Source organism: Stegostoma tigrinum, chromosome 35, assembly GCF_030684315.1.
Source record: "Stegostoma tigrinum isolate sSteTig4 chromosome 35, sSteTig4.hap1, whole genome shotgun sequence".
NCBI lineage: Eukaryota > Metazoa > Chordata > Chondrichthyes > Orectolobiformes > Stegostomatidae > Stegostoma > Stegostoma tigrinum.
This window is the reverse complement of record NC_081388.1, coordinates 1223337-1367515: the sequence shown is the minus strand read 5'-3', so window position 1 is coordinate 1367515 and position 144179 is coordinate 1223337. Positions and strand designations below refer to the sequence as shown.

General features: G+C 44.6%; 1 protein-coding gene across 2 annotated transcripts; it reads left to right on the top strand.

The window, feature by feature from the left end:
- The first annotated feature begins 33298 nt into the window (after positions 1–33298).
- On the top strand, positions 33299–143804 carry map2k7 (mitogen-activated protein kinase kinase 7). 2 transcript variants are annotated; one of them, XM_048522049.2, is made up of 12 exons: positions 33299–33468; positions 63747–63794; positions 68322–68466; positions 72301–72367; positions 83270–83383; positions 86915–87034; positions 107717–107824; positions 113833–114012; positions 121626–121706; positions 124471–124613; positions 129378–129423; positions 132793–143804. In XM_048522049.2, the coding sequence occupies exons 1-12, from the start codon at positions 33333–33335 to the stop codon at positions 132928–132930; spliced, it is 1326 nt and encodes a 441-aa protein (XP_048378006.1). In that variant the 5' UTR covers positions 33299–33332; the 3' UTR covers positions 132931–143804. The 2 variants fall into 2 exon arrangements, with proteins under 2 accessions (XP_048378006.1, XP_048378007.1); XM_048522050.2 differs by lacking the exon at positions 63747–63794.
- Positions 143805–144179: the final 375 nt, after the last annotated feature.

Sequence of the window (144179 nt, the reverse complement as noted above, 5' to 3'; positions counted from 1 at the left end):
GTGGATCGAACTCAGTCAGAGTGGGAGAGGTAGCAGATTGAGCTCAGTCAGAGTGAGAGAGGAAGCAGATCGAGATCAGTCAGACTGCGTCAGAGTGGGAGAGGGAGTGGATCAAGATCACACACAGTGTGACAGGGAGCAGACTGAGCTCAGTCAGAGGGAGACAGGGAGCAGATCGAGCTCAGTCAGAGTGACAGAGGAAGCAGGTCGAGATCAGTCAGAGTGAGAAAGGGAGTGAATCGAGCTCAGTCAGAGTGAGACAGGGAGTGAATCGAGCTCAGTCGGAGTGAGAGAGGGAGCGGATCAAGCTCAGTTAGAGTGAGAGAGGCTTCAGATCGGACTCAGTCAGAGTGAGAGAGGGAGCGGATCGAGCTCAGTCAGAATGTAACACGAACTGGATCAAGTTTAGTCAGAGTGGGAGAGGTCGCAGATCATGCTCAGTCAGAGTGAGACAGGGAGTGGATCGAACTCAGTCAGAGTGGGAGAGGCAGCAGATTGAGCTCAGTCAGAGTGAGAGAGGAAGCAGATCGAGATCAGTCAGAGTGAGATAGGGAGTGGATCGAGCTCAGTCAGAGTGGGAGAGGTAGCAGATTGAGCTCAGTCAGAGTGAGATAGGAAGCAGATCGAGATCAGAGTGAGAAAGGGAGTGGATCGAGCTCAGTCAGAGTGGGAGAGGGAGCAGATAAAGATCACACACAGTGTGACAGGGAGCAGACTGAGCTCAGTCAGAGGGAGACAGGGAGCGGATCGAGCTCAGTCAGTCTGGGAGAGATATTGGATCGAGCTCTGTCTCAGTGGGAGAGGGAGTGGATCGAGCTCAGTTAGAGTCAGTGACGGAGTGGATCGAGATCATTCAGAGTGAGAGAGGGTGCGGAGCGAGCTCAGTTAGTGTGGGAGAGGGTGTGGATTGAGCTCAGTCAGAGCGAGAGTATTATAGGAGCGGATTGAGCTCAGTCAGAGTGAGAGAGGAAGCAGGTCGAGATCAGTCAGAGTGTGAAAGGGAGCGGATCGAGCTCAGTCAGAGTGAGAGAGGGAGCGGATCGAGCTCAGTCAGAGTGAGACAGGAACTGGATCAAGCTTAGTCAGAGTGGGAGAGGTCACAGATCAAGCTCAGTCAGAGTGAGATAGGGAATGGATCGAACTCAGTCAGAGGAAGAGAGGGAGCGGATCGAGTTCAGTCAGAGTGAGAGAGGGAGCTGATCGAGCTTGGTCAGAGTGACAGAAGGAGTGGATCGAGATCAGTCAGAGTCAGTGATGGAGTGGATCGAGATCATTCAGAGTGAGAGAGGGTGCGGAGCGAGCTCAGTTAGTGTGGGAGAGGGAGTGGATCGAGAACAGAGTGAGAGTATGATAGGAGCGGATCGAGCTCAGTCAGAGTGAGACAGGGAGCGGATCGAGCTCAGTCAGAGTGAGACAGGGAGTGGACTGAGCTCAATCAGAGTGAGAGAGGGAGCAGATCGAGCTCAGTTAGAGTGAGAGAGGCATCGGATCGAGCTCAGTCAGAGTGAGAGAGGGAGTGGATCGAGCTCAGTCAGAGTGGGAGAGGTAGCAGATTGAGCTCAGTCAGAGTGAGAGAGGAAGCAGGTCGAGATCAGTCAGAGTGTGAAAGGGAGTGGATCAAGCTGAGTCAGCGTGAGAGAGGGAGCGGATCGAGCTCAGTCAGAGTGAGACAGGAACTGGATCAAGCTTAGTCAGAGTGGGAGAGGTCACAGATCAAACTCAGTCAGAGTGAGATAGGGAGTGGATCGAACTCAGTCAGAGTGGGAGAGGTAGCACATTGAGCTCAGTCAGAGTGAGAGAGGAAGCAGATCGAGATCAGTCAGAGTGAGAAAGGGAGTGGATCGAGCTCAGTCAGAGAGAGAGAGGGAGCGGATTGAGCTCAGTCAGACTGCGTCAGAGTGGGAGAGGGAGCGGATCAAGATCACACACAGTGTGACAAGGAGCAGACTGAGCTCAGTCAGAGGGAGACAGGGAGCAGATCGAGCTCAGTCAGAGTGACAGAGGAAGCAGGTCGAGATCAGTCAGAGTGAGAAAGGGAGTGGATCGAGCTCAGTCAGAGTGAGACAGGGAGTGAATCGAGCTCAGTCGGAGTGAGAGAGGGAGCGGATCGAGCTCAGTTAGAGTGAGAGAGGCTTCGGATCGGACTCAGTCAGAGTGAGAGAGGGAGCAGATCGAGCTCAGTCAGAATGTGACAGGAACTGGATCAAGCTTAGTCAGAGTGGGAGAGGTCACAGATCAAGCTCAGTCAGAGTGAGATAGGGAGTGGATCGAACTCAGTCAGAGTGGGAGAGGTTGCAGATTGAGCTCAGTCAGAGTGAGAGAGGAAGCAGATCGAGATCAGTCAGAGTGAGATAGGGAGTGGATCGAGCTCAGTCAGAGTGGGAGAGGTAGCAGATTGAGCTCCGTCAGAGTGAGAGAGGAAGCAGATCGAGATCAGAGTGAGAAAGGGAGCGGATTGAGCTCAGTCAGAGTGCATCAGAGTGGGAGTGGGAGCAGATAAAGATCACACACAGTGTGACAGGGAGCAGACTGAGCTCAGTCAGAGGGAGACAGGGAGCGGATCGAGCTCAGTCAGACTGGGAGAGATAGCGGATCGAGCACAGTCAGAGTGAGAGAGGGAGGGGATCGAGCTCAGTCAGAGTGAGAAAGGGAGTGGATCGTGCTCAGTCAAAGTGAGACAGGGAGCAGATCGAGCTCAGTAACAGTGAGTGAGGGAGCAGATTGAGCACAGTCAGAGTGAGAGAGGGAGCGGATGGAGCTCAGTCAGAGTGAGAGAGGGAGCTGATCGAGCTTGGTCAGACTGAGAGAAGGATTGGATCAAGCTCAGTCTGAGTGGGAGAGGGAGTGGATCGAGATCAGTTAGAGTCAGTGACGGAGTGGATCGAGATCGTTCAGAGTGAGAGAGGGTGCGGAGCGAGCTCAGTTAGTGTGGGAGAGGGAGTGGATTGAGCTCAGTCAGAGTGAGAGTATTAGAGGAGCGGATCGAGCTCAGTCAGAGTGAGACAGGGAGCGGATCGAGATCAGTCCAGAGTGAGACAGGGAGTGGTTCGAGCTCAGTCAGAGTGAGAGAGGGAGCAGATCAAGCTCAGTCGGAGTGGGAGAGCAAGTGGATTGAGATCAATCAGAGTGAGAAAGGGAGTGGATCAAGGTCAGCTAGACTGGGCGAGGGAGCGGATCGAGATCAGTCAGAGTGAGAGAGGCAGCATATTGAGCTCAGTCAGAGTGGGAGAGGGATTGGATCGAACTCAGTCAGAGGAAGAGAGGGAGCGGATCGAGTTCAGTCAGAGTGAGAGAGGGAGGTGATCGAGCTTGGTCAGAGTGAGAGAAGGAGTGGATCGAGATCAGTCAGAGTCAGTGATGGAGTGGATCGAGATCATTCAGAGTGAGAGAGGGTGCGGAGCGAGCTCAGTTCGTGTGGGAAAGGGAGTGGATCAAGAACTGAGTGAGAGTATGATAGGAGCGGATCGAGCTCAGTCAGAGTGAGACAGGGAGCGGATCGAGCTCAGTCAGAGTGAGACAGGGAGTGGACTGAGCTCAATCAGAGTGAGAGAGGGAGCAGATCGAGCTCAGTTAGAGTGAGAGAGGCATCGGATCGAGGTCAGTCAGAGTGAGAGAGGGAGTGGATCGAGCTCAGTCAGAGTGAAAGAGGGAGCAGATCGAGCTCAATCAGAATGAGAGAGGGAGTGGATCGAGCTCAGTCAGAGTGGGAGAGGTTGCAGATTGAGCTCAGTCAGAGTGAGAGAGGAAGCAGGTCCAGATCAGTCAGAGTGTGAAAGGCAGTGGATCGAGCTCAGTCAGCGTGAGAGAGTGAGCGGATCGAGCTCAGTCAGAGTGAGACAGGAACTGGATCAAGCTCAGTCGGAGTGGGAGAGGAAGTGGATTGAGATCAATCAGAGTGAGAAAGGGAGTGGATCAAGGTCAGCTAGACTGGGTGAGGGAGCGGATCGAGATCAGTCAGAGTGAGAGAAGGCAGCATATTGAGCTCAGTCAGAGTGAGAGAGGGATTGGATCGAACTCAGTCAGAGTGAGAGAGGGAGCAGATCGAGCTCAGTTAGAGTGAGAGAGGCATCGGATCGAGCTCAGTCAGAGTGAGAGAGGGAGTGGATCGAGCTCAGTCAGTGAGAGAGGGAGCAGATTGAGCTCAGTCAGAGTGCATCAGAGTGGGAGAGGGAGCAGATCAAGATCACACACAGTGTGACAGGGAGCAGACTGAGCTCAGTCAGAGGGAGACAGGGACTGGATCGAGCTCAGTCAGACTGGGAGAGATAGCGGATCGAGCACAGTCAGAGTGAGAGAGGGAGGGGATCGAGCACAGTCAAAGTGAGACAGGGAGCAGATCGAGCTCAGTAACAGTGAGTGAGGGACCAGATTGAGCACAGTCAGAGTGAGAGAGGGAGCGGATGGAGCTCAGTCAGAGTGAGAGAGGGAGCAGATCGAGCTTGGTGAGACTGAGAGAAGGATTGGATCGAGCTCAGTCTCAGTGGAAGAGGGAGTGGATCGAGATCAGTTAGAGTCAGTGACAGAGTGGATCGAGATCATTCAGAGTGAGAGAGGGTGCGGAGAGAGCTCAGTTAGTGTGGGAGAGGGAGTGGATTGAGCTCAGTCAGAGTGAGAGAGGAAGCAGGTCGAGATCAGTCAGAGTGTGAAAGGGAGTGAATCGAGCTCAGTCAGCATGAGAGAGGGAGCGGATCGAGCTCAGTCAGAGTGAGACAGGAACTGGATCAAGCTTAGTCAGAGTGGGAGAGGTCACAGATCAAGCTCAGTCAGAGTGAGATAGGGAGTGGATCGAACTCAGTCAGAGTGGGAGAGGTAGCAGATTGAGCTCAGTCAGAGTGAGAGATAAGCAGATCGAGAACAGTCAGAGTGAGATAGGGAGTGGATCGAGCTCAGTCAGAGTGGGAGAGGTAGCAGATTGAGCTCAGTCAGAGTGAGAGAGGAAGCAGATCGAGATCAGAGTGAGAAAGGGAGCGGATCGAGCTCAGTCAGAGTGCATCAGAGTAGGAGAGGGAGCAGATAAAGATCACACACAGTGTGACAGGGAGCAGACTGAGCTCAGTCAGAGGGAGACAGGGAGCGGATCGAGCTCAGTCAGACTGGGAGAGATAGCGGATTGAGCACAGTCAGAGTGAGAGAGGGAGGGGATCGAGCTCAGTCAGAGTGAGAAAGGGAGTGGATCGTGCTCAGTCAAAGTGAGACAGGGAGCAGATCGAGCTCAGTAACAGTGAGTGAGGGAGCAGATTGAGCACAGTCAGAGTGAGAGAGGGAGCGGATGGAGCTCAGTCAGAGTGAGAGAGGGAGCTGATCGAGCTTGGTCAGACTGAGAGAAGGATTGGATCAAGCTCAGTCTCAGTGGGAGAGGGAGTGGATCGAGATCAGTTAGAGTCAGTGACGGAGTGGATCGAGATCATTCAGAGTGAGAGAGGGTGTGGAGCGAGCTCAGTTAGTGTGGGAGAGGGAGTGGATTGAGCTCAGTCAGAGTGAGAGTATTATAGGAGCGGATCGAGCTCAGTCAGAGTGAGACAGGGAGCGGATCGAGATCAGTCAGAGTGAGACAGGGAGTGGTTCGAGCTCAGTCAGAGTGAGAGAGGGAGCAGATCAAGCTCAGTCGGAGTGGGAGAGCAAGTGGATTGAGATCAATCAGAGTGAGAAAGGGAGTGGATCAAGGTCAGCTAGACTGGGTGAGGGAGCGGATCGAGATCAGTCAGAGTGAGAGAAGGCAGCATATTGAGCTCAGTCAGAGTGAGAGAGGGATTGGATCGAACTCAGTCAGAGTGAGAGAGGGAGCAGATCGAGCTCAGTTAGAGTGAGAGAGGCATCGGATCGAGCTCAGTCAGAGTGAGAGAGGGAGTGGATCGAGCTCAGTCAGTGTGGGAGAGGTAGCAGATTGAGCTCAGTCAGAGTGAGAGAGGTAGCAGATTAAGCTCAGTCAGAGTGTGAAAGGGAGTGGATCGAGCTCAGTCAGAGCGAGAAAGGGAGTGGATTCAGCTCAGTCAGCGTGAGAGAGGGAGCAGATCGCGCTCAGTCAAAGTGAGACAGGGAGCGAATAGAGCTTAATCAGCGTGGGAGAAGGACAGGGAAAGGATCGAGCTCAGTCAGAGTGTGACAGGAACTGGATCAAGCTTAGTCAGAGTGGGAGAGGTCACAGATCAAGCTCAGTCAGAGTGAGATAGGGAGTGGATCGAGCTCAGTCAGAGTGGGAGAGGTAGCAGATTGAGCTCAGTCAGAGTGAGAGAGGAAGCAGATCGAGATCAGTCAGAGTGAGAAAGGGAGCGGATCGAGCTCAGTCAGTGAGAGAGGGAGCAGATTGAGCTCAGTCAGAGTGCATCAGAGTGGGAGAGGGAGCAGATCAAGATCACACACAGTGTGACAGGGAGCAGACTGAGCTCAGTCAGAGGGAGACAGGGAGCGGATCGAGATCAGTCAGAGTGAGAGAGGCAGCATATTGAGCTCAGTCAGAGTGAGAGAGGGATTGGATCGAACTCAGTCAGAGGAAGAGAGGGCGCGGATCGAGTTCAGTCAGAGTGAGAGAGGGAGCTGATCGAGCTTGGTCAGAGTGAGAGAAGGAGTGGATCGAGATCAGTCAGAGTCAGTGATGGAGTGGATCGAGATCATTCAGAGTGAGAGAGGGTGCGGAGCGAGCTCAGTTAGTGTGGGAAAGGGAGTGGATCGAGAACAGAGTGAGAGTATGATAGGAGCGGATCGAGCTCAGTCAGAGTGAGACAGGGAGCGGATCGAGCTCAGTCAGAGTGAGACAGGGAGTGGACTGAGCTCAATGAGAATGAGAGAGGGAGCAGATCGAGCTCAGTTACAGTGAGAGAGGCATCGGATCGAGCTCAGTCAGAGTGAGAGAGGGAGTGGATCGAGCTCAGTCAGAGTGAAAGAGGGAGCAGATCGAGCTCAATCAGAATGAGAGAGGGAGTGGATCGAGCTCAGTCAGAGTGGGAGAGGTAGCAGATTGAGCTCAGTCAGAGTGAGAGAGGAAGCAGGTCCAGATCAGTCAGAGTGTGAAAGGGAGTGGATCGAGCTCAGTCAGCGTGAGAGAGTGAGCGGATCGAGCTCAGTCAGAGTGAGACAGGAACTGGATCAAGCTCAGTCGGAGTGGGAGAGCAAGTGGATTGAGATCAATCAGAGTGAGAAAGGGAGTGGATCAAGGTCAGCTAGACTGGGTGAGGGAGCGGATCGAGATCAGTCAGAGTGAGAGAAGGCAGCATATTGAGCTCAGTCAGAGTGAGAGAGGGATTGGATCGAACTCAGTCAGAGTGAGAGAGGGAGCAGATCGAGCTCAGTTAGAGTGAGAGAGGCATCGGATCGAGCTCAGTCAGAGTGAGAGAAGGAGTGGATCGAGCTCAGTCAAAGTGAGACAGGGAGCGAATAGAGCTTAATCAGCGTGGGAGAAGGACAGGGAGAGGATCGAGCTCAGTCAGAGTGTGACAGGAACTGGATCAAGCTTAGTCAGAGTGGGAGAGGTCACAGATCAAGCTCAGTCAGAGTGAGATAGGGAGTGGATCGAGCTCAGTCAGAGTGGGAGAGGTAGCAGATTGAGCTCAGTCAGAGTGAGAGAGGAAGCAGATCGAGATCAGTCAGAGTGAGAAAGGGAGCGGATCGAGCTCAGTCAGTGAGAGAGGGAGCAGATTGAGCTCAGTCAGAGTGCATCAGAGTGGGAGAGGGAGCAGATCAAGATCACACACAGTGTGACAGGGAGCAGACTGAGCTCAGTCAGAGGGAGACAGGGAGTGGATCGAGCTCAGTCAGACTGGGAGAGATAGCGGATCGAGCACAGTCAGAGTGAGAGAGGGAGGGGATCGAGCACAGTCAAAGTGAGACAGGGAACAGATCGAGCTCAGTAACAGTGAGTGAGGGACCAGACTGAGCACAGTCAGAGTGAGAGAGGGAGCGGATGGAGCTCAGTCAGAGTGAGAGAGGGAGCAGATCGAGCTTGGTGAGACTGAGAGAAGGATTGGATCGAGCTCAGTCTCAGTGGAAGAGGGAGTGGATCGAGATCAGTTAGAGTCAGTGACAGAGTGGATCGAGATCATTCAGAGTGAGAGAGGGTGCGGAGCGAGCTCAGTTAGTGTGGGAGAGTGAGTGGATTGAGCTCAGTCAGAGTGAGAGAGGAAGCAGGTCGAGATCAGTCAGAGTGTGAAAGGGAGTGGATCGAGCTCAGTCAGCGTGAGAGAGGGAGCGGATCGAGCTCAGTCAGAGTGAGACAGGAACTGGATCAAGCTTAGTCAGAGTGGGAGAGGTCACAGATCAAGCTCAGTCAGAGTGAGATAGGGAGTGGATCGAACTCAGTCAGAGTGGGCGAGGTAGCAGATTGAGCTCAGTCAGAGTGAGAGAGGAAGCAGATCGAGATCAGTCAGAGTGAGATAGGGAGTGGATCGAGCTCAGTCAGAGTGGGAGAGGTAGCAGATTGAGCTCCGTCAGAGTGAGAGAGGAAGCAGATCGAGATCAGAGTGAGACAGGAACTGGATCAAGCTTAGTCAGAGTGGGAGAGGTCACAGATCAAGCTCAGTCAGAGTGAGATAGGGAGTGGATCGAACTCAGTCAGAGTGGGAGAGGTAGCAGATTGAGCTCAGTCAGAGTGAGAGAGGAAGCAGATCGAGATCAGTCAGAGTGAGAAAGGGAGCGGATCGAGCTCAGTCAGAGTGCATCAGAGTGGGAGAGGGAGCAGATCGAGATCAGTCAGAGTGAGATAGGGAGTGGATCGAGCTCAGTCAGAGTGGGAGAGGTAGCAGATTGAGCTCCGTCAGAGTGAGAGAGGAAGCAGATCGAGATCAGAGTGAGACAGGAACTGGATCAAGCTTAGTCAGAGTGGGAGAGGTCACAGATCAAGCTCAGTCAGAGTGAGATAGGGAGTGGATCGAACTCAGTCAGAGTGGGAGAGGTAGCAGATTGAGCTCAGTCAGAGTGAGAGAGGAAGCAGATCGAGATCAGTCAGAGTGAGAAAGGGAGCGGATCGAGCTCAGTCAGAATGCATCAGAGTGGGAGAGGGAGCAGATCGAGATCAGTCAGAGTGAGATAGGGAGTGGATCGAGCTCAGTCAGAGTGGGAGAGGTAGCAGATTGAGCTCCGTCAGAGTGAGAGAGGAAGCAGATCGAGATCAGAGTGAGAAATGGAGTGGATCGAGCTCAGTCAGAGTGCATCAGAGTGGGAGAGGGAGCAGATAAAGATCACACACAGTGTGACAGGGAGCAGACTGAGCTCAGTCAGAGGGAGACAGGGAGCGGATCGAGCTCAGTCAGTCTGGGAGAGATAGCGGATCGAGCACAGTCAGAGTGAGAGAGGGAGCGGATCGAGCTCATCAGTGTGAGAGAGGGATCGGATCGAGCTCAGTCAGAGTGGGAGAGCAAGTGGATTGAGATCAATCAGAGTGAGAGAGGGAGTGGACCAAGCTGAGCTAGACTGGGTGAGGTAGCAGATCAAGCTCAGTCAAATTGGGAAAGGGACAGTCGCAAATTGGGCTCAGTCGCAATGCGAGAAGTATAGTGTTGGATCAAGCTCAGTCAGAGTGAGAGAGGGAGCTGATCGAGCTTGGTCAGAGTGAGGGAAGGAGTGGATCGAGATCAGTCAGAGTCAGTGATGGAGTGGATTGAGATCATTCAGAGTGAGAGAGGGTGCGGAGCGAGTTCAGTTAGTGTGGGAGAGGGAGTGGATCGAGCTCAGTCAGAGTGAGACAGGGAGTGGATCGAGCTCAGTCAGAGTGAGACAGGGAGTGGATCGAGCTCAGTCAGGGTGAGACAGGGAGTGGACCCAGCTCAGTCAAAGTGAGAGAGGAAGCAGATCGAGCTCAGCTAGATTGAGAGAGGCATCGGATCGAGCTCAGTCAGAGTGAGAGAGGGAGTGGATCAAGCTCAGTCAGAGGGAGAGAGAGAGCGGATCGAGCTCATCAGTGTGAGAGAGGGATCGGATTGAGCTCAGTCAGAGTGGGAGAGCAAGTGGATTGAGATCAGTCAGAGTGAGAGAGGGAGCGGATCGAGCTCATCAGTGTTCGAGAGGGATTGGATTGAGCTCAGTCGGAGTGGGACAGCAAGTGGATTGAGATCAGTCAGAGTGAGAGAGGGAGTGGATCAAGCTCAGTCGGAGTGAGAGAGGGAGCAGATCGAGCTCAGTCAGAGTGAGAGAGGGAGCAGATCAAGCTCAGTCAGATTTGGAGAGGGACTGGATCAAGCTCAGTCAGAGTGAGAGAAGGAGTGGATCGAGCTCTGTCTCAGTGGGACAGGGAGCGGATCGAGCTTAATCAGAGTGGGAGAAGGAAGCAGATCGAGATCAGTCAGATTGAGCAAGGGATCGGATCAAGCTCAGTCATAGGGAGAGACGGAGTGGATCGAGATCAGTCAGAGTGCGTCAGAGTGGGAGAGGGAACGGATCGAGATCACTCACAGTGTGACAGGGAGCAGACTGAGCTCAGTCAGAGGGAGACAGGGAGTGAATCGAGCTCAGTCGGAGTGAGAGAGGGAGCGGATCGAGCTCAGTCAGAGTGAAAAAGGGAGCAGATCGAGCTCAGTCAGTGAGAGAGGGAGTGGATTGAGCTCAGTCTGAGAGGGAGAGGGAGTGGATCGAGATCAGGCAGTGTGAGAGAAGGATCGGATCGAGCTCAGTCAGAGGAAGAGAGGGTCTGGATTGAGCTCAGTCAGATGAAGAGAGGGATAGGATTGAGCTCGGTCAGAGTGAGACAGGGATTGGATCAGACTCAGCTAGACTGGGAGTGGGAGCGGATCGAGCTAAGTCAGAGTGAGGCAGGGATCGGATCAGACTCAGTCAGAGTGAGAGAGGGAGCAGATTGAGCACAGTCAGAGTGAGAGAAGGAGCGGATCGAGCTCAGTCAGACTAAGATAGGGAGTGGATCGAGCTCAGTCAGAGTGAGAGAGGGAGCAGATTGAGCTCAGTCAGAGTGAGAGAGGAAGCAGGTCGAGATCAGTCAGAGTGAGAAAGGGAGTGGATCGAGCTCAGTCAGAGTGAGAGAGGGAGCGGATCAAGCTCAGTCGGAGTGGGAGAGCAAGTGGATTGAGATCAATCAGAATGAGAGAGGGAGCTGATCAAGCTCAGCTAGACTGGGTGAGGGAGCGGATCGAAATCAGTCGGAGTGAGAGAGGCAGCTGATCGAGCTTGGTCAGAGTGAGTGAAGGAGTGGATCGAGATCAGTCAGAGTCAGTGATGGAGTGGATCGAGATCATTCAGAGTGAGGGGGGTGCGGAGCGAGCTCAGTTAGTGTGGGAGAGGGAGCGGATCGAGCTCAGTCAGAGTGAGAGAGGAAGCAGATCGAGCTCAGTCAGAGTGAGACAGGGAGTGGACCAGGCACAATCAGAGTGAGAGAGGAAGCAGATCGAGCTCAGTCAGCGTGAGAGAAGGAGTGGAACGAGCTCTCTCTCAGTGGGACAGGGAGCGGATCGAGCTTAATCAGAGTGGGAGAAAGAAGCAGATCGAGATCAGTCAGATTGAGCAAGGGATCGGATCAAGCTCAGTCATAGGGAGAGACGGAGTGGATCGAGATCAGTCAGAGTGCGTCAGAGTGGGAGAGGGAACGGATTGAGATCACACACAGTGTGACAGGGAGCAGACTGAGCTCAGTCAGAGGGAGACAGGGAGTGAATCGAGCTCAGTTAGAGTGAGAGAGGGAGCGGATCGAGCTCAGTCAGAGTGAAAAAGGGAGTGGATCGAGCTCAGTCAGTGAGAGAGGGAGTGGATTGAGCTCAGTCTGAGAGGGAGAGGGAGTGGATCGAGATCAGTCAGAGTGAGAAAGGGAGCGGATCGAGCTCAGTCAGAGTGAGAGAGGGAGCAGATTGAGCTCAGTCAGAGTGCATCAGAGTGGGAGAGGGAGCAGATCAAGATCACACACAGTGTGACAGGGAGCAGACTGAGCTCAGTCAGAGGGAGACAGGGAGTGGATCGAGCTCAGTCAGACTGGGAGAGATAGCGGATCGAGCACAGTCAGAGTGAGAGAGGGAGGGGATCGAGCACAGTCAAAGTGAGACAGGGAGCAGATCGAGCTCAGTAACAGTGAGTGAGGGACCAGATTGAGCACAGTCAGAGTGAGAGAGGGAGCGGATGGAGCTCAGTCAGAGTGAGAGAGGGAGCAGATCGAGCTTGGTGAGACTGAGAGAAGGATTGGATCGAGCTCAGTCTCAGTGGAAGAGGGAGTGGATCGAGATCAGTTAGAGTCAGTGACAGAGTGGATCGAGATCATTCAGAGTGAGAGAGGGTGCGGAGAGAGCTCAGTTAGTGTGGGAGAGGGAGTGGATTGAGCTCAGTCAGAGTGAGAGAGGAAGCAGGTCGAGATCAGTTAGAGTGTGAAAGGGAGTGGATCGAGCTCAGTCAGCGTGAGAGAGGGAGTGGATCGAGCTCAGTCAGAGTGAGACAGGAACTGTATCAAGCTTAGTCAGAGTGGGAGAGGTCACAGATCAAGCTCAGTCAGAGTGAGATAGGGAGTGGATCGAACTCAGTTAGAGTGGGAGAGGTAGCAGATTGAGCTCAGTCAGAGTGAGAGAGGAAGCAGATCGAGATCAGTCAGAGTGAGATAGGGAGTGGATCGAGCTCAGAGTGGGAGAGGTAGCAGATTGAGCTCAGTCAGAGTGAGAGAGGAAGCAGATCGAGATCAGAGTGAGAAAGGGAGCAGATCGAGCTCAGTCAGAGTGCATCAGAGTGGGAGAGGGAGCAGATCGAGATCAGTCAGAGTGAGATAGGGAGTGGATCGAGCTCAGTCAGAGTGGGAGAGGTAGCAGATTGAGCTCCGTCAGAGTGAGAGAGGAAGCAGATCGAGATCAGAGTGAGAGAGGGAGTGGATCGAGCTCAGTCAGAGTGCATCAGAGTGGGAGAGGGAGCAGATAAAGATCACACACAGTGTGACAGGGAGCAGACTGAGCTCAGTCAGAGGGAGACAGGGAGCGGATCGAGCTCAGTCAGTCTGGGAGAGATAGCGGATCGAGCACAGTCAGAGTGAGAGAGGGAGGGGATCGAGCTCATCAGTGTGAGAGAGGGATCGGATCGAGCTCAGTCAGAGTGGGAGAGCAAGTGGATTGAGATCAATCAGAGTGAGAGAGGGAGCGGACCAAGCTGAGCTAGACTGGGTGAGGTAGCAGATCAAGCTCAGTCAAATTGGGAAAGGGACAGTCGCAAATTGGGCTCAGTCGCAATGCGAGAAGTATAGTGTTGGATCAAGCTCAGTCAGAGTGAGAGAGGGAGCTGATCGAGCTTGGTCAGAGTGAGAGAAGGAGTGGATCGCGATCAGTCAGAGTCAGTGATGGAGTGGATTGAGATCATTCAGAGTGAGAGAGGGTGCGGACCGAGTTCAGTTAGTGTGGGAGAGGGAGTGGATCGAGCTCAGTCAGAGTGAGACAGGGAGTGGATCGAGCTCAGTCAGAGTGGGACAGGGAGTGGATCGAGCTCAGTCAGGGTGAGACAGGGAGTGGACCCAGCTCAGTCAAAGTGAGAGAGGAAGCAGATCGAGCTCAGTCAGAATGAGAGAGGGAGCAGATCAAGCTCAGTCAGATTTGGAAAGGGACTGGATCAAGCTCAGTCAGAGTGAGAGAAGGAGTGGATCGAGCTCAGTCAGAGTGAGAGAGGGAGCGGATCGAGCTCATCAGTGTGAGAGAGGGATTGGATTGAGCTCAGTCGGAGTGGGAGAGCAAGTGGATTGAGATCAGTCAGAGTGAGAGAGGGAGCGGATCGAGCTCATCAGTGTGAGAGAGGGAATGGATTGAGCTCAGTCGGAGTGGGAGAGCAAGTGGATTGAGATCAGTCAGAGTGAGAGAGGGAGCGGATCGAGCTCAACAGTGTTCGAGAGGGATTGGATTGAGCTCAGTCGGAGTGGGACAGCAAGTGGATTGAGATCAGTCAGAGTGAGAGAGGGAGTGGATCAAGCTCAGTCGGAGTGAGAGAGGGAGCAGATCGAGCTCAGTCAGAATGAGAGAGGGAGCAGATCAAGCTCAGTCAGATTTGGAAAGGGACTGGATCAAGCTCAGTCAGAGTGAGAGAAGGAGTGGATCGAGCTCTGTCTCAGTGGGACAGGGAGCGGATCGAGCTTAATCAGAGTGGGAGAAGGAAGCAGATCGAGATCAGTCAGATTGAGCAAGGGATCGGATCAAGCTCAGTCATAGGGAGAGACGGAGTGGATCGAGATCAGTCAGAGTGCGTCAGAGTGGGAGAGGGAACGGATCGAGATCACTCACAGTGTGACAGGGAGCAGACTGAGCTCAGTCAGAGGGAGACAGGGAGTGAATCGAGCTCAGTCGGAGTGAGAGAGGGAACGGATCGAGATCACTCACAGTGTGACAGGGAGCAGACTGAGCTCAGTCAGAGGGAGACAGGGAGTGAATCGAGCTCAGTCGGAGTGAGAGAGGGAGCGGATCGAGCTCAGTCAGAGTGAAAAAGGGAGCAGATCGAGCTCAGTCAGTGAGAGAGGAAGTGGATTGAGCTCAGTCTGAGAGGGAGAGGGAGTGGATCGAGATCAGGCAGTGTGAGAGAAGGATCGGATCGAGCTCAGTCAGAGGAAGAGAGGGTCTGGATTGAGCTCAGTCAGATGAAGAGAGGGATCGGATTGAGCTCGGTCAGAGTGAGACAGGGTTCAGATCAGACTCAGCTGGACTGGGAGTGGAAGCGGATCGAGCTCAGTCAGAGTGAGACAGGGATCGGATCAGACTCAGTCAGAGTGAGAGAGGGAGCAGTTTGAGCACAGTCAGAGTGAGAGAGGGAGCAGATTGAGCTCAGTCAGAGTGAGAGAGGAAGCAGGTCGAGATCAGTCAGAGTGAGAAAGGGAGTGGATCGAGCTCAGTCAGAGTGAGAGAGGGAGCGGATCAAGCTCAGTCGGAGTGGGAGAGCAAGTGGATTGAGATCAATCAGAATGAGAGAGGGAGCTGATCAAGCTCAGCTAGACTGGGTGAGGGAGCGGATCGAAATCAGTCGGAGTGAGAGAGGCAGCTGATCGAGCTTGGTCAGAGTGAGTGAAGGAGTGGATCGAGATCAGTCAGAGTCAGTGATGGAGTGGATCGAGATCATTCAGAGTGAGGGGGGTGCGGAGCGAGCTCAGTTAGTGTGGGAGAGGGAGCGGATCGAGCTCAGTCAGAGTGAGAGAGGAAGCAGATCGAGCTCAGTCAGAGTGAGACAGGGAGTGGACCAGGCACAATCAGAGTGAGAGAGGAAGCAGATCGAGCTCAGTCAGCGTGAGAGAAGGAGTGGAACGAGCTCTCTCTCAGTGGGACAGGGAGCGGATCGAGCTTAATCAGAGTGGGAGAAAGAAGCAGATCGAGATCAGTCAGATTGAGCAAGGGATCGGATCAAGCTCAGTCATAGGGAGAGACGGAGTGGATCGAGATCAGTCAGAGTGCGTCAGAGTGGGAGAGGGAACGGATTGAGATCACACACAGTGTGACAGGGAGCAGACTGAGCTCAGTCAGAGGGAGACAGGGAGTGAATCGAGCTCAGTTAGAGTGAGAGAGGGAGCGGATCGAGCTCAGTCAGAGTGAAAAAGGGAGTGGATCGAGCTCAGTCAGTGAGAGAGGGAGTGGATTGAGCTCAGTCTGAGAGGGAGAGGGAGTGGATCGAGATCAGTCAGAGTGAGAAAGGGAGCGGATCGAGCTCAGTCAGAGTGAGAGAGGGAGCAGATTGAGCTCAGTCAGAGTGCATCAGAGTGGGAGAGGGAGCAGATCAAGATCACACACAGTGTGACAGGGAGCAGACTGAGCTCAGTCAGAGGGAGACAGGGAGTGGATCGAGCTCAGTCAGACTGGGAGAGATAGCGGATCGAGCACAGTCAGAGTGAGAGAGGGAGGGGATCGAGCACAGTCAAAGTGAGACAGGGAGCAGATCGAGCTCAGTAACAGTGAGTGAGGGACCAGATTGAGCACAGTCAGAGTGAGAGAGGGAGCGGATGGAGCTCAGTCAGAGTGAGAGAGGGAGCAGATCGAGCTTGGTGAGACTGAGAGAAGGATTGGATCGAGCTCAGTCTCAGTGGAAGAGGGAGTGGATCGAGATCAGTTAGAGTCAGTGACAGAGTGGATCGAGATCATTCAGAGTGAGAGAGGGTGCGGAGAGAGCTCAGTTAGTGTGGGAGAGGGAGTGGATTGAGCTCAGTCAGAGTGAGAGAGGAAGCAGGTCGAGATCAGTTAGAGTGTGAAAGGGAGTGGATCGAGCTCAGTCAGCGTGAGAGAGGGAGTGGATCGAGCTCAGTCAGAGTGAGACAGGAACTGTATCAAGCTTAGTCAGAGTGGGAGAGGTCACAGATCAAGCTCAGTCAGAGTGAGATAGGGAGTGGATCGAACTCAGTTAGAGTGGGAGAGGTAGCAGATTGAGCTCAGTCAGAGTGAGAGAGGAAGCAGATCGAGATCAGTCAGAGTGAGATAGGGAGTGGATCGAGCTCAGAGTGGGAGAGGTAGCAGATTGAGCTCAGTCAGAGTGAGAGAGGAAGCAGATCGAGATCAGAGTGAGAAAGGGAGCAGATCGAGCTCAGTCAGAGTGCATCAGAGTGGGAGAGGGAGCAGATCGAGATCAGTCAGAGTGAGATAGGGAGTGGATCGAGCTCAGTCAGAGTGGGAGAGGTAGCAGATTGAGCTCCGTCAGAGTGAGAGAGGAAGCAGATCGAGATCAGAGTGAGAGAGGGAGTGGATCGAGCTCAGTCAGAGTGCATCAGAGTGGGAGAGGGAGCAGATAAAGATCACACACAGTGTGACAGGGAGCAGACTGAGCTCAGTCAGAGGGAGACAGGGAGCGGATCGAGCTCAGTCAGTCTGGGAGAGATAGCGGATCGAGCACAGTCAGAGTGAGAGAGGGAGGGGATCGAGCTCATCAGTGTGAGAGAGGGATCGGATCGAGCTCAGTCAGAGTGGGAGAGCAAGTGGATTGAGATCAATCAGAGTGAGAGAGGGAGCGGACCAAGCTGAGCTAGACTGGGTGAGGTAGCAGATCAAGCTCAGTCAAATTGGGAAAGGGACAGTCGCAAATTGGGCTCAGTCGCAATGCGAGAAGTATAGTGTTGGATCAAGCTCAGTCAGAGTGAGAGAGGGAGCTGATCGAGCTTGGTCAGAGTGAGAGAAGGAGTGGATCGCGATCAGTCAGAGTCAGTGATGGAGTGGATTGAGATCATTCAGAGTGAGAGAGGGTGCGGACCGAGTTCAGTTAGTGTGGGAGAGGGAGTGGATCGAGCTCAGTCAGAGTGAGACAGGGAGTGGATCGAGCTCAGTCAGAGTGGGACAGGGAGTGGATCGAGCTCAGTCAGGGTGAGACAGGGAGTGGACCCAGCTCAGTCAAAGTGAGAGAGGAAGCAGATCGAGCTCAGTCAGAATGAGAGAGGGAGCAGATCAAGCTCAGTCAGATTTGGAAAGGGACTGGATCAAGCTCAGTCAGAGTGAGAGAAGGAGTGGATCGAGCTCAGTCAGAGTGAGAGAGGGAGCGGATCGAGCTCATCAGTGTGAGAGAGGGATTGGATTGAGCTCAGTCGGAGTGGGAGAGCAAGTGGATTGAGATCAGTCAGAGTGAGAGAGGGAGCGGATCGAGCTCATCAGTGTGAGAGAGGGAATGGATTGAGCTCAGTCGGAGTGGGAGAGCAAGTGGATTGAGATCAGTCAGAGTGAGAGAGGGAGCGGATCGAGCTCAACAGTGTTCGAGAGGGATTGGATTGAGCTCAGTCGGAGTGGGACAGCAAGTGGATTGAGATCAGTCAGAGTGAGAGAGGGAGTGGATCAAGCTCAGTCGGAGTGAGAGAGGGAGCAGATCGAGCTCAGTCAGAATGAGAGAGGGAGCAGATCAAGCTCAGTCAGATTTGGAAAGGGACTGGATCAAGCTCAGTCAGAGTGAGAGAAGGAGTGGATCGAGCTCTGTCTCAGTGGGACAGGGAGCGGATCGAGCTTAATCAGAGTGGGAGAAGGAAGCAGATCGAGATCAGTCAGATTGAGCAAGGGATCGGATCAAGCTCAGTCATAGGGAGAGACGGAGTGGATCGAGATCAGTCAGAGTGCGTCAGAGTGGGAGAGGGAACGGATCGAGATCACTCACAGTGTGACAGGGAGCAGACTGAGCTCAGTCAGAGGGAGACAGGGAGTGAATCGAGCTCAGTCGGAGTGAGAGAGGGAACGGATCGAGATCACTCACAGTGTGACAGGGAGCAGACTGAGCTCAGTCAGAGGGAGACAGGGAGTGAATCGAGCTCAGTCGGAGTGAGAGAGGGAGCGGATCGAGCTCAGTCAGAGTGAAAAAGGGAGCAGATCGAGCTCAGTCAGTGAGAGAGGAAGTGGATTGAGCTCAGTCTGAGAGGGAGAGGGAGTGGATCGAGATCAGGCAGTGTGAGAGAAGGATCGGATCGAGCTCAGTCAGAGGAAGAGAGGGTCTGGATTGAGCTCAGTCAGATGAAGAGAGGGATCGGATTGAGCTCGGTCAGAGTGAGACAGGGTTCAGATCAGACTCAGCTGGACTGGGAGTGGAAGCGGATCGAGCTCAGTCAGAGTGAGACAGGGATCGGATCAGACTCAGTCAGAGTGAGAGAGGGAGCAGTTTGAGCACAGTCAGAGTGAGAGAAGGAGCGGATCGAGCTCAGTCAGACTAAGATAGGGAGTGGATCGAGCTCAGTCAGAGTGAGAGAGGGAGCAGATTGAGCTCAGTCAGAGTGAGAGAGGAAGCAGGTCGAGATCAGTCAGAGTGAGAAAGGGAGTGGATCGAGCTCAGTCAGAGTGAGAGAGGGAGCGGATCAAGCTCAGTCGGAGTGGGAGAGCAAGTGGATTGAGATCAATCAGAATGAGAGAGGGAGCTGATCAAGCTCAGCTAGACTGGGTGAGGGAGCGGATCGAAATCATTCGGAGTGAGAGAGGCAGCTGATCGAGCTTGGTCAGAGTGAGTGAAGGAGTGGATCGAGATCAGTCAGAGTCAGTGATGGAGTGGATCGAGATCATTCAGAGTGGGGGGGTGCGGAGCGAGCTCAGTTAGTGTGGGAGAGGGAGCGGATCGAGCTCAGTCAGAGTGAGAGAGGAAGCAGATCGAGCTCAGTCAGAGTGAGACAGGGAGTGGACCAGGCACAATCAGAGTGAGAGAGGAAGCAGATCGAGCTCAGTCAGAGTGAGAGAAGGAGTGGAACGAGCTCTCTCTCAGTGGGACAGGGAGCAGATCGAGCTTAATCAGAGTGGGAGAAGGAAGCAGATCGAGATCAGTCAGATTGAGCACGGGATCGGATCAAGCTCAGTCATAGGGAGAGACGGAGTGGATCGAGATCAGTCAGAGTGCGTCAGAGTGGGAGAGGGAACGGATTGAGATCACACACAGTGTGACAGGGAGCAGACTGAGCTCAGTCAGAGGGAGACAGGGAGTGAATCGAGCTCAGTTGGAGTGAGAGAGGGAGCGGATCGAGCTCAGTCAGAGTGAAAAAGGGAGTGGATCGAGCTCAGTCAGTGAGAGAGGGAGTGGATTGAGCTCAGTCTGAGAGGGAGAGGGAGTGGATCGAGATCAGGCAGTGTGAGAGAAGGATCGGATCGAGCTCAGTCAGAGGAAGAGAGGGTCTGGATTGAGCTCAGTCAGATGAAGAGAGGGATCGGATTGAGCTCGGTCAGAGTGAGACAGGGATCGGATCAGACTCAGCTAGACTGGGAGTGGGAGCAGATCAGACTCAGTCAGAGTGAGAGAGGGAGCAGATTGAGCACAGTCAGAGTGAGAGAAGGAGCGGATCGAGCTCAGTCAGACTAAGATAGGGAGTGGATCGAGCTCAGTCAGAGTGAGAGAGGGAGCGGATCAAGCTCAGTCGGAGTGGGAGAGCAAGTGGATTGAGATCAATCAGAGTGAGAGAGGGAGCGGATCAAGCTCAGCTAGACTGGGTGAGGGAGCGGATCGAAATCAGTCGAAGTGAGAGAGGCAGCTGATCGAGCTTGGTCAGAGTGAGTGAAGGAGTGGATCGAGATCAGTCAGAGTCAGTGATGGAGTGGATCGAGATCATTCAGAGTGAGGGGGTTGCGGAGCAAGCTCAGTTAGTGTGGGAGAGGGAGTGGATCGAGCTCAGTCAGAGTGAGAGTATGATAAGAGCGGATCGAGCTCAGTCAGAGTGAGAGGAGGAGCGGATCGAGCTCAGTCAGAGTGAGAGAGGAAGCAGATCGAGCTCAGTCAGAGTGAGACAGGGAGTGGACCAGGCTCAATCAGAGTGAGAGAGGAAGCAGATCGAGCTCAGTTAGAGTGAGAGAGGCATTGGATCGAGCTCAGTCAGAGTGAGAGAGGGAGTGGATCCAGCTCAGTCAGAGTGAGAGAGGGAGTGGTCCGAGCTCAATCAGAGTGAGAGAGGAAGCAGATTGAGCTCAGTTAGAGTGAGAGAGGCTTCGGATCGGGCTCAGTCAGAGTGAGAGAGGGAGTGGATCGAGCTCAGTCAGAGTGAGACAGGAACTGGATCAAGCTTAGTCAGAGTGGGAGAGGTCACAGATCAAGCTCAGTCAGAGTGAGATAGGGAGTGGATCGAACTCAGTCAGAGTGAGAAAGGGAGCGGATCGAGCTCAGTCAGAGTGAGAGAGGGAGCTGATCGAGCTTGGTCAGACTGAGAAAGCAGTGGATCGAGATCAGTCAGAGTCAGTGATGGAGTGGATCGAGATCATTCAGAGTGAGAGAGGGAGTGGATCGAGCTCAGTCAGGGTGAGACAGGGAGTGGACCCAGCTCAGTCAAAGTGAGAGAGGAAGCAGATCGAGCTCAGTCAGAATGAGAGAGGGAGCAGATCAAGCTCAGTCAGATTTGGAAAGGGACTGGATCAAGCTCAGTCAGAGTGAGAGAAGGAGTGGATCGAGCTCAGTCAGAGTGAGAGAGGGAGCGGATCGAGCTCATCAGTGTGAGAGAGGGATTGGATTGAGCTCAGTCGGAGTGGGAGAGCAAGTGGATTGAGATCAGTCAGAGTGAGAGAGGGAGCGGATCGAGCTCATCAGTGTGAGAGAGGGAATGGATTGAGCTCAGTCGGAGTGGGAGAGCAAGTGGATTGAGATCAGTCAGAGTGAGAGAGGGAGCGGATCGAGCTCAACAGTGTTCGAGAGGGATTGGATTGAGCTCAGTCGGAGTGGGACAGCAAGTGGATTGAGATCAGTCAGAGTGAGAGAGGGAGTGGATCAAGCTCAGTCGGAGTGAGAGAGGGAGCAGATCGAGCTCAGTCAGAATGAGAGAGGGAGCAGATCAAGCTCAGTCAGATTTGGAAAGGGACTGGATCAAGCTCAGTCAGAGTGAGAGAAGGAGTGGATCGAGCTCTGTCTCAGTGGGACAGGGAGCGGATCGAGCTTAATCAGAGTGGGAGAAGGAAGCAGATCGAGATCAGTCAGATTGAGCAAGGGATCGGATCAAGCTCAGTCATAGGGAGAGACGGAGTGGATCGAGATCAGTCAGAGTGCGTCAGAGTGGGAGAGGGAACGGATCGAGATCACTCACAGTGTGACAGGGAGCAGACTGAGCACAGTCAGAGGGAGACAGGGAGTGAATCGAGCTCAGTCGGAGTGAGAGAGGGAACGGATCGAGATCACTCACAGTGTGACAGGGAGCAGACTGAGCTCAGTCAGAGGGAGACAGGGAGTGAATCGAGCTCAGTCGGAGTGAGAGAGGGAGCGGATCGAGCTCAGTCAGAGTGAAAAAGGGAGCAGATCGAGCTCAGTCAGTGAGAGAGGAAGTGGATTGAGCTCAGTCTGAGAGGGAGAGGGAGTGGATCGAGATCAGGCAGTGTGAGAGAAGGATCGGATCGAGCTCAGTCAGAGGAAGAGAGGGTCTGGATTGAGCTCAGTCAGATGAAGAGAGGGATCGGATTGAGCTCGGTCAGAGTGAGACAGGGTTCGGATCAGACTCAGCTGGACTGGGAGTGGAAGCGGATCGAGCTCAGTCAGAGTGAGACAGGGATCGGATCAGACTCAGTCAGAGTGAGAGAGGGAGCAGTTTGAGCACAGTCAGAGTGAGAGAAGGAGCGGATCGAGCTCAGTCAGACTAAGATAGGGAGTGGATCGAGCTCAGTCAGAGTGAGAGAGGGAGCAGATTGAGCTCAGTCAGAGTGAGAGAGGAAGCAGGTCGAGATCAGTCAGAGTGAGAAAGGGAGTGGATCGAGCTCAGTCAGAGTGAGAGAGGGAGCGGATCAAGCTCAGTCGGAGTGGGAGAGCAAGTGGATTGAGATCAATCAGAATGAGAGAGGGAGCTGATCAAGCTCAGCTAGACTGGGTGAGGGAGCGGATCGAAATCATTCGGAGTGAGAGAGGCAGCTGATCGAGCTTGGTCAGAGTGAGTGAAGGAGTGGATCGAGATCAGTCAGAGTCAGTGATGGAGTGGATCGAGATCATTCAGAGTGAGGGGGGTGCGGAGCGAGCTCAGTTAGTGTGGGAGAGGGAGCGGATCGAGCTCAGTCAGAGTGAGAGAGGAAGCAGATCGAGCTCAGTCAGAGTGAGACAGGGAGTGGACCAGGCACAATCAGAGTGAGAGAGGAAGCAGATCGAGCTCAGTCAGAGTGAGAGAAGGAGTGGAACGAGCTCTCTCTCAGTGGGACAGGGAGCAGATCGAGCTTAATCAGAGTGGGAGAAGGAAGCAGATCGAGATCAGTCAGATTGAGCACGGGATCGGATCAAGCTCAGTCATAGGGAGAGACGGAGTGGATCGAGATCAGTCAGAGTGCGTCAGAGTGGGAGAGGGAACGGATTGAGATCACACACAGTGTGACAGGGAGCAGACTGAGCTCAGTCAGAGGGAGACAGGGAGTGAATCGAGCTCAGTTGGAGTGAGAGAGGGAGCGGATCGAGCTCAGTCAGAGTGAAAAAGGGAGTGGATCGAGCTCAGTCAGTGAGAGAGGGAGTGGATTGAGCTCAGTCTGAGAGGGAGAGGGAGTGGATCGAGATCAGGCAGTGTGAGAGAAGGATCGGATCGAGCTCAGTCAGAGGAAGAGAGGGTCTGGATTGAGCTCAGTCAGATGAAGAGAGGGATCGGATTGAGCTCGGTCAGAGTGAGACAGGGATCGGATCAGACTCAGCTAGACTGGGAGTGGGAGCAGATCAGACTCAGTCAGAGTGAGAGAGGGAGCAGATTGAGCACAGTCAGAGTGAGAGAAGGAGCGGATCGAGCTCAGTCAGACTAAGATAGGGAGTGGATCGAGCTCAGTCAGAGTGAGAGAGGGAGCGGATCAAGCTCAGTCGGAGTGGGAGAGCAAGTGGATTGAGATCAATCAGAGTGAGAGAGGGAGCGGATCAAGCTCAGCTAGACTGGGTGAGGGAGCGGATCGAAATCAGTCGAAGTGAGAGAGGCAGCTGATCGAGCTTGGTCAGAGTGAGTGAAGGAGTGGATCGAGATCAGTCAGAGTCAGTGATGGAGTGGATCGAGATCATTCAGAGTGAGGGGGTTGCGGAGCAAGCTCAGTTAGTGTGGGAGAGGGAGTGGATCGAGCTCAGTCAGAGTGAGAGTATGATAAGAGCGGATCGAGCTCAGTCAGAGTGAGAGGAGGAGCGGATCGAGCTCAGTCAGAGTGAGAGAGGAAGCAGATCTAGCTCAGTCAGAGTGAGACAGGGAGTGGACCAGGCTCAATCAGAGTGAGAGAGGAAGCAGATCGAGCTCAGTTAGAGTGAGAGAGGCATTGGATCGAGCTCAGTCAGAGTGAGAGAGGGAGTGGATCCAGCTCAGTCAGAGTGAGAGAGGGAGTGGTCCGAGCTCAATCAGAGTGAGAGAGGAAGCAGATTGAGCTCAGTTAGAGTGAGAGAGGCTTCGGATCGGGCTCAGTCAGAGTGAGAGAGGGAGTGGATCGAGCTCAGTCAGAGTGAGACAGGAACTGGATCAAGCTTAGTCAGAGTGGGAGAGGTCACAGATCAAGCTCAGTCAGAGTGAGATAGGGAGTGGATCGAACTCAGTCAGAGTGGGAGAGGTAGCAGATTGAGCTCAGTCAGAGTGAGAGAGGAAGCAGATCGAGATCAGTCAGAGTGAGAAAGGGAGCGGATCGAGCTCAGTCAGAGTGAGAGAGGGAGCTGATCGAGCTTGGTCAGACTGAGAAAGCAGTGGATCGAGATCAGTCAGAGTCAGTGATGGAGTGGATCGAGATCATTCAGAGTGAGAGAGGGAGTGGATCGAGCTCAGTCAGAGTGAGACAGGGTGTGGATCGAGCTCAGTCAAAGTGAGAGAGGGAGCAGATCGAGATCAGTCAGAGTGAGACAGGTAGCAGATCGAGATCAGTCAGAGCGGGAGAGGGAGCAGATTGAGCTCAGTCAGAGTGAGAGAGGAAGCAGATCGAGATCAGTCAGAGTGAGAAAGGGAGCGGATCGAGCTCAGTCAGAGTGAGAGAGGGAGCTGATCGAGCTTGGTCAGACTGAGAAAGCAGTGGATCGAGATCAGTCAGAGTCAGTGATGGAGTGGATCGAGATCATTCAGAGTGAGAGAGGGAGTGGATCGAGCTCAGTCAGAGTGAGACAGGGTGTGGATCGAGCTCAGTCAAAGTGAGAGAGGGAGCAGATCGAGATCAGTCAGAGTGAGACAGGTAGCAGATCGAGATCAGTCAGAGCGGGAGAGGGAGCAGATCGAGCTCAGTCAGAGTGAGAGAGGGAGCAGATCGAGATCGATCAGAGTGAGAAAGCGAGCAGATCGAGATCAGTCAGAATGAGAGAGGGAGTGGATCGAGATCAGTCAGAATGAGAGACGGAGTGGATCGAGATTGGTCAGAGTGAGAAAGCGTTCGAAACAGACCCGATACATTAACTCTGTTTATTCCTTCGCAGATACTGACAGACGTACTGAGCTTTTCCAGCATATTCTGTTTTGGAACCTTTTCTGAATCTGGAGTCGGGACTCCTGCGTGATGCAGTGCAAGAGGATTTTCTCCTTAGGAACCAGCTGTAGGGACTGTGTAGTACTGAGAAAGGGACAATGTAAATCTGATTTGGTGAGTAGAGTGTAAAGTTTTCTTCCCCCCAGTTTATTGTTTGCAGTTGGATCACAATGGCAGGAGGGCTCAGCCCTGTGGAAAGATTATCCAGCAATATGTGGGAAATCAGGGACACTGCCACTCCGCATGGTGACCACGTATACTGGTAGTATGTTCATATGGAGATCATGTTTAACCAGCTGGGTGACCACCAGGGAGACTAGTAAGCATGGGCAGGTAATGCAAGAGTCCCTGGGGCCTTCCCCCTCTCAAACAGATATACCATGATAATAAAATGTGAGGCTGGATGAACACAGCAGGCCAAGCAGCATCTCAGGAGCACAAAAGCTGACGTTTCGGGCCTAGACCCTTCATCAGAGACCAACCTCAGGGAATCTCTCTCCCATTGCAACTCTCTTGTAATCTCTTCGACCAACCTCAGATATACCATGTTGGACTTTGTTGTTGGGATTGGCCACTCTGGAGAAAGCAGCCCAACAGCGAGGTTCGTGGTACCAGAAGTAAAAAACTGGGACAGCTTCAATGATGGGGAGCTGGATTGTAAGGGGAGCTGATGGATGGTCTTGTGGCAGCAAACGAGACACTTGAATGTTCCGTTGCCTCCATGGTGCCGCTCCCACGGTCGGGGATGTCTCAGATTGAATGTAGGGCATTCTGAAGTGGGGATAGTGAACAGCCAGCATTTGTAGTACTTGTCGTTAAGAACAACTTTTCAAAAAAGAAGAAATGAGGTCCTGCAGCAGGAATTTAAGAGTGAGGTAATAGATTAAGAAGGAAGGCTAATAAGGCTGTAATCTCAGGATTACTTTCAGTGTCATGCGTTCCAGATGCTCGAAACAGGGACTTAGGTCAGATGGACATGTAATTAAAAGGAATGCTTAGGAGGGAAGGCTTTAGATTTTGGGATCATTGGGATAGTTTCTGGGTAAGTGGGACCTTTTTTGCTTCAGGTTTGTCACTGGTGTAGAAGTGAACAGGAAAGTAGAGGCAGTGGTGAAGATCATAGAGTGATACATCACAGAAACAGACCCTTTGGCTCAACTCGTCTGTGCTGACCTGGTCTCCCAAACTAATCTAGTTCCATTTGCCTGCATTTCACTCATGTTCCACTAAACCTTTCCTATTCTTGTATCTATCCAAATGTCTTTTATTTTTGTAATTGTACTTGCCTCCACCACACCTTCTGACAGCTTGTTCCACATGCACCATATATGCACCACCCTCTATGTGAAAATGTTGCCCCTCAAGTCTCTTCTAAATTTTTCTCCTCTCACCTTAAACTATGCCCTTGAGTTTTGGACTCCTGCATCATGGGGGAAAAGACTTTGACTATTCACCTTATCTGTCTCCTCATGATTTTCTAAACCTCTAGAAGGTCATTACTCAGCTTCCTATACTCCAAGGAAAAAGTGTCAACCTATATGTGTATAACCCAGGTAACATCAGCCTATCACCCAGAGTCACATGGCTTTAGTTTGGTATTAGCTAACCAGACAGAAAGCATTGCCTCAGACTCACATTCATTTGGGAGCTCACTTGTTTCTGTGGTTACTCCTTTTCCCTTAATATAGAAGAATATAATGTAGAATATCTTTAAACTTATCTGCAAAGTTATCTTATGTCCCCTTTTTGCCCTCCTGATTTCTCTGTTACATGTATTTTTACACTTCAAAGTCTTCAAGGGGTCCATTTGAGCCCAGCTAGCCATACCTGACATGTGCCTCCTTCTTTTCCTTGACCAGAACCTCAAAATCTCTAGTCGTTCAGTGTTTCCTACTCCTACCAGCTTTGCCCCTTACAGGAAAATGCTGTCCCTGAACTTTTGTTATCTTGTTCGTGAATGCCTTCCGTTTGCCAGACATCCATTTACCCACAAACGTCTTCCCCCATCAATTTTTGGAAGTTCCTGTCTAGGGGAGTCCAAAACTGGAGGGCATAGATTTAAAGTGAGAGGGGAAAGATATAAAAGGCGCCTAAGGGACGACTTTTTCACACAGTGGATGGTGCATATATGGAATGAGCTGCCAGAGGAAGTGGTGGAGGCTGGTATGATTACAACATTTAAAAAAATATCTGGATGGGTACATGAATAGGAAGGGTTTAGAGGGATATGAGCCAAATGCTGGCAAATGGGACTGGATTTATATAGGATATCTGGTCAGCATGAACAAGTTGGGCTGAAAGGTTTGTCTCCGTGCTGTATATCTCTATGATTCTGACGAATACCATCAAAATTGTGGACCAGGTCTATCCTTCTCCATTACTATTTTAAAACGAATAGAACTATGGTCACTGGTACCAAAGGGCTCCCCTACAAACGCCTTAGTCATTTGCCCTGCCTTAGTTCCCAAAAGGAGCTGGAGTTTTGTCCCTTCTCAAGTGGGCCATCTACATATCGATTGACAAAGTTTTCTTGAACATACGTAACAAATTCCTCCCAGTCCAAGCTCTTAGCATGATGGCAGTCCCAGTCTATGTTTGGAAATTTAAAAACTATTACAACCGTATTATTCTTACAGCAATCTGTGATCTTCCTGTATATTTGCTCCTGAATTTTCCGCCATTGGGGACCTAAGTACAAATCCTTCAAAGTGATCACCCCCTTCTTATTTTTCAGTTTCACCCACATAGGCTTCACTGGACGATAACATAGGAATATCCTAAGTCTTGTTGTAATGTTTTCCATAATCAAAAATGCCATTCCTCTCTTAACTCCTCTTCTATCCTTCCGGTGGTATCTATATCACAGAACATTGAGCTGCCAGTCCTGCCCCTCCCTCAACCATGTTTTTTCATAGCCATGATATCCCAGTCACATTTTCCCATTCATGCCCTGAGTTCATCTGCCTTACCTATCAGGCATTTTGCATTGAAATAAATGCATTTTAATTCATCATTCTCCCCTCATTCTCTGCTGTACTCTTTTGTATCAGTCTTAACCTTCTCTTTTGTCTCACTACAGTTTAATTCCATTCCCCTGCCAATCTAGTTTAAATCCTCCTGAGTAATTCTAACAATTCTCCCTGCCAGGATTCTGGTCCCGTCAAATTAAGGTGCAACCAATCCCTCTCGCACAGGTCACTTCTGCCCCAGAAGAGATCCCAGTGAACCAAAAATCTGAATCCCTGCTCCCCGCACTAGTTCCTCAGTCAAGTATTCATCTATCCTATCCTCCTATTCTTACTCTCACTAGCCCATGGCACCAGGAATAATCCAGAGATTCATACCCTTGAGGTCTTGCTTTTTAACCTCCTGCCCAACTCCCTATTTTCACTCTGCAGGACCTCATGTCTTTTTTTATTTGTATCGCTGGTACCAATGTGTAAAATGACTTCTGGCTGCTCAGGCTCCCCTTTGACAATTTGCTGCTCTGAGATGTCCTTGACCCTGACACCAGTGAGGCAACACTCCATCCTGAAGTCTTGCTCATGACTGCAGAAATGCCAATCCATGCCCCTAACTAGAGAGTTGCCAATCACAATTGTTCGCTTGGACTTTGCCATACCCTATTTTACAGCAGAGCCAGTCGTGGTTTCCCAAGACCTGGACTAGCAAGGGAATAGGAGGAAGCAGGGGTGAGCTGGTGGTGTGGTGGGATGGTAGATGCAGCAGGAGCTAGTGGAGGGGGCAGTAGGTCTAAGAGGAAGGGCAGAGAAAGGGGAACAGGAATGGCTGAGGAAGTGTGAGAGAGGCAAAGGGACTGTCAGAGGATGTGGCAGGGGGAAGAGAGGGGGGAATGAAGGTGAGAGAGCTGGAACAGAATAAGTGGGAGGAGATTAGGGTTGGGTGCAAGAGGTCATGGGGGCAGAAGAGTGGGTCTGCAGAGAATGTATGGAGATGGGAGCAAATGGGCAGAGGAGGGCAGGAGCAGGATCAGTGGAAGAGTGGTTTAGAGAAGAGGCATAAGGACATATGGAATGAAAAGGGGGAGGTTGCAGCAGTGCAGTGTTACACTGGACAATGTTTTACTGGATAGTGTTTTACTGTAAACTGCCTTGTATTGGAGACAGGGTTTTACTTGTTAGTCTTTAACTGGATGGCGTTTTAGTGGAAAACAGCCCACCAACTCGCACAGCTACCTCGACTACACCTCCACTCACCCACCTTTCTCCAAGGATGCGATCCCCTATTCCCAACTCCTCCACCTCCGCCACATCATTTATGGATGGCACGGTGGCTCAGTGGTTAGCACTGCAGCCTCACAGCTCCAGGGACCTGGGTTTGATTCCCGCCTCGGGTGACTATCTCTGTGGAGTTTGCACATTCTCCCCGTGTCTGCATGGGTTTCTTCCGGGTGCTCCAGTTTCCTCCCACAGTCCAAAAATGTGCAGGCTAGGTGGATACACCATGCTAAATTGCCCGTAGTGTTCACGGGTGTGTTGGTTATAGGGGGATGGGTCTGGGTGGGATGCTCCAAGCGGCGGTGTGGACTTGTTGGGCCCAAGGTCCTGTTTCCACACGGTAGGGAATCTAATCTGCTCCCAAGATGAAGTGTTCCAGTCCCAGACATCCCAGATGTTCTTGTTTTTCAAGGGCTGCAATTTCCTGCTCACAGTGGTTGAAAATGCCCTCGACCGCAGCTCTTGCGTTTCCCACATATCAGCCCTCACACCCCCTCCCCGCAATAAAAACAGTCAGAATTCCCCTCGTCCTCAAGTATCACCCCATTAACCTCCGGATTCAACGCATCATTCTCTGCCACTTGCGCCACCTGCAATCTGACACCACAACAAAGGATATAGTTCCCTCCCTATCTTTATCTGCCTTCTGGAGGGCCTGCTTTCTCCGCAACTCCCTTGTCTGCTCCACGCTGCCCACTAACCCCATCACCCCCGGTAGCTTTCCCTGCAAGCACAGGAGGTGCTACACCTGCCCCTACACCACCCCCTCACCTCCATCCCAGGCCCCAAGAAAACCTTCCACGTTAAACAGATGTTCACCCACACATCCGCTAATGTAGTATGTTGTATCTGCTGTTCCCAATGTGGTCTCCTCTACATCAGGGAGACCAAGCAAAGGCTCAGAGACTGCTTTATGGAGCACTTACACTTGGTTTGCGACAAACAACAACACTTCCCAGTCACGAACAACTTCAACTCCCCCTCCCACTCCCTGGATGACATGTCCATCCTAGGCCTTCTCCAGTGTCACAATGATGCCACCCAAAAACTGGTGGAACAGCACCTCATATTCTGCCTTGGAACCCTCCACCCCAATGGTCTCAATGTGGACTTTACAAGCTTCAAAATCTCCCCACTCCCAACCTCATCTCAAGACCAGCACCCCCTCTCATTCCTGCCCGTCTTCCCTCCCACCTACCTGCCCCTCCCTCCTCATTGACCAACCCCCATCCCAACTTCCTACCTACACTTACCTTTACAAGCTTCATCCCCACTTCCTTGAGCTGTCCATCTTCTTGCCACCTATCTGCTCCACAATCCACCTTCTATCAGCACCTCCCCCTCTCTCTATTTATTTCAGAGCCCCCTTCCCCTCCTCCATTTCTGAAGAAGTGTCCAGACCCAAAATGTCAGCTTTCTTTATCCTTTGATGCTGCCTGGCCTGTTGTGTTCATCCAGCTCCACACCTTGTTATCTCTGACTCCAGCATCAGCAGTTCCTACTATCTCAGAGTTTTCTTGGATCATTTTATTTGGTGTTTTTCAATACGAGGGAATACACAATGAATGGTAAGATCGAGGATCAGACAGTTCTTGGTGTACATGTACGCTGCTCCCTCAAGATGTCGGGACACGTGGATAAAGTGACTGAAAATTAGTTGAGGTAAAGAGTGTACAAGCAGTGAGATTATGCTGGAACTGCATAAAACATTGGTTAGTCCATAGCTAGTGTTCAGTTCTCAAGTCCACATTATAGAAGGGATGTGATAGCACCGGAGATTTACCAGGATGTTGCCTGGGCTGGAGAGTTTAAATTATGAACGGAGATTGGGCACACTGGGGTTGTTTTCTTTAAAGCAGTGGAAATTGAGAAGGGATATGATTGAGATGTGTAAAATTATGAGGGGCATAGATAGGGCAGAGAAGAAAGATTTCTCTTGATGGAGGGATTGATGATTGGGGCATGCTTTTTTGTTATTCATTGGTGGGATGTAGACATTGCTGTCTGGCCAGCATTTATTACCTGTCCCTAGTTGCCGTTGAGAAAGTAGTCATGAGCTACCTTCTTGAACTGCTGCAGTCCGCTGGATTCACTCACAATGCCATTAGGGAGGGATTTCCAGATTTTGACCCAGCAACAGTGAAGGCTGGATGATATATTTCCATGTCATTGTGGTGAGGGGCTTGGACGGGAACTCGAAGGTGGTGGTGTCCTCATAAGACCATAAAACATAGGAGTGGAAGTAAGGCCATTTGGCCCATCAAGTCCACTCCACCATTTAAATCATGGCTGATGGGCATTTCAACTCCACTTCCCTGCACTCTCCCTGTAGCCCTTGATTCCTTGTGAGATCAAGAATTTATCGATCTCTGCCTTGAAGGCATCTAATGTCCCGGCCTCCACTGCACACCATGGCAACGAATTCCACAAGCCCACCACACTCTGGCTGAAGAAATGTCTCCTCATTTCCATTTTAAATTTACCCCCTCTAATTCTAAGGCTGTGTCCATGGATCCTAGTCTCTCCGCCTAAGGAAACAACTTCCCAGCGTCCACCCTTTCTAAGCCATACATTATCTTGTAAGTTTCTATTAGATCCCCCCTCAACCTTCTAAACTCTAATGAATACAATCCAAGGATCCTTAGCCGTTCATCGTACATTAAACCTACCATTCCAGTATCATGTATCTGCTGCCCTTGTCCTTCTAGATGGATTTGGCTCGTGGGTTTGGAAGGTGCTGTCTAAGGATCTTTACAAATTTCTGCAGTGCATCTTGTAGACACTGCCGCTACTAAGCATTGATGGTGAAGGGAGTTTGCCCCCTGATACTCATTGATTCCAGTTTTGCTAGGGCTCCTTGATACCCCACTCAGTTGAATGCAGCCTTGCTGTCACTCTCACCTCACTTCATTTAAGGTAAAGGGCAGGGCAGAGGGTTTACAGGATACAGGAGGGAAATCCTTTTTAGCCAGTAGATGGTAGGAATCTAGAACTCTGCCAGTTAAGGTGGTACAGCCATAAACAGTGTGTACCAAACAATACTGAATAATATTGTACATTGAGGAATGGTGTAAATTGAATAATATATTGGATAACAGTATGCATTGAATAATGTTACATATTGCATAGTGGCAGATATTTGACAGTCATGTATATTTGGTACTGGTTTATGTTGTACAGTGATGGATATTGAATTGAATTAGCTTTATTGTCATATGTACTCACACGAGTACAGTGAAAAGTTTACAAGTCACCACTTACGGCACCTTCTTAGGTATGAAGGTAGCTAGGTACAAATCCTTGGGTACAAAGTTCTTAGGAAAAAAATTAGAAAAGAAATAAAAAAAAATTGGCACTTCAGACCTTGACAAGTAAACAGAAAAATAAAGAAATAAAAGGTTCAGAATAACAGACCTGCCACAATAATATAGCAAAGAAAAATGCATTGAAAAGTGAATTTTATACAAAGTCCCTTTAGTCCATTTCACAGCTCTGGACTACAGGACCCGAACCTGCCATTGGAATCCTGGGCTGGGCCAACCACAATGCCAAAACAAAAATGCCGTATGGAGTCACAGACTGACTGAAGCTCCCAGAAAGAAACCCACACAGACACCAACAAAAACAGCCACTGAAGTTGTCAAAAGGACACCAGATCAACATTGTCTGTTTCATATATTGCATAGTGAATAATGAATTGTATAGTGGTATATATTTAGAAGTACTGTATATTTGAAAATAACATTTGGTGGTGTACATTGGACAGCATTCTTTATTACTTAATGCTATATAACGGTGGATGTTGGACCACATTGTATCTAAATAATGTATATTGCACAATGCACATATTGAACCATATTGGATAAGGTGTATAAGTTAGGCAAAAAAACACAGTTTCTAGAATCCAAACGTAGACAAACAGGAGGCTGAAAGAACACAGCAGGCCTAGCATAATGTGGAGGAAAGCAGCAAGCAATGTTTCAGGTATTACCCTTCTTCAGGACTTTGTTTCATAGTATGGTCGAGGAGCTGAAGAGGTCACAGCAGCGTGGCTCACTGAGCTCACATCTGAGAGAAGCAGAGAACTTCAAAGTGGGCATCCTTTGAAGAGCCTTCACAGTGGTACAACTTGGTTCGAGCCAAAAAAACCCTGCAGATTCTGGAATCGAAGGCAGACAAGTAGGAGGCTGGAAGAAGAACACTACGCCAGGTAGTATCTGGAAGAAAGGAAAAGTCAACCTTTCAAGTATTAACCTTCTTCAGGACAACGCATTTCAAAGTGTATGGCGGTAAATTGCTGTGGTTTGTATTTGGCTTGTAGTGGGGGATGGGCGCAGTGCGAGCTGGCTGCCGGCGCCTGCGCACTGGCCGCTCCCTGTATCGCGCTAAGATGGCGGCGTCCTCCCTGGAGCAGAAGCTGTCGCGCCTAGAAGCCAAGCTAAAACAGGAGAACCGGGAAGCGCGGCGACGTATCGACCTGTCGCTCGACATGAGCTCGCCTTCCAGCCCGAGGAGACCCAGACCCAGTAAGCGAACAGTGCTGTACTGTGGCCTGTGACCAGGAACAGTTTGTGTGGGGTCCGGGGCCCCCTACGCTCCGGATCCGGCCGCGGCCCCGCCGCCTTACAGCGGAAACACGCGTGCGTCACCCTACTGGGCGGGGCGGTCGCTGATTGATAGCCGCCTCAGTCAATGGGAACGGGATATGGCTGCTGGAGCTGGTGTCATTCCGCGGCTCGGTCGAATCACAGCACGGCGGAGGGCAGGGTTAGTTTGAAGTGGGTGGAGGATTCTGAGCTGCGGCCGTTAGATCAGGAACCTTTCCTTTGGATTGGAGAGGCAACTGTCCTCTCCTCCCAGGAACCGAGGAAAGCTCCCCACAGAGTGAGGTTTCCACCGCTCCAACTGTCTGCAGCCCTGGGCTGGGCCGTCATCTGCCGGCAGCTCCTCTGTAGAGTGGGGCGTCGCTGTCTGGTTGACAGCTGTCTCTGCCAATTGCTTCGCAGTGTGACCCATCAATCAGGATGCTTATCCAATCGACAGTGGGGAAGGGGCGGCACCTCCGGGTAGACCGTGAGTGTGAGCGGAAGTTGCTCCCTGGGCCTCTGATTATTGTTTATTTGCGAACAGTGGCTTCGAGCGACTAAGGTTTCCCCCTTCCTCGCTCTAGCCGTGGGAATTGTCAGGGCGTGTGTTGGTGTTAGGATCGCAGTTCTAAGCCCCCTCCCCCCAACATTTCCCGGGTCTGACACCCTATCACAATTGCTTGGGCTTCGAGAAGTCAGCTCATTGTCAACCCCCTACCCATCCAGCAACACCTCTTCTTCATGCAGAATCTTTAATATGGGAAACATAATATGCCATTTTAACAGAAAACTGGCAATTCGTGATAGGCTAAGTAATTTATTGAACGGGATAGCTACTGAGTTATTTTGAAGGAAGGGAGACTCAGGGTTTTAGCTCAGGAACATTTGCAAAATTGTATTCATTCAACTCGGCACAGTGTGCTCCTATGGGTTTTCAAATGACTGTGACTTAACTCACTACTAAGGTAGATGTATCTTCATGTGCTGATTGCTTGGAATAGCGTGTATGTATTGACTTGTGAACTTTCAAGCTTTTTTTTGCTGAATCAGATGTTTTCCCCCAACAAATGCAAAACATAGATTTTCTGAGAAAGTAGGAACTGCAGATGCTGGAGAATCTGAGATAACAAGGTGTAGAGCTGGATGAACACAGCAGGCCAAGCAGCATCAGAGGGGCAGGAAAGCTGACGTTTTGCATCGAGACCCTTCTTCAGAAAATAGATTTTCTGAGGTAGATTCCGTGTATTTGGATGTAGTGATTGCTACAAGCATAGGAATTAAGAGCAGAAGTAGGCCATTTGGTACTTAAGGCCTTCTTGCCGTTTGACACAATGATGGTTTGCCTGTGTCATAGCTCTACTCGTACATTATCCAACCTACAATAACTTGTATTGAAATTCTCTCCAGTTAGAATTGCTGCTTACTAGTACTGGTACTGTAGCAGCGTAGAGTGTTTCTCGTTTGCAGTGTAATACGTCATCTTGATTGATGATCTGTGGTTGACCCCAACAACTGGCCAATAGTCATTTATACCTATAATATATAACAGGTCACTTCCTTCAGACAGGTTTCAGAAACAATTAACCAAGTTTTGACTGTGATAAAAAGTGTTTACTGTTACTGAATATATTAAGAACCTGAGTAATGCCTTTTTCTTTTAGTGTGTATTTATTTAGCAAGTCAGTAATTAAAATCACTAACTGAGCCTTTTTACTTGGGTTGAACCTGTATAATGTCTTGCAAAACTGTAATTAACTCCACAGTACAGATCTTGTAAGATCAAAACAGTACTGTGATCACATTTACAGACTTTGTTAGCGAGGCTGCTTGTTCTGTAGTGTTTAATGTCAGTGTTAGTTATGAAGAGAGTACACGTTGTAGGCAGGGCACTTGCATGGCAAAGAAGGGGTGTCAGTCTTATTTTCACTGTGATTATGCAACAATGCCATTGGTGTAGAAGAGTTCTAAAACACAGTTTTCTAATGTAGAAAGTTGGATTAACAGTTTGTGGAAGCTGTTGGGCTGGGTTAGGTTAATCATTTGATATGTGGACAGTTTTTTGGAGGCGACTGCTTGTTTTGGTGCCTACGTGTAACTGTTTCTGAAACTACTACATAATGTGAGTGTAAATTTAAAATGTTTAAATTGCTTGAGGAAAAAGAAGCCCAAATTTTTTTGATTGTTGTGTTGCTGTTTGTGTCAGATTTTTTTTAAAGACCTGTCTTTTCTTCACCAACTGTAACCAATAAATCTATCTGTCATTTCAGGGGTGGAATGGGGAATCGAAGTATTGTTTGGATGGCTTAGTGACTGTTGTAAGTTTAAGATTGACTGACTTACATTTCTGTAGATTTTCCCTGTCAGAAATGCTTTATACCAATTCACAAAGAATTCATTTGAACTTGAGTGCCTGTAGTATATTTGGAACACATTACTGCATGCATCAACATAGCCAAGCAAGAAAAAAAATCTTTGCTTTGGGCAAAATAACTTTCACATCCGCCATCCTATTGTAAGAGCATCACCAGGTGTTAGGAGCTGTCCCATCTCTTCCTTATATGGAGGCCTAGTTATAGGGGGAAAAAAACGTTCTTTGGAAAATAAGCTGTTGGAATGGAAATTTAGGAAGTCCAAATTATTACAGTAGAAAGAGTGGAGGCAGGTTCAAACTAGTGAAAGGTATGTTTTTGGACTGATTCCAAGAGATCCTTTATGCACGATGATCAAATAGAACTTCATAGAATAGCAGTGAAGGGAACTGTGGCATTTCAAAATAGACAAATGGATAAAGTAGACTCGGTGATATCCTTGTACTTTATGGTTCTTTGAATGTTTGTGTAATCCAATGTTGTGAAAAAGATGGATACTTGGGAGGGTAGTGTGAAATGGTTATTGTTATTATAGACCATGTTATATTATGCATTCAAATCCTTTAAAAACTTATATATGAATGTTGGCTGTGGCAGCTATGATAGTCCTGCTGAAAGTGATAATTGTATGAATCAGGACATTGATGCTTAGTGATAATATACAATAACTGAAAAGACTCTGTATGATACTACAGGTGCTTTGAGGTCTAAGGCAAATGATGAAAGGTCTTAACTAGTCTCTGTTCACAATTAGTGCCCTAGATGTCCCAAGCAATAGACTGCATAGTGTTTTAACCTGTGGCAACTTCAGCCATGCACATTGCAGGCTGAATTTTTTCAAAAATGACCTATTCAGTGGGGTGAAAGTTTTTCTTTGTTAAATGATGCTGTTTAGAAATAAATTTTTAGAATTCATTTTCAAGATAGTACTGGCAGTTCAATTTATTCTCCAAATTATGTTTTCCTGAGAAGTTTGAGCAACTTTGAGTTGAATAATGGCTTGCTACACCAGAATAGACCACATTGGTGTGGGGCTGCATTGAATGCTTAACAGTGGCACATGTTTCACCTAAATGACATAAGTGAACAAGCTAGGTTTTTGACAGAAATCTGCCAGTTTCACAGTGTCTTTTACTGACTTCACTTCTTGGAGCTAATCTCCAGTTTTAAGGTTGTGCTCCTTTGGTCTGGATTTGTCTGCCAAAGGAAATAATTTCTCTGTCTTTTTGTTTAATTGTTTTGTGGCATTAATTGCAGTTGTAGGTAAAAATAAAAATTTTAATGATGAAAAGGGTAGATTTATTAATGGACTACATGCCTCACAATGAAGGAAAAGAACAAAACACTACTGATACAATGGCGGCTGAAAATAAGTATGGGGAGGAACTCAGTGAATTTAATACAGGTTGAACAAATGGTAATGCAGATTATTACAGAATCCATTAATAGGGAAGCTATGTCTACAGTAGGCAGTTTATTTCTCAACTCCTCCAAGCTGGCCTTCCTTCACTTTCATAGCTTTGTGACTTTACTTTCTCCTGCAAATTCATTTATACCATCATTCTTCACAAGGTGGATCATACAGCCAGTGAGCTAACAAATCCTAATTCATTGCCAAAACTGATATGGCCTGCAGTCTTGTTGGTTGTAGAATATACTCGTTCAGAATATTAGTCCAAATTAATTTTAAATGTGTCCTATGTTTATTGCATAAGCTGTCCTGCATTCCTCAGTCTGAAAATTAAAATCTGCTATAAGCATATCATTCCTGTTATGTGCATTTGCTATTTTCTGCTGAACAAGGAACAGGAGTAGGTTCTGCCATTTAATTAAATCATGATTGATCTGATTGTGAAGTGGGATCTACATTTCCCTTTGCCTTGTTAACATTCACACCTTTGCTTATGAAGAAGCTGTTTATCATTGCCTTAAAAATATTTGGGGAGCTGTCATGAAAAGTTGGTGGAAGCAGAGAATTTCAAAATGACTTCACACTCTGTAAGGAATAAAATTCTTCGAATCTCTGTTTTAAGTGAGCAACCCTTTACGTTTTAAACAGAGAGCCCTATTTCTAGATTCGACCTCACGAAGAAACATTCTGTCCACATCTAACTCTTGAAGACCCCTCAGGATATTATATGTTTCAACAAAATTACCTTTATTTTTCTATTTTAGTCATTTACATCTGCATCATGTGACTATTTTAAAAGAGCTCTGTTGCCAACCCTCGCCAGAATCTTGAATCCTTTGCTGCCTCTTTAGTTCCACATGGTACTTTCATTGTCTTACTCACCTTCCCTGCTGGAATCATGTAATTTGGCCTAGTTGCTCCTTTTCTTCCTCTCAAATTCCCATTTCCTTCTGAAGGTCCTGGAATATGTGTAGTCCACTTAATTCTCTTGCAGTAGATGGAAGTGAGCTGTCTTCTTGAACTTCTGCAGTCTTGTGCTGCAGGTAGACCCATTATACCATTAGGGAGGGAATGTCATTTAACTAAATAAATACTCCATAATAAATGCACAAAAATATTTCAGGAATGCGGAAATTGAATGTGGCAAGCGGGACAAACTGGATTGCTGTCCCAAAGAGGCAGCAAATACATGATGAGCTGAGCGATTTCCTTTTGTGCTGCATGACTCTATGGTGTTCTGTAATTATGTTTTAAGCACATTTCTTCATTTGAGAGCATTTGAAATTCGTGCTTTTCACGTCGGTTTCTTACACTTTGTTCTTGACACTGCTATACATGCAGTTTGATATCTTCTATTTCATTACTTCTGCTTTATTTTTGACAGGGGTTTTGCAATTCATACAATATTTCAAATCTTTCAAATCTATTTAGCTTTATATCCTTAGTACTCTGACCATTGCTCTTGCCATGTGTTAGCCGTGGCTCATTTGGTAGTTAGTTCTTTTGCTTCTAAATCACAAGGCTGTAGGTTCAAGTCCACCCCTGGTCATGAATGTCCAAATCAGTGGTGCTGTCCTTTGAATGAGACATTAAACTGAGGGCCATCTGCTTGTTCAGGTGGATGTCAACAATTTTGTGGCATAATTTTGAAGAGAACTATGAAGTTATCTCTAGTGTCTTTAATAATGATCCTTTAATCAACGTTCCGATAAACAGATTATTGATCATGCTATCCCTATCGCCTTGTTTGTGGAAGATTTCACGAGTGCATATTGACTACCATGTTTCCCACATTGCAACATTGATTATTCTTCAAAAGAAACTTTATTACCTGTAAAGCACTTTGAGATGCTCACTGTGCTTGATAAGCGCGATGCGAATGCAAGCCTTTCTGTTCTCTTTTGCTTTTAATTTTAGTTCATTATTTTTTTCCATCCACCAGATGTTTGGTTGAGGTGTAGCTCATATCACTAGTACACATACCGGTGTTCCTTTAAACACCGAACCAGGGAACACGGTGGCTCAGTGTTTCGTGCTGCTGCCTCACAGCACTAGGGACCTGGGTTCGATTCCACCCTCAGGTGACTATCTGTGTGGAATTTGCACATTCTCCCCATGTCTGCACGGGTTTCCTCCGGGTGCTCCGGTTTCCTCCCACAGTCCAAAGATGTGCAGGTTAGGTGGATTGGCCATGCTAAATTGCCCATAGTGTTCAGGGATGTGTAGATTAGGTGAGTTGGCAGGGGATGGGTCTGGGTGGGATGCTCCAAGGGCCGGTGTGGACTTGTTGGGCTGAAGGGCCTATTTCCACACTGCAGGGATTCCATGATTCACTTGCACTCTGTCACTGTTTGCTATAGAATAGTGGGTTTCTTAGTATCTGCTATTTTGCCTCTGGGACCAACACATCTTTGCTGGCCTAAAAGAGGTTGTGGGAATAAGATTTAAATGGGATTATTCCTTTAAATGTCATTTTACTTCTTTTAAAAAAAAATTGAAGCAGTATAGTGAATTATCATCAGGTGTTGTGACTGAGAATAGTCAGTTCATAGAATGAAGACACAGTTGAAATAACCAGCTGCTTGAAGCTCTTCCAGTTAGTGAACAGAAATGGTAAAACACACTGCCATAAGGTAAACCCACTGATCCTAGTTTATTAAGCAGCCGATGTGATGAATCAACATGCAGAAGACAGCAACTGTTTTCTATCCGGCTGTGTAGAAGCACGATTTGATTGTCTTGTTGATTTCCCAGCCTCGTTAACTAAATAACAGCTAACTACCACCCCCACACCCCCCCCACCGACCTCCTTCTGGTTTGCATAAACATGTGAACCAGCTATTAAAATGCCATGCTGAGTTGACAGCTCTGCTACAGCACAGCAATTCTATGTAAAAGGGACATTGTAATACAAGCTGTCTCAGCTGGAGGGTTAGCAGCTGCAGGGTTGGTGGACCCAAATAATCTGTAGGATGTGAGAGTTGGCATTTCCTGTGATCTCAGGTCAACTAAACACACAAAAGATCTGTTGATGGGGAACCTAGAACTTTTTAGGATTTTCTTTTTTGCCTCTCTGTTTTTTGGCGTTTCACTGTATCTTGCACTTGCTGACTGCTAGTATGTGTGGTAGCCGGCAGTCATGCCAGTGCTGCTCCAAGATAGACATTTGAGCAATTATGTAGCTGCATGTTGATTCATCACATCGGCTGCTTAATAAACTAGGATCAGTGGGTTTACCTTATGGCAGACATCAGACAGTGTGTTTTACCATTTCTGTTCACTAACTGGAAGAGCTTCAAGCAGCTGGTTATTTCAACTGTGTCTTCATTCTATGAACTGACTATTCTCCGTCACAACACCTGATAATAATTCACTATACTGCTTCAAATTTTTTTTTTAAATAGAAGTAAAATGACATTTAAAGGAATAATTGCAGGGCAATGATTAAGATCAGATCAATGAAGCTCTGCTTAAAGCGGTGCAAGATGAATGAGTTTCTCCCCTTTAATGCTTTCCATTGGATAGTAACCTCAGAAGCCTGGTTCTGAGAAATAGTTAGGACAAAAAGTGGAGTGAAGAGGTCTCGTGGTCAAAGCTGATGAATCAGCATTTCTTCTTTTTATTGCTTCTCGACTTGCCCTTTTAAAGGCCCTGGCCAACATTCCCTCTAAGTGGTGTAAACCCACTCTAAAGCTTTACGTATGGAGATTGGATTGGCATGCCAATTGTGACATAGACTTTCAGTTCCAGAAGTCAGTGACATGTATGGACTTTGGAAGCCTCTGCAGTTGGAAAGAAAATTAGAGAGAATGCTGACCCAGGCAGCATAGGGATCTGGTCTGCATCCTGGAGGATGGCACAGGACAGTATAAGACTATGAGACGTAGGAACAGCTGTAGGCCATTCAACCCATCGAGTCTACTCAGCTATTCAATGAGATGACCAATTCAGTGATCATGGCTTACTTTCCTGCCTTTTCCCTACAACTATTGTTCCCCTTACTGATTAAAAAATCTGTCCATCTCAGCCTTGTATATACTTGATAATCCAGCCTTGACAGCCGTCTGCAGTAAAGAATAGAACAGATTCATTGTCCCTGAGAGACCCTAGCACACATTGTTTTGCAGTACCAGAGCATCATATAGCTATTTGGCTCAGTGTAACTCTGATGTTGAAAAAGCAGTTGATTACTCCCACAACCTTGCTTTTGCCTTGTAGTATTATCCCCTTGAGATATTTATCTAAATCCCTTTAGAAAGTTACTGTTGGGTATCTATCCACCCTTTCAGGCCATGCATTCCTGATCCTGAAATTGACTTCAGTAAAAATTATACGGTATCTACAGCACAGCCATTACATGTGAGTCATCTAATAGCTCTTATCTTCTGAAAAAGCATCTTCCCTTTTCACCACCCATCCCTGGTAAAGGCCTATTCCTGCCTTACCTAGATCCCTCATCCTATTAGTGTAATGCATCAAGCCTCTCCTTAAATGCTTAGAATTATAGATTCACTAAAGTGTGGAAGCAGGCCATTCAGCCCATCAAGTCCACACTGACCCTCTGAGGTGCATCCCACTCAGACCCACCCCCGCCTTATCCTTGTATCCTTGTAACCTTGTATTCCACATAACCTGCATATCCCTGGACACAATGGGCAATCTACCTAACCTGCATATCTCGGGACTGAGAGGAAATCAGACCATCCAAAAGAAACCCACGCAGGGAGGAATGTGTAAGCTCCAAACAGACAGTTGCCTGAGAGTGCAATTGAACCTTGCTGCTGTGAGGCAGCAGTGCTAACTACCATAACTCCCGTGCCTTCAATGCTTCAGCAAACTGTTTCTTCATACAGAGGGAACATTGTTCAATTGGGAACCCAGTGCATTGAAACTTTGAAGGACAGTTCACAATGTATATTGTGCTGTTAGATGATTTGAGTACAAGAGCAGGAATCTCTTGCTACAATTGAACAGGGCTTTGGTGAGACCACAGCTGAAGCTTTATGTACAGTTTTGGTCTCCTTTAGCTGAGGAAGAATGTCCTGACAATTGGAGAGAGAGTGACAAAGGCCTACTAGACTGATTCCTGGTATGGCAGGACTGACATATGAAGAGAGACTGGATTGGTTCAGACACATTATCACTTGAGTTTAGAAGAATGAGGAGGAAATTCATAGAGACCTATAAAATCCCAACATGACTAGGCAGGGTAAATGCAGTCTGTTTCTGATGACCACGTTGTCATAATCTATTGAAATGAAGTATGTCATTTAGGGCTGAGATGGGGAGAATTTCTTTACCCAGAGAATGATGAACTTGTGGAATTCTGTGTCGCAGAAAGTAATCGATGTCAAACAATTGATTGTTTTCAAGTGGTAGATATAGTTCTTAGGGCTAAAGAGACGTAGCAGTATGGGCAAAATCAAGAGTGGGATACAAAGTTGGATGGTTAGCCGTTATCATATTGAATGGTGGAGCAGGTATAAAGTGCTGAATGGTCTACTGATCCTCTTATTTTCAATATTTCTGTCCAGAAGAAATGCTGCTCTGTCAAAGGGCCAGTGCGACAGGAGCACAGTGCTTCAAGGGTTTGTTTACCAAAATTGTCCCTGAGCATGAAGATGTTTTAGTTTTTATATTTTAATGAAATTATTTAACCTTTTCAGTCATGTAGGCAATTGGAAGTTGAACTGTGGAGTCAGTACTGTTTGATATTAGAGCAAGGAAGTTGTAATGGAGCGCTATCCCTGCGTTCAGATTCATGAATAAAGATGTGATTTTAAACTGAAATTACATGGATTAGGATATCTCTTTGCCAGCCCATTAAACCTCTTAATCCTGGGTTCTGAATCTTTGCTTTCTCATGGAGATAACTTTAAGAGCTGTGCGCATATCTGTAAAGGAAAAATACTGTGGATACTGGAAGTATGAAACAAACACAGAGAATACCCGATGAAAGTGGGTTCTAAAGAATGTTCTTGAAATGTTAACTCTGTTTCTCTCTGAACAGATGTTGCTAGACCTGCTGAGTTTCTCCAGCGTTCTCTATGTTTGTACATTTTCAAATCAACCTACTTAGGTATGTTGTTACACTGGGCCAGATCAGACTTGAACCCAGATTATTTGGATCATTGGTTGGATATTACCACTATGCCACAAGAAGCCCTCGTTCTCTGTGTTTGTGCCTGTAAATATGCACAACTGCACCTTCATGATGGTGCTTGGGATAGGATGAGTGTTAATTGTCCTGCTAGCATGCATCCCATTCTCACTGTTTCTTTACCAGTATTTTCCTGAAGGAATAAAAATCGGCTTTTCACTCGCGTGTGTCTATGTATCTGTATGTGTCTGCATTTTTATATACACACACATGCCTAAAGAGATAGATAGAGCTCTTAAAGATAGTGGAATTAAGGGTTATGGGCATAAGGCAGGAACAGGATACTGATTGTGGATGATCAGCCATGATCGTAATGAATGGTGGTGCTGGCTTGAAGGGCCGAATGGCCTACTCCAGAATCTATTGTCTGTTGTAACATTATATGCACATTTGTATGTGTTCTTGTGTATATAACAAATGATATTATATCTGAAAGGGTGCCCAAGTAGAAGGTTCTGAAGGTGACCGTGCAGCAGAAGCCAATCTTCAGAAGTGCAGGCATGCATATTAACATAATCTGTGTGGAATTGAATGCTGAAATGTGATTGGGTGTTGTTGCAAACTGTACTGCAGTAAGAGTAGCCTGTAGTGAATAGGCATGAGGTGTCAGGTTTAATGTGCTTCTATTCTTACTGTAAACTATTCAAGATTTCATAAAAGATCCATTGCCCTTCACAATTATTGTATCTGCAGATGGGTATGTGATGTTAATGGCCCTCATTTGTGATTTTTAAAAAAAATTCATTCATGCGATATGCATGTCACTGGCAAGGCCAGCATTTGTTATCCATCCCAAATTACTAAAAATGAGAGGCTTGCTAGGCCAGAGAAGATAGCCATTAACATTATTGAGAATCTGGAGTCACATGTAGGCCAGACTAGGTAAAGATTACAGATTTTCTTACCAAAGGACATTATTGAACTGGTTGAGTTTTGATAACAATCAATAATGGTCACCATTACAAAGACCAGCTTTCAATTCAGATTGAATTGATTAGCTAATAGAACATAAATTTCATATTAATCAAAGAGAGAGTGCTTTGAAGAAGGGAAGGCTCAGTGTGGGGATTCCAGAATCTAAAATGGTTTAAGGCAATGATTGAGCAATTAAATCCAGGATGCTCAAGAATATGGATTTAAATGAATCCAGATGAGTGATAGGATTGCAGTGCTGGAGGCAAGTACAGAGATCGAGAGGGGCAAGCCTGTTGTTGGAGGTGAGACTTGAAAGTGAACATTTTAAAATTGAGGATAACTGGGAGCATATAAAGAGTGATAGGTGGGTGGGATTTGACATACATTAGGACAGAGTTTCAGGTGGCTTTCAAATTATAGAAGGAAGACCATAGAAGACCAGACAGGAGTGTTGAAGGATCCAAGTTCAGAGGATCAAATGAGGTGATGCAGGATTGAATTGGGCACAACTATACAGTTGGAAATAGGCGGGCTTATGGATGGCAGAGATATTTGGTCAGCAGCTATTCTCCTTGTCAAGCTTGACACCAAGTTGAGAGTCAACAGAGGGAGGAATAGAATTGCTTTTAGGGAACACACTTTGTGAAGAGAACTGTGGTGATCCCTGTTTTTGGTTGAAAGGATCTAAAGCTTTTGAATGTTTGTCATAGGACATGACCAAAGCTTTAAGAAACCAGAAAATAACTTGCCAGCCTGAATTTAGTTTCTGTTAGTTGCTTAAAATAACCCAGTAGACTTCTGGTATGTTTATGGTGAGGAGTAAAGACAGCTCTCACTTGCATTTGCCATAAAGGTTGCATTTTGTTATAAGCCCTGAGCTTGGGTTAAACTTAAGAGTTTCTGACCCAGTCAGTGATGGCCGCATCCCATGAATAAATTCTTTTTTTAAAATGTGTTGTGTCTTGCCACCTCACTGAAGGTAAATTTGTAGAAAGTCGACTTAGTTGCAGTTTCTGCACGCTATCATGAGCTGTTTGCTTCTTAGCTCCTCAGTTCATTTCCCAAGCACCTAGGTTAGTTGGTACTCGTCCAGAATACATGTCATGTGCCATGAGCTTAGATTGAGAATGGTGCAGAGATCATATAATCTACACTGAACAAGGGGAGCACTGAACTATGCACTGTGCATGCCTGCTTCAGCTAGGGCTGTGGACAAACCAGCAGGAACAGAATTACCAAGTTTGTGTCCAGCCACTGCCGTGGCCTTGATCTAAACAAATGCGGGTTATGTGCCATCAGCTGAGCAATACTAACATCAACTGCCGTGCAGCATAGGAGTCTTGGTGAAGAGAGATCTGCCAGAGCCACAAGACTCTTGAGCTAGCAAGCAACAGGGAGATTACAAAAACTGTTTGCATAATTTTTATTCTGTGATTGACAGCTGTGTGTCAGAGAGGAAAAAGTGCTTTTGAAGCCATTTATCGTTGTCTTTTTTTTCCAGGGAAATTTGCAGTATATCCTGGGCAAATATTGGTCAATAGCTGAGATCACAAACCATATGAAGCTGGTCAAAAGCTTTGTTATGCTTGACCATGTTGAAAATGACTTTCTAGTTCTTTGGGTCAATGTGACTGTATGGGTGAACAAGGAACAATGTCCTTCTTTCTTTCCATAGCAACTGGTGTTTCTTATGTCAAAAATAAGTGTTAAGCAACAAAATAAAATTATTTTCTAACTAGATGATTATATTGATCAGGTAAATATTCAACACATTTTAAACACTTCTCAAAGTTTTACTTGAAAAATTCTTCAACATCTGAGACTTAGGGTCTGACTGGTCCCCCCGAAACAAGTTCACTTGTGGTGTGTACTATAGGCAAGATTTTTAATTGATATATGCATGAATAACTTAAGTGTTGCCAACATGGTATGTTTAAGTAAATCAGTTAGTATTTCAACATTGCAATTTTCTATCATCACAGACCTATGATTTTCAGGACTGCAGCCACAATATTAGGTGAGGAATTGCTGTACAAGCAAATATGAAATTCACATTACACTTGATGGTCATTGTAAATACATTTCCACTAATGATGAAAGGTTTTCTGAAAGTTTCATGAGCTTGAAGCTTTGGAGGGATTTTGTACGCCCAGGCAGTCAGTTCTTTGGCTTTGACACAGAGTCAGCAACACTGTTTACTATTTTTGGGAAGAAAAATGCTATCTTTCAATTTGTTGTAAGTCGTGACTAAGTCATGTTTGGGGAGAATCAGAGTTTATTGTTCCCTGTTTGTCTTTAGCAACAGTCTGTGGAATATCACAAGACACAAGAACAATTTGTACATTGTAAGCTTAAGAATGATAATCAGTCACAGGATATAATTAACAGTACGCTGGGATTTGGGATTTCAGAGTGTGCCATTTCTTCCCAAGTTTTTTCGTAGAAGTGCCCCTAGGTAACATTTCACAGGACAAGCTGTAAGGATGTAGCCAGATATGAGAAACAATTGGATTTGCAATAATGCCACTGTTTCCACTGCAGCAGAGAAGGAATTAAAATAAGATTTTTAAAGAAAATCAGTTTCTTTCTGGAGTTTTAAGAAGTTAATTGTGAACTGATTTTTTGAAACAAAAAAAGTTGCTGGCAAAGCTCAGCAGGTCTGGCAGCATCTGAGAAGTTCTGAGGAAGGGTCACCAGGCTCGAAATGTTAACTCTGTTTTCTCCTCCACAGATGTTGCCAGACCTGCTGAGCTTTTCCAGCAAATTTGTTTTTGTTCTTGATTTACAGCATCTGCAGTTCTTGTGCTTTTTTTGAAACCTGTACTGATTGACCTGAGCTCTTTTAAGTTTAACCCATATTAGTAGACTGTTTTAGTTTACCAACTGAAAATTAACTGGTCTAGTTTTCTGGCTGTCCTCTCATGCCTCTGTTTTAATGAGGAATGTCATATTTTTCAACTTTCAATTCTCTGATACCACTCTGTTTACCACAGAATTATGGGAAATTGAAGTTAGAGGTTGTGCTCAGGATGGAAAGGGGAGGCATTAATATTGTGATAATGTCACAGGGCTAGTAGTCCAGAATCCCAGACTCTTAATATCGTGGGCATATGGGTTAAAAACCCACCATGGCAGAAGTTGAAATTTGAATTCACCAAAAATCTGGAATTTAAAAGGCTCACCTAATGATAACTAATGTCGAAAATCCCATCTAGATCACTAATGCCCTTAAGGGAAGGAAATCTGGCATCCTTACACGGTCTGGCCTACATGTGTTTCGAGACTCTCAGCATATTTTGAGTCTTAATCACCCTCTGAAGTAGGCCTAGCGGATGAATGTCCTAGCCAGTGATTCCCCCACATACCAAAAAAAAATGCCCCAGTGATTTTTACATTAAGTTGAAGGATGGTGGAACTCTGGAACTTGTTGCTTTTAAGGGTGGTAGATGTAGAAATCCTCATAACGTTTAAGTATTTAGGTGTGCACCAAGGCAAAGAAGGCTATGGGCCAAGTGCTGGAAAATGGGATAGAGTATGTAGCTAAAAACTGAAAGAACTGTGGATGCTAAAATCTGAAACTAAAACCAAAATTCCTGGAAAAGCGCAGCAGATCTGGCAGCATTCGTGGAGAGAAATTAGAGTTAACGTTTCAGGTTGAATGACCCTTCCTAAGGGGTTCTGAGGAAGAGTCACTGGACCCAACATTAACTCTGATTTCTGTCTACGGATGCTGCCAAGCCTGTTGTGCTTTTCCAGCAGTTTCAGTTTTTGTTTCAGAATATACAGTTCATTGTTTTTGACTGATGTGGATATAATTTTCTGCACTGTCGGTCTGACTCTATAGATTAATGTCAATGATTCTTCTCACTCTCCATTACAATTCCTTACAGCTTCGCTGTCAATTTCATTCATTCTATAACAGGTATACTATTTTGGATACTGTTGTGGTGGTTAGGCGGGTGGATGATGGGGGTGGTAGCCTCTCAGAGAAGGACAACAGCAGCAGCCAGACCCATAACACTGACTGGCTGTGCTGCAGCGCAAGGTCAGGTAAAGCCCAAGCAAGCATTAGTAACCTTAGGGGAATCAGGGGCACAGACAGGTGTTTCTGTGGCTGCAGTTGAGACTCCAGAGGATAATGTCACCTCCCTGGTGCCAGGGTCTCTGAGCAGTTGCATGGAGTTCTTAAGGGAAAGAGTGAGCAGCCAGAGGTCATTGTACATATTGCTGTCAATGACATAGATAGGAATAGGGATAAGGTCCGAAAGAGTAATTATAGGGAGTTAGGCAGAAGGATAAAATGCAGGACCTCAAGGGTAATAATTTCTGGACAACTTCAAGTGCCACATTGTTAGCGAGAATAGGAATAGGAAGATTTGGCAAATGAATGTGTGACTTGAGAGCTGGGGCCAGGGACAGGGATTCAGATTCTTTGATCGTTGGGATCTCTTCTGGGTTGGGAATGACCTGTGCAAGAGTGACAGCTTGCACCTGAACTGGAGGGGGACCAATGTCCTGGCAGGGACATTTTCTGGAGCCGCTCATCATCATCATTATCATTATCTTCATAGAGTCCCTACAATATGGAAACAGGCCCTTCGGCCCAACAAGTCCATACCAAGCATCCCACTCAGACCCATCCTCCTACCCTTTCCCTGTAATCCTACGTTTCTCATGGCTAACAGACTTAATCAACACTTTCATGAACACTTTAGCAATTTACCCCTTTGGCAATTTAGCATGGCCAATCCACCTAACCTGCACATCTTTGGACTGTGGGAGGAAACCGAAGCACCCAGCAGAAACACACAGACACTAGGAGAATGTGCAGACACCCACACAGAAAGTCACCTGAGGGTGGAATTGAATCCGGGCCCCTGCTGCTGTGGGCCAGCAGTGCTAACCACTGAGCCACCATGCCACTTAGGAGGATTTTAACTTGTCTGGAAGTGGGATGGGATCCATAGCAGTAGGGAAACAAAAAAGAAGGTATAGAAGTTAATAAGAGCAAGTTAAACATTAAAGGCAGTGTTGATTATCCTCTTAGTAGATAGGGCAGGCAAGAACAAGGCAGGAAGCAATGGAAGTTTGGCTTAAACTGCATTTATTTCAATGCAAGAGGTTTGACAGGTAAGGCAAGTGAACTTGGGGCGTGAATGGGTACGTGGATCTGGGATATTACAGCTATTACGGAAACATAGCTGAGGGAGGGATAGGACTGGCAGCTCAATGACCCGGGATACAGATCATATGGGAAGGATAGAAGGGAAAGCAAGCGAGGAAGGGCAGAGATAGTAGGAACTGCCAAAGAATCCGAGATAACAAGGTGTAGAGCTGGATGAACACAGCAGGCCAGGCAGCATCAGAGAAGCAGGAAAGCTGAGGTTTCGGGTCTAGACCCTACTTCAGAAATGGGGAGGGGAAGGGGATTTTGAAATAAATAGGGAGAGAGGGTGAGGCGGATAGAAGATGGATAAAGGAGAAGATGGGTGGAGAGGAGACAAACAGGTCAAAGAAGCGGGGTTGGACCCAGTAAAGGTGAAGGTTGGTGGGGAGCTAGGGAGGGGATAGGTCAGTCCAGGGAGGATGGACAGGTCAAGGAGGTGGGATGAAACTGGTAGGTAGGAGATAGTGGTGGGGCTTGAGGTGGGAGGAAGGACAGGTTAGGGAGGCAGGGACGACCTGGGCTGGTTTTGGGATGTAGTTGGGCGAGGGGAGATTTTGAAGCTTGTGAAGTCCACATTGTTACTATTGGGCTGCAGGGTTCCCAAGCCAATTATGAGATGCTGTTCCCGCAATCTTCAAGTATCATCATTGTGGCATTGCAGGAGGCCCAGGAAGGACATGTTGTCCAAGGAGCGGGAGGGGGAGTTGAAATGGTTCACGACTGGGGCAGCTGTGCTTTTGATTAGAGAGCACAGCATGGCAATACTGAAGAGAACACATTCTTGAGGGTTCGTTCACTGAGTCTATATGGGTAGAACTGAGAAATAAAAAAGGGGGGATTACTTTGATAATGTAGTATAGGCCCCCTGCAACAATGAGCCTGAAATTGAGGAGCAAATCTTTAAGGAGGTTGCAGACAGCTGCAAAAATAATAGGGTTGTAAAACAGGATTTTAACTTACCTAACATCAATTGGGACTCCCATAGTATTAAGGGCTTAGATCGAGAGAAATTTAAGTGCATTCAGCACAAATCTCTCATGCAGTATGTAGATGGCCCAACTAGAAAATAGGCAAAACTCAACCTCCTCTTGAGGAATAAGGCAAGACAAGTGTCGGAAGTGTTACTAGGGGGTGCACTTTGGGTCCAATGGTCGCCACTCTTTCTGGCCGCCCTAATATAGAAAAGATATTATTAAAATAGAGTTTGATACTAAGAACAGAAAAGTAACATGTTATTTAAGTGCAGGGAAGCTGCATGTTTCTGTAGCACATTGGAGCCCAGTGTCCTTTGTACATGGATCTCAAAATATCAACATGCAGCAAGTAGTTAAGAAAGTGAATAGAATATGGGCTTTATCACGTAATTGGAGAACAACATACTAGTGTGCATTTCTGCAAATTGTAGCTTTAAGTAACGTATGGTTTCCCGTTGGATTAATATTAAAACCAGTGTTAGATGCTTGAGGAAATTTCTGTCTTGACAGGCCAATATAAAAATTGAAATATTGTGCTCTACATATGGAGCTCCATGCATTCCTCACTGAAGTTTTTTGCAAATCAAAACATGGAAAGCTTCAGTGAAGCTTGTAGAGAGGACTTCAAAGAAATTTACAGAAAGGTACAAGTACAGTGCAAATTTCTTAACTATTGTATCTGTACATGTAAAATACTGTAAAATTCAGCACAAGAGGGAATTTGTAAAGAGCTAAATCTAAGGATCCCCTCTACAAATACAAGTACAAACAGCAGAGAAATTTTAAAAAACTTAAGTACCTGAGTCAAGAACTGTTTAGAAAAAAAAAAATACTTTGCAGAGAATAGATACTAGCCATGACAGTAGTAGCACAGTCAGGGAACTGTTATGAGACGCACGATGCTACAAGGTGCAACCAGGAAGTAAAGTAACTTTAAATGAGGAATGGCACTTTAAGTGAGGGAAAATGGTATTTTAAAAAATTCCTTAAAGCAAAACAGCTTTAAGAGGAGAAACTTAATTATTTGAGACTATCACTATTTTTCTTTTACTTCTCCCTTTTATTTGGTTTGGAACTATGACTTGAAGTTAAACAGTTGAACATTGAACAGCTGCTTGTTGTGAAAGAGAACAACATTAGATATTATCTGTTGGGAACTGGCCTGAAAAGTAATGCTACCTATTTACTGTTCTGAGGATGCTAGATGAATGGACACTAAGCTGTGCTCAGGTTAGTAGCTGGTAGGATGTTGGTTTAGTCAATCAAGGGAGGACCGACGCTAACCAGCCAACAACATTGATTGAGAGATAATAGGAACTGCAGATGCTGGAGAATCCGAAATAACAAGGCGTGGAACCGGATGAACACAGCAGGCCAAGCAACGTCTTAGGAGCAGGAAAGCTGACGTTTCGCGCCTAGACCTTTTTCTTATGAAGGGATTTAGGCCCGAAATGTCAGCTTTCTTGCTCCTAATATGTCCTCATATGTCAGACTTGCCTTTCTATGAATAGCGTAGGGGACTGGGGCTGGGTGGCATGCTGTTTGGAAGGTTGGTGTGACTTTGTGGGCTGAATGACCTGCTTCAACACTGCAGGGTTTTCTTTGAATCTGTGATCCTCCTTCAGATAGGGGTAGGGCCTTCAAAGGGGAGGCAGTGGCCTAGTGGTATTATAACTGGACTGTTAATCTAGAGACCCAGGTAATGTTCTGGGGACCTGGGTTCGAATTCCACCACAACAGATGGTGGAATTTGAATCCAATTTTAAAAAAAAATCTATAATTAAGCATCTAAAGAGTCAGGGAGGGAAACTGCTATCCTTACCTGCTGTGGCCTACAGGTGACTCCAGACTCTTAACTGCCATCCCAGGAATTAGCAGATAAATGTGATACCCTCATCCTGTGACTGAATGTATAAAAACAGCAGAAACTGTTCATACAATACCAGATGTTGCCTGACCGGTGCCCTCTTATAATTGCAGCATGACATTCTTGCTCTTGTACTCAAATCTGCTCAAGGGCATCTAGGTCTCATTGAACATCCCCTCTCTCAATTTACAGCCATTCAAATAATAATCCGCCTTCCTATTTTGCTACCAAATGTTTATCCGTATTATAATGCATCTGCCATGCATTGGTCCACTCACTCAGCCTGTCCAAATCATACTACAACCTTTATGTCCTCATCACAGCCCACACTTCTGCCCAGCTTTTGTGTCCTCTAATTTAGTTACATTTAGCTCCCTAATTAAATCATTAACACATTGGTAAATAACTGGTGTCTTAGTACACTACCTGCCATTGGGAAAAGATCTATTCATTCCTATTCTTTGTTTTGTGTCAGCTAAACCATATTCTGTCAATCTCCATACACTATCCCAAAGCCTAAGCACTTTAATTTTGCATGTCAGCCTCTTTTGTGGAACTTTGTCAAAAGCCTTCAGAAAGCCCACATGAACCACATCCACATCTTGGTTGACTCTACTCATTTGCATGTAATTCCATCTCTCACTTCCTTTGTAAGTCATGGTTTGGCTGCTGTTCTCTTTGTACTCGTGCACCAGACAGGAATGAACAATTGTTAAAGTTCATTCATTCACTTTGAATGTTTACCATTGCCTACCCACTGCCACAGTCAGTAACATTTCCCAATCTATCACAGCCAGCTCATGTCCCTTACCAGCGTAGTTTCCCTAATCTCACCGTAGTTTCCCTATGTCTTATGGTCTTACCTCATTCTCATATTGATGAAGGATCCTAACCTATTATGGGTTGCTGTCCTCAAGGGGTCTTTCACAATGATATTAATAATTATTCCTTTTTCATTGCATAATACCTAGTCTAAAATGGCCTATCCTCTAGTTGGTTCCTCAATGTATTAGTCCAGAAAACCATTTCATGTACACTTTAGGAACTCCTCTTCTACAATTTTGCAATTAATTTGATTCACCAAATCTATATGCGAATTAAAGTCAACCACAGATGTTCCTTTACAGCATGTAGCTCTGATTTCCTGTTTAATACCATTCCCAAAATTACCACTATCATCACTCCAGAATGAGGGTGCATAATTTCAGTATAAGGGGTCTCCCAATTAAGATAATGATGAGGAGAAATTTCTTCTAAATTTTTTTTCAATTTCTTTTGTACCATTTGTAATCTTGCACCAGGGTAGGCCAAGTCATTGAATATGTTCAAGACTGAACTAACTGGAGAGATACAGCAGTGAATGGTTATTGGCAACATTGTGAAACTAGAAAGGGTTCAGAAAAGATTTACAAAGATGTTACAAGGTTTGGAGGGTTTGAACTTAGGGAGGGACTGAGCAGGCTGGAGCTATTTTCTTTGGAGCATCAGAGGCTGAGGGGTGACCTTATGGATGTTTATAAAATCATGGGGTGCGTGGATAGGGTAAATAGGCAGGGTCTTTTCCCTGAGGTGGGGGAGCCCAAAACCAGAGGTCATTGGTTTACGGTGAGAGGGGAGAGATTTAAAAGAGACCTAAGGGGTGGTGATTTCACGTAGAGGGTGGTGAGTGTCTGGAATGAGCTGCCAGAAGAAGTGGTGAAGGCTGGTATGATTACAACATCTAAAAGGCATCTGGATGAGTACCTGAGTAAGAAGGGTTTTCAGGGCTATAGGCCAAATGCTGCCAAATGGGACTAGATTTATATTGGATATCTGGTCAGCATGGATGAGTTGGACCAAAGTGCCTGTTTCCATGCTGTACATCCCTATGACTCAATAACAGGCAGGAAAATAGAGTTTGTAAGGTATAATAATTAAATCAGCCACGACTGTGTTGAATGGTGAAGTAGGCTTGAGGGTATGAACAGTCTACTCCTCATCTTTACTATATTCATCCTTTTCTTTGCAAACTAGTTTTAATGATCTGCCATAAAGGAGCTCCATGGACTGCTATTGCTTATAAATTGATATTCATGACTGCACCTCACAGTTGGATGCTGACGCTGAGCTATATTCTATAGCTGTGTTGTAGGCATTATCACTGACAGCTGGAGCCTGCTGACGTACAATCAGAACGTAGAGACAACAGTTAATTAGTGAGGACAAGAAACTGGGGACAAGGATTGGTTATAGAATCATAGAATCAAACAGTACAGAAGAAGCCCTTTGTCCATTGAGTCTGAACTGCCAAAAAACTCCTGCTGTCGACACTCTACCCATTTTCTAATTCTAGACCTATAGTCTTGAATGTTTTGACAGTTCAGGTACTCATCCAAGTACTTTTTAGAGGTTGTGCTTTTTCCAGCCTCAACTACGCTCCTACACAGTGCATTCCAGACCCCTACCATCCCTGCAAGGAAGGATTTCCTTGAAATCCTTTCAAAACCTCCTGCCTTTCGTTTTAGAAGTATGCACCCTTGTTATTGACTGTTTGACTAAAGAGAACAGTTTCCTTCTATTGTGCCTGGCCGTACTCCTCATAATCTCTATCAGGTCCTGCACTCCCAATCTTCATGCTTCAAACTTTATAAAAGAAAACTTATCCACACGCTGTGCATAGCTGAAAAGCTCCATCCCAGACAACATTTTGGTGAATCTCCTTAGCACAACCTTCCCATAGTGCGGTGGCCAGTACTGCACACCATTCTTCAGCTGTGGTCTAGTCAAAGTTTTTACAACTCTAACATGAACTCCCTGCTCTAATAATCTATGCTACAACTGATAAAGGCAAGTGACCCCTGGTAGTTAGCTTTCTAACAACCCTGTTAGCCTGTCCTACCACCTTCAGGGATCTGTAGACAAACACTTCAAGAGAATATAGGAATTAAGAGGTCATATTGTGGCTGTACAGGCACTGATTCGGCCACTTTTGGAATACTGCATTCAATTCTGGTCTCTGGGAATTGTGAAACTTGAAAGGGCTCAGAAAGGATTGACCAGGATATTGCTAGGGTTGGAGAGTTTGAGCTATAGGGAAATGCTGAAAAGTTTGGTGCAATTTTCCTGGAGTGTTAGAGGCTGAGGGATGAGCTTATAGAAGTTTGTAAAATCATGAGGGGCATGGATAGGGTGAAGAGCCAAGATCTTTTCCCCAGGTACGGGGGAGTCCAAACCAAGATGACATTGATTTAAGGTGAGAGGGGAAAGATTTAGAAGGGATCTGAGGGGCAACTTTTTCAAGCAGAGGGTGGTGCGTGTACACATAACATAGAACAGTATAACATAGTACAGGTCCTTCGGCCCATGATGTTGTGCTGAACTTTTACCCTAAGCCTAAGGCCTATTGAACCTCCACTCCTACCTTATACTGTCATCCATATGCCTATCTAATAACCACTTAAATGTCCCTAATGGGGCCGACGCTGCTACCCTCTCCTGCAATGCATTCCACGCCCCTACCTCTCCCTAAGTAAAGAACCTGACTCTGACGTCTCTCCTGTATCTACCTCCACTCATTTTAAAACCAGGCCCCCTCGTAATAGCTGCCTCCACCTTTCCCTTCCTGGGAAAAAGTCTCTGGCTGGCTGCCTACTGTATCTCTACCTCTGATCGTTTTGTACACCTCTATCAAGTCACCTCTCATCCTTCGTCGTTCTAAAGAGAAAAGCCCTAGCACACTCAACCTTTCCTTGTAAGGCCATCCCTCCATTCCAGGCAACATCCTGGTAAATCCCCTCTGCACCTTTTTCCAACGCTTCGACATCTTTCCTGTAATGAGGTCACCAGAACTGGACACAATACTCTAGATGTGACCAAACCAGGCTTTTGCATAGCTGGAGCATAACTCCACGGCTCTTGAACTCAAGCCCTCTATTAATGAAAGCTAACACACCATATGACTTCTTAACAACTCTATCCACCTGGGTGGATGCTTTCAGGGAACTATGGACATGAATCCCAAGATCCTTCTGCTCCTCCACACTGCCAAGAATCTTTCTGTTAACCCTGTATTCTGCTTTCAAGTTTTTCCTTCCAAAATGAATCACCACACACTTTTCAGGATTAAACTCCATCTGCCACTTCTCGACCCAGCCCTGCATCCTGTCAATGTCCCTTTGTAACCGAGAACATCCTCCCCACTGTCCACAACGCGACCCATCTTCGAATCGTCTGCGAACTTACTAATCCACCCTTCCACACCTTCATCCAAATCATTTACAAAAGTCACAAATAGGAGAGTACCCAGAACAGATCCTTGTGTTACACAATATGTAACTGAGCACCATGGTGAATATTTTCCATCCACCACCACCCTTTGTCTTCTAAGGGTCAGCCAATTCTGAATCCAATCTGTCACATTTCCCCCTATTCTATGCCTTCTTTCCATCTGAATGAGTGTATCATGGGGAACCTAATCAAAAGCCTTACTTAAATCCATGTACACCACATTCACTGCTCCACGTCCATCAACGTGTTTGGTCATCTCTTAAAAGAATTCTGTAAGGTTTGTGAGGCATGATCTACCCCTCATAAATCCATGCTGATGATCATGAATCAAACTGTGCCTTTTCAAATGATCATAAATCCTATCTCTGAGCCCTTTCCAGTAATTTGCCCACCACTGACATAAGCATAACTGGCCTATAATTTCCGGGGTTATCCTTATTCCCTTTTTTGAACAAGGGAATGATGTTTGCCTCTCTCCAATCTTACAGCACTATACCTGCGGACAGTGAGGACAAAAAGATTATTGACAAAGGCCCTCCAATCTCTTCCCTTGCTTGCCTTGAAATCCTTGGATAAATCCCATCAGGCTTGTGGGACTGATCTATCTTCAACTTCCTCAAAAATCCTAGCGCATCTTCCTTATTAACCGTGACCGTGATTCATTCCACATACGAACCACCCTGTGTGTGAAAAAGTTATCCCTGAGGTCCCTTTCAAATTTCTCTCCTCTCAGCTTAAGAAATGCCCCCTAGTTTTGAGCTGCACAAGCTAGGGAAAAAACGTTTGTTATTCACCTCAACTACACCCCTCACGATTTTGTAAGCCTCTTTCAGGTTCAACCTTCTACGGTCCAGTGAAAAAAGCCCCCATGTATCCAGCCTCTCTGTATAACTGAAACCCCTCCCAGTCCTGGAGCATCCTGCTAAGTCTTTCCTGAACCAAATCCAATTTAATAATATTCTTCCACTCATCGCCCCATTGGACCAATTGACAAAAATCCCTTTGTAACCTTAGATAACCTTCTCTGTCCATCATAACACCAATTTTGATATCATTGCAAACTTGCTAACCATGTTCCCTAAATTCTCATCCAAATCGTTTGTATAAATGATGAGCATTAGTGGAACCAGTATCAATCCATGCTGAACACTGCTGGCCACAGATCTCCAATCCAAAAACAACTCTTACCGCCATCCTCTGTCTCCTCCCGTCAAGACAATTTTGTATCCAATTGACAAGCTCTCCCCGAATCTCATGTGATTTAACTTTACCAATCAGTTTATCACATGGAACCTAGCCAAAGGCTTTACTAGAATCCATGTAGACAATGCTAACCGCTCTGCTCTCATCTGTCTTTTCAGTTATGTCCACAAAAAACTCAGTCAAATTTGTGAGAGACAATCTACCATACATAAACCCATGCTGACTATCCCTAATTAGTCCTTGCCTCTCCAAATGCATGTAAATCCTGTCTCTCAAAATCCCCTTCAACAATTTAGACACTACTGATATCGGACTTACTGATCTGTAGTCCCCATGCTTCTCCTTACGGCCTTTCTTAAATTAAGGCACAACAATTAACCATTCTCCAGTTCTTCAGCACCTCACCTGTGGCTGTAGATGCTGCACATATCTCTACTGCGGCCCTGCGATTTCTTCCCTAGCTTCCCATAACGCCCTAGGATACAATTGATCAGGTCCCGAAGATTTATCCACCTTGATATGTTTTCAGAATTCCAGCACCACCTCTTCGGTAATGTGGACTGTTTTCAAGACATCAGTGTTTATTTTTCTGACTTCACTGGTTCCCATGTCTTTCTCCACGGGAAAAGCTGTAGTGAAATATTCATTTAGCATCTCTCCTTTTTCCTGTAATTCCACATATAGACAACCTTGCTGATCTTTAAGGGGACCTACTCTCTCCCTAGTTGCTCTTTTGTTCTTAATGTACCTGTAGAATCTCTGGTTTATCCCTAACCTTATCTACCATGGCTACCTTATCTCCTGATTTCCCTCTTATGAATGCCCCTACACCCTTTGTACTCTTAAAGAGATTAATTTGATCCCAGCTGCCTAAATCTAACATATGCTTCCTCCTTATTCTTGACCAGAGCCTCTATCTTTATTCATCCATTGGTCATCTTCAAAATATTTCACAAGATCAAACCTCACTTCTCTAAATGGAGATCAGTTTTCTCCTCGTTATTTTCTCCAGTAGTTTCCCTACCACTGGTGTTAAACTCATTGATGTATAGTTCTCTGGTCTGTCTCTGTAACCATTTTTGTAAAGAGGAGCCATATTAGCTGTCCTCCAGTGCCCTGGCCATTCCCCTGAGGCAGAGACAATTTAAAAATTTGGGCAGGGCTCCTATAATTTCTTCCCATCTCCCACAGCAGCCTGGGATACTGCTGATTTTTTACAATTTTAAATCTGCTAAAACTTCCAAAAACACCTTGCTTAGAGTATAGAGATGAACAGATGGATACAGACCCTTTGGCCCAACTTGTCCATGGCTGAACAGATATTCTAAATTAATTAGCCCCATTTGCCAGCATTTGGCCCATATCCTTTTTCTTTGATTCTTCCCAATCCTATACCTATCCTGATGCCTTTTAAATGTTGTAATTGTACCAGCCTCTTCTGGCAGCTCATTCCAATAACTCGTCATGCTCTAATTGAAAAAGTTGCCCCTTAGTTTCCCCTCTCACCTTTAAAAATATGCTCTCTAGTTTTGGATTCCTTTACCCTGGGGGGAAAAACCTTGGCTATTCACCCTATCCATGCATCTCATAATTTCACCCTTCAGCATCTGATGCTCCAGGGAAAATAGCCCTAGCCTATTCAGCTTCTCCCCCCAAACTTGGCAGCACCTTAGTAAAGTTTCACAACATCTTTCGTATAGCAGGGAGTTCCAAAACCTGTGTCCTGCACAGCCACAACATGACCTCCCAATAGTTATACTCAGTGCATTAACCAGTAAAGGCAAGCATACTGAACCTTTCTTCGCTACCCTGTCTATCTTCAAGGAACAGTGAACCTGCACCCAAGGTCTCCACTCTGTAACATCCCCCCCCCCCCCCCCCCCCACCCGAACCTTACCATTTAAGCGTATAAGTCCTGCCCTGATTTGCCCTACCAAAATGCAGCAACTCACATTATCTAAATTAAACTCTATCTGCCACTCCTCGACCCATTTGACCATCTGGTCAAGGTACCGTTGTGTTCTGTGGTAACGTTCTTTGCTGTTCTTGAATCAGTTTGTCCCAGAACCTCTCTGTCCACCTTCTCAAAATCTGTATTTGCATCCTCCTCCTCTCGAATAAAGACAGACACGAAGAACTTACTCACTAATGTCCTCTGGCTTGACGCACAGATTGCTGTCTTGAAGAGTTCTCTTCCCCTTGATATACTTGTTGAATATCTTGCAATTCTTCCTAATCTCACCCACCAGCATTTTCTCATTCCCCTCTTTTTTTCTCTTCATTGTTTCCTTGAGTTCCCTGCTGCACCAACTCTTGAGTCATGCATTAATCTGCTCCGTATCTATTTCTGTTCTCTCTAGCCTGTAGCACCAGAAGTCTTGAGGTTACGACTTTAAAGTTGTCTGAACTCAAGATGCAAATCCTCATCCTTTATTCTACCTGTAATGTTGCTACCAATGTTTACCATGACCTCTGCCATATCACTTTCCTCCCTTCAGGATGCCCTGCAGTCCGTCAGTGACATTGCTGCCCCTGGCACGAGAGAGGCAACACATCATCCTGGAGTCATGTCAGCAGCTCCAAAAGTGCCTATCTGTCCCTTAGCTCTTGAATTCCCTACCATTATTGGTTTTGCTTTCTTCTTCCATCCCTCCTGTACTGTCAGGTCCTTTGTGCTGCCAAAATCCTGACTGACTGCACTCCCTTGATGTATCAGCACCCCCCTCAGCTTCCAGAATTGAAAATTGATTTGTCCGTTCCCTCCTTCCTCCAGCTCCTGCAGCTGCAGTGTGACCATTCCTCTAAACGTGGTATTTATTAACCTCTTAGTCTCATGGATGTTCTGCAGTGTCTCCAGCCAAAACCTGAAGCTCAAGCTTATGCAGTTAAGAACACTTCCTGCACATGTGGTCAACCTGAATTCCTGTAGGGTCCATAACACCCTACTTATGTCAGGACGCACATTCTACTCTGCCCGAGCCTGCCATTATTTAAGCTTCCTTAGTCTTCCTTAAACTTCCTGGTTTTACTAGATACCTTTATCTCTGAGTAATTTTACACTTTTTAAAATAACTGTGATTTATGAAGACATTCCTAGGTAGTTTCTTTATCAGTCAATCAGCTTGCTGCTTTTCTGTGATACTGTTCTGATTATTTTCTCATTCAGAGTGAATAAACTTTTACGCTCACCACTCCGTTCACCTCCCTCACAGGCCTAGACTCCTGGCTATATAGGCCCAAATTCTGTGATGTAAAGCTTTATACTCGCCACTCCATGCCCTCCCTAAAGGCCCTGACTCCCAGGTAAGTGGGCCCAATTTTTTGGCAGTAAAGTTTTATGCTCACTGCTCCATGCCTCTCTGAAAGGCTCCCACTCTCAAGTAATTTACTGTTGATCGACAGGAGACTGAGGGGTTTTAACACTTAGGATCGGATCTGTCCTGCCTTTTTGTGGACAGGACATACCTAGGCGATTTTCCAATGCATTATGTAGATTTCAGTGTAGTTTTTTCAATAGCTGTTTGGGATCAGCTCTAATTGAGATGTGGTTCATTCTGGAAGTCATATCCTCAGGACCAGGAGCTAGACTGACATTGATATTCCACGCCCAAAGTATGTTTTGTGAAATTGCTGTCCTTTCAAGTGGTATTCAACATGAAGGAGTGCTAATTGAAGGAGGTGGTTAGATTGTAATTAGCAGCAGGTTTCTGGGCTGAAGTTTGACTTGATGTTTTGGGACTTCATGGAGTCCAAAGTCAGTGTCAAGAAGAGCCAGGATCACTAACTCCTGACTGTATACCTCTGCTGTTGCCTGTGGGAAGAATTTGTCCTGTTGGTGGGGCAAAACATATTTAAGGATGTTGATGAGTTGGGACATTGATGTCAGGTATGATTCAGTATGATAATATGATAGTATGATGGTATGATAATGAGATTGCTATCTCTGGGATAGCTCTCAATTTTGCAACAAATTAAACTTGAGAGGGTGTTGAAAATATTTACAAGGATTTTGCCAGGACTGGAGGCTTTGAGTTATAGGGAGAGGCTGAATAGGCTGTGGTTTTTTTTCCCGGTGCTTTGGAGGCGAAGGGATGACCTTGTGGACGTTTATAAGATCATGAGGTACATGCATAACCCTGGTCTTTTTCCTGCGGTGGGGGAGTTCAAAACTAGGCGGCATAGGTTTAAGGTGAGAGGGGAAAGATTTAAAAAGGATATGAGGCATAATTTTTTTCATGCAGAGGTTGGTGCGTATGTGGAGCAAGCTGCTGGAGGAAGTGATAGCGGCGGGTACAATTACGACTTCTAAAAGGCATCTGGATGGGTATATGAGTAGGAAGACTTTTGAGGAATATAAAGCCAAATGCTGGCAAATGGGGATAGGTCAAGGTGATATATCTGGTTGGCATGGATTAGTTGGATTGAAGGGTCTATTTCCATGCTGCATGACTCTAAATCCCCTGATACCAGAAAGCAAATTTTTGACATGTCAGGTTTGCCATTGTCATCCTCGGTCACTGTCAGGTTCTATTCTTAGTCTTTTGTAATCTGTTGTAAAACTAGTAGCTTACTCAGTTATTTCAGAAGCAGTTAACAACTAAACACGGTGCAGTGGGTCTGGGATAAGTCAAAAGCAGAAAATGTGAAAAGGACAGAGGACATGAATGGGTCACATTGATTTTAAAACAATCGAGTAGTTCTGTGACCTATTACTGGGTTCATCTTTTTATTCCAGATTTATCAATTAGTTGAATTTAACTTTTTTCAGCTGCTATGATTGGGCTTCAAACTTGTGCCAGTGGAGGACTAGTCCAAGCCTATACCATTATACTGTTCATGTGTACTTATGTATATTAGTATGTCCAAGTATGAATTCATGTTAAAGTAGGACAGAAGTAGAACTCAAAAAAGTGGAAATGGGCCATTCCAGTCCGTAGGCCTAGTGGCACTGATTTGCCTCCACATCAAGTGAATGATTCAAATCATATTCACCCTACTTGTTTCTATATTGTTCATACTCTATTTTTTCCCCTTCAGTCATTAATCTAACCCTTTCTTGAATTTTGATACAACTGTTTTTACCTTTGCCATCTATGGTGGTCAATGAATGCTAGCATCGCAGCTCCAAAGACTTTGTGCCCTCTGTCCTGTAGTATATGAGCCTGTATGTGTATGAGGTGGAGAGGGAAATGACTGTGTTTGTGTGTATTTATCTGTTTGTGTATTTTGGAGAGCTACGTTGTTGAGTGGCATGGTACAAGGAGTGCTCAAGTACAGTTAATCCAGTTTGCCTTTGTGTTTTTTACTCTTACATTGCTTGTCCTCCCTCTGTGTTGAGCATACACATTGTATGACATCTGTTTGAAATTACAAATAAGAATGACCTTATTCTAACAATTATATAGCAACTTCTTCTGATTGGGAGTTCTATGCGAGTCAACAAATAAAATAGAAATGTTTAAATGTTCCTTTTATGGCAAGGAGGATGAAACTTTATGATACTTTTAGAACGAGCTGTCATTTCATTACGGAGTGATATTCTCATATTAAAGCAACTGATGTGGGGCATGTTTTTAGCAATCTGAATATTGAGGAAAGTGACATACAGTGTCCCAGTTTTGTATTAATAGTGAGCAAATTGTTCGTTTACTGGGCCCTGATCTCCTCTGTGTTATTTCCTACTCAGCGCCAGGCTCCTGCTGTGAGATACAGAGACTTCAGTGCGTGTGAATCCACCCATTCGCCTTTTGCCTGTCACTCAGCTCCTGTGTTTCATTGTTGATTTCATTTCTGAATGAATTTAATTTATCCGTTAATAATTGTTTTATGTTTTTGCCAGAGTTTTGATACATTATGATTTATCCAATTTTCCTTTTCCTGATCCAGTTATAGTGATCACTCTAAGCCCTGCTCCTGCCCCATCCCAACGAGCAGGTACCAAATCTCTTGTTTATCATATGCACCTACCTAAGTTTCTCTGTTCTACTTTTTGCTGGTTTATATATCGCCTCCATGATGTTGTGTGTTCCACATTCTCAAAATTCTCTTTCCTTTTTGCAGTTTTCTACATTTCTCTCTTTGTTATTATTTCTCTCTAGTGATTTTTGTTGCTGTCACTTTTTCTCTCCCTCACTTAATCTCGCTTTTTACTTTCATTCTCTATCTTGTCTTCCTACTTTCATTCCCCTCTCTCATTTTCTGTTGTTGTCTTGCTTTCCCTCTCTTGCGCATCCACCCCTCTTGCTATCAGTGTCTCTCCGACTTAGTCTCTCCCCACTCTCCCTTTCTCACTTCTTCATACTCATTTTATCCCTCTAACTCTCATAAAACCATAAGGTATAAGTCCAGAATTAGGCCATTCAATCCATTAAGTCTGCTCCACATTTGATCATGGCTGATATGTTTCATGACCCCATTCTTTGCCTTTTCCCTGTGATCTTTGATCCTCTAACCAAGAACCCACGTCATAAGTACACTCAGTGCCTTGGCCTTCACAGCCTTCTGTGGCAATGATTTTCACAGATTCACTATCCTATGGCTGAAGAAATTCCTTCTCGTCTCTTGTCCGTTCACTCTGAAGCTATGCACTTGTGCCCTGGTCTCTCTTAAAAGTGGAAGCATCATCTCCACATCAATTCATTCCAAGCCTCTCAGTATTTGGTAAACTTCAGTGAGATTTCCCAGTCATCTTACCCCATTTGGAAAATATTCGAGGCTTATATTCGTCCTGCCAAAGTGCATAACCTCACGCTTGCCCGCATTGTATCCCATCTGCCACTTCTTCGCCCACTCCACTAGCCTGTCCCAATCCTTCTGCAGTTCTGCCCCTTTTTCAACAGGACCTGTCCTTCCACCTATCTCTGTGTCATCTGCAAATTTAGCAACAATCCCCTTCGTTCCTTTGTTAAGATTGTTGATATATAGTGTGAATAGTTTGAGTCCAACGCTGATCCCTGCAGAGCTCCACTAGTCACCAGCCGCCATCCTCAAAAAAGACTACTTTATCCCAACTCTCCATTTATCCCCTCTCTCCCTCTCATTCTCTCTCTCTTTCTTACTTTCTCTTCCTGTCATCCTGCTTTTCATTGTTCCATTTTTTCCATTACTTCACTTTGTTTCTGTCTCTCCAGTTACTCATTCCTCCTTTAATTACCCACTTCCTCTTCCCTCTACTCATTTTCCTGGTTGTGTTATTTTACTCACCACTTGAGCATACACTGGAGAGACTGATCTCTGGCTGATGCATGTTCTTTTGTAGTTCTTATTGAAATGGCTGCTCTTGTGCATGACCACAGCATGCAGTCTTGGAATTTATCGTGTAGCATGACAGAGATAGAATGGCACGGTTATTTTTCTCTCCTCACAATGCAAAGATATGTACACGTGCAAATTTATGAATGGATCTTCTATTTTCTAGAAGTAGAAATTTTGGAAGCAATCGACCCATTCATGGATTGGACCAGTGACCATGATAATCTCTCAACTTTATTTAGCTTTGTCACTGGTTTCCATTGCCAAAGATTTTTATTGTGTCTTTCACCCAGACATTTTATTTAGTTTATCAGTAAGTCAATGGCTTGTGTATTCTGTATTGATTGCAAAATAATTCTTGCCTCCCCCCTGCTAAAACCAGTCTCTATTTCAATGTGTTTCATGAGCGTGTGTCAGCGTAGATAGGTGAGTAGTTCTCTTGCCTTGGAGTCAGGACGTTGAGTTCAATTCCCAATTCAAAGACTAGAAACAAGCTCAAGGCTGGCACTTTAATGGAACACTGAAGGAGTGTTGCTCTGTCAGAAATGCCATCTTTCAGATGAAACATTAAACTGAAGTCTCATCTGCCCTCGTTGTGGATGTAAAATGTCCCACGGCACGAATGAAAGAACAGTTCGAGCATTTTCACTAGTGTTCTGGCAAACATTTATCCCTGAATTGAGAGAGATATTCAAAAGTACTAGAAAATAGGAAAACACATCATAAATTTGCCCAGTTTTGTGACAATTGCATATAATCTTCTTTTCAGATTTTACAATACCGTGAATATTGGTGAAGATTTGGTTTGTATGTGCTTTATAATGTGAAACTACTTAAACCTGCAGGCTGTGTAATTTAATTTCCCTCACTGCTATGGTCATCACCATCCTATAGCTGTTGTTAAATACAAGCATTGTAACCTTTTTCAAATCTTTGGGCTTATTGAATATAATGGCATAGCTGGCTACCTACCCAGGGTAGCCTCAGGGGTTTGTAGAACTGATAGATGCTTAGAATAAGGGTGTAGAATTTGTGAAGTTTAACGTCGTGGCACTCCCCAGACATTAGCCAAAACTTGCTAGCATCTGTAGCAAGTGATAATGGGAACTGCAGATGCTGGAGAATTCAAGATAATAAAATGTGAGGCTGGATGAACACAGCAGGCCCAGCAGCATCTCAGGAGCACAAAAGCTGACGTTTCGGGCCTAGACCCTTCATCAGAGAGGGGGATGGGGTGAGGGTTCTGGAATAAATAGGGAGAGAGGGGGAGGCGAACCGAAGATGGAGAGAAAAGAAGATAGGTGGAGAGGAGAGTATAGGTGGGGAGGTAGGGAGGGGATAGGTCAGTCCAGGGAAGACGGACAGGTCAAGGAGGTGGGATGAGGTTAGTAGGTAGGAGATGGAGGTGAGGCTTGGGGTGGGAGGAAGGGATGGGTGAGAGGAAGCACAGGTTAGGGAGGCAGAGACAGGCTGGACTAGTTTTGGGATGCAGTGGGTGGAGGGGAAGAGCTGGGCTGGTTGTGTGGTGCAGTGGGGGGAGGGGATGAACTGGGCTGGTTTTGGCTGGTTTCCCCTCCACCCGTTGCATCCCAAAACCAGTTCAACCTGTCTCTGCCTCCCTAACCTGTTCTTCCTCTCACCCATCCCTTCCTCCCACCCCAAGCCTCACGTCCATCTCCTACCTACTAACCTCATCCCACCTCCTTGACCTGTCCGTCTTCCCTGGACTGACCTATCCCCTCCTTACCTCCCCACCTATACTCTCCTCTCCGCCTATCTTTTTTTCTCTCCATCTTCGGTCCGCCTCCCCCTCTCTCCCTGTTTATTCCAGAACCCTCACCCCATCCCCCTCTCTGATGAAGGGTCTAGGCCCGAAACATCAGCTTTTGTGCTCCTGAGATGCTGCTGGGCCTGCTGTGTTCATCCAGCCTCGCATTTTAGCATCTGTAGCAAGTTTATTTTTAAATATTTAGTGGCTTAGGCTTTTTACTTGGTCATTCCCACTGCTCAGTGCTCTCCCAGATTTTTCCTGTCTCTCGTGGAGGAACTGAATCTTGGTGATGAGCTTTGCTGATTGTGGCTACCAAGGTGACTGTTGTAGGCAGGCCTAGCCTCGTGCTAAGGCATAACTTAATCCTTTCCACCCTACAGCATTTCAACATGGGACACGTGACTGCAACAGAACACACCGGGTAATGATCAGCAGCAAGAACCTTTAAAAGGAATGAGATTACAGACTACAACAGTGAGAGATTGCTGAGAGAAACAATTGGATTGAGGGGGGAGGGAAAGTGGTGCAAGACAAAATTGTTTTAGAGGTAAGAAGAGATGGAATTTGGACATGTTTGCTGACCTCCCTTTTTCGGGTACACATGAACTTGCTGTTAGTCCCCCCCACCAGCATCCATTGCTCCTGATGCCCTTGCACATTCTTTCACTCTCCACTCCATTTCCCTGTGCCTTCTGTTAGCGTACCTTCCCACCTCTACCCTGCTCCTACCCTCCCTCTCATGTTTGGCGCCTCATGGCCCTCCCTCTTGCACTCTACCCCCTCAAACTCTTCCTTTTTATTCTTTGCCACTCTTGCAGTCTCTACTCCTGCACCTGCCTGTTTTCCACCTCATGCCTCACCCTCTCTCCCCACTCATACCGACCCCTCTCCCTCCCCTTATGCTTTGCCCATGTCTTCCACTTGTGCCTTGCACCTTACCTGCACTCACCTCTCACAGCTCTTCTTCTCTGGCCCACTATTTTGCCCCTGGCATGCACTCTTTCCTCCATATGCATACCCACTCGTGCTCTTCCCACATGCATGTGTACTGTCCACCCTCTCCCATATACACATTCTTTGTGCTGCCTCCTTTTGGCTTCTGTCCTCTCCTCACCTCCGCATGTCCTCTCCTCCCCATCCATGTGCCTCCACCTCTGCACACTTTTTCTCCCCCCACCATGCGTGGCCTCCCTTTTTTTCATACATCTGCTGAACTCAGTCCTCATAGGGAAGTCTCTATACTACCAATTCACACACAGCTTCACCCACTGTTTATGTTTGCTGTTGTGCTAAAGCCCTGCAGTGTTTACCAACAGAATTTACCAACTAGACTGCTGGTACTTTGGAGATGATGAACTGGCCAGGGTTTCTCTGTCAACCATATTTGTGGTACAGGGGTGTTTATTGTTAGTATAATAGTTGTGTTTCCTTGCTTTCAGCTCTTCAGCTTCCTTTAGCAAATGATGCTGGTAGCCGATCATCCTCTTCAGAAACCTCACCACAGCATCACCCACCCCCATCACGCCCTCGGCACATGCTCAGCCTCCCTCAGCCTCAGTACCTGCTGCAGAAGAGCATGGAGAGGTAAGGAAAGGCCCCTTTCCTCATTGACCTGTTGTAGTATGTCTAAGCTACAAGTGAGTTCACGATTTTGGGTTGTGACTGAAGAGTCAGTTCTGGGATCAGTATGGATGTCCGCAGAATTGGCAGCTTGTGAAGTTGTCAATGGTGACTAGTGACACCACTGCAGCTGCTGCCATCTCTGGCCTTCCCAGGAGCATGACAAATGTTAGGAGGTTGGTCATCTAAATTGGCAACATTTCATCCTTGTCTAAAGCTGGGACAACTTGAGCGTAAATCCAAGACAGAAGCCATTATCACTATCCCTCAAAAGAATGTAGCAGAATATTCAGGTTATTTCACATCAGTTGAACACAACATGAGGCTGATGTTGATGAAACCTAATCAATTAAGAGACCTGATGAAGGTGCAGTCAACCCCGTTAATGGTGTGTAACAGGGAGGTGAGTTTGAAGTGCAGGGACAGAGCACCTAGTTTTGAAGATATGTCGGAAGAAACACTTGAGTAATGCAAATATATGATGGGACAATGTGTTAATCCTATTAAATTGTGGAATACATGTAAACTTTAATTCAAGCAAGTCCAGAACTGAAGCACTTCCTCACACAGTCATCAAACCTTGAAAGGTCTCCAGAAAGGATAATTGAAGTAAAATGGTTTGAAGTTATGGAAGCTGCTGTTTTAGGGGAAATTGGCAGAATGGTTTCCCTTGACTGCACTTGAAAGCAAGTAAGTTATGCCAAACCCACATAAAACACTACTTCCATCTCAGCTAGAGTATTACATTTAGTTGTGGGCACCATGCTTCCAGAAGAAAACAAAGACATTAGCATGCAGAAACAATTGACAAAAGTAGATGGGATGAGGAGTTTCAGAAATGGGTAAATTAAAGATGCTGGACTTGATAGTGGTGTTCAAAATCATAACAGGTCTAAGGTGAGGAGATAGAGATTAAGTATTTCCATTAGTGAGTGATTCAAAATGAGAGGGCACAGATTTAAGGTAACTGGCAAAAGAAGCAACAATGATATAAAGAAAAACCTTTTCATGCAGTGTGTGGTTAGCATTGGGAATGGAATGTGATGGAAGCAAGATTAATGGAGGCTTTCAAGTGGGAATTGGATAATTGCCTGAAAAGGCAGCAGAAGAACCGTCACTACAATCATTGTTCAGAAGGCCAGCACAGACTTAATGAGCTAAATGGCCTCCACGTGCGCTGTGATTCCATGATTCTTTGACCTTGTTTTGAGTGGACAAGGGGAACCCCTGGATGTAGTGTATCTGGATTTCCAGAAGGCATTCAAAAAGGTGCCACACAAAAGGGCAGCACGGTGACTCAGTGGTTACCACTGCTGCCTCACAGCGCCAGGAACCCAGTTTCGATCCCACCCTTGGGTGACTGTCTGTGTGGAGTTTACACGTTCTCCCTGTGTCTGTGTAGGTTTCTTCTGGGTGCTCCAGTTTCCTCCCACAGTCCAAAGATGTACAAGTTAGGTGGATTGACCATGCTAAATTGCCCGTAGTGTTCAGGGATGTATAGATTTAGGTGGGTTATAGGCGGACGGGCCTGGATGGGATTCTCTGAGGATCATGTGCACTTACTTGTCTGAAAGGCCTGTTTCCACACTGTAGGGATTCTATGATTACAAGGCTGCCACATAAGCATTATGGATAATCTATTAGTATAGATAGAGGATTGGTGAACTAACAAAGCAGAGTGGGGATACATGGGTGTTTTTGTGGTTGGCAATCAGTGGCAACTGGTGTGCCTTGGGGATCAATTTTGGGACTGCAATTGTTTACAATTTACATAGATGATTTGGAATTGGGGAGCAAGTGTAGTGTGTCAAAGTTTGTAGATAATACTAAGATGAGTGGTAAAGCAAAGTGTGAAGAGGAAAGTGTGAAAGTCTGCAGAGGGATCTAGATAGGTTAAGTGAGTGGATCAGAGTCTGGCAGATGGAGTACAAAGTTGGTAAATGTGAGATCACCCATTTAGGTAGGAATAACAGCAAAATAGACTGTTATTTAAATGGTGAAAAATCACAGTATACTGCTATGCAGAAGGACCTGAGTGTCCTTATGCATGAATCACAAAAAGTTGGTTTGCAGATGCAGCAGGTAACTAAGAAGACCAGTGGAATATTGTCTTTCATTGCTAGAGGGGTAGACTTTAAAAATAGGGAGTTTATGCTGCAGCTATATAGGGTACTGGTGAAGCCACACCCAGCATACTGTACAGTTTTGGTCTCCTTACTTGAGAAAGGATATACTGGCACTTTACAGGGTGTGGAGGAGGTTCACTATTTTCGTTACGAATTGAGAGGGCTGGCGCATGAGAGTTTGGTCAGTCTGTGACTATATTCATTAGAAGAATGATGGGTTAGTAAATTTGCAGACGACACCATGGTCTGTGGAGTTGTGGATAGTGAAGAAGGATGTTGTAGGTTACAGAAAGACATAGATAAGCTGCAGAACTGGGCTGAGAGGTAGCAAATGGAGTTTAATTCGGACAAGTGTTAGGTGATGCACTTTGATTGGAGTAACTGGAATGCAAAGTACTGGGCTAATGGTAAGATTCTTGGTAGTGTAGATGAGCAGAGAGATCTCGGTGTCCATGTACACAGATCCTTGAAAGTTGCCACCCAGGTTGACAGGGTTGTTAAGAAGGCATATAGTGTTTTAGCTTTTATTAATAGAGAGATTGAGTTCCAGAACCATGATGTTATGCTGCAGCTGTACAAACTCTGGTGTGGCCGCACTTGGAGTATTGCGTACAGTTCTGGTCACCGCATTATAAGAAGGATGTGGAAGCTTTGGAAAGGGTGCAGAGGAGATTTACTAGGATGTTGCCTGATATGGAGGGAAGGTCTTACGAGGAAAGGCTGAGAGACTTGAGGCTGTTTTCATTAGAGAGAAGAATGCTGCGAGGTGACTTAATTGAGACATATAAAATAATCAGAGGGTTAGATAGGGTGGATAGGGAGAGCCTTTTCCCTTGGATGGTGATGGCAAGCACGAGGGGGCATAGCTTTAAATTGAGGGGTGAAAGATATAGGACAGATGTCAGAGGTAGCTTCTTTACTCGGAGAGTAGTAAGGGAATGGAACGCTTTGCCTGCAACGGTAGTAGATTCGCCAACTTTAGGTACATTTAAGTCATCATTGGATAAGCATATGGACGTACATGGAATAGTGTAGGTTAGGTGGGCTTCAGGTTGGCACAACATCAAAGGGCCTATACTGTGCTGTAATGTTCTATTTCTATTTATTTCTGTTATAGAAATTTATGAAAGGGATAGGTAAGATAGAAGCAGGGAGGTTGTTTCCACTGACAGGTGAAACCCAAAATAGGAAGCACAGCCTCACAATAAGGGAGAGCATATTTAGAAATGAGTTGAGGAGGAACTTCTTCACGCAAAGGGTTTGTGAATCTGTAGAACTTATCTGTAAATGTTGAGGCTACCTCGTTGAATGTTTTTCAGGCAAAAATAGATTTTTGAACAGTAAAGGAATTAAGGCTTATGGTGAGTCGACGGGTATGTGGAAAAGATCAGTCATGATCTGATTGAATGGCAGAGTAGGCTTAAGGGGCCAGATGGCCTACTCCTGCCCCTATTTCTTATGTTTTTATATTCTTACATCTGTTGTATAAGCTGAATTAGATATATGTTTCACAAGATGTTTTGGCAGCATGTTGATGGAGTAATGTGCCTTGTGTTCAGGTGGGTGGTTTGCACTTGCTTTCTCGGCAAAGAATTTCTTAACATTTGTCCTTTAATTTCAGTTTTTCAAATTTCTCAGTGTGCATAACCATCTATCCTGTTTCTGTTCACAGTATAGAGATTGAGCAAAAGCTGCAGGAGATTATGAAACAGACTGGGTATCTGACGATAGGAGGACAGGTAGGTTACAGTACAAGCTGCTATTGCCTCATGTCTATCCCTGGGCTGGATAATACATGGCGGAGTTAACTTGTCAGTCCATCATTTTATCAAAATAGTACAGCATCAGTGCTTTCTCATGTCTGTTGAAAACCTGTAGGCCATTCATCCCTTTGAGTCTTTTGTACCATATAGTTAGATGATTTCCACTACCTTTTCTGAAGAATTCCTTGACATTACCCTGATGGCACCACTCTAATTACCACTGCCATTGGAGGTGTAGAGTCCATATACTGTTTAAATTGAGTAGTGGAAACTGTACTGTAATGGTAACCTGTACTGCATCTAAGATATATTTCAATGCGTTAATGCTGGGAATTTTCTTTGCAAATTGTTCATATGAGCTTTGCTAATTGGGCCAGCAATAATTGCCCAGCCATATATGCTCTTGTGAAGATGGTTAGATGCCAGAATGGTGAGTGACTGGGAGAGGAACTCGCAGGTAGCGGTCACACATTTAGGAGATGCTACGTAAGGAATCTTAATGAATTTATGTAGTGCACCTTGTAGATGGGACATACTACTGCTTCTGAGTATTATGGTGGAAGGAGTGAATGTTTGTGGATGTGGTGTCAAGCCCTCTGAGAGTCGTAAATGTTTTAATAAGATCTCTCATTCTTCTAATCTCTAATGAGTAAGTGTCCAACATACTCAACCTCTTCTTAATGGAACACCCCTCCATTTTCAAGATCTTCCCTGGCCTAATCCAATATCAGAATATATTTTCTTAGGCAAGGGGATCAAAACTCTGCCAGGACCTCCCTGCTTTCCATTACTAAGAGTGGTTTGGCAGCAGCACCGCTAATTGAGTTGGACATGCCCAAAAAGACATTGCTGCTAGACTGGGCTTGCAGCAGGTGGTGAGGGAGCCAACAAAAGAGCAAGACATTGAGAATTCCAAGATAATAAAATGTGAGGCTGGATGAACACAGCAGGTCAAGCAGCATCTCAAGAGCACAAAAGCTGACGTTTCGGGCCTAGACCCTTCATCAGAGAGGGGGATGGGGAGAGGGAACTGGAATAAATAGGGAGAGAGGGGGAGGCGGACCGAAGATGGAGAGTAAAGAAGATAGGTGGAGAGAGTATAGGTGGGGAGGTAGGGAGGGGATAGGTCAGTCCAGGGAAGATGGACAGGTCAAGGAGGTGGGATGAGGTTAGTAGGTAGCTGGGGGTGCGGCGTGGGGTGGGAGGAAGGGATGGGTGAGAGGAAGAACCGGTTAGGGAGGCAGAGACAGGTTGGACTGGTTTTGGGATGCAGTGGGTGGGGGGGAAGAGCTGGGCTGGTTGTGTGGTGCAATCGGGGGAGGGGACGAACTAGGCTGGTTTAGGGATGCAGTAGGGGAAGGGGAGATTTTGAAACTGGTGAAGTCCACATTGATACCATATGGCTGCAGGGTTCCCAGGCGGAATATGAGTTGCTGTTCCTGCAACCTTCGGGTGGCATCATTGTGGCAGTGCAGGAGGCCCATGATGGACATGTCATCTAGAGAATGGGAGGGGGAGTGGAAATGGTTTGCAATTGGGAGGTGCAGTTGTTTGTTGCGAACTGAGCGGAGGTGTTCTGCAAAGCGGTCCCCAAGCCTCCGCTTGGTTTCCCCAATGTAGAGGAAGCCGCACCGGGTACAGTGAATGCAGTATACCACATTGGCAGATGTGCAGGTGAACCTGTGCTTAATGTGGAATGTCATCTTGGGGCCTGGGATAGGGGTGAGGGAGGAGGTGTGGGGACAAGTGTAGCATTTCCTGCGGTTGCAGGGGAAGGTGCAGGGTGTGGTGGGGTTGGAGGGCAGTGTGGAGCGAACAAGGGAGTCACGGAGAGAGTGGTCTCTCCGGAAAGCAGACTGGGAGGGGATGGAAAAATGTCTTGGGTGGTGGGGTCGGATTGTAAATGGCGGAAGTGTCGGAGGATGATGCGTTGTATCCGGAGGTTGGTAGGGTGGTGTGTGAGAACGAGGGGGATCCTCTTAGGGCGGTTGTGGCGGGGGCGGGGTGTGAGGGATGTGTTGCGGGAAATACGGGAGACGCGGTCAAGGGCGTTCTCGATCACTGTGGGGGGAAAGTTGCGGTCCTTAAAGAACTTGGACATCTGGGATGTGCGGGAGTGGAATGTCTTTTCGTGGGAGCAGATGCGGCGGAGGCGGAGGAATTGGGAATAGGGGATGGAATTTTTGCAGGAGGGTGGGTGGGAGGAGGTGTTTTCTAGGTAGCTGTGGGAGTCGGTGGGCTTGAAATGGACATCAGTTACAAGCTGGTTGCCTGAGATGGAGACTGAGAGGTCCAGGAAGGTGAGGGATGTGCTGGAGATGGCCCAGGTGAACTGAAGGTTGGGGTAGAAGGTGCTGGTGAAGTGGATGAACTGTTCGAGCTCCTCTGGGGAGCAAGAGGCGGCGCCGATACAGTCATCAATGTACCGGAACAAGAGGTGGGGTTTGGGGCCTGTGTAGGTGCGGAAGAGGGACTGTTCCACGTAACCTACCAAGAGGCAGGCATAGCTGGGGCCCATGCGGGTGCCCATGGCCACCCCCTTAGTCTGTAGGAAGTGCGAGGAGTCAAAAGAGAAGTTGTTAAGTGTGAGGACGAGTTCAGCTAGGCGGATGAGAGTGTCGGTGGAGGGGGCCTGGTTGGGCCTGCGGGACAGGAAGAAGCGGAGGGCCTTGAGGCCATTTGCATGCGGAATGCAGGTGTATAGGGACTGGACGTCCATGGTGAATATGAGGTGTTGGGGGCCAGGGAATTGGAAGTCCTGGAGGAGGTGGAGGGCGTGGGTGGTGTCACGGACGTAGGTGGGGAGTTCCTGGACCAAAGGGGAGAAAATGGAGTCCAGATAGGTGGAGATGAGTTCGGTGGGGCAGGAGCAGGCTGAGACGATGGGTCGACCAGGGCAGGCAGTTTTGTGGATTTTGGGAAGGAGATAGAAACGGGCCGTGCGGGGTTGGGGAACAATGAGGTTGGAGGCTGTGGGTGGGAGGTCCCCTGAGGTGATGAGGTCGTGAGTGGTGTTGGAGATGATGGTCTAGTGCTCGGGTGTGGGGTCATGATCGAGGAGGCGGTAGGCGGTGGTGTCGGAGAGTTGGCGTCTGGCCTCGGCGATGTAGAAGTCAGTGCGCCATACTACCACTGCGCCACCCTTGTCTGCGGGTTTGATGGTGAGGTTGGGGTGGGTGCGGAGGGCTGCCCGTTCTGCGGGGGAGAGGTTGGAGTGGGTGAGAGGGGTGGAGAGTTGAGGCAGTTAATGTCTCGACGGCAATTAGAGATGAAGAGGTCGAGGGAGGGTAGGAGGCCTGGGGGTGGTGTCCAGGAGGAGGACTTGTGTTGGAAGCGGGTGAAGGGGTCAGTGGAGGGAGGGTTAGGTTCCCGGTTGAAGAAGTAGGCATGGAGGCGAAGACGGCGGAAAAACTGCTCTATGTCCTACCGTGACTGGTATTCGTTGATGTGTGGTTGTAGGGGGACAAAGGTGAGCCCCTTGCTAAGGACTGACCGTTCATCCTCAGTCAGTGGGAGGTCTGGGGGGATGGTGAAGATGCGGCAGGGCTCAGTGTGGCTGTCTCCTCTGGGGTTGCTGGCTGTCGAGGTTGTGGGCGGAGCGATGAGGTCGTCGGCCGTGGGCGGGGTTCCGTCGGCCGTGGGCGGGGTCCCGTCAACCGTTGGAGGATCGGGGTGGGCGGCAGCAGCTGCGGTGAGGGTGGTGTGTGGGATGTTGTACCTGGACGTGGAGGTGGTGATTGCAGCAGCGGTTCCGGAAGTTCTGTGGCCGGCGGAGGCGGATGTGACGTCATCAGTGGGGTCTCCGGCCGTGTCTTCATGGTCAATGGCGGCGGGTGCATGGTGGGGGAGGGGCAGGGACAGAGTCGGGATTTGGGAGGCGCAGGAATCCTCTTGTGGGTGGCAGGGGCCCGTGAGTTGGTTGTACTTACGATTTTTGGTGTCCAGTAAAGCTACTTACGATTTTTGGTAAATTTTTTCCCTAAACCAGCCTAGTTCGTCCCCTCCCCCGACTGCACCACACAACCAGCCCAGCTCTTCCCCACCCACCCACTGCATCCCAAAACCAGTCCAACCTGTCTCTACCTCCCTAACCGGTTCTTCCTCTCACCCATCCCTTCCTCCCACCCCAAGCCGCACCCCCATCTACCTACTAACCTCATCCCACCTCCTTGACCTGTCCGTCTTCCCTGGACTGACCTATCCCCTCCCTACCTCCCCACCTATACTCCCTCCACCTATCTTCTTTACTCTCCATCTTCGGTCCGCCTCCCGCTCTCTCCCTATTTATTCCAGTTCCCTCTCCCCATCCCCCTCTCTGACGAAGGGTCTAGGCCCGAAACGTCAGCTTTTATGCTCCTGAGATGCTGCTTGACCTGCTGTGTTCATCCAGCCTCACATTTTATTATCTTGGAATTCTCCAGCATCTGCAGTTCCCATTATCTCTAAGACATTGAGAATGCCGTCCATTGTGTCATGTGCTAAATGGGACTGACTTCAAACATGTCTGGCAGTTCAAGTCTGAGCATCCATGAACCACTCTATAGACTATTAACCCAGCAGAACTGCACCCCAACATAATCTATAACCTCATGCCTGGCATATCCCTCGTTTAGCTATTACCATCAAACCAGGGAATCAACACTGGTTCAATAGAAAGTGCAGTACCAAGCCTACCTAAAAATGACGTGTCAACCTGTTGAAACTACCTAACAGGACCACTTGTGCATCAAACAGTACAAGCAAGAAGTGACAGATAGCGCTAAGCCCACAACCAACAGATCCAGGCTCTGCAGACCTGCTGGATCAAGTTGTGAATGATGGTGGACAGTTAAACAATGCACTGGAGGATGGGGCTCCACAACTATCTCTCTCCACAATGATGGAAGAACCCAGGACCGAGGAAGCTAGTGCAGAAGCATTCGCAGAAATCTTCAGCCAGTCATCCTGGGTAGATGATCCATCTCTGCCTCCTCCAGTGATCCCCAGCATTACAATTGCCAGTCTTCAACCAGTTTCATTCGCATATATAAAAAGCAATGATTGGAGGCACTAGATACCGTAGGAAAGGCTACGGGCCACAACTGCATTCTGGCAATTTACTGAAAACTTGTGGTCCAACATTGTCTCTCCCCTAGCCGAGCTGTCCCAGTGTGGCGATTACACTGGCACTTACCCAACAAACTGGGAAATTGCCCAGGTATGTCATGTACACAAAGAGCAGGACAGATTCTGTGATTCTAACAAACCCAACCCGCCTAATTACCACCCCATCAGCCTAATCTCAATCATCAGTAAAATAATGGAAGTTGTCATCAGCAGCGCTATCAAACAGCACTGCTCACTGACACCCAGTTTGGGTTCTGCTAAGACAACACAGCTCCTGACCTTATCATACCCTTGGTTCAAACATGTACAGAAGAGCTCAATTCTAAGGGTGAGGTGAACTGATAGTGATAGCCCTTGACATCCAAGCAACATTTGACCAAGTGTAGTATCAAGAAGCATTATCAATGGGAATCAGGGCTAGCTCATTAATTGAAGTCATACCTGGCCGATAGGAAGATGGTCGTGGATGTTGGAAGTCAGTCATCTCAGCTGCAGGACGCATCTGGAGAGGTTCCTCTGGATGGTATCCTAGGCCCAACCATCGTCAGCTGTTTCACAAACAAAATTGCTGGAAAGGTTCTGGCAGCAGGGCTGTCAAAGTGTCACTGAACCCAGAATGTTAACTCCTGATTTCTCTCCACAGATGATGCTAGACCTGCGGAGCTTTTCCAGCAATTTCTATTTTTGAATCTCGTATACAGCAGCCACAATTCTTTCGGTTTCTATTTTCAGCTGCTTCACGAATGACCTGCCTTCCTGGAATGGAGGATTTGAGATACAAAAATAGGCTGAGGATAGCAAATGTGGTTCCCCTGTTCAAGAAGGGGCGTAGAGACAACCCTGGTAATTATAGGCCAGTGAGCCTTAGCTCAGTCGTTGGTAAAGTGTTGGAAAAGGTTATAAGGGATAGGATTTATAATCATCCAGAAAAGAATAAATTGACTAGGGATAGTCAGCACGGTTTTGTGAAGGGAAGGTCGTGCCTCACAAACCTTATTGAGTTCTTTGAGAAGGTGACCAAACGGGTAGATGAGAGTAAACCGGTTGATGTGGTGTATATGGATTTCAGCAAGGCATTCGATAAGGTTCCCTGCAATAGGCTATTGTACAAAATGCGGAGGAATGGAATTGTGGGAGATATAGCAGTTTGGATTGGAAATTGGCTTGCTGAAAGAAGACAGAGGGTGATAGTTGATGGGAAATGTTCATCCTGGAGACCAGTTACTAGTGGTGTACCGCAAGGGTCTTTGTTGGGTCCACTGCTTTTTGTCATTTTTATAAATGACCTGGATGAGGGAGTAGAAGGGTGGGTTAGTAAATTTGCAGACGACACTAAGGTCGGTGGAGTTGTGGATAGTGACGAAGGATGCTGTAGGTTGCAGAGAGACATAGATAAGCTGCAGAGGTGGGCTGAGAGGTGGCAAATGGAGTTTAACGCAGACAAGTGTGAGGTGATGCACTTTGGTAGGAGTAACCAGAAGGCAAAGTACTGGGCTAATGGTAAGATTTCTTAGTAGTGTAGATGAGCAGAGAGATCTCGGTGTCCATGTACACAGATCCGTGAAAGTTGCCACCCAGGTTGACAGGGCTGTTAAGAAGGCATACAGTGTTTTAGCTTTTATTAATAGAGGGATCGAGTTCCGGAACCAAGAGGTTATGGTGAAGCTGTACAAAACTCTGGTGCGGCCGCACTTGGAGTATTGTGTACAGTTCTGGTCACCGCATTATAAGAAGGACATGGAAGCTTTGGAAAGGGTGCAGAGGAGATTTACTCGGATGTTGCCTGGTATGGAGGGAAGGTCTTACGAGGAAAGGCTGAGGGACTTGAGGCTGTTTTCATTAGAGAGAAGAAGGTTGAGAGGTGACTTAATTGAAACATATAAAATAATCAGAGGGTTAGATAGGCTCTCCATATCCACCCTTTTTCCTAGGATGGTGACGGCAAGCACAAGGGGGCATAGCTTTAAATTGAGGGGTGAAAGATATAGGACAGATGTCAGAGATAGTTTCTTTACTTGGAGAGTAGTAAGGGAATGGAACGCTTTGCCTGCAACGGTAGTAGATTCGCCAACTTTAGGTACATTTAAGTAATCATTGGACAAGCATATGGACGTACATGGAATAGTGTAGGTTAGCTGGGCTTGAGATCGGTATGACAGGTCGGCGCAACATCGAGGGCCGATGGGCCTGTACTGTGCTGTAATGTTCTATGTTCTATGTTCTTTCATTGGAGTCATGGAAGTTAAGGGTGACCTTATAAAGGTTTATAAAATCATGAGGGGCATACATAAGGTGAATAGCAAAGGTCTTTTGCCTTGGATAGGGAGTTCAAAACTAAGGACATATTTTTAAGGTGAGAGGCCAAAGTTAAAAAAGGACATGAGCGGCAACATTTTTACACAGAAGATGGTTTGTGTATGGAATGAACTGCCAGAGGAAGTGGTGGATGCAGGTACAATTACAACATTTAAAAGATCTTTGGATAAATACATGAATAGGAAAGGTTTGGACAGCTATGGACCAAACACAGGCAAGTGGGACTATTTTAGTTTGGGAACATGTTCGGCATGGATGAGTTGGACAGAAGGATTTGATACTGTGCTATGTGACTCTGTCAGGGCAGAAGTGGGGATGTTTGCCGATGTTCATCACTATTTGCAATTCTTCAGACACCGAAGCAGTCCATGTTAAAATGCAGCAAAGCCTGGCTGATAATGGGTAGCCTGAGACATTGTACTGCGATGATGTCCTATAGACAAAGTGACTGACGCACAATCACAAGCTTCCCTTGTGCTACAAAACACAGGAGAGTCACACCACCAACTCCTCTGTGCCATGCATGAAGGATGTTCTGTCCCCTTGTTCAGTATGGGAGCACTATATGCTAAGGAAAAGGAGAGGCAGTATAAGGTAATTTATTGTTCCTGTTTGATTTGATGCCGGAGTCAAAATTGAGGGTTCACAGGACAACTCCCTCCCAACAGTACTGCTGGCTCTGTCTTGTCAGTGGGACCAGACCTACATAGATTGGTGATGGTGATGGTCTTGTCTTTGACACTGTGTATAAGGTATGATTCCATGAGTGTGACTAATTCAGGCTGCTGTTTGAAAGTCTGTGAGGCAGCTCTTCCAGTTTCAGAACTAACCCCAAAGTGTTGGTAAGGAGGGCTTTGCAGGGTCAATGAGGCTTAATTTGCAGTTGTCATTTCTGGTTCCTAGGTCAATGTCAGGTGGTTTGACAGATTTTTTTTTGAGACTTTTTGATAGTTGCTACAACTAAATGGCTTACTCAGCTGCATTAAGAGGACCGTCAGCCACATTGGTAAAAGGGTGATGGAGGCAGGTGTACTCACATTTAAGAAGCGACTGGATGACTATGCTGGGACTATGTCAGCTATGTCTAATTACAAGTAAATGGGATTAGTATAGGTTGGTATTTGTTGATTGGCATAGACATGGTGGGCTGAAGAGCCTGTTTCTATGCTGTGTGACCCAATGACTGGTGTATGTGTGGTGCCTTGCATAGGCCAGACCAGGAAAGTCAATCGTTTTCCTTGCCTGAAGAACAGTTTTTATGACAGGTGACGCAGTGGTTAGCACTACTGGCTCTCAGTGCCAGGGTCCCCAGGTTTGATTCTAGCCCTGGATGACTGTCTGTGTGGTGTTTGCGTGTTCTCCCCATGTCTGCATGGGTTTCTGCCTGGTTTTCTCCCACAATCCAAAGATATTACAGTTGTATAAGACTTTGGTTCAGCCACATTACCAAATGGATGTCGATGCTTTGGAGAGGGTGCAGAGGACCTTGACCAGGATGTTGCCTGGTATGGAGGGCTCTAGCTTTGAAGAGAGGTTGAGTAGATTAGGATTAGTTACATTAGAAAGCTGGAGGTTGAGGGGGGACCTGATTGAGGTCAACAAAATCATGAGGGGTATAAACAAGGTGGATAGCAAGAAGCTTTTTCCCAGAGTTGGGGACTCAGTTACTAGGGGTCATGAGTTCAAAGTGAGAGGAGGAAAGTTTTTATGGGAGGTATACGTGGAAAGTTCTTTACGCAGAGGGTGGTGGGTGCCTGGACTGCGTTGCGAGCGGAAGTGGTAGACGCAGACACGATAGCGTCTTTTAAGACATATCTGGGCAGGGAGCAAAGGGATATAGACCCTTAGAAAATAGATGACAGGTTTAGACAGAGGATTGCGATCGGCACAGTCTTGGAGGGCTGAAGGGCCTGTTCCTGTGCTGTAACTTTCTTTGTTCTATGTACAGGTTAGGTGAATTAACTATGCCATATTGTCCCATAGTGTCCAGGGATGTGCAGACTAGGTGGATTAACCATGGTAAATGTGGGTTATGGGTTTAGGCTGGGTGGTGGGTAGGTCTGGGTGGGATGGTCTTTGAAAGGTCCGTGCGGACTTATGGGCCAAATAGTTGCTTTTCACATTGTAGGGATTCTGTAATACTATGACAATGGTTTCACAGTCATCATCAGACTTTTAATTACAGACACCATCTGTCATTGTGGAATTTGAATCCAGGTTCCCAGAACGTTGCCTGAGTCACTAGGTTACCAGTCCAGCAGCAATACCACTATGCCATTGCTTCCCCATCACAGAGCTGGAATCATGCTGAGATTGGCTTTCAGAGCACCAGATACCAATGCTAGATTTGGCACTGGGAATGGAGGCTGTGCCTCAGTGCACCTACCTGGGAAGCTGATAGTACTAGTGCTAGAATTGGCACTGGGAGACCAGGTATTTGCACTGGGAATGCCAGGATTGGCACCTGGAGAGCCGAGTATTAGTCTGGGATTAGCACTGGGTGAATTAGGTACCAGTTCTTAGATTGGCAAACAACTTGCCCAAAGCCAGTATTGGGATTGGCACTGGCAGAACTGTGTACCAGTGCTGGGATTGGTACTGGAAGGGCTGGAGGACCAGTCACCAGGAGTGTACTGACTATCACTACAAGAAATGGGCTCAGTTCCCATGTTGGAATCAACTCTGCATGTGTTCCGTGCCAGTGCAGGAGGTTGAAAATGGAATGCTTTAATTTCACATTACAAATATTCAGTTATTATTCGATAGATAGAGAACATAGAACAATACAGCGCAGAACAGGCCCTTTGGCTCTTGATGTTGCGCCGACCAGTGAACTAATCTAAGCCCATCCCCCTACACTATCCCATTATCATCCATATGCTTATCCAAGGACTAAATGTCCCTAATGTGGCTGAGTTAACTACATTGGCAGGCAGGGCATTCCACACCCTTACCACTCTGAGTAAAGAACCTGCCTCTAACATCTGTCTTAAATCTATAACCCCTCAATTTGCAGCTATGCCCCCTCGTACAAGCTGACGTCATCATCCTAGGAAAAAGACTTCCGCTGTCCACCCGATCTAATCCTCTGATCATCTTGTATGTCTCTATTAAATCCCCTCTTAACCTTCTTTTCTCCAGTGAGAACAGACCCAAGTCCCTCAGCCTTTCCTCATAAGCCCTTTGCTCCAGACCAGGCAATATCCTGGTAAATCTCCTCTGCACCTTTTCCAGTGCTTCCACATCCTTCCTGTAATGGGACGACCAGAACTGTATGTATTTGTACTCTGGTAAATGAGTGAGCTAATCTTGTCACTCCACACTGTCAATTTGTACACTTTAAATTGTATTGAGCAGTGTAATGGCATGTGATTTCTAATACAGTGATAGAGCGTTGTGGTTTGGGTCACAGCAATCATTGCATGGTCGCTTATTTGTTTTGTGTCTTTGTACCAGAGATATCAAGCTGAAATCAGTGACCTGGAAAACTTGGGCGAGATTGGCAGTGGCACATGTGGGCAGGTCTGGAAAATGAGGTTCAAGAAATCAGGACACATAATTGCTGTGAAGGTAAGTAAGGCTCACCCAAACAAATTAAATGTTGGTCTCTGTTTAGTTTGGACAGATCATTGCTGGGATTGAAGAAAACATTTTTTGCATGATTTTTTCAAAAGAATGTCAGCATTTTCAAACAGAGATTGGTGCCATAACAATGCTTATCATTTATTGATGGCCATGTGAGAATGTTGTCTTGTATCTCTTGAAAATCATGGAGTACTCTTTTGAGCTTATTTTGGACTGCATTGTGCTCTATCGAAATTACTGGTAAATACTAATGTCTCTTGAGGCACAATTTGAAAGGGTGGATTACAAGATTCACAGAACCTCAAAGGATTGTTGGCTTAAGTGTTCCTGAACTCATTGCTTCTTCTTATGATATTAAAAAATGGCAAATCTATGGAAGAAGGACATTTAGCCTATTGTCCTCTGCTGCCTGTTTGGTAGACCTATTCAGTTAATACCAAGCCCCTGCACTTTCATAGAAATGGAAATTTTTTCCTGGAAATGGTTCAACTGTGTATTCAGAGATAATGGGAACTGCAGATGCTGGAGATTCCAAGATAATAAAATGTGAGGCTGGATGAACACAGCAGGCCAAGCAGCATCTCAGGAGCACAAAAGCTGACGTTTCGGGCCTAGACCCTCTCTGATGAAGGGTCTAGGCCCGAAACGTCAGCTTTTGTGCTCCTGAGATGCTGCTTGGCCTGCTGTGTTCATCCAGCCTCACATTTTATCAACTGTGTATTCAGTTCTTTTTTCAGAGTTCCTGCTGAATCTGCTTTTTGCCACTTTTTAGACAGTCTGCTGCAAATCATCACACCTCACTGCCGAAAAATAAGTAAACTTGCCATAGTTCCAGAGGATCAAAAGGCTGCTGCCTTGTCAAAGAGATATGACTGGTGGTGAGTTTAACCTGAGGGTCACCATGCCTCAGGCAAGAGACAAGGCTGAGATGATGGGACCTTCGTGGTAACCTCAGCCACAATGAGAATTGTGCCCATGCTGGTGGTGTTGCTCTCTATCAGAAGACCAGCTGTTCAACTGAGCTCATTGACCACCAATAATAACACACATATTCATATGTTTGTATTCCGAGCAGGAGTGGCCTGCCTGGCCCCTCAAGCATACTGCATCATTAAATAAATCATGGATGATCTGCATTCGAATCTGCCAATCTCAATTCCCGCCAACACCTGATAACCTTTCACCACCACCCCCTCCATGCTTAACAAGAATCTGCCTAGTGTGCCTTAAAAATGTTCAAAATGTTCTGTTTCTCTGGCTAAGGCGGCATTTATTGCCCCATCCCTAATTTCCGTGGAACTAAGCGACTTGTTCATCCAACTCAGTGGGCAGGTAAGGATCAGGAACAAAAACATAAGTTGCTGGAAAAGGTCAGTAGGTCTGACAGCATCTGTGAAGGAAAAATCAAGAGTCAACATATTTTGCGACCCTTCCTCAGAACTGAGGACATTCAGTCATGGCTGATAACGTTTTTCAACTCTATTCTCCTGCTTTCTCTCCATAACCCTTGATCCATAAGACATAGGAGTGGAAGTAAGGCTTTTCGGCCCATCGAGTCCACTCCGCCATTTAAATCATGGCTGATGGGCATTTCAACTCCACTTCCCTGCACTCTCCCTGTAGCCCTTGATTCCTCGTGAGATCAAGAATTTATCGATCTCTGCCTTGAAGGCATCTAACGCCCCGGCCTCCACTGCACTCCGTGGCAATGAATTCCACTCTCTGGCTGAAGAAATGTCTCCTCATTTCCGTTTTAGATTTACCCCCTCTAATTTTAAGGCTGTGCCCACGGGTCTTAGTCTCCCCACCTGACGGAAACAACTTCCCAGCATCCACCCTTTCTAAGCCATACATTATCTTGTAAGTTTCTATTAGATCTCCCCTCAACCTTCTAAACTCTAATGAATACAATCCCAGGATCCTTAGCCATTCATCGTACGTTCAACCTACCATTCCAGGGATCATCCGTGTGAATCTCCGCTGGACACGCTCCAGGGCCAGTATGTCCTTCCTGAGGTGTGGGGCCCAAAATTGGACACAGTATTCTAAATGGGGTCTAAGTAGAGCTTTATAAAATTTCAGAAGCACATCACTGCTTTTATATTCCAACCCTCTTGAGATAAACGACAACATTACATTCGCTTTCTTAAAAACAGACTCTACCTGCAAGTTAACTTTTAGAGAATCCTGGACCAATACTCCCAGATACCTTTACTTCTGCTTTACAAATTTTCTCACCATTTAGAAAATAGTCCATGCCTGTACTCTTTTTTCCAAAGTGCAAAACCTCGCAATCCCTTTGACAATTAAGAACCTATCTGTGTCCACCTTAAATGTACTCAATGACCTGGCCTCCACAGCCTTCTGTGGCAGTGAATTCCATAGATTCACCACTGTCTGGCTGAAGAAGTTTCTCCTTATCTCTGTTCTAAAAGGCCTTCCCTTTACTCTAAGGCTGTGCCCTCGGGTCCTAGTCTCTCCAACCATTGGAAACATCTTCCCAGCAGCCGCTCTGTCCAGGCCATTCAGTATTCTGTAAGTTTCAATTGTATTCCCTGTCACCCTTCAAAACTCCATCGAGGACAGACCCAGAGTCCTCAAACATTCCTCATATGTTGAGCTTTTCACTCCTAGGATCATTCTTGTAAACCTCCTCTGATTCTGCTCCAGGGCTAATACACCTTTACTGAGATATGAGGCCCAAAACTGCACCCAATATTCCAACTGTGGCCTGACCAGAGCCTTATAGAGCCTCAAAAGTACATCCCTGCTTTTATATTCAAGTCCTCCCAAAATAAATGAAAAAGTTGCATTTCCTTTCCTAACTGCTGACTCAGCCTGCAAGTTTATCTTGAGAGAATCCTGGACGAGAACTCCCAAGTCTCTTTGCACTTCAGACTTCTGAATTTTCTCCCCATTTAGAAAATAGCCCATGTTTTTATTCTTCTTACCAAATCTAATTTCACCATTTTTCATGGATACAGTAGATAGAGAGAAGCTATTCCTGCTTGAAAAGTAAAGGACAAGTGGACATATATTTACAATGATGTACAAGCGAAGTAAGGGTGATATAAGGAAAAATGTTTTCACGTGGCAATTAGTTAAGGTCTGGAATGCACTGCCTGGAAGCATAGAGGCAATTCAGTTGAGGAATTCAAGAGAATATGGGACAGTTATTTATAAAAACAACGTGTAGGGATATGGGGAAAAGGCAGGCATATTCGAGCCAGTGCAGGTGCAATGGGCTGAATGGCTTCCTTCTGCACTGTAACAGTTCTGTGATTGGGATTTGAACTCATATCTCTAGAATATTAGAACCTGGTGTTGTGGATTGCTTGTCCGGTGATTACCACTGCATCACTGCTTCCTTTGTGTGAAGCAGTGTTAATTCTGCATTGTGCTGGAGGCATACTTGATGTTCTTCCATTTTGTCTGGTGGTTCTGAATGAGTTTGATGCAGAGTAGGAAGATAAAAAGCAAATGTTATTGATATTTGATGTTTTGTTTTATTTATAGCAAATGCGTCGCTCAGGTAATAAGGAAGAAAACAAACGGATCCTCATGGACTTGGATGTGGTGCTGAAAAGTCATGACTGCCCTTACATTGTGCAATGTTACGGGACCTTCATTACCAATGTAAGCACGCTCTCAGCTTGCCTTTCTCTTTCGAGCACAATTCCCAGCAGTACGGCCAAAAAGTCTAGCACATGTCAGGCGACAATTTTAAATCTGTCACAGAAACTTTTTTCATCTTGGTTTTACTTACCAGAAGAAGTTGAGAAGCTTCAGCCCTTCTGTTGATAGGGAGTTTAGAGAGTGTGGCTTGTCTAAGGACACCATCTCTCATGTACCGGAACTCAATTTTAGAGGCCTAGGAATTAGTTACCTGCCACCCTCCTTGCTGGTATAGTACAACAGACCATAGCATGCCAACAGCAGAATGAAAAGCTTTTAATATCATCAGCATATCAGGCATATTGAAATCTAATGTGCACCATCAGCCAGCAAATTTTGATCATAGAAAGCTTGATTTATTTAGAATGTGCCATGTAAATAATTATCTGTCACATTGTGAGCATTTTAATGTGAAACACTGCAAGCAAGCACAAGATGGTCAACATTCATATTTTATCTCTGTGTGCTATGGTAGGTCTAGGAAGACCACTTGCTGAGCATTTGTGAGAAAACCTTTGAGAAATTTGTCCTGAAGGAGCTGTCATGTTGATGTGCTGTGGCCTCCACTATTTGAAATTGCAATCGTGAAAGTATAAATTAGGAACAGAATTAGGCACCTGACCCTTCAAGTACATTTTGCCATGCAAAAATCATGGAAGATTCCATTTGTGTTCTGAATTCTACATTCTCATCTCTGCATAATTTTTGTTTTGTTTCCTTTACCTCCCAAGAATCTCTCTACTTTTGCCTTAAAGACGTTCGTGATCCCACCCGTATCACCTTCTGATTCAGACAGTTTCAAAGATATACAACCCCAGAGCAAAAATTCAACATTATCTCTATCATGAAAGGCTGATCTGTTATTTTAAAAATATGTTCCCTGGTCTGGAATCATTGTCCAGAATAAAGATATGAATAAAAATCATTTCCATGCCTCCCTTTCCAAGACCATTCAGGATTTGATAAACTTCAATTAGATTACCACTTGACTAACTCTGGGGAAGGTGGGACCTCTACAAACAGGACGGACTCCACTTGAATCAGAGAGGCACTAATATCCTGGGTGGGAAATTTGCTAGTGCTATTCGGGTGGATTTAAACCAGCACAGAAAGGGGATGGGAAACTGAGATGTAGTTCTAGTACACAGGAGGATGAGCGTAGGGCGGACATGGACAGGACCTCACTGTCACAGGACTGTGCTGGCAGACAGCAAGCTAGATTGAAGTGTGTCTACTTTAACACCAGGAGCATCCGGAATAAGGTAGGAGAGCTTGCAGCATCGATAGGTACCTGGGACTTCGATGTTGTGGCCATTTCGGAGACATGGATAGAGCAGGGTCCGGAATAGATGCTGCAGGTTCCAGGGTTTAGATCTTTCATTAAGGTCAGGGAAAGTTGTAAAAGAGGGGGAGGTGTGGCTTTGTTAGGCAAGGACAGTATAACGGTGGCTGAAAGAATTTTTGATGAGGACTCATCTACTCGGGTGGTATGGGCTGAGGTCAGAAACAGGAGAGAAGAGGTAACGCTGGGACTTTTTTATAGGCCTCCGCAAAGTTCCAGTGATGTGGAGGAGAGGATTGTCAAAACTATTCTGGGCAGGAGTGAAATGACAGGGTGGTCATTATAGGAGACTTTAACTTCCCTAACATTGACTGGAAGTACTATAACTCTAGTACGTCGGATGGATCAGTTTTTGTCCAATGTGTGCGGGAGGGTTTCCTGACTCAGTATGTTGAAGGGCCGACAAGAGGGGAGGCCACACTGGATCTGGTAATGAACCAGGCCAGGTGTTTAATTTAGTGGTAGGTGAGCACCTTGCAGAGAGTGACGATAATTCGGTTATGTTTACTTTAGCAATGGAAAGGGATAGGAACATGCCACAGGGCGAGAGTTATAGATGGGGGAAGGGCAATTATAATGCGATTAGGCAAGACTTAGGAAGCATAGAATGGGTTAGCAAAATGGAGGGGATGGGGACAATCGAAATGTGGAGCTGGTTTAAGGAACAGATATTGCATGTCCTTGATAGGTATGTCCCTGTCAGGCAGGGACGAAGCGATAAGGTAAGGGAACTGTGGTTTACGAAAGAAGTTGTATCTCTTGTTAAGCGGAAGAGGGAGGCTTATGTGACGATGAGACAAGATGGTTCAGATGAGGCGATGGAGAGTTACAGATTAGCTAGGAAGGATTTAAAGAGAGAGTTAAGAAGAGCAAGGAGGGGACATGAGCAGACATTGGCAGGTAGAATAAAGGAGAACCCTAAAGCTTTCTGTAGGTATGTGAGGAATAAGAGAATGACTAGGGGTAGGAATATGGCCAGTCAAAGACAGAAATGGGAAGTTGTGTGTGGACCCTGTGGAGATTGAAGAATGCAAAATGATTATTTCTCATTTGTTTTTACTGAGGAACAGGAGAATATTGTAGAGGAGCTGACTGAGTTACGGGCTACTAGAATTGAAAGGATTAAGGTTAGTAAGGAGGAGGTGTTATCAATTCTAGAAGGTGTGAAGGTAGATAACTCCCTTGGGCCAGATGGGATTTTTCTGAGGATCATCTGGGAATCTAGAGAGGAGGTAGCGGAGTCTTTGGCCTTGATCTTTGAGTCCTCATTGTCTACAGATTTAGTACCAGAGGACTGGAGGATTGCAAATGTTGTGCCCTTGTTCAAGAAGGGCAGTAGGAATCATCCAGGTAATTATAGACCTGTGAGCCTTACGTCTGTTGTAGGAAAAGTTTTGGAAAGGATTACAAGAGATAGGATTTATAATCATCTAGCAAGCAACAATTTGATTGGAGATAGTCAGCATGGATTTGTCAAGGGCAGGGCGTGTCTCACAAACCTGATTGAGTTTTTTGAGAAGGTGACCAAGCATGTGGATGAGGGTAGGGCAGTTGACATGGTGTACATGGACTTCAGTAAAGCCTTTGATAAGGTTCCACATGGTAGGGTATTGGAGAAATACAGAGGCACGGGATTGAGGGAGATTTAGCAATTTGGATTAGAAACTGGCTTTCTGTAAGAAGGCAACGAGTGGTGGTTGATGGAAAATATTCAGCCTGGAGTCAGGTCATGAGTGATGTGCCTCAAGGATCTGTTTTGGGACCACTGCTGTTTGTCATTTTTATAAATGACTGGACACAGGCATTTGTGGATGGGTTAGTAGGTTTGCAGATGACACTAAAGTCGGTGGAGTGGTGGACAGTGTGGAAGAATGTTGCAGGGAGACTTAGATAAACTGCAGAATTGGGCTGAAAGGTGGCAAGTGGAGTTTAATACGGATAAATGTGAGGTGATTCACTTTGGGAGGAATAATAGGAAGGCAGAATACCGGGTCAATGGAAAGATTCTTGGTAGTGTCGATGTGCAAAGGGATCTTGGTGTCCATGTACATAGATCCCTGAAAGTTGCCACCCAGGTTGATAGTGCTGTTAAGAAGGCTTACGGTGTGTTAGGTTTTATTGGCAGAGGGATTGAGTTCCGGAGCATGCTGCAACTGTACAAAACTCTAGTGTGGCCTCATTTGGAATATTGCGTGCAGCTCTGGTCACCCCATTACAGGAAGGATGTGGAAGCATTGGAAAAGGTGCAGAGGATATTTACCAGGATGTTGCCTGGTCTGAAGCGCAGGCCCTATGAAGAAAGGCTGAGGGACTTGGGTCTGTTCTCATTGGAGAGAAGGAGGCTAAGAGGGTATTTAATAGAGACATACAAGATGATCAGAGGATTAGATAGGGTGGACAGTGAGAGTCTTTTTCTGAGGATGATGATTTCAGCTTGTACAAGGGGGCATAGCTACAAATTGAGGGGTGATAGATTTAAGACAGATGTCAGAGGCAGGTTCTTTACTCAGAGAGTGGTAAGGGTGTGGAACGCCCTGCCTGCCAATGTCGTTAACTCAGCCATATTAGGGGCATTTAAACAGCCCTTGGATAAGCATATGGATAATGATGGGATAGTGTGGGGGAGGGGCTTAGATTAGTTCATAGGTTGGTGCAACATCGAGGGCCGAAGGCCCTCTTCTGCGCTGTATTGTTCTATGTTCTATGATCTTCTGAACTCCAAAGAGAACAAGCCCAGTCTGCCTCATCTTTCCTCAATAAGACAGCTCACTCATTCCAGATATCAATGTCATCTGAACCTATCTCCAATGCATTTATATCTTTCTTTAAATAAGGAGATCAAAATTGCTCTTAATATTCAAGATGTGGTCTCACAAATGCCGCGTATAATTGAATTTTGCTCATCAAAAGGATGACAATACTTCTTAAGCCTTCTTAAATTTTTCTACTTAGATATGCTTCAAAGTTGGAGGAAGCAGAATTGAGGTATTGTAGCATGGAAGAAGGCCTTTTTTTAATTCGGAGATAGTTGGAACTGCCGATGCTGGAGAATCTGATATGACGAGGTATAGAGCTGGATGAACAGCGCAGGCCAAGCAGCATCTAGACCCTTCAGAAATGGGGGTGCGGAGTGGGAGTGATTCTGAAATGTATAGGGAGAGAGGGGGAGGTGGATAGAAGATGGATAAAGGAGAAGGTAAGTGGAGAGGAGACAGACAGGTCAAAGAGGCGGGGTTGGAGCCAGTAAAGGTGAGGGTAGGTGGGGAGTAGGGAGAGGATAGGTCAGTCCAGGGAGGACGGACAGGTCAAGGAGGAGGGATAAAGCTAGTAAGTAGGAGATAGGGGTGGGGCTTGAGGTTGGAGGAGTGGATAGGTGGGAGGAAGGACAGGTTAGGGAGGCAGGGACGAGCTGGGCTGGTTTTGGGATGCAGTCCCAAAAGAGAGATTTTGAAGCTCTTTTTATTCGTTCATTTTGCTCCAAATTCTTATGCTGCCTGTGCTCTTTACCTAGGTGTTTCCACTTCAAGTGTTTATCCAATTTCTGTTTTGGACTAAATTGCTGGTGCAATCCAATTTAGTAATTGAGTTAAAAGTATCTTATATTTCTGGTTCTTTTGCTGTTCACTTCTGCCGGTAGAAACTGTTTCTCATTATTTCCTGCACCTAAGATCCTCATGGTTGGTACACCTTTATTGTCACCCCCTAACCTTCCTTACAATAAAGAGGACAGCCCAGCTTTTGTAGTCTGTTCATATTAATGGAATCCCAGATCTCTGAGAACGTTCCAGTAAACCTCCTTGGCACTATCTCCAGGTCCTTGACTTTGATACTCTACTGTGGGGCCCAGAACTAGACACAACTTTGTTTATTATTGTCATGTACATTTCTGTTTCTCAAGCCAGATATACACGCTCATTTTAACAGCTTTCTCCAGTTAGCCGTCCACTTACAAAGATTTATGTTGTATGACTCTCTGCTCCTGAACCCCCACTTAAAACCATTGTGTTTAATCTTTATTATTACTCCTCTTCTTACCAACAAGCATACATTAATTTTGATCTGTCACATGTGTGTTTCTGTCTCAGTTGCAGTTGTCTCCTGCCGTCAAGCTAAACCCAATCCCTCATGCAAAAACAAGCACGTGACACATTTCTCTGCTCCATGATAGACAACCATGTATTTTTCAGAATTAGAGCCTCTGGTCTGCCCATCCTTTCACACAAGAGAAAAGAAGTGGTGTCTGATATGCTATGAGAGACAATATAAATGGATACAGGGAGGCATTTAATGTGCCAGGCCCACGCACAAAGAAGAAAGGATGTTGAATGGGCAATCTTTTTATTCACCCAAGGGAGGTGGGCATCTCCGACTGGCCAGCAATTATTTCCTATCTCTACCCTCGAGAAAGTGATGGTGAAATACCATCTTGAACCGCTGCAGTCCACATGCTGTAGGTTGACTCACAATGCCTTTAGGGCAGGATTTCAAGGATTTTGACCCAGTGATAGTGAAGGAAGGGCGATTATATTTCCAAGTCGGGAAGGTGAGTGCCTTGGAGGGTTCATTTCCAGCTATACACAAATGCAAATGACAGACACCATTCCAAGAAAGAGGAGAACTCAGAGTGAGGCAGAGATTTTGACAGTAGAAATATGCAGATATATAGGTTTAATTATAATTACTCAGTAATTCCATATAGTTATATAAACTACATTATAGAATTACACCATTAACCCAACTTGTCCGTGCATATGGTTATACTCTGCAAATGTTTCATCTAGCCCGATTCCTACTACTCTACCAGTAATGGTCCTGTTGGTTACACTGATCTGTACCTTTAGAATGCTGTGGCTGCAAACTTCACTGCAGGACTTGAACACTGATGTTCCAGTGCTGTACTGAGCAGTTCTGCGCCATTGGAGGTTCAATATTTATCCCTTAATCTACACAACAAACAAAAATGTTACCACGGATGCTAGAGTTTCACAATAAAAATAGAAAGTGCTGGAGAAGACTGCAGGATGGCATGCCTGGAGAAGCACCAAACATAGCTGAAAATGAAGCCGCAAGAGCTGCAGATGTTGTAAATCAGAAACAAAAACAGAAATTACTGGAAAAGCTCAGCATTGTCTGGTAGCAACTGTGGCGAGATACCAGAGTTAACGTTTTGGGTTGAGTGATCCTTCGTCAGTTCTCAGACTTGCCAGACTTACTGAGCTTTTCAAGCAGCTCCTGTTTTTGATAACAAGAAACGAGTTGCCAACCAGGTGGTTCACCAAAACAGGACAATTGTGTGCCAAACAGCCAAAACAGCTAGTGATAGAGTAAGCGATCCCAGAACTAACATTAGATCTAAGTTCTGCAGTCCTCCAACCTCCATTTGTGAATGGTGACGGACAATCAAACAATGCTCTGGAGGAGGAAGCTCCACAATTACCTCCATCCTCAATGATTGGAAAGGGCAGCATATCAGTGTAAAAGATGAAGCTGAAGCATTTACAACAGTCTTCAGCCAGAAGTGCAGAGGGATAATGTATCTTTGCCTTCTCCAGTGATCCTCAGCAAAATAGTTCACATGACATCAAAAAACATTTGGAGGCAGTGGATGCTGCAAAGGCTATGGACCCTGTTAACGTTCTGGTAATAGTACTGAAGGCTTGTGCTTCAGAACTTGCTACCCTAGCCTGGCTGTTCCAGAATGGCTACAACGCTGGCATTTACCCACCAATGTGGAAAATAGCCCAGGTATGTCCTGTACACAAAAGGCAGGACAAATCCAACCTGGCCAGTTACTGCCTCATCAGCCTACTACCGATCATCAATAAAATAATGGAAGGTGGCATTACAGTGCTATCGAGCAGCAGCTGCTTAGCAATAACCTGCTCACTGATGCCCACTTTAGGTTCTGCTGGGTCACTCACCACCTGATCTCGTTATAACCTTGGTTCAAAAATCAACAAAGGAACTGAATTCTAGAAGGAAGGTGAGAAGACAGCTCTTGACATCAAGGCCACATTTGACTGAATGTGGTATCAAGGAGCCATAGCAAAACTGGAATCACTTGGTACATAGGAAGACGATTGTGTTTGTTGGAGGTCAGTCAGATACTTTAGAGTATCTCCACAGGAGTTTGTCAGGATGGTGTCAATGACTAAAGAATCTTCAGCTGCCTCATCAATGACCTTTCGTCCATCATCAGCTCAGAAGTGGTGATGTTTGCCACCAATTGCACGATATTCAGCACCATTTGTGATTTCTCGGGTACTGAAGCAGTCCATGTCCAAATGCAACAATTCTCGACAGTATCCCGGCTTGGCTGGAAAAGTGACAAGTAATGTTTGAGCCACACAAATGCCAAGCAAAGACCATCTCCAGTAAAGGCAATACACCCACCTGCCCTTGACATTCAATTACTGTCACTGAATTGCTCATTATTAGCACCTTTGAGGCTACTATTAACCAGAAACTGAACTGGACTCGCCATAATACAAAAGAACAATTCAGAAGCTCGGAAAACTGCAACGGGTACTCACTTCCTGATTTCCCAAAGCCTGTCCACCATCTACAAGGCACAAGTTAGGAGTGTGATGGAATACTCCCCACTAGCCTGGATGGATGTAGCTGCAGCAACATTCCAGAAGCTTGACACCATCCTGGAAAACATAGTCCGTTAGATTTGCATCACATTAACAAGCATTCACTCCCTCCACCATGATTTAAAGTAGCAACAGTGTATGGTATCTACAGGCTGCACAGCAGAAATTCACCAAGGCTCATTAAATAGCACCTCCCTAATCCATGACGACTTCCATCTAGAAGGGCAAGGGCAACAGATACGTGGGAACATTACAACCTGCACGTACCCCTCCAAGCCACTGACTACCTTGACTTGGAAATATATTGCTATTCCTTCATAGTTGCTTGGTGAACAACCTGGAATTCCTTCCCTAAGACCAGGTCGGTCTACGTGGACTGCAACGGCTGAAGGAGTCAATTCACTATCACCTTCTCGAGGCAAACTCCTCGACTGACCTATCCCCTCCCTAACTCCCCACATACACTCAACTTTACTGGCTCCATCGCCACCTCTTTGACCTGTCTGTCTCCTCTCCATCTTTATCCTATCTGCTCCTTTATCCATCTTCCATCTGCCTCTCCCTCTCTCTATTTATTTCAGAATCCTCTTCCCCTCCCCCATTGCTGAAGAAAGTTCCAGACCCCAAACATCATCTTTCCTGCTCCTCTAATGCTGCTTGGCCTGCAAGATCTACACCTTGTTGTCTTAGGCAATAAATGTTGGGCAGCTTGCCCACAACCTAGAAGTGAACAAAAAAAACTCAGCAAGTCTGGCAGCACTTGGGGAGAAACAGAGTCAACATTTTGAGTCCGATATGACTTCTTTTTTTGCAACTAATGGAAAAGCAGAGACAATACAGGCTCAGTGGTACAACATAGAGGGGAGTACAGGAGCAAAGAGACTTCAGGATGCATAATTCTCTGAATGTGGCCAGGCAAGTTGAAACAGTTGTTAAGAAGCCCTAAGGATCCTTGGGTTTATAGATAGAGGCATGGAGTGTAAAAACAAGGAAGTGATGCTAATCGTCTACAACTCATTGGTCCGACCGCATTGTATTCAGGTCTGGACACCTTATTAAGGAAGAATATTAAAGCCCTGGGGGGAATTCAAAGGAGATTTATTTGAATGGTACAAGGAATGAGGGATTTCAGATACAAGGAAAGATTAGAGAAATTGGGCTTATTCTCCTTGGACCAGGGAATATCATAGGGTGACCTTATTGAAGTGTACAAAATTATGAACAATTTAGGCAGGGTAAAAACAACGAGCGCATGGAGCGAAATTAATTCTTAGGATTTGGAATGCACTGCCTAGGAGAGTGGTGGAGGCACATTCCATAGGAGGGTTATAAAGAGAGCTGAGACATATTTGAAAATGATAAATTTAGAGGGCTATGGAGGTAGGGCTGGAGAATGGGACTAGCTGGGTAGCTCTATCAGGAGCCAGTGCAGACATGATGGGTGGAGTGGCCTCCTTCTGTACTGTAAAATTCCATTGGTCTGTAATTATAGTGTCTCATTTCCCACATTATGCCTGATCTGTGAGAATTGGCCACTCCCATTCAAGCAGCTTCCATTGTCCCAACTTGCTTAAAAAAAAACCTAAAGCCCTCCTAAATTGTTTACTTAGGCTGTTTCCAATAGCTAGTTTGGAGCCTCTACCTTTACAACCACTCTTCATACAAACCCAGGACAATATACTTTTTTAAAGTGACAGCTTTGTCACACCTCCCCACCTCCCCTTTTTAAAAAAAAACCATCAATATACCAAGATGGCTTCATTCTAAAACCCTCAGGCCTAGTCTGTTAGTACACTTCAATACATATGCATTACATTGACTTGAAGCTTGCAAACGTTCACTAATACATTCTATTTCAATCTGTTTTCTCCCGCCACTGAAAACCTGTCTTTCTTCATCGAAGTCATGAAAACACATCGGCAATTACGTTTTCTCATCCTGCCACCTGTATAATTTTCAAATTGAATGGCTACCATAATAAGTTCCATCGAAACAGTCTGCAATTTTTGTCTTTAAATTTCTCCGAAAACTTTAAAGGGTTATGCTCAGTGTATATAATTATCTCAGACACATTACTGGCACTGTTATTGTTTAAATGTTGTACCGCCAACATCAAGCGCAAGTTTTCCTCCTCAAGCGTGGAATATTTCTGTTAATGAGTATTCAATTTTCTGGAAAAATACCTGCATGTCTTTCTCACTTCTCGTCATCTTCTTCTAAGAGTAGAGCACTGATACCCACATCACTTGCATTGATAGCCACCTTGAATGACTTGGCATAATTAGGTGTGGTTAACACTTGGGTAGTGGTTAACACAGCTTTCAGCCTGTCACTGTCTTCTGACAGTCTGCCATATGTTGAAATTTTCTGCACTTTAATAAGTCAGTCAGTGGAGCAACCACATTGCTAAAATTCAGTATGAACGTCCAATAAAACTCACTCTATCCCAGGACTCATAGTACTGCTGTTTCTTTTGATGGTAAGGGAAACTTCCCAATAACTTTTGTTTTCATATCCTGTGGGACCATCTATCCATGCCTGAAAATGTGGCCCAGGAATATGACTTGGGCTTTTGCAAATTCACTTTTAGCCAGGTTGATCACCAAGTCTGCCTCCCGAAGTCTATCAAACTATTCCAGTAAATGTTGCAAATGTTCTTTCCATGTGACTAAAATTCACCAGGTTGTTGAATACCACACAATTAGTTAATCCAGAAATGACTTCATTAGTTAGTCTTTGAAATGTGGCTGCTGCATTTTTCATAAATGGCATGACTTAAAATTGGTATAGTCCATTCGTTGTCACAAAAGCCGAAATTATCTTTGCTATTTCGGATAAAGATACCTGCCAGTATCCTGAGTAAGTCTAACTTAGAAATAGACATTGCTTGTCCCACCTTCTCACTACAGTTTTCCAAATGTGGAATAGGTTATGAATCAGACTTTGTAACTGCACTGACTTTGCAATAGTGCACGTGTAATTTTTGGATACCAACTGTTTTCAGCACGATTACTATGGGTGAGCTCCAATCACTGCAACTTGCTTCAATTACGTTGTCTTTTAGCAAGTGTTCAATCTCTTTTTGAATCAGCGCCAACTTTAGAGGGTTAAGTCTGTAAGGATGTTGCTTAATTGGAAGAGCATTTCCTATATCATCTTCATGTGTATTTAGATTAGTACTTCCCAGCTCATTCCCTCATGTCTTCCAATGTGATTGTAATAACTCTTTCAGGTCGTTTCAGTTTTCCTCTGGAAGGTAACTTAATAATTTATCCTAATTTTTGAGAACTTCCTCATTGTCCAATTCAAATTGAGAAACGTCCAATTCATAGTTCTCTGAACTCAGTTCTTCATTCTGTGTTGTAACCAGTAATACATTTTCCTTTTGCTTTCCTTCCCTATCAAGACATCGTTTGAGCATATTCACATGACACACTCAGCTTTCTTTCTATCTGGTGATCTTATCAAATAATTTACCTCACTTTAATCTCCTTTCCAAGCCCTACTTTCAAAGGTTCAGTAATAACACAGTTCAAAAATAACACTAACACTTTATCTCCATTAGCAAAATTGCAAGTTTTTGATTTCTTGTCTGCCTCCTGTTTAATGATACACCATGCTTTTTTTAAATGCTCTCTTGCTAACTCATCAGCTGTATTAAATCGTTCCCTAAAATTTGACACATAGTCCAAATATGTAGTCTCTGAACTCTGATTCACCAATTTATCCTTATTTAATTTGTGGTCCTGTCACCACCTCCTGCCCAAAAACTAATTTAAATGGACTGAATTTGGAAAGTTCATTTGATGCCTCCCTAACTGTGCAAAGTACAAACAGAATTCCTTTATCCCTATCATCTCGACAGTCTTGATTATAAGCCCTCAACATGACCTATAAAGTTTGATGCCACCATTCTAACACTTCCTGGATGCTACGCCCTGGATTTGAATTGTTTTATTCCTAAGCTAAAATTCAATTCAAATGCCTAATAAAACCCATTTGATCCTGGGATTGTATTCATTAGAGTTTAGAAGGTTGAGGGGAGATCTAATAGAAACTTACAAGATAATGTATGGCTTAGAAAGGGTGGATGCTGTGAAGTTGTTTCCATTAGGCGGGGAGACTAAGACCCGTGGGCACAGCCTTAAAATTAGTGGGGGTAAATTTAAAATGGAAATGAGGAGACATTTCTCCAGCCGGAGAGCGGTGGGCTTGTGGAATACATTGCCACGGAGTGCTGTGGAGGCCGGGACATTAGATGCCTTCAAGGCAGAGATCGATAAATTCTTGATCTCACAAGGAATCAAGGGCTACAGGGAGGGTGCAGGGAAGTGGAGTTGAAATGCCCATCAGCCATGATTTAAATGGCAAACTGGACTCGATGGGCCGAATGGCCTTACTTCCACTCCTATATCTTATGGTCTTATGATCCCAGGAATCGTAGTACTACTCTCTTTGCTGATGGTATGGGAAACTCCCAACAACCTTTTGTTTTCATATTCGGTGGGGCCATCTGTCCATGCCTGATAGCTTCCCTGAATAATTTTGTTGTAAAATTTGACCCTTGATCTGACCGTATCCGTACCTAGTGAAACATTTGAGCATGTATCTCTTCTGCAATCCTTTTAGCTGTGGTATTGCATAATGGAATAGCTTCTGGAAATCTAGCGGACGCGTCCATTATTGTCAATAAATACTGATTCCCACCTTTTTTTAGGTAGGGGTCCTACGCAATCAATTAAAACTCTTTAAAAAGGTTTCTCATGCAGGAATGGGTATTGGGTGTGCTGGTTTTATCACTGCTTGAGGTTTTCCAATTACCTGACACATTTGACATGTCTGGCAAAATTCAACTATATCCACTTGCGGTCAAGGCCAGCAAAAATGTTTTCTTTCTATTTAACTTGAGTTTTTCTTACTCGTAAATAACCTCCTACTGGTAATTCATACGCTCCCTGCAACACCGCCTTTTTATACCCCACTGGTTATACAACTTGATGAACTTCTGTCCATTTCCTCATCAAGAAGTCATTTTTAAGATAGTAACATTCTGGGATACACTCAGATTCTTCTGTGTATGCTTTTTGATACAGTTGCTTCAGTTTTTCATCTTTCTGTTGTAATTTCTTTGAAGTAAAAATATCCACTTTGTCTTCCACCTGTTCTTGCTGTGTCTCAACCATTTGATCAAATGTGGTCTCTGATAATTCTATTTCAACTTCCTTGTCTTTATTCTTTGATTTCTCCTCCTGCTTCAACCTGTGTCTTTGTGACTTTGTTATCATACAGTCAGGAAAAATCCCAGGATATACTTCCTGTAATACCTCAGTTGCCTGATTTTCCACTGGCTTTTCCACTACAGTAGGCAGCATTACAATGTGTTTTCCAACTATATCGTTATCAAGGACAAATTGTATTCCTGGAGTTGAGAGTTCGTCCAGTCTCCTATCACTACTTCTTCACTTTTCACCGGGCACTCCAACCTCACTCTACACTATGGAGCACTTCACTGTCCATGAATTCCACATTTTGCCACTTTTTCTGCTAATTGTCCTTCTGAATTACATATCTCCTCATCAGTCAACAGCAAAGATTGACATTCTCCTGTATCTCTTAAAATTGTAATCAGAGATAAAGGGAACTGCAGATGCTGGAGAATCCAAGATAACAAAGTGTGAAGCTGCATGAACACAGCAGGCCAAGCAGCATCTCAGGAGCACAAAAGCTGATGTTTCGGGCCGAGACCCTTCATCAGATGGCCTAGGCCCGAAACGTGAGCTTTTGTGCTCCCGAGATGCTGCTTGGCCTGCTGTGTTCATCCAGCTTCACACTTTGTTATCTTAAAATTGTACTTTCTTTACCTGCTCCTCCTGGCATGCGCAAGTAAACCTTGCCGTCGCAAGTAAATGGTTTAAGAAGATCTGGTACCTTACTTCCAACCAACCCCTGACCAGATTGTACATTCTGGTGCAGCTTTTTAACTTCTGCTTTGCTTTCCTCTAACGCTTTAGTAAAACTCACTGGCTTATCCTGTTTTTCACATCCATCTTCCCAGTGCTTTTTCTAAACCAACAACACTGCAACTTCATGTGGCCTACTTTATTGCAGTGAAAACACCTGAGCTTTTTAACTTCTCTTTCCCCTTCATGGGTTTTTTTTACCGTATCGTAAACTATCTTTATTATCTTCAATGAGAGTTCATTTTCCCTTACCACCTGAGGTTTTCTCTTTTGCCCCAATCCGTCACAGATTGAAATGTTGGAAGCCAAACTTTGATTTATGAACCAACTCATAATCATCAGCCATTTCAGCTGCTAATCCTGTTGTTTTAACTCCCTGCTGTTCCATGTGAGTTCTCATTACTTCAGGAAGTGAATTTTTGAGCTCCTCCAAAATAAGCGTTTCTCTAAGAATGCCATATGTTTGATCTATTTTCAATGCCCTTATCCACCTTTCAAAATTACCTTGTTTGATCCTTTCAAACTAAATGTACGTTTGACCAGCATCTCTCCTTAGATTCCTGAAATGCTCATATAGGCTTCTGGCACTAGACATTTAAGATGGCTTTCTTCACCATTTCATGCTCCCCAGATGCCTTCTCTGATAGTGATGCAAGTATTTTACTAGCTCTACCTATCAACTTTGTTCAGATTAACAAAACCTACATGGCCACCAGCCACTTCATTTGTTTAGTCACATTCTCAAATGAAATGAAAAAGACTTCTATATCCTTCTCATCAAATTTAGGTAATGATTGGACTTAGTTAAACAGATCCCCTTCGAGCCTTTGGCTATGATGGGTTTGCTCGTCATCATTATCCTCCTCACTGAGTTTACCTTTTACTTTCATCTCCACCCTTTTAAGTCAACTTTCCTCTCTAATTGCCAACTTCTGAAATTTAAACACTCTCTCTTTCCATTTTGTCTTCCCTCTCTTTCTCTTCTGTTAGGGCCTTCCTTTCCTTTTTCTTTTTCCTCTGCTTTTAACTGTAATTCAAACTATTTCATTTCCTTTCCCATTCAAGGTGCTTCATCTGCAATTGAACTTTAGCCATTTCCAAAGATTCCAAAGGCATTTCCAGTATTTTTAAATGTTGAGTTATTGCTCCAATACCTCCCTTTTTCTCACACACAAAGGCAAGCCCCACTTCCAGGTTGTCTGCCAATCCCAGCAGCTTTGCCTTGTACACTTTTTTAAAACTCCTGAAGTCACTTCTTGCACCCCCACTCTTACTGACCGAAAGACCCATTGCTGCACAAGGCCAAGGCACTCCCTGTTTCAACCAACTGATGAGTCCAATAATCCTAAATCCAACTAAAACAGAAGCTGCTGGAAGTGCTCAGCAGGTCTGGCAACACCTGTGAAGAAAAATATCAGAGTTAACATTTTGGGTCTGATGACCCTTCCTCAGAACACTTTCTGAGGAAGGGTCACCAGACCCAAGACATTAACTCTGTATTTTTCTTCACAGATGCTGCCAGATCTAATGACCTTTTCCAATATCTTCTGCTTTTGTTCCTGATTTACAGCATCCACAGTTCTTTCAGTTAATCCTAAATCCAACTTGGAAGAATAAATTTCGATCCTGTTACGGACCGGACCAGACCAGAACTCCTCAAAATATTTTGAAAATGTAGCCTAGACCCTAACTTTTTCTTGTTTTAAAGATAGATGTGAAGTGCTTTTCCGGATGTGATGCAACTGGTCAAACTACTCCATACTAAGCAAAACACAATTTATTTAAACACTATACTTAAAATACTAACAAATGAAAGAGGAATTTAGTATAATTTAACTATTGGAAAACTTAACTGAATAATAGATACGTACCTATTACCAATTAACTGTTCCAATATCATAACATCCCATAAACACACGCTTGGCAAAAAGGTAAATTCAGACGCAGATTCTTAAATATAGTTCTTCAATCCAGGAGAAGACGACATTCGGAGAGATTTCATAGAAAGTAGCAGTGAGGAATCATTCACTGAATCTTCCAACTTTTCTGGGACTCCCAAACAGCTTCTGTTTGCTAAAACCTAAAAGAATAGAAAACCTGATCTGAGAACTAGCCACTCCCATTCACGCTTTCCCATCCTACTTTCTAAAAAAAACTAAGTCAATGTTGTTTACTTGGGCTGTTTCCAATAGCCAGTTCATAACCCCTGCATTTACAACCTCTCTTCGGAAAAACCCAGGACAAAATAAACTTTAAAAAGTGACAGCATCATTGCAAATGTTTTAAAAATCAATATTTGTTTGCTGTCTTGTCCTTCTTGGTGAGGGTAGGAAGTTGCTGGTTTATTAGACATTTTTAATCAGTAAGAGAAACAAGGGCTGTGTGGAAAAGGAAAGAAAGTGGAGTTGAGGATGGTCAGATGATCAACCGTCTCATTAAATGGCAAGCCAGACTGATGGGATGAATCGGCTACCGCTGTGACTTATCCTTCTTTTCTTCAGGTGGCTGATCAGGAATATCTCCTCTTGATGTGGCTCATCCAGGTCAACACGCAACCTGCTAGATGTAAATTTTTGTAAAGCAGCTCAGCAATCATGACCATGCAGTTGAACACTGGTTGTCATAAAATATTCTTCAGACGAATGAATCTGCCATCCTTACCCCATAGTCATTGGAATTACTGATCTCCTTCTCTCTGTGTACTCTGTTGATTCCACTGGGGATAGATGGTTCCTGGGTTGAAGGGAGTTTATGTTATCAGGAGAGGTTGAGCCATTTGAGCTTGTGCTCATTGTGGTTTAGAAGAATGCGAGATGATCTTATGGAAGTGCACCAGATCTTGAGGTGGAGGGAGGTAGCTCAACAGAGTTGATGCTGAGAGAACCCCTCCCCCTCATGAGAGTATCCAGATCTGGGGGTCAGTGTGGAACAGTTTAGAAAATGAGGGGCCTCCAACTGAAGATTGAGAGAGATGAAGAGAAAGCCTTACCTCAGAGGGTGGCATGTCCATGGAATTCCACTCATCAGAGAGCAGTGGGTGTTGAGGGACCTGTCTCACTGAGTATATTCATGGCCAAGTTAGAGAGATTTTTGATCAGCAAGGGAGTTGAGGATGTTTTGGGGAGATGGGATCAGAGGTGGGCAGATTAGCAGGAAAGTGTCGAGACTGGGAGGAATTCAGCCAACTAATGAGTCAAATGACCGCTTCCTGCTTCCATTTCTTCTGATTTGATGTTCTTGGTTCTCAATGGAACCAAGATTCTCACCCTGCAAATCTGCCCTAAATCTTCCTTCTAGGCACAAGGCTTAACTGCAACCATACAAACACATGAACATGGAACAAGAGTAGGTCACCTGACCCCTTGAAGCTGTTCTGACATTCAATAGGACAATGGCTCATCTGATCTTAACCTAAACTCCACATCCTTGCGTATCCCCAGTAATCTTTCATCCTCTTGGTACTCAAGAATTGCCTGGACCTAGATTCTGTATCCATTGCTGTTTGAGGTAGGAACTTCCGAAGACACTCAACCCTATTAACATGTTTCTTAGACGCAGTCTAAGTAATATTGTAATTGTACACTGCTGCCACTCTGCCAGTAATAGAGATAGTGAACTTTTAGGTGATGCTGATTTGAGGTAGCTATTTTGTCTTCTGGCTGATGAGCTTAAATGTTATTGAAGCTGCATTCTAAACAACTGAAGAATATTCCTGACATATGCCACATGGAAGGGTGGACAAGCTTTGTAGAGTGAGAAAGTCACCACAGAATTCTTAATTTCTGACCTACTTTTGTAGTGACAGTACTTACATGGCTGATCCAGTTCAGTTATCTTTCTGGTGACCTTGCTATGTTGAAAATGAGAGATTCAGTGATGGTAAAACCACTGAATGTGAATGGGAGGTGGCTGTCTTGTTCGGGTTGATCATTGCTTGGCACTTGTGTGGTATAGCTGTTTCTTGCCACGTAATGCCAAACTTGTATGTTGTCCAAGTTTTGCAGCATGTGGTACGGATTGCTTTGGTGTCTGACAAGTTGCAAACTTTAAAAAAAAAATTCCTTCTAGAATCTGGAGGTCACTGGCAGGGTCAGCATTTATTGCTGTCCCTAGTTGCACCTGAGAAGGTGGCGATGAACTGTTTTCATCAACATTGCAGTCCCTGTGCCATAGGCAGACCCACAATGTTGTTAGAGAAGGACTTCCAGGATTTTGACCAAACAACAGCAGTTTATTTCTCAGTCAGGATGGCAAGTGACTTGGAGGGGAACTTCCAGGCGATGGTGTTAGCATGTATCTTCTGCCTTTGTCCTTTTTGGTGGAAGTGGTCATGGGTTTGGAAAGTACTATTGAAGAATCTTTGGTGAACTTATGCAGTGCGTCTTGTAGATAGTACACACTGTTACTACCGTACGTTGGCGGAGAAAGGAATGGATGCTTATGGATGGGGTGCCAATCTAATGGGCTGCTTTGTCCTGGATGGTGTGACGCTTCTTGAGTGATTTTGTAGCTGCATTCATTCTGACACATATTCTATCACATTCCTAACTTGTTCCTTGTAGACGGTGGACAAGGTTTGGGGACTCAGAGGTGAGTTACTTGCTGTATTATTCCTAGCTTCTAGTCTGCTCTTGCAGCCTCTGTATTTGCATTACTAGTCCAGTTCAGTTTCTGGTCAATGGTAACCCCCAGGATGTTGATAATCAGAGATTCAATGATGGTAATGTCATTAAATGTCAAGGGGATGATTAGTATGTCCATTATTAGACTTTGAATGATACTGAACATTGCAATTGTCAACGAATGTCCCCATTTCTACCCTATTAATGAGTGGGATTTTTATTGTTGAAGCTGGTTGGGCCTGGAACACTATTTTGAGGAGCTCCTGGACTGATTTCCTGCAACTTGTGATTTACCTCAAACAACCAGAATCAATTTCCTTTATTGCTAGGTGTGACTCTAACCGCAGGATCATTCCTCCAATTCCCATTGACTTCAAACTTTCTTGAGTTCTCTATTGGCACATTTGGGTACAAGCTGCCTAAGGGCACTCTCAGCCATATCTGAGGAAAGTGTCCACGCCTGTTTAATCTTTCAAGTTCTCTTGGTTCTTGCTTTCTTGCATCCTCACCGGTACATCTGTGTTCCTTGTTATAAGTATTGGGACTGGATCAGTACCCCATATGTGGTCTCGCCAGGCCCCGTACAAGTTTAACATAATTCTGGCACTCTAGAAATAAATCTGTGATTTGTGTGTCGTTACCCTATGATTTGTTTTCTCCTCTATCCCATTTAGACTCTAATTAATCAAGCAGTATATGGTCTCCTACTCTTTCCAATAAATTGTAACATCTCATTATTGTCTCCAGTGAAATTTCTGTACTCTTGTACATTATGACAGCTTTTCTGTATATTAGCTATACCACCAATCTGTGCAAATTTTGAAATTGCGTTTCCACGTCTAAACCAGGGTGAACAGTGAATATAAATGGCCTGGTCATCAGCAAACTATTCCTCACCTTTTGATTGTCTGACTAGCTGCCCTTATCGTTTTCACTGGTTTAGTTTAGTAACCAGTTTGCTATCCATTCTACTGACTGTTCTTTGAATACACCTGCTGTCTACTTCAATCAGGATCCAACACATGCTACATTGTCAAAGACTTGTATAGCCCAAATACAGGTGCATCTACTACATTACTCTCGAGTTGTCTTTCTTTAATTCATCAAAGAATTAATAGGTTTGGTCACAGTGCTTTCTCATTGAAATCTATTGCAATTTTTCTTTATCATATTTTTATTTTGTTTTCACCTTTCAGGAAAGATTTCATTATTTTCCTCCCACCAATATTAACTGTTATGTTCATACCAGTTAACCGTACCACATTAGACCAGAAGTAGGCCATTTGACCTTCAATAAAATCATGTCTGATCTGACTATGACCTCTTCCGTGTCTTCCTTTTGTAACACTTAATTCACTTGTCTTCTGGGGAAGAGAATTCCATACTGTAACAACCTGCTGAGAAAAATCTTTTCCCTAACTTAAAAATAAGACATCTCATTCTTAAACAATGTCCTGTGCCAGCTAATCTTCCCCCAGAAAGTGAACCATCATCTGGGTATTCACCCTGTCAGGTCCCTTCAAGACCTTCTAATCAATAGGAACACCTTCCGTTCTTCTAAAATCCAAAGGATATCAGCCTAACTTGTTCAATCTATCTATATGAAATAAGCGTTTTGACTTAGGAATGAGTTGTGAACTTTGTTTGAACTGTTTTTTTACTGTAATTATATCTTCCTTCAAATAAGAAGACCTTTAAAATAAGGCAATGCAATTTGACCAAGGCCCTGTATAAATGCAGTAAAACTGGACTACTTGTATTATATTGCATTTGCCTAGCGATAAATGACAACTCTAGATTTGATTCTACCTCCTGTGCTAAATAAAGGTGTAACTTCAACTGTCTGCCTTTTCTCTTTGCTGATTATCTTTGTGTCATGATGTTAAAGGAATTTAATTACTTCATAAAAAGTTGAGTTGCAGTTGAGCCCAATGTTGTCATAGCTGAAAATTTTTTAAAATAGTTACATAGTGTCTTGGGAGCATTGTATTTCTCTGTACATCAATAAGATTATCAGCAGACCTCCAGGAATTCAAAAATTGCATTTGATTTAAGATCAAACCAACCTGTGTAAGTGTTGACATACCGTGAAGTGACACAGACTTTTATTATCTGTCATGTAGACTGATGTGTTCATTGCCATGGAACTGATGGGCACTTGTGCTGAGAAGCTGAAGAAACGGATTCAGGGGCCTATTCCGGAAAGGATTCTTGGCAAAATGACAGTCGCAGTGAGTAAAGATTGAGGAGGCAATAATAGTCCATGTTGCCACATGTTAAAGGAATATTCAAGATCAGGAACAGCTGGATAAAGTAGACAGGGAAAAGCTGTTCTCCTCAAAAGAAATAGGAACGAGAGGGCATTGGTTTAAATTGATCTACAAAAGTAGCAAGAATCAAGTCATAGAGTTATACAGCATTGAAACAGGCCCTTTCTTCCACCATGTCTGTGCTAACTAACATACACTTAATTACACTAATTCCACTTACTTGTATACGCGTGCCGTATTTCTGCAGCATCTGGTTGAAAAAATTTTTTTCTCAATTGCTTCTAAACTACTTTTTACCTTAAACGTCTGCCCTCCTATCTTAGACATATTGGCCATCGGGAATAGATTATGATAATCTAGCCAGTCTCAATTTTGTATACCTCAGCCAGATGCTCCCTCAGCTTCCTCTGCTTCAAGGAAAACAAACCCAACCTACTGAGTCTGTCCTCACAACTGAGACATTTCATCCCAGGCAACATCCTGGCGAATTTCACCTCTGCCCTCTTTAGTGCAATCACATCCTTCCTACAGGGTGGTGACCAGAACTGCACACAATATTTCATCTGTGGTTTAACCAGCGTTTTAAATACTTGTAAAAAGACTTCCTGTTCATATATTCTACACACTAGCTAATGTAGGCAAGCATCCTGTATGCTGCCTTCTCCACTCTGTCAACCTGTACTGAGACCCTCAGAGATCTACGGACTTGTATACCAAGGTCTCTTTGTTTCTCAGTGCTTCCTAGGGAAGTATGTATTGTCCATATCCTTTCTTTATTAGACCTCCTAAAATGCATCACCTTGCAGTGATCAAGATTACATTGCATATGCCACTTTACCAGCTGATTATTATCAGATACCTGAGACCATCCTCACTATGAACAACACCACAATTTTCACACCATCTGCAAACTTAGTAATTTTACCTTTCACATTCACATCAAATCATGAATGAACAGAACAAATAACGAGGCCCCCAGCACTGGTTCCTTTGGAATACTACTTTACATAGGCTTCCAATCATGAAAATAATCCTCTGCCATCACCCTTTGCTTCCTATTTGCAAGGTAATTTTGGATACAGTTTGTCAACTTGCCTTACATTCCATGGGCTCTTACCTTTTAGATCAGCCTTCAATATAGCACCTTGTCAAAAGCCTGACTCCAGTCCATGTAAATCCCATGTATTGCACTATCTTCATCAATATATTTGGTCATCTTTTCAAAAAATAACTCAATTAATCAGACAGGATCTCCCGGTAACAAATTAGTGCTGACTATCCCTAATCAATCCCAGCCTTTAATGTGTTGATAATCCTGTCCCTCAGAATTTTTTTCAATAATTTCCCTATCTGTCAAGCTAACTGGTCTGTAATTACCTGTCCTATCCCTGCTACCCTTCCTAAACAAAGGAACCACATTAGCTATCCACCAGTCATCTAGCATGAGTCCTGTGGCCAACAAAATTCTCATGGTCCTCAATCCATTATGCAGTCAAAAACACATAGAATTGGACCCATATACAAACCCATACAGAACAAAACTGGAAATGATACTACTCGTCATAACAGACCAGACAGCGTAAATTCCAATTGGAGTAGAACAACATCACTTCATCGGAGGCCTCACTGATGATGTTACCTAGCATGGTGACAAAACGTGAATGAAAACAAGCCAGCTTGGTGAGCAGGAAAACTACCTCATCGACAAAATATTAAATATCTCTGTCAGAGCTTCAGCAATCTCCTCCCTTGCCTCTCATAGCAACCTTGGATATATCTTATCTGGCCTGGCATTCTGCACGTTTATGCCCACTAAAACATCTAATACCTCCTTATTAATCCTAACATGTTCCAAAGCCTCACCATTCGAACTGAAATTCCTAGCTACAGCGCCTTTCTCTTCTGTGAATACAGCCATCTCTGATCTCAGCCATGTCCTCTGGCTCTGAGATTGCCACTGTAGTCTCTAATAGCCCCCACTCTTTCTCCGGGAATCCCTGTTCTCTTAATATACTTATGAAATCCCTTATGATTTTCCTTAATCTTATCTGCCGAAGATATTTCAAGGTTGTCTTTGCCCTCCAGTTATTTTTTAAACAACTCCCTACATTGTCTATACTTTTGAGAGGCCTCCACTGTTTTTAATGAGCTGTGCATATGCTTTTTCCTTATCTAACTGTTGATATTCCTTGACATCCAGCGTTTCCCGGACTTGGTGCCCTTGCCCTTCATTTTTAAAGGAATATAGCAGCCGTGACGTCTCACTAGACTACTTTTAAAAAAGATTCTAACTTTCCAAATGTAGACTTACCTGCAAGTAGCTGCTCCCAGTTTATGTTTGCCAGATTATGTCTAATAATATTGAAGTTGACTTTCCCCTGCTTTAGACTCTTAACTTCTGCACTATCCTTATCCCTTTCCATGAAGACTTTGAAAATTAAAGTTAAGGTCACTATCCCAAAAATGCTTTCCCTCTGAAAATTCAAGCACTTATAGAGTCATAGTGTCATTCAGCATGGAAATAGACCCTTCAGTCCAACCAATCCACGCCAAACGTAATCCCAAGTTAAACTGGTCCCAACTGCCTGCTCCTGGCTCATATCCCTCGAAACTTGCCCTATTCATGTACTCATCCAAATATTTTTTAAATGTCGTAATTGAACCCATATGCACCACTTCTTCAGGAATTTCCTTCCATTTGTGAACCACCCACTGTGTAAAATATTTGCACCTTATGTCTTTTTTAAATCTCTCTCCGTTCACCTTACAATGTGCCCCCTAGTCTTGAAATCCCCCATCCTAGGGAAAAGAGAAACACCATTAATTCTATCTACACCCCTCATTATTGTATAAACTTCTCTCAGCCCCCTGTGCTCCAATGAAAGACGCCCCAGCTTGTCCAGCGTTTCTTTATAACTCAAACCTTCCATGCCTGGCAACATCCTGGTAGATCTCTTCTAAACCCTCCCCAGCTTAATATTATCCTACTTATAACTAGGTGTCCAGAACTGGACACTTGTTTGGTTTTGTTCTTTGGGATTAGGTCTAACTCTACCCCACCATTTAGGACAGCACAGGGGCTCAGTAGTTAGCACTGCAGCCTCACAGCGCCAGGGATCCAGGTTTGATTCCAGCCTTGGGTAACTGTCTGTGCGGAGTTTGCGCATTCTTCCCGTGACTGCGTGGGTTTCCTCCGGGTGCTCCGGTTTCCTCCCACGGTCCAAAGATGTGCACGCTAGGTGGATTGGCCATGCTAAATTGCCCGCAGTGTTCAGGGGTATGTGGGTTATGGGGATGGGTCTGGGTGGGATGCTCCATGAGGCAGTGTGGACTTGTTGGGCTGACGGGCCTGCTTCCACACTGTAGGAAATCTAATCTAATCAAATCTAATCCCTACATGCATATGGGCACAAAAAAGCACTTCTGAATACAAGTTAAAAATTCCACCCCATCTAATTATTTCTCACTGAAGTGATCCCAGTTATTGTTCGCAAAGTTGAAATCCCCCATAACTATTCACATTATTCCTCTCACCTCTGTTATTTGCCGACATACTTGCTCCTCTATCTCACTGACTGTAGGGAGGCCTGTAGAATAATTCTAGCAAAGTAATAACCCTTTTTTATAAAATTTCTAAACTGTACACAGATGGCCTTGTTTGAAGAGCCTTCTAGGATATCTTTCCTCATTACTGCAGTGATGGTCTCCTTTAATAATAATGCAGTGCCCCCACCCCTCCCCCATCCTGCCTGAAACTCCTTTACCCTGGAATGTTGAGCTGCCAATTTTGTCCTTCCTTTAACCATCTCTCAGTGATTGCAGTAATATCACATTGCCATATGCTGGTCAATACTCTAAGTTCATCCACCTTATGTGTCAGGCTCCTTGCATTTAAATAGATAGATACAATTATCTTTTTGGCCCTCCCATCTGACCTATCATGCCTTTGTCTTCTCTGTCTACTGGACTGACCTAGTATTCCTTCTCTGCCCGACTGAACCTTACTCCTGACTTTAGATCTATTCAGTGCCCCGTTTCACTGCCAAATCAATCTAAAAATCTCCCCAACAGCAAAAGAAAATTTCCCAGCAAGGATACAGGGACCATTCTGGTTCAGGAACAACTTGTCTAGCCCATATGCATCCCACTTACCATTGTCCAGCACAGTACATCGGTTTAAGATGTGGACAGCCTCCTGCACCATCTGCCCACACTTACTAGTCTTCCTGGTCATCATCCCCATCATGCCTGTGTATCCCTTATTTGTGGTGTGACCAGCTTGCTAAACATGCTATACATAGTGCTCTGTAGTGAGTCCATCCACAGCTACACCCACTCCGTGTAATCAATTGGGAGCTACAGCTGAACACACTTCCAGCCTATGTGGTTACCATGGAGACTGGCATGCCCCTTATTTCCCACATATTGCAGGAGAAGCATTCCACAGGGCTGGGTTCCTCTGCCTTTGTGATACTTACAAACTATAAACAATAAACTAGAAACAAATTACTTAACCTTACTACTCATCAAATCCAACTTTTTGCTCACTCTGTCCCTATTCCTAACAAACTACAAACCATAAAAATAAGGACTTTACACTTTGTCTCTTACTGGTTCTACTCACTCAGTCCCTAAAACTGGTTCCTAAGCAACTAATCTTCTTGTCCTGTGTCACTTTCTTGAACCCTGTCATTGCCTCTGGAGCTCTGCCTCTGGATTCAGTGAAGGTTTGCTCTGCTCTTCTCCTGTTGCTGCTCTAACTGAACTGAGAGGAACCGTTTTTTTCACTCGGTGAGTAGTTTAGATTCCCTACAGTGTGGAAACAGGCCCTTCTGCCCAACAAGTCCACACCGCCCCTTGAAGCATCCCACCCAGACCCATTCCCCTATAACCCACACACCCCTGAACACTACAGACAGTTTAGCATGGCCAATCCACCTAGCCTGCACATCTTTGGACTGTGGCAGGAAACCGGAGCAAACACAGGGAGAATGTGCAAACTCCGCACAGACAGTCGCCCGAGGCTGGAATCGAACCTGGGTCCCTGGCATTGTGAGGCTGCAATGCTAACCACTGAGCCACCGTGCATGGAATTTACTGACTGGAAAGGTGGTGAAGACAGATTAAAGTAAAACAACCACGAAGGCCTTGGATGATTATTTGAATAGAATTAACGTATGGGAGAAATACACGAGACTAGCACTGGGTAGATGTTAATTTTTAAAATTGGAACAGCATAATGGGCTGAATGGCCTCCTGCTGTACTATAAGAATTCTGTGTTTCTACTATTTGAAGGCACATCTTTTATGTCAGAAATCGCACATCACTAGGTTATAGTCCAACAGGTTTACTTGACAACACAAGCTTTTCAAGTGTAACCTTCACCTGACAAAGGGGCTACGCTGTGAAAGCTTGTGTTTTCGAATAAATCTGTCGGACTATAACCTGGTGTTGTGTGATTTCTGACCTTGTTCGCCCCAGTCCAACACCAGCACCTCCACTTCACAGCTTTTATGGTGGACTGAAAAGGGTGGTAAATTTGTATATAGCTCGATCCATTCTGTGCAAGTAAACCATGATATTTTTTATCCCTAGGGTTGTGGATTCTTTTTTATTGAGTTCATTTAAGGTTAAGATTGGCAGATTTTTGATCTCTTAGGGAATCAAAGGATATAAAAAATTGTTAATACTGATCAGGCATGATCATATTGAATGGTGGACCAAGCTTGGAGGACTGAAAGCTTTACTTCTGTTTCATATAGTCTTAATGTGATACATTGGACACATATGCAGGCAGAATAGCATCATGATTGGCACAGGCATGGTAGGCCAAAAGACCTGATCATGCGTTGGACTGTTTTACATTCTAAAAGGAATAGTGATCCTAACTGCATTGATGTATCTACTTGGATAACTTGCAAAAGGAGTGCATCGATTCCAAAATATGCCTGTTAATTCATTTGAACAGATTGTCAAAGCTCTCTTCTACCTGAAGGAAAAGCATGGTGTCATTCACAGAGATGTCAAACCCTCAAATATTCTCCTAGATGAGCGGGGTCAAATCAAACTCTGTGACTTTGGGATTAGTGGAAGACTGGTAGACTCCAAAGCGAAGACGAGGAGCGCTGGATGCGCAGCATATATGGCGGTGAGTGTCATGTGTGTCAAATTGATATATCTTGGCCTTCTAAGGTGTAGAGTGGAGATTAACTATCTGTTTCAGTGTGGGTCATAGGATATCTGTAGATACAGCAACACCGAGAGAGGTATCTGTGTAATTCATGGTGCAGAGAAGGAAAATAGCTGTGTGTTTCACTGGTAACTTGCACACCAGCAGGACGAAGACCAAGTGTCCTCACTGTGGAGGGAAGCTTCTAAACTAATTTGACACGGAAAATTCAAATGTAGCATTATAAAGAAGAATTATTGTGCACAAAGGATTGTGTGGGACCAATAGTAGCCGACTAAGAAATAGAAAGGCACTGGCTGTATCTGAGTTGTGTTCTCAGTTTGTATGTCGGAACACAATGTAGGACAATAACAATAAAAATTGCCATTTGTAACTACAGGAAATGTTCACATGTAAGGTCTTTAAAATGACACGTCTGAATGAAAGTGTTCATAAGTAGGATGTTCATAAATTGGCATCTTGTATTAGTTGGGGTTAGAACAAGAGTATAAAAATCAGATCAATTAAATTAGGCTTTACAGTATATGTGCGAAAATACACGAAGCCTGGTAACTAAGGTAATAAAACATTTTTTTTCCTCTAAGGATTGAGTCTTTGGAATTTCTTGATCTGAATGGAGTGGGTGCATCATCTTGAAATATTTTTAAGGCAGGGGTAGATAGATTCTTGATTACCAATAAATTACCATTAAAAGGTTATCCGGGATCTGTCAGAATGTAGAGTTGAGGTGAAAACCAGATCAGCCATGATCGTATTGAATGTCAGAATGTGCTTGAAGGGCTGAAGTGGCCTACACTTGTTCTTTGATCATAAGGTTGGTGAACTGCAGGCACAGGTACCCACATTAGCATGTGATGCTGTTACGATAATGGAGACGTGTTCAGAATAGGGCAAGAGTGAGCATTAGATATTCCCAGTGTCTTGCAGTGTAGTGGAATTGGCAATAGCTGTGTGTTTTGCAGCATACTATGTGAAGACAAACAGTATGCAGGGTATATCTTTGCCTTTCATTGCAGTGGTGAGTAGTTCTGTGTTTTACATTGTACCAAAGGGCAGTGTCTGTTTGTCTTGCATTGCATCAGAGGGGATTATCTGTGCATTTTGTATTGCAGAGAGTGGGGAGCATTGAGTCGGGGTGGGGATATATTTGTGTTTCTTGCAGTGTGTTGAAGTGAAATACCTGTGTGTTTTAAAGACCTTTTTTTTATTGTCCTATATTTTCAATTGTGGACTAAAATAGGAAAAGGACTGTTGTAAAAACCAGAGATACTTACCCTGACTCCAGGGACTTTTGAAAGATCACATCCAAAGCCTCTGCTATTTCCTCAGCCACCTTCCTCAGAACTCTAGGATGTAGCCCTTCGGAGCCAGGAGATTTAGCAATTTTTAGACCTTTTAGCTGTTCTAGCACTTTCTCTTTTGTAATGCCTACCATACTCAACTTTGCCCCCTGACTCTCCCTAAGTGTTGGCATACTACTCATGTCTTCCGCTGTGAAGACTGACACAAAATACTTATTAAGTCCTTCAGCTACTTCCTTATCTCCCATCACTAGCCTTCCAGCATCAATTTGGAGCAGCCCAGTGTCTACTTTTGCCTCATGTTTGTTTCTTATGTATTGAAAGAAGCTTTCACTGTGATTTCTAATGTGACTAGCTAGCCTACCTTCATATTTGATCCTCTCCTTCTTTATTGCTCGTCTGTCTCCTCTGCACCTATCTTCCCCTCTGTCCATCTTCAATCTGCCTTCCCCCCCTCCCTGTTTATTTCAGAACCGTCTCCTCCTCCGTCTTTTCTGATGGAAGGTCTCGGCCCGAAATGTCAGCTTTTGTGTTCCTGAGATGCTGCTTGGCCTGCTGTGTTCATCCAGCTCCACACTTTGTTATCTTGGATTCTCCAGCATCTGCAGTTCCCATTTTATTTTATTATTTTGGGGGCAGCTGCTGTCAATACCCACCCAAACAAAAGCTTCATTTGTCATTTTCAAAATTGGTAATAGCCCACGATCTGCTGAGTGAACAAAAAAAGTACCCATTTGCCTGTGACTCTCAGATGGATTTCTTTCCGATTTATTTATTCTTTAATGAGACATAGCTGTTGCTGATTGTCCAGCATGAACTGACTGCTTGAACAGCTTCATGTTGCTGTACAGAGACCCACAATACTGTTCCAAAAGAGATTACGAAGATTGACTCAGTAACAAACATTAATTTCCAAATAAGTTTGAGAGTAGCTTGGAGGTGATTTTTACTGGGGTTAGTGCTACCATGTCTGATGTCCTTGCCCTTGAAGATGAGTTTTCTAAGTCTGGAAAGGTGTGTGTCAGAATAGTGGGTAAAAAATGTGGCAGTGCATCTTGTACAGGGACACATTATTGTCTCTTGGAGTTGGCTGTGGAGAGAATGGATACGGTGCCAATCAAGGGGCTGCTTTGGCCTAGACTCAAGATTGTTTTCAGTGTTGTTGGATCTGCACCGTCATTGACACATCTCTGACTTGAGAATTGGAGGAGGGCTGCAGGCTTCGGAGTGTCAGCAGTTTCTACATCAAATCGCAGAGTCGTCTTGCTTTGTCTCTGAGTCTGTGGTCCCGAATGATATCTAAAACCAGGTCATCTCTCTTGGGAGCTTGTTATTCTAAACTGGACATTGCGGTTTCTTTACTCAGACAGTAGTCAGGGAATGGAACGCTTTGCTTGCAACGGTAGTAGATTCGCCAACTTTCGGTACATTTAAGTCATCATTGGAAAAGCACATGGACGTACATGGAATAGTGTAGGTTAGATAGGCTTCAGATCGGTATGACAGGTCGGCACAACATCGAGGGCCGAACGGCCTGTACTGCGCTGTAATGTTCTATGTTCTATGATGGAAGGAATTGCTGCACATTTTAGAAGCAGGCTGCCAGCACTTAATATAATTGTCATTTACACTGTTATTATGGATCAGACCAAACCCCCTCAATAGGAGATAGTCTAGACCCTAACTTTTTATCTTATTTAAAGGCACATTTAAGGCACTGTATTCCAAAACTAATTTGAGTGGTCCACCACAAGAATTCAAGCAAAACACACTGTATTCCTACAACATAGTTAAAAAGGCATAAATTTACTCTATTGAAATACTTAATAAAATGCTATATTATTCATCTGTTGCAATATAGCAGCTTTCAATAAACACACCCTTGGCAAAGGCAAATTCAGCAAAATAGATTTGTTTCACACACTATTTCCCTTCCAGTCTAAATAAAGGAACACTTAAAGAAACAATCTATCAGCAGAGAGAGAACTCAAGCATTTTGCTGCTGCAGAGAGAGAGAATGTGTGTTGTATCTATCAGCCCAATTCCAAGTAGCAAAACTAAAACTCTGGTCTGTCTGAGCCTGACTGTTCCCACTTGTACTTGTTTTGTCTAATTTTTAAAAAAAATCAAGGAGCTCAAAGCTGTTCACCCACTGATTTTGAAACAGACATTCCAGCAATACAGTGGCACCACCTCTCTGCAAGAGAAACGTCATGGAACAGATCTCTCTTAAAGGCGCATTGTTGTTAGTTGAAATGGTGGGGAATGTTTAATTGCAGACAAACTGGCACAAGGGAGACAAAAACAGATTCAGCTTGCAAGAAATGGCTGATTGGTCTGCGGCGTAATGACCAGTCACCAATGACAAAAGGCCTTCTGCTTGCCAACAACTACCTGATTAGCTCCCAGGTAGCTGAGCAGCTGTTGGATGTGAATGAGGTAATCATGAGTCTTCACACTTCGAGAAATGAAGATCTCATGTCTTTGTCTCTTCTGTTTAAAGAAAATACTTTAAGACTGAAGAAAGCCAGTGTATATTTCTGTTGTCAGTTGCTAAAGCTGTTGGTTTTAACCAGTAAGTCTAGAACATCACACAGTGTGAATGAGTCGTTCTCCTACAGGCAAGTGAAAGTACCTGGAAAAGAGAGTGATCACCAAACAGCAAGTCTTTGCAAGCTAAAAGTATCATCCCAGTGAACCCTGCCTCCCAGTTTTTTTTTGTTTGTGCGTGCATGAGAAAAGCTTAAAAAGAATTTTTACTGGTTGTGTTCTGTGTCAATAGTTCACTGTCATACAGCAGCCTTAGGCCCAACTCACCTGTGAGGGAGGCGATGGGCTAGTTGTATTATCGTTGGACTATTAATCTAAAGACCCAGGTAATGTTCTGGAGACCCTGGTAATGGTCTGGGTTCAAATCCTGCCATGGCAGATGGTGGAATTTGAATTCAATAAATGTCTGGAATTAAGATTCTAATGATGACTGTGAATCCATTGTCGATTGTCAGAAAAACCCATCTGGTTCACTAATGTTCTTTAGGGAAGGGTCCTTACCTGGTCTGACCTACATGTGACTCCAGACCCACAGCAATGCTGTTGTCTCTTAACTGCCCTCAGGGCAATTAGGGATGGGCAATAAATGCTGCCTAGCCAACGATGCCCTCATCCCATGAATGAATTTTTTAAAAACATATCCCAATCTGACCTAGCTATATTTGCCGGCATTTTCTATTCCTTTATTCCTCTAAACCCTTCCTATTCATACACTCATCCAGATGCCTTTTAAATTTTGTAATTGTACCCACTTCCACTTCTTCCTCTGGCAGTTTGTCCTATTCATGCATCACTCTCTGTAAAAAAAGTTACCCTCAGATCCTTTTTAAATCTTCCTCCTCACATTTTAAATCTATTGGATTCCCCACCCTAGGAAGCAGACCTGAGCTATTCACCCTATCCATACCAGTTATGATTTTATAGACCTCTATAAGGTCACCCCTCGGTGTCCAGTGCTTCGGGGAAAACAGCCTCGCCCTGTCGCTCAAACCCTGTAGTCCCAGCAACATCCTTGTAAATCTTTCCTGCACCCTTTCGGGCTTAACAACGTCCTCCCTATAGAAGTGCAACCAGAATTGTACATAATTCTTCTACCCATAACTAAAAGCTATGTTTTGGTAATAAGTGGTATTTTTTATAATCCTGGATTATAAAGGAAGTAGCTCCAGAGATAGTGGCTGTGCTGGTAGTAATCTTCTAAGAATCTTAAGTTTTGAAGTTTCCAGAGGTTTAGAAAACTGCCACTGTACATTCTTGAAAAAAAAAGGTAACTACAGGACAGTTAACTAAGTGGGAAAATATTATAGTCTGTTATAACCCACTTATAAGGGATATAATAGCAAAGCATTTAAAAATATGTAATACAATCAAGCAGAGCTTCAAGCATGGCTTCACGAAGGAGAACTTGGGCCTGACAAGTCCACTTAGAATTCTTTGATGTGGTAACAAGAAAGATAGATAAAGGGTACCAATATTTTTAATAGATTTGGATTTTCAGAAATTGTTTGATAAGGTACCATGTATTAGGCTACATAATAAGATATAACCCGTGATGTTAGGGGTTACACATTAGCATGGATAGAAGATTTTTTTTTCTTTATTCATTCACGGATCAGCGTGTCGCTGGCTAGGCAGTGTTTATTGCTCAGAGGGCAGTTAAGCATCAACCACATTGGTGTGGGCCTGGAGTCACATGTAGACCAGATCATGTAAGGATGGTAGTTTCCTTCCCTAAAGGACGTTCGTGAACCAGTTGCGTTTTTCCGACAATCAAAAACGGATTCACGGTTATCATTAGATTCCCAATTCCAGATATTTATTGAATTCAGATTCCACCATCTGCCATGGCAGGATTGGAACCCGGGTCCCTGGAATGTTATTTGGGTCTCTGGATTAACAGTCTAGCGATAATACCACTAAGCCATCGCCTCCCTCCATTGACTAATAGAAGACAGTTGGGCTCAGGGCACCAATTTCGGGGTGGCAACCTGTAACTAGAGAAGTACAATGGGAACAGCTCTAGGGCTGTAGTATATATTAATGACTTGGATCAGAGAAGTGACTGTGGTATCGCACGAAAATAGATGGATGGCAGGAAGTGAGGATGACACAGAGTCTACAGAGGAAAAGGGGCAGGTTAAGTAATGGGCAGAAATTTGGCAGATGAAATATGATGTGGGGAAATGTGAGGTTATACACTTCAGCAGAAAGAACAGAAGAGCTGGATGTTACTTAAATGGCAAGAGACTTCAAAGAGTTACAGCACAAATGGATTTTTGGGAGTCTCTGTACATAAATCATAAATATATGTTCAGCAGGTCATAGGAAAGGAAATGGAAAGTTGATCTTTATTTCAAAGATAATGGACGGAAAAAAAACAAAATCTTGCTAAAACTGTGAGCACTAATCAGATCACAGCTAGGTTACTATGAATAGTTTAGAGATAATGGGAACTGCAGATGGTGGAGAATTCGAGATAACAAAGTGTGGAACTGCATGAACATAGCAGGCCAAGCAGCATCTTAGGAGCACAAAAGCTGACGTTTTGGGCCTAGACCGCTCATCAGAAAAGGGGGATGGGGAGAGCATTCTGAAATAAATAGGGAGAGAGAGAGAGGTGGATCGAAGATGGATAGAAGAGAAGATAGGTGGAGAGGTAGGGAGGGGATACAGAGAGTTGCAGTGGAAGCCTGCTGTGTTCATCCAGCTCCATACTTTGTTATCTCGGATTCTGCAGCATCTGCAGCCCCCATTATCTCTGATACAATTTTAACCTCACTGCGAAGCCTCTTCCAGGGATGCCTAACCTGAAGAAGTTATCATCTTCCTTAGACAAACCTCAGCCGAACTCTCTCCCACTACAACTCTCTTTGTTTCCCTTCCCTACCTCCCCACCTACACTCTCCTCTCCACCGATCTTCTCCTCTATTCATCTTTGATCCACCTCCCCCTCTCTCCCTATTTATTTCAGAACCTTCTCCCCATCCCCTTTTTCTGATGGGGGCCTAAGCCCAAAACGTCAGCTTTTGTGCTCCTAAGATGAATAGTTTAAGTCCCCTTTCCTAAAAAAAAGATATTCTGGCTTGGGAGCATTCTAGAGAAAGTAATTTGGGTAATTCAGGGTAATGAGGGATTATCTTTTGAGGAAAGGTTGAGTATAATGTGCGAACACCAAGTGTCTTTTTATTTGTCTTTATATTTGGACTGTGAACCAGAACTGGAAAAATAGTTTCTTATGCAATTAGCTCCAATAGATATGTTACTGTGTGGGTCATCAAAGCCAAACAAATCATCTACACTTTTGTATTTAGTGCAAATCTGTCATGACACTGGTTTGGTTAGCTTTTTCATTGACTAGTTGGTATGGATGTGAGAGAGCAGTATTGTTTGGATTAGCCCTGATAGATGTTTGTGTATACGGAAGGCTAGAGGGATAACTTAAATTTGAAGGAAATACATAAAGAGACAACACACTTCCTCCTTTTCCTCCTGCCTTTGTGTGAAAGGTGCCAGCAAATGTAGATGAAGCTAGTTGTTTTGATGCACCTTTTTCCTGTAAATCGCTTTTTCCATTCACCGGGTCAAGGTGAGGAGGATGGTGGATTTTGTGCATAGATTCTTGTGGGCTGTATGGATTCATAGTGAAGATCTTGGAATAAGACAACATCCAGATGACTATCTTTTCACATTTTGAGTTCTTTATTCCCTTTTTATCCACAGCCTGAACGGATAGATCCCCCTGATCCCACCAAACCTGACTATGATATCAGAGCGGATGTATGGAGTCTTGGCATTTCACTGGTAAGCAAAGAGCTGTTAGTGCTGAAACGTCTTTGTTAGGATACCAAATTCCTCAGAGGATGACAGCAGTACTAAGATTCCCACTGTAACAGTGGGGTTCGGGTGCACTCATTAAACTCACATTAATGACATTCAATCTCAATGATGAAAGAGTCTAGCACATAAGTGGAAAAGTTGAGGCAGAAACATACACTGAAACTTTCAGGTAGAAGTGCCAAGTAGATGATCAAACTCACCCTCCTCCAGTGGCCCCCAGCATCACAGATGCCGTTCTTCGACCAATTCAGTTCACTTTTTAATATCAAGAGACGGTTAGAGGCACTGGATACTGCAGAGTCTATAGGCCCTGACAACATTCCAATGAAGGCTCTGAAGACTTGTTCTCCAGAACTTGTCATACCCTAGCCAAGCTGTCTCAGTAGTTATAACAATGGTATCTAACTAACAATGTGGACACTTGCCCAGGTATGTGGTGTATGCAAAAAGCGGAGCAAATCCAACCTGGCCAACTACCGCTCCATCAATCTACTTTCGATCGTCAGTAAAGTGATGGAAGGTGTCATCAAAACTGCTGTTAAGCAGCACCTGCTTAGCAATAACCTGCTCAGTGATGCCCTGTTAGGCTTCAGCCAGAGCCACTCAGCTCCTGGTCTTATTACAGCCTTGGTTCAAGCATGGCCAAAAGAGTTAAATTCCAGTGATGAGGCCAGATTGACAGACCATGACACCAAAGCCGCATTTGACTGTGTGTGGCATCAAGGAGCCCATGCAAAACTGGAATAATCATGAATCAGAGGCAAACTGGCTGCTGGTTGGAGTCCTACCAAGCACATAGATGCTTGTAGTTGTGGCAGGTTAATCATCCAAGTGCCAGGATATCTCTTTCGTGGAATATAGAACAGTACAACACAGTACAGACTTTTTGGCCCATGATGTTGTGCCAACCTGTTATCCTACTAAGATCAAACTACTAGCTGCATACCCTACATTATGCTATCATCCATGTGCCTATCCAAGAGTTGCTTAAAAGTCTCAAAGGTACCTGACTCCATTACCACTGCGGCAGCATATTCCACACTCCCACCATCTGTGTGAAGAACCTACCTCTGACAACTCCACTATACCTTCCTCCAATCACCTTAAATATGTCTCTTCGTAATAGTCATTTCCGCCTGGGAACAAGTCTCTGGCTATCCACTGTAACTATGCCTCTCATCAAGTACGTCTCTATCAAGTCACCTCTCTTCCCTCTTCGCTCCAATTTAAAAAAGCCCTAGCTCCGTCAACGTTTCCTCATAAGACCTGCCCTCCATGAGGCGACCAGAACTGAACACGATATTCCCAGTGTGGTCTAACCAAGGTTTTATAGAGCTGCAGCAAAACCTCACAGCTCTTAAACTCAATTCTTCTGCCAGTAAAAGCCAAATGATTTCCTCAGGGTAGTGAGCTCGGTCTAACTATCTTCATCAATGACCTTCCTTCCATCATTAGGTCAGAAGTGGGGATGCACCATCCTGACTCATCAAATACTGAAGCAGGCCATGTTCAAATGCAGCAAGATCTGGACAATATCCAGGCTTGGACTAACAAATTGCAAGTAACTATCTTGCCACACAAATGCCAGGCTTTGACCATCTTTAGTGGAGACAGTTTAACCACTGTCCCTGACATTCGATGGTGTTACCATCACTGATTCCCCCACTACCAATATCCTAGGGTTATCATTGACCAGTAACTGAATGTGACCTGCCATATAAATATAATGGCTGTAAGAGCAGGTCAGAGGTTAGAAATACTGTGACATTTAGCTCACTTCCTGACTCCCGAATGCCTGTCCACTATCTTCAAGGCACAAGTCAGGAGTTTGATGGAATTCTTCCTACCACCCTCAATAAGTGCAACTCCAACGAGAAGCTTGCCTTCATTCAGGACAAAATAGCCCAGTTGATTAGCACCACATCCAGAAGTATCCAGTCCCTTTGCGGCCGATGCTTAGTAGCAGTAGTGCGTACTATCTACAAGATGCACTGTAGAAATTCATCAGAGCTCCTTAGAATGCTCCTTTCAGACCCACAGCTACTTCCATCTTGAAGGACAAGGGCAGCAGATACATGGGAAAACCACAACCTGCAAGTCATCCTCCAAGCCACTCACCATCCTGACTTGGAAATGTATCACCGTTTCTTCAGTATCGCTGGGTCTACATAAAGGAACTCTCTCCCTAATGCATTGTGGGTCTACCCACAGCGCATGGATTGCAGCAATTCAAAAAGGCAACTCACCACCACCTTCTCAAGGGCAATTAGGAATGGACAATAAATGCTAGCCAGCCAGCGAAGCCCACATCCCACGAGTGAATTAAAAAATACTATGCAAAGGTGAAATGACTCATCTCGCCCACTGCAGTGACACTATCACTATATTATTGCCACTAACTGTAGTGACATAGTCACACTGATGCATAGCCACCAAAGTTCTCCCTAAACACACTGACACAGTAACTAATGTTCTCACTAATCACAGTGGAGCAGTCACCAGTGTTCCCACTAACTGCGCTGGCACAATCACTAGTGTTCTTTTACTTGGCATTTGCCACTATCGTAACTCTTTGGTTAGATCAGCTTTGTACAGTTTAATTTGCTTTTGAATTGTATTTAGAGTGTCGTAAATCCTATTTTGGTGCAGCAGGTTGAGTTAGGGAGTTAAGAGTTTGAATAATTTTCAGTGCAGTTGGCCTGTAATCCAGCTCTGTGTCTGTCTACAGGTTGAACTCGCCACAGGACAGTTTCCATACAAAAATTGTAAAACGGACTTTGAGGTTTTAACAAAGGTGCTGCAGGAAGATCCTCCCCTGCTCCCCCAGAGTATGGGCTTCTCGATGGACTTTCAATCATTTGTAAAAGATTGGTGAGTAAAACACAGGGATATTAACTGATGCAAATAGATTTCAAACAAGTGATTGTTTGAATTATAATTTTTATTAAACAAACTGGTCATCTCCATATATTTCCCTGATACTAATGGAGTGAACCATGCCTCCATTGCAGTTAGCATAAGGAAAGGCAGCGTCACCATTGTGCTAGAAGGCTGTAAGAATGCTCTCTCATTAGGGACAGATGACTGGTGGTGGTTTATCTTGAGAGTCACCATACCTCGTGCACAGGACAAGGTTGAGAAAGAGGGTCCTTCATGGCCATCTTAGCCAGAGCAACGATTAAACCCACACTTTTGGTGTCACCTTGTGTTGCAAACCAGCTGTCCTGACAACTGAGTTAACCAACCCCTAAAGGACTTTATACAGTGGTCCTTACTTCATAAAAGAGGAAGTAAGATGACCAGATGTCTCAAAGTACTTTGCAGCTAACTAATTTCTTCCTGGTGGAGTTACCCTTATAGTTGATGAGGCATATTTTGCACATTACGTATTCCTTCAAATAGCAACATGATAATGACTAGTTTACCTGTTCGTCTGATGTCGAGCTAGATGTCAAATTGAAAAGAAGTGCACTTTCTCGCGCTGGAATTGAATCAGTCATCAAAGATTTCAAGGGTGAGCTCTGGTGTACTGGGTTATTTTTGCAAACTATTAAGTAGCCCAAGTGATGTACAGGAGTAGCCTGGGTCATTTGTCAGTGGAAACTTGAAGCAGAGAACCTATAAAGATGGGCTCAGCTCATTTTCAAGCAATCGGCTGCGATCTGTCCTTTTTTGGAAAGAACAGATGGGCCGTTGATACAGAGACCAGTGCAATGGTCTGCAGTGACCATTTCTTTTCGAAGTAATAGTTTAGGGAAAGTTCTTTCTTTGAGAACCTCCCCCATATGATGTCTAGGATCTCTAATTCAAAATCTTCATTGTTTATTGCTCTATCCTGATATTCCCCTTGAGATAAGAACAGAACATAAGAACTGGGAACAGGAGTAGGCTATCTGGCCCCTCGTGCCTGCCCGCCATGTCATAAGATCATGGCTGATCTTTTTGAGATTCAGATAACCTCTACCCTTTCCCCTCCCAACTTCTGTACTGAAAAGTCCTCATCCATCACAATTTCTGTCTCCATTTGAATTTCGTCTGCTCTCTGACTTCACAGCTGCCCTGACCTACCAAAACCTCTTCCTCCCCCAAACCGCGTCCTTCCACATTTGTTTCTTCACAAAGTCTTCTCTAAAGACACTTACTACTGCATTTTTGTGTTCACTTGCTCAGCACTCCTTGAACTCTATTGTGCTTAGTCCTCAGCAAAACCTCCACCATCTCTCACCTCGGTCCCACTGCTGTGGTCACATGTTCATTTTCAGCCCCAAGGTCCACAAACTGAAGTGTGTCCTACTGCTCGTAACTTTTGTAATTGTATTTTCTTCAGAGCTTTGATCTTTCTCTCTCAAGATTCCAGTCATGGAATTTTTGTTTCGCTGAAGGTGCAAAAAACCATATTGCAAGATTAAAAACTGTTGTCGAGTTCTCTTTTCATTTCCCAGACTGCGACATATACCCTTAAAAATGAGAAACACTGTCGTTGAAGTGGCTAGGGCTTAACTGTGACAATAATCTGAAATGGAAATCAAGAATAAGGATGGATTTAAAAAGGCCTGACAACAAGTGGAGCTTATTCCTCGGTGAACTGATGTACTGCTTATTAAAAATGGTTACCACGTAGTCTTTAACATTAATGATTTATTTATGAGTACAGAAATTTCATGTCACGCTGACCATCCTGTATATAATAGCAGTGAGCATGTTTGTCAGTTGACCCAGTAGCTCAATTCAGCAGTTCTGTAGACTTTTTATTCTCCCTTGAACAGTACCTTGGGATAGTTTCGAGATAGTGTTCTGGATTCATTTGGCATTGACATTGAGGTTGTCAAGTTTGAGAGAGGGTTCTAATTGGTTTAAAACACCATCTAATTTCTATTTTACTGGAGATTCACTGAAATGTGTATGAGAAAACTTGTTCCTATTTATCATGGTTACTTACTTAAGCTCATAAATGCCAGAGAAGATTTGACAAATTTCTAGATAAGTTCACCATGTGCCTTTGAAATGGAGCACCCTGTTCATTTGTTGTATTAGCTCAGTTTCTCATGAGCATAGAAAGTGCCTTTGACTGTGCAATATATCGGAATAACACAACAATAAACCAGGACCCTGCTGGAAAGTGCAAGATTAATATATCCAACAGAGGGCTCAGTGAACAGTTGCAGTACCAAATTATGCTATTATGTCTAAATGCTGTAATGAGCAAGTGAATACAAGATTGCTGTAAAAAGTGACATGCTGTCTAATCCTCATGGTGAGGGCAGAATTGCTAGTATACCAAACTGCAAGCGTAGATGTTTCCTTGACAAGCTGGTTAAACAATCATGAGTTCTCTACTACTGTCTGTGACTAGTCTTGAAGCTGTTGGAATCGCAGTCATGTACTTTGAGATGGGCTTTACTGGCAACCTTATAAATGGAGCCTGAGGTATTTAATCAGTGTATAAGCTTGATACCAGAATAGGACGCATGTGGAATAATGGCTGTCCCAATCAAATCATGTTTATGAACAGGGATGGCTTGTGGAAGCCTGTGACCAGTGGTGTTCCACAGGGCTCAGTATGAGGTCCTCTTTTGTTTGTCATCTACAGAAACAATTTGGATGAAAATTTAGGATGCATGGTTAGTAAGTTAGCGGGTGACACACAAATTGATGATATAATGGGCAGTGTAAGATTTGCCATGTAAGATTTCAAAGGAATCCTGATCAATTAGGTCCCTGGGCTGAGGACTTTGGAGTTTAATTTGGATTAATGAGAGGTATGGCATTTTGGTTAAAAAATAAGGACAGCACATATTCAATTAATGAAGGGGCCCTGGGTAATGTTGTAGAGCAGAGAGAACAAAGGGTTCAGAAGTTTGCATTACATGTAGACAGGATGGTTAAGAAGGTGTTTAGCATGCTTGCCTTCGTTGGTCAGACCTGAATGTCGGAGTTGGGAAGTCATTTGAGGTTGTACAGGACATTGGTGAGGCCTCATCTGGACTTTCTGTGTCTACTTTCAGTTGCCCTGTTTTAGGAAAGATATTATGTTGGAGAGGGTTCAGAAAAGATTTACCAGAATGGTGCCGGGAATGGAGGGCTTGCGTTATAAATGTAGGCTGGTACTTCTTTCACTGGAGCGTAGGAGGTTGAGGGGTGACCTTTATAGAGGTCTATAAAATCGTGATGGATGTAGATACGGTGATAGCAAGAATATTTTCCCCACGGTTCAAAGCTAGGGGACACATTTTTAAGGTGAGAGGAAAAGGTTTAAAAAGGACATGAGGCAACTTTTTTTTTACTCTGTGTGGTTCATATGTCTGAGGATGTGGTGGATGCAGGTTCAGTTAAAGCATCTAAAAGATATTTGAATAAGTAGATATTATAGATTCATAGAATCCTTAGAGTGCGGAAACAGGCCCTTCGGCCCAACAAGCCCACACCGATCTTCAGAGCATCACACCCAGATCCATCCCCCTATAACCCACCAAATCTACACACCCCTGAACATTACGGGCAATTTAGCATGGTCAGTCCACCTAGCCTGCACATCTTTGGACTGTGAGAGGAAACCCACGCAGATACGGGGAAAACGTGCAAACTCCACACAGACAGTTGCCTGAGGGTAGATTTGAACCTGGGTCCTTGGTGCTGTGAGGCAACCAGTGCTAACCACTGAGCCACCATGCCGCAAGTACGTGGACAGGAAAGGTTTGGAGGGATATGGGCCAAGCACAGGCAAGTGGGACTCGTTTGGTTTGGGAACAAATTCGGTGTGGATTAATTGGATCAAGGGGTCTGTTTCCAAGCTCAATGACTCTGTGCAAAATCAAGAATATGCCTAAGGCCACCACTTACGTGCCTGACAACATCTCAGATTACCCTGGAAAGGGAATGTGTCTCAAACATTTGAGCAGCAGGTGAAACTAGCCACTTCTCACTGCTGCTGTTCGGTAATAACATGGGAGATACTCTCCACGAGCAGGGTGCTGTTTTCAAACCAAAAAAAGTTTTGTCCAGCACATGATTAGTAATGTGTATCAGCTTCAGTGCCAGTATGAAGCTAGGTACGTAGATTGTATGCCCCAGTAACTGGTGGATTGTATCAAACAGCACATCGCTTTGTCTGACTTCGAGAAATCGCTCCAGTCCCTCAGTACTGCTGCCAGCATCCGACAAAGTAAAACTCCTCAAATTGGCTCTTCTCCTTCAGCCATGAATTGCTTTTCATAACAAAAATAGCAAAGTACTGCAAATAATGCCACCTGAAACTAAAACAGAAAATACTGGAAATATTCTGCAGGTCAAGCACTGTCAGGACAGTAACAAAATGAGTTAACCTTTTCATGTCAGTGACTTCTGACTCTTTGACATAATTCTACATTTCCCCACTCTAGCACTTGTTGCAAAGATATCCTGAGGCCACCACCACCTGACAGTTTCTTTATTTAGACCCGTTAAATGCTGTGGCCAAGCGCACCACGAAGTATGTCAAGATTCACTTCATTGAAAGCATTTCTATTCCAACAGACCGAGACTCACCTCAATCTCTGCAGGATTTGGATTTGCCCAGGCATGAGAGCACAGCAGTATGTCTTGTGTTTTTAATTTTAGCTTATCTTCTGACACATCTCTCTTTTCTTCTCCTATTAGCCTTACAAAGGATCACAGGAAGAGACCAAAATACAATAAGTTGCTTGTAAGTATTGTAATGTTATAGCTTAATAAGAACTGTTGGTGTTTAAATAAAACTACCCCAGTTTCTCTATCCCACCACTTATTAGTGGTGGAAATGTTTTGGATTGAATTGAGATTGGTCTAGCTCCAAAGTAAAAGGTTAAGGGAGGATGGTACGCAGTAAGTGCACTTCAGTTGATCAATTATGCTTTTTCACAGTCACAATTTGCCCATGCCTGTTTTCTCAATACATTTGTTTCCACTCTAACAAGGAAAGAAATATCACTTCAGAGATAGTAGGAACTGATGATGCTGGAGAATCTGAGATAACAAGGTGTAGAGCTGGATGAATACAGCAGGCCAAGCAGCATCAGAGGAGCAGGAAAACTGATGTTTCGGGTCTGGACTGGACCCTTCTTCAGAAATGCTGAAGAAGGTTTCGGACCCAAAACATCAGCTTTCCAGCTCCTCTGATGCTGCTTGGCCCACTGTGTTCATCTAGCTCTACACCTTGTTATCTAAGAAATACCACTTGTCCTGATTCTGGATATTGTGGTCATCTAAGTAAATCACATTTAGGTGATCCTAATGTAACTTGTTTTAGTGTAAGGGTATTTTTTTAAGAAGTACAAAGATGAGAATGTTTGATGAGGAAGAAGGTGAAAAACAACCTTTCCTGCATTATGCGAAATATTGGAAGTGAGAGACTAGATTGACAAAGGGAAATATTAAAAGGATGCACACTAAGTATGTTCCAAGAAGGAAAAAGAAGTGTTTTCAACTGGGACCCTATGGATGAATGATTTGGGCATTTTCCTTGAATTTTTTTTAAAAATGCATTCTCAGAGCTGTTAATTTAGAAAGTTAGAGTAAATATATGGAAAAGAGGAAAACTGACACAGAAGTTGAAAGACTGAGAGAATACAAGAGAAAAACAGTTAACACACCAAAAGACAGTATTTTTACATTTTGACAGGGAGAGGATAGTCTGTGTTGTTGAATCACTATGACAGTCCTCATGTAAGAAAAGCAGGATAGGATTCTTGGCAGCGTGGAGGAACAGAGGGATCTTGGTGTGCAGATACATAGATCCCTTAAAATGGCCACCCAAGTGGACAGGGTTGTTAAGAAAGCATATGGTGTTTTGGCTTTCATTAACAGGGGGATTGAGTTTAAGAGTCGTGAGATCTTGTTGCAGCTCTATAAAACTTTGGTTAGACCGCACTTGGAATACTGCATCCAGTTCTGGGCGCCCTATTATAGGAAAGATGTGGATGCTTTGGAGAGGGTTCAGAGGAGGTTTACCAGGATGCTGCCTGGACTGGAGGGCTTATCTTATGAAGAGAGGTTGACTGAGCTCGGTCTCTTTTCATTGGAGAAAAGGAGGAGGAGAGGGGACCTAATTGAGGTATACAAGATAATGAGAGGCATAGATAGAGTTGATAGCCAGAGACTATTTCCCAGGGCAGAAATGGCTAGCACGAGGGGTCATAGTTTTAAGCTGTTTGGAGGAAAGTATAGAGGGGATGTCAGAGGCAGGTTCTTTACGCAGAGAGTTGTGGGAGCATGGAATGCGTTGCCAGCAGCAGTTGTGGAAGCAAGGTCATTGGGGTCATTTAAGAGACTGCTGGACACGTATATGGTCACAGAAATTTGAGGGTGCATACATGAGGATCAATGGTCGGCACAACATTGTGGGCTGAAGGGCCTGTTCTGTGCTGTACTGTTCTATGTTCTATGTTAAATTATAAACATGCTGTGTTTTCAAGGTAGACTTTGAAATTGTATCCCCTTCAATAAAGTGTATAAAGTGGATAATGAAGATTATTATTATAGGACTGGAGAATGGGTGTAGCCAGGTAGCTTTTTAGGGAGCTGGTACAGACACGATGAGTCAAAAAGCCTCCTTCTGTACTGTAATTTCTATGATATGAGAAAGAAATTTTACATCGAGAACTTACTGAAATGTGAGGACCTGATTGGTCACCAGTGACCCTGGGGAAGCTCTGGGAAGTTCTGAAAGCTTAATTTGAAGTTGATCAAAGTTCTTTAAATAGGGAATTTTGCAAGAGGAGTGGAGAGCAGGAAATGGAGCTCTTATCTTTGAGTTATCATGCACATGGCACATGAAGCCATTCAATTTATTGAGTGTATATCAGCTCTCTGTAGTATAATTCATGCAGTTGAATCCCTTCATTCTGGATCCATAACCCTGTAAATTTATTTCTTTCAAATGCCTATCCAATTTCCTTTGAAATCATTAATCACCTCTGCTTCCACCACCGTTGTGGGCAGCAAACTCCAAGTCATTACCTGAGGTGTGGAGTGGAGCCCAAATTCCATTCAGGTCATACTTGGAAAATCCAATCCAAATATTTCTCTATCTCAGCCATAAATGTCCTTGTGTAAGAGTCCCCACAGCCCTTGGGGACCGAGAATTCCAATGATATCAAGTCTGAAGAAATTTTCCGTTATGTCTACTCTAAATGATTGGCCTCTTATCTTGAGACTGTGTGTCCTGTATTCCAAGTTTCTCCAGCAAGTGAAAACAACCTCTTAATAACGATCCTGTCAAGCCCCTTCGAATCACGGATGTTTTAATGAGATTGCCTTTCATTATTCTAAACTCCAGAGGCTATAGTCTCAATTTACTAAGTCTTTCAACATAGGTCAGCTCTCTCAACTCAGGAGCTAATCCAGTAAATCTTAACTGTTTTACCACAAATGCAAGTATATCCTACCCTAAATATAGAGATCAATACTTACTCAAGTGTCGTCTCAACAAAATCCTTGCATAAATTGCAAGACTTTATTATGCTTGTATCTCAATTCCCAGCATGCCGTATGTTTCTTATTCCTCGATGAACCTGTATGTTGGCTTATTGTTGTCCGTGTGTGAGTACACGAAAGCCTCTGTGAACATCAGTGTTTAAAGTTCCTTGCTTTCCTCTTCTTCCTACCAAAGTTAATAGGCCCAAAGGTTCACATGTTATCTGCCATCTGTTAACACTCTTAACCTGTCTATATCTTTTTACAGCCTCTTTGCATCCTCCTCATGACTTCTATTCCTACCATGCTATGTACCATTAAACATTTTTAAGGTAGTAATCGAGAAAGAAAATGAGCCTTAAATGGTAGGATATTAAAAACAAATCTTGCGAGATGTCACTACGATCAGATCAGAGCTTAAGGCAAACAGTGTTCTTGACTTCAGTGTTCAGGCTGCACGGGTGCAAGATCACAGATGTAGTTTCATTCCCTTGAAAGACTAGAAATGCAGTGGAAGATTTCCTGGGGTGTTATCTAGGATGGACGCATGCATGAGTGAAGAAGTTTATGCTTTTTTGTATTCTATTATTGACTTGAACAACCTTCTCTTCTGTCACTGCAGGAACACAATTTCATTAAACGTTATGAGACATTAGAAGTGGACGTGGCTTCGTGGTTTAAAGAAGTCATGGCAAAGACTGAATCCCCACGAACAAGCAGCATCCTCAGCCAGCAGCACCTCCCCATCTTCTCCAGGTAGCCAGCAGAGCAGCAAATGGACATGCAGGGGACAGGAGAGGGGATTGGAATCGGCAAGTCACCGCCAACACCCATGCCATCAAGTCAAGGCTCCTGAGACCAATGAATTGTACTTAGCCTATCTATGGTCTTTCTGTCTAATGTTGTGATCTTTTCAATTGACTGAGGAGTGTGGGCTGTTGTGCTTTGAAGAGCAAATAAGGAAAGGTGTCACGTGCCACATCTTGAACTGAGGTTTTGTCTCATTGCTACTGTGAAAAGCTGACATGCTGCCGTTAATTTCTGCCCTTCCCCTTTAATCTCTCCTCACAGAATACATGGTCATTGCACGCTGCAGAGGAATTGCAACTTTATATAGTGTTTAAATATTACCGGGTTATGCACTGTGATCAAGGAAAGCAAAGGATTTTACCTAATTTATTAAATCTGAAAGTTGAAAGTGTAGCTGATGTGAACTCTCAATGTATTAGTGTGCAGGCACCTGTTATTATGATAGTTTAGTGTGTTTCAAACGCATGAGAAACTGCTGCTTAATTTTATTTCAAACAATGACAAGGGTTCATATCTGAGAGGCTTGCAGAATTGCTGTTCGCAGTGAAAGTCTGGCAGAATATACCAAACCATTTTGCTTGTATTTTTTTCTTGTTTGTTTTGGTGCAGTGTGAGATGATGCACGCCAATGGCAATACTGGGGTTCGCCAATACTGGGTGATAAATGTCAGACTATCAAACATCTCACAAACAGCATCCATGGGCAACTGAAGAGATTGGGTAAACTGTCAGTGCTGCTGCAGTCTCAAATCGCATGTGTGCTGGCAATTTATATATTTTTTTCAAACTCTGCATAATTAATGCTGTACGTACGGGTGCCGGTGTAATTTGGGTATTATGCCAGTGACCAAGTTGCCACTGGTTTTCCTCATGGTTGCTAAATGCAACCCATTGTCAAGCTTAATGGATGATTTGTTTTTTAAACCTGGGAGCAAATGGGGTAATGATTGTGAATCCTGACAAACCTCTTTTGATTTCTCTGCACTTGCCTCTAATATATTCACTGCTAGGATGCGGTGCAGCTGATTATTTCAGTTTCCTTTTGTTCCTAACTATTACAGTTGTATAGAACTTTTTAGTTAGGCAACATTTGGAATATTGTGTACTGTTCTGGCTGCCACTCTACATGAAGGGTGTGGGGGGCATTGGAGAGAGTACAGAAATGGGATGTTGTCTGGTTTGGAGAGTATTAGTTATGAGGAGAGGTTGAACAAACTTGGCTTGTGCTCACTTGAATGTTGAAGGATGAGGAACAACCTAATGGAAGTTTGGAAAACTATGAGAGACATGCTGGGAATGCATAGTTGGAGCCTCTTTCCCAGGGAAGAAGTGTCAGTTTCTAGGGGGCATAGTTTTAAGTTAAAAGGGGGTAAGTTTCAAGGAGATGGGAGAGGCAGGCTTTTTTACATGGGATGTTAAGTGCCTGGAATGCGTTGCCAGAGGTGATGATGGAGGCAGTTACAATAGCAACGCTTAAGAGACATCTGACAAATATCTGAATAGGCAGGGAATAGATGGATATGGACCACATAGAGACAAAAGGTTTTTCATTTAGAAAGGCATGTGACAGTGAGTCTTGGTGGGCTGAAGGCCGGCATCTTCTGTCTTTGTTTTTGACACCAGCTTAGGTGATGATTTGCTGTTTGAAAAGTTTCAGCTGTCAATAAAAAGCTTTACAAAGCTGTCAGACCAGGCCCTGTCAGCAGCCTTCTAGTTGCTGCCTGGTTCAGTTGGAAACCCTTGCAGGTTAATGAGCTGTCATCTCATTTTTAATTTTCTTCAGTCAGTTTTGAAACAAGCTGAAACACAAGGTTGGCATATGGCAAATAAGGGTTTGTGCTTATCTCCCACAGTTTGTATCTGGGATTGGTCTGTTCCTTTGAGCTCTAATGCAGGGAGAATTAAGCAAACTACGCAGTTGAATTCAGCTAGTATTGCTATTGTGTTTTGAGACTTAGACTTCGATTTTCTGGCATTAAATTGCCTGTTCCTTGGGCCATTCTGGCACATTGAAATCAAGTTATGATACTGAAGTACTGATTGTGCACTAGTGTCAGTTGGTTGCAATATCAAACCAATTAAATCATTTATCTCAATCTTTAACATTGAAATTGTCCAAATTGCAAATTGTGACTTTGAGGATTTACGTAAAATCATGTCAGTTGGGTTTTTTTTATTATTTCGCTCTGACTTTATCTTCTCCCAAAATGGCCTTGACGCATCAGGATTAAATCATGGAGCTGGCCTGAGCACCCAAGATTTCTCAGTCACATTTGTGCTGGGCTAGTATTCCCAGTGCAGTGCTATAGAATGTTTCTATTAATTAAATTGAACCAGCATTATTAGTTCTGAATCAATCTCTATTGTACACTGGTTCAGTGTGAACAGAGCCACACTGTATTAATATTCAGTCCCCGGCACACTTTTGTGGGATTTTCAGGTCCAATCTTTAGTCTGCATTTGAGCAAATAGTTGCTTCACCAAATAATATGATATTTTTTCTTTAATGAACATTTATTTTAAGAGAATAAAATTAAAGACTATAACCTTGGAACAATGCTTACCCTGGTGCCTTATAACTGGAACATGTAATTCCTCTTTCAACACCCAGCCCCCTCCCTTCACCGTACCTAGATTTGGGGAAGCTGAAAAGTCAAACTTCAATTTCATCCTGACTGTAATTTGGAAGGAGCAAGAACCTGTGTATTTAATTTATTGATGGGAGGGAGTTAGTGTTTGTTGGGACTGTGGATTTGGTTAGGCCATAGAAAGAGGGCTGAAGGAAAGTAGTAAATAACAGAGAGAACAGGACATGAATTTAAATGGGTTGTTCAAATGTGAAGAGTGGTGAGGGTGACTTTGTGATGATGGTATCTATTGGAAGTCACTACTCTGTGGGCTACACAAACAGCATGTTTGTTTATCCTCTCTCTAGATTACCCGTATGGGTTATGTTGCAAAGTAGGATGAAGAAGAGACCCTACAAATGCTTTTACCAAAATCAATTTATTCCTGTGAGCAGATAAGAGTGAGAGATAAATTTAAGCATGGTTAAGGGGTGGCACAGTGGCTCAGTGGCTAGCACTACTGCCTCACAGCACCAGGGACTCAGGTTCCATTCCAGTCTGTGTGGATTTTGCACATTCTCCCGGTATTTGTGTGGATTTCCTTTGGATGATCTGGTTTTCTCCCACAGTCCAAAGATGGTGGTTTGACCATGCTAAGTTGCCCCTTGTGTCCAGGGATGTACAGCCTAGTTGAATTAGCCATGATAAATTCAGGGTGAAAGGGATAGAGTGGGGGTGGGGAAGTGTCGGTCTGAGTAGGCTGCTCTTCAGAGGGTCAGCATGGATTTAATGGGCTGAATGGCCTGCTTCCGCACAGTAGGGATTCTGTGATAGCTGCATTTTCCTGTTGTGCTGTTTTTTGTTCTTTGCACTTGCATAAGAAATGGTTCTTGGGTCAACTTTCAGATACAATGTGTGGAGTTCACCAAACAATGAAGTCCATTTGGTGGTTGCAGATATACAGCAAATATATTGGTGTGGAAACTGGATGTTAAGAACTGAGATTGATTATGGTCAGAATACCTTAAGCGATTGGCTAGACAGGATAGTTGTGGAAGGGGGTCTGTGTGCATTGGTGTCCTACAAGGATCAGTGCTGGGATCTCTGCTTTTTGTAATGTATATGAAAATGTAGGTGGTCTGAATAGTATGTTTTCTGGTGACACCAAAATTGATGGAATTATGGATAGTGAAGAAGATTATCTAAGGATACAGCAGGATATGGATCAGTTGGACAGAGAAGTGGCAGATCGAGTATAAATTGGACATTTGAGATATGATGCATTTTGGAAGGCCAGAAGCAGAAATCATGTGATGTGACCAAGCACAAAGCGAAATGCATTGCCGATGCAGCTCCCATTGCTAGCATGTCCAACCAATTCACTACTTCTGCATTAGTCTTCTGGAATATAGGAACTTCACATGACACCTGTTAGCAACTTGCATCGCTCTCTTTACAAACCCTCTGATGTGCTTTACCCACACAGTTTGCTCTTCTTAATTTTTTTTCCTCACTCTGAATTGAGAATTCAGTCAGAATTTGCATAAGTGCCCTGATGTACGCCTGAGTTGTAACAAATGACCTGTGTAACAGTGTTGGACTACTGGTACACAGAGCTCCCCCCTCCATGATTTGGGGTGTGCAATTTGATTGACAAGGCAAGCTAGGTTATGTGGGGTAGACGGGAAAGGGAGTTGAGATCATGACCTTATTGATCAGTGGAGCAGACTAGAAGGTTCAAATAGTGAATTCCTGCCGCCAGTTTTGTGCTCTGAATTGTGTTGTGATTCAAGTTTTTTTAGAAACTTGAAGCCTTTAAATGTTTCAGTGAGCATAAGGTTAACATTCATACTTGTTTATTGAATCCTGCCTGTTGAAACAGAGAAAGGACGTGAACTGTAGAGTGGAGACACAACCTTTTGGACCAGCTGATCTGTAGGTCCAATGTAAAAGGATAAACATTTAGCAACTGCTGCAGTAGTTAAGCCTCTGTGTGAGAACATGGTTATAGTGTTGGATTGCTCAAGTAAAGGTTCAGTTGGAATCACACCAAGGTTATGCAGTCTGTGTTTTCCTTTAAGCTGTAATAGTTATAAAGTGCTGCAGTTTGAAATATAAGGGAAAAGGGATGTGAGAAAGTACGGGTACGTGGGAAGGTCCGAGAGCAGAGAAAAATGTATTGAAGAGGGTAACAAAATGAAATATAGTGGCAATATAAATTTTATTGACATTTCTGTCTTCTCTTCACACGAACTTGCACAGGGCAGTCTTGAACTAAAAGTCTGTTTTCAAAAATTCAGCTTCCCCCACCCACCCCACACCACTTTTGCTCCATAAATCCACAGCTATAATACATTGGTAAGATTTGTTTGATAAAAAGGGATGTCAGCTCAAATGCATAAGAGTGAGGGCAAGTCATTTGCCGATGGACTATACTTCAGCCACCCTTCCATCCCCTTCTTCAGTATCGTTGTTTATTTTCCTGCTTCAAATCCTCCTTCGTGAATAGATGACAGTGAATATTTCCAGCACCTAAAGTCTGCAGACAGTAAGCCACTATTTCATTCTGCATTAATCCTGAAGAAAGCTCCTGTTGCTCAAGGTGTTTTGCAATAAATGATCTATGAAACATTTGCAGGGCAACTTAAAGGAGTTTATAATTTAGGCCTAATAAGATAAGCCATTTAAAAGAAAAACCAAAGAGAAAATAATTACTGAATAGAAGCTTTGATCTTATTGGGAGTTACAATGCTTTAAAATAGCAGGCTACCTTCTGTAAATGATTGTATGGGTAAATCTGCATCATATAACATTGGTTATTTGACTGGTGTTCTCTGCTATTCATATATAACGGGAACTATGACCAACTAGAAAATCAGAGAAGTTTACTGTCACAGATGCTGCAAAGCTTTTGACGTCGATTTGAAAAAGTACTTTGTGCATTAGTGCACATATATGTACGCAATGCACTTGTATAGTTACTGTGCAGATGCATGTTTATGCACTGCAGTGCAACTTCACAGGCTAAGAAGATAATACTTACAATTTGTTTCTGACTGCTAACCTCTTATGCTGGCCTCATGTAATGGTGACAGCATTGGAGAGGTGTTTGAGAGTGGAGGACTGGTTCTCAGGTGAAGCAGTCTGCTAATGTTTCACTTTAATTTGGAATCTTCAGTAACGAATGTGTTTTGCAGAGACTGCGAACCCTACCACTGCTGCCTTTCAAATTGGTGAAGACAAATGTGCATGTTCATGATTCTGGTGGATATTGCAACCACAATGTTTACATCAAGTCTACTATGAGGGAGTGAAACTGGGTCACTGCAGAATTTAGACATTTTGTCCATTAGAACCAAATCATAATGGGTAGTAGAAATTTGGAAGTCTTCCTGCAAAAGACTGAACACTGAAGGTCATTGGAACTTTCAGCACTGAAATCAAAGGAGTTTTGTGAAGTGAGGGATATGGAGCAAAAACTGAACTAAGTTGTACGTCAGTCAAAGTCTCAATTAAATGGCAGAATAGAACTCAGGTGTTGAATGCCCTCATTTTGTTTCCCTTTGTTCAGTAGTCTGTGGGATGAAGTGGAGGTATTCAACTTACCTCTGACTTAGGTGATGAAGCTGTCTAAATTAACACTATCCTTGGGCTGTTTGGTCCTTATTCAAAAACACTATTTTGCCCACCAGAAGACAACATAGATTGGAATGGACTGTAATTGAGGGGTGGGGAAAGGCAGCAAAGACAGGGAATAAGGAGAGAGGTATTGGGCTACTTTGTTGAGAATTCACCCCTGAATTCAAAAAACAGGTTCTGATATGCGTTTAGTCCAACAATCTTAAAAACCACTGAGCAGTGTAATGTGAAATCAGAACAGTGCGGGACTCATTTCTTCCCAGTTTGACTTAGCTTTCCACAAGTTAATTTTTTTTAGGCCCCTTTCTACTGGAGTGCACATCTGTGTGAACAGTTGTTGACTGCACAACTTGTTAGTAGACATTTGCCTTTATTTAACTGTGTGAGCATATACCCTGTCTCAGACAAACACACACATGCATGCACACATAGTGCCTTGATTTAATGTGTGTGTAGTTCTCGGAGCCAGTTTCTCCACTCCTCCCAAACACATGCCAGTGGACTTGGTGTGCAGCCCGCATCTGGGGGCCCCAGTACAAAGCCCAGGCAACAATAATAAGAAATGAATCAATCAAAGTTGTTCAATCTTTTGGTTGGTTGGATGTCCTCAAAAACAAAAAAAATGCAGTTTTATTGCATTTTTATTTTTTTATGCTTTAATTTAGAATAAATTTTTTATTATAATCTCTGCAGTTAACTTCTGACTGCAAAGTCCACACCATTGGCTTATACATTGCATGCATATCACACAGATACAGCCAAAGTGATCATTACATAGAATAGATTGGCCGGAGAAATAGGATATAGATATTCACAGTATATCAATTGCATGATAGTTTTTAGGACTTATAATGGTTTGTGTTATGTTGGGAAAAGTCCAGTATTTCTCTTATTGCTAGTAGTGAGATCACAGCAGGGTGTTTTAGTAGGTTTTTATGGTATAGGCCAATCTCATTTTACATGTCAGGCAGTAGAAATATTCATTTGTAAAATACCGGGTATAAGTAAGAATTTTTCCTTTCTGTATTATTGAAACTGTGTTTGTTAGACTCCATGTTGGAATGTCACGATATAGTGCCAGAGTGATCAGGCTGACTATCGAGTTGATTGGATCCTAGATTTGGGACAATGAAGTTTCTATTTTCTTGCAGTTGCCCAGCCTTGCTACTTTTTGATAGATGGATTAGATAAGTGCTGCAGCTTTGATGTTGGGAGGGGTAAAATGAACATGCACAGTGCTGTCCATATTGTCCAGGGTATCACCAGGGTGCTGGCGAGTGACATTGGATTAGCGCAGCTTACTGCTGCACTTGGTGACCAGAATGCTGTCTCTCTCCTCAAATGCGTTGATTTACATCTATTCACTACTTTCCCGTTTTTACTCCAAACCCCACTTCATCATCCTTCTTGCCAAGCCCCTCAACCCTCTCTCATCTTTCTCTCTGTCGTTTGCGCTTTCTCTCTGTCTCAATTGATTATGCCTTGACATCATTCAGATTGTTCTGCTTCACTCAAGACAGCAGTTGTCATGATGTTGCCCACTTACACAAGGTTTCTCTCACCACTAATCTCCAGATTTAATGCCTACTTTACTGACCAGCAATTACCCTGATGTTTACTCTTGGCAATAATTAACAGTCGCTGACGATTTGACGCTGGGGAGAGGATGAACGCATTCCCAATGTAATATGTTGTAGTGGAGCCTGATCACTGTAGCCACCGAGAGTGACAACCAGTTGTGTTCAGCACTAGCTGAATAAAGTGAAGCTGTTACACATGGATGTAAACAAACTTGAATGGTAGGAAATTGCTTATTATGTGGCTCTTGCATGAATAATGTTTTATTTAAAAAAACTTAAAAAGCTATAATTGATCATTTCTATTTATTTTGTTTCATGTGAGTAGTACAGTGAATGTGTGAGTGGATTCTATCCCATTGTATTTTATTACATCATGTTGTGAAGATCTCAGGACTTTGAGAAGAGCTTGTTCTGACATTGGCTGTACAGATTCTTCCTTTGTAATACAGACCCCACATGTTTTCCACTCCTTGGTTTCATGTGTGTGCAGAGTTTAATTCTCCCTGATACCTCAGCCTGTGAGATATAAAACTCATCAGAGTCTTTAGGCTTAGTTCAGCAAGGAAAGAGATTGAATTGCAGTAGACCTCTGTGTTTCCTTGTATCTTATCTTCTCTTCAAATAAAAGCAAAATACAGCAGATGCTGAAAATCTAAAACAAAGGCAGAGAATGCTGGAGAAACTCAGTAAGTCTAGCAATATCTCTGGAAAGTGAAACCGAGTGAATGTTTTGATTCCAGGATGACACTATTTCAGTTGTTATTAATGATTTTCTAAAGGCATCCTCTATTCACCGCTGCCTCCCCCACCCCATTCCTCATTTGAGGCCAGCAAGAAAAGGAAAACGTCCCAAAGTGACACCAATGGTGGGAGGAGGCTGACTTTGAGCTCAGGTATTTGGCAACACTTGAAGCCTCTCCACGTTTAACTTCCCTCTACATTATGACATTGCTCAAGAATAAAATGAGGTATTAAAACAATAAAGCCCCCTCTGTGAGCAGAGCTCAGTTCCAGCTGCTAATCCATTTTGCTAAACTAAGATTAAGGAAAGATATTGGGTCTGTTTTTACTTCTTGGGAATGTTTGCACATTGAATCTAAAAGTCAGAATTGTGTGTTTCCGTGTTTTATGTAAACATTTATTGCGTTATATTTTTCCCTTTGGACATTTTGAGTTGAAATCATTAGCAAAGATAGACTTGCTCTTATGTGGCACCTGGTCACTGTGTGTGCTCGCTTCCAAAACATCCTGCTGGAGTGATCATCTTTCAGTCAGGATTGTAATTAACCGCTGAGTAGCAGAGCTGTATGTTAGAAAGCATTCGGTTTTGATTCATTGTAGCTGAGGGGTAGTGGGGAAATGCTGCAACTATTGTCAGTGTCCCAAGGGTCATAGTGGATTTGGAGAGGTGTGTGAGGGTTTGTTGGCACATGGAAGAAAAAAATGGAACCCCTCCCCCTTATTTCTATCCAGCACCCCTTATTGGGTATATGTATGTGTCTGTTTGGTGAAGAAAGATGATCACGTTTGCAATTAATTGACTGCTCTACAGACAATCAATGGTTAGTTTCACTGACACTTAATCGCATACACAGACAATCACATTTGCACACATTCACACACATACATTCGCACGCATGCATGGATACACCAATACCTTCACAGTCTCTCTCCCATGCATGTGTGTGCACACTCTCATTCTCTCACAAGCAGACTCACCCAAGTGGACATATAATGATTCCGGCATGAGGCTACAGGATGTTGGGCTCCCTGGGAGTCGTACCTATTGAGGAGGGTGGGATATGGTGAAAAGATTCACAAGCATTATTGGAAGAATTGGAGTTTAGGTGTTTTTAATCAACCCTATTAAGATGTAGATTGATCCATCCCTAGAACAGTGAGACTTGAAGCCAGGTCTTCCAGATCAGAGGTAGGGACTTAACCACTGAGCCGCAAAACCCAGAATTAGAGTTTACTCAATGTTCCCCACTGAGAATGGCTGATTCCTTTTCTCAAAATCCCCAGGCAGTCAGTTGCTGGAATTTAACTCCATGTCAGACTTTAGCTGAGAACAGGATAAGGTTAGCTGTCATATTCTTGACAAGTTTCAAAAAAAGTTCTTGGCAAGTCTCTCGTATCCCTCCAATTGAATGGCTCTTACTCTCAGTTGAATATGTCTGTGTGTTGTAAATTCTGCCCTCTCTGTGGCTCAAGGTATGCCAAATAACTTTTATAACTTCATGAAACATGTTTGACTCTCCTTCTACCTGTTTTCACGCATCTAAATCAGACTGAAAGCCGTTATTCCATGGGGTAGAGAGGGAGAGCAGCAGAAAGATTCCAGCTTAAAATATGTACAAATGATTTTCTGACATTTTATTGTAATGTTTTTACACCAAAAGACAATTTTAATTCTGATGTTTATTTTTTCATTGTTTTTTTTAAAATAGAGCAAAACACTGTAAAACCCCCAAATATTTGTGACATAATTACTTGATGAGTTGCACACTAGTCTTTCACATTAGAATGGCGAAGCCCTTTGAGAAAGAAATGGATAGCTTGACATGATAAGGGACATTTCCCCTCTAAATGGCCAGTGCATAGCAGGATAAATTCCATCTGCCCAAACTAAGCTGCAGCTTTCAAGCTACTGCCTAAATATAATCGATAAACACTGATTTAAAAAATTGTTTTTGACAAATTAACTGCTTTAAGCTAGCCACAAATATTTTTGGTTTTGCAGTGATTGCTGAAATGAGCAGATTTCAAACTCTTTATCCTCTCACTCCTGCTTGAACATATTCCTCAGAACAAAGGACAAAGCTTTGCAGAGAGAAGGTTGCATTTGGTGTAATACAGGAGCAGGAAAATTATCTGAAAAAGGATCCTACACGGGCATGATTTGATTTGACATTTTAAAGACTTAATCATTTTAGACCAGGGACGTACAAGTGAACCAATTAATTTAGCGTTATGGGCACCCAAAACGATTGTATTTTTAAACTCTTTCCAATGTAAACATCAGTAAAAAAAATGTACTTCCCAGCAGTGTGATCTGTCTGTCTTTTTGCAACATTATTGTTCAATAGAGCGAGTTTTGCAGGCAGTCAGATTCTTGACTTTAACTGTGGATCATTTACTGCATTATTTTCCCACCTCCCAGCTGCAACAAGACAGCTTTGTAGCAAGTACTCTGACACATTCTGTACAGTCCAGTACTCCATCAATGAAATATTAGTTAAGAGTCTGCTGTCAGGTGGAAGCACTGATCCATGCATGATGACTAAGAACAATTATTTTTAGGGAATTTCAAAAAAACCATTGAAGTCCCAAGCAGCTTAATTACTTTCTCATTCTAAAATACCTCCCTGATTTGTAACCACATCTTTTAATCTCTTCTGTGCTCCTAACTT

Bases quoted from the DNA above. Each gene is read 5' to 3' on its own strand.
- map2k7 (XM_048522049.2), top strand. From the start codon at position 33,333: ATGGCGGCGTCCTCCCTGGAGCAGAAGCTGTCGCGCCTAGAAGCCAAG. The intron at 68,467-72,300 runs GTAAGGAAAGGC...TTCTGTTCACAG, and splicing joins CTGCAGAAGAGCATGGAGAG to TATAGAGATTGAGCAAAAGC. The intron at 87,035-107,716 runs GTAAGCACGCTC...TCTGTCATGTAG, and splicing joins ACGGGACCTTCATTACCAAT to ACTGATGTGTTCATTGCCAT.